The sequence below is a fragment of the Rhamphochromis longiceps genome, linkage group LG20 (genome assembly GCF_057381845.1).
Source record: "Rhamphochromis longiceps isolate RC_006_pf linkage group LG20, R_longiceps_female_GT1.1, whole genome shotgun sequence".
Taxonomy (NCBI): domain Eukaryota; kingdom Metazoa; phylum Chordata; class Actinopteri; order Cichliformes; family Cichlidae; genus Rhamphochromis; species Rhamphochromis longiceps.
The window spans coordinates 32,520,461-32,664,639 of NC_140576.1; the positions used below are offsets into that span (position 1 = coordinate 32,520,461).

Consider the following 144,179-nt stretch of genomic DNA (forward strand, 5'->3'; position numbering starts at 1 on the left):
TGGAGCCTTTTTGCTTGGCACTGATGGTAAGCTCATACTGTTCACGGTTGCTCAGCCAATATAATGCTGCTGCACAGAGCAGAGCAGAGTGAGGAGCAGTATGGCTAACAGCTGTGTGCTCCTGTCCAGGGACAACTGCCTGTGACGGCATTTCCTTGGATACTTGCTCACATACTGTGTCTTTATTTCCAGCGGTCAAGCTCCCATGCAGCTCCCACCATGGATAAATGCAGCTTTGTGAAGAGTTTTTTCCCCCTCGGAGCAGCTGTCTGCAGCCCCTCGAGTATTTGTCTGTGCAGCAAACCAAGCAAGTGCACGAAGGCTGTCAGGGTGGCAAGAAATGAACGTTCAAGTTGAGAGACAGTTTTCATTATAGCGTACAGTCAACTGTAGAGATCATGCTGAGGGGAAAAAACTGTAAAGAAGACCCTGTATAAAACAAATTAAAACTAGACACACCTGTGTACTGATTGTGTTTGACATGTGTACATAATGCATACCTCACCGAAATCTGGCTTTGCATACTTCACACACCTCAAACTGTTTCACAATTCCTGATAGTTGCATGACTCACCGATGCTCATGGGACCTTCCCAAAGTTAGTTTGTAATCGCTCTATATGTTGTAAATTTTCCAAGATTATGAAGCCAACAACACAAACACTGAGATCTGGCACTGCTTCAGCCTTTTACAGACAGAATTTTTGTGGAAAATATTTGTTTTCATAGCAAAAGACAAAGAGCAGATGGTAGGCACAAGCATACACAGGTACAGAAAAACTCTGCGTTGGCACAGAGGTTAACCTATGTTAGATGTATTGCAACTGACATGTAAATCACATTTAGTCTTAGATGGTGGTGGTGTGAGTTAAACTGAAAACAAACTGGGGTACCAATGATAGATATCAAGATAGACTTCAGAATTTACCTGACTCCAGAAATTCAAGAAAATGCCACCATAAAGTATAAATAAAAAAAGAAAAGACTGTCATTAATGTGTTTTCAGCTGACTTTATAAACCTTTTTAATACAATTTATGGACAAAAGTAGTTGGTGACTTACAACATTACACCTACAGGAGCTTGTCAGCCTTGGAAACCATGCCATGAAGCTCCTTGCACAGTTTTTGTGCTGATGTTAATGCCAGAGGAGTTTTGGAGCTCTACAGTTACTAAGTCAGCAGAGCACTGGTGACTTTTATGCACTGTGCCCCTCAGCACTCGGGGACTCAGTGTTATGTGGTTTTACATTGTGGCTGAGTCGCTTCCACCTTTGCAGTAACATGACTTACAGTTGATTGTGGAATATATAAATAGGGATGAAAATGACAGAGTGGTGGTGTCCTATCCAAACAGTGTCACGTTCAAATTCAGTGAGCTCCTCAGAATTACCCATTCTCTCACAGGTATTTGTAAAGGCAGAGGATCTGAAAACACCTGAACTCAAAGCTTAAGAAATGTGTCCCAAAGTCCACATATTGTCCATATATTTAAGAGTATTAAAGACTTTAATACCTTAATACTCAATTTTTAGTAACTTCTCGTGGAAACAATGCAGAATTCTAAAAAGTTCAGAAGATACTTAAATTACAAAAATTGATTTATACACACGATGAAGTTGCAACTCAGTCTCAGAAAAGTTTGAAATGATGATAAAAAAGGAATCTCTGTGCTTGTGTTCATGAACAAGAAATGTCAGAGACTTAATGCAAGTTAATGTGGGCTTGGGAGAGTTTAAGTCTGTCTTAAAGGAACGAGAGAACAGCTCTTTTACTCAGTGTGATTGTTTTTAATGTACTCTTAATTTGATCTGTTATTGTATATTTTACACATGTTTGTATGGGATATTGTATTTGTTTTAAATGTTATATACCTATGTGGTATGTGACTTTTGTTGCTATGATGCCAGGTCTCTCTTGGAAATGAGATTTTTAATCTCAATGAGATTTTTTCACCTGGATAAATAAAGGATTAATAAAATGTATTTTAGCAAGAATGATATTTTACACCAGTAGTGTCAAACATAAGGCCCGAGGGCGAGTATTGGCCTGGCAAAGACACCAATCTGGCCCACTTAATGTCTTTGGAAAATGTGAACGAGGTCAAAAATTTTGAACTTTTAACTGTATTTTTACACTGTTACAGCCTTTCCTACTGATAAAGACCTTCCCCACATCTGTTCATGCTACAACAAAGTAATTCATTAAAAGATAAGTAATTAAATGACAGAAAGTTACAGCTTTTTCACCACCTACTATAGAAACGTCTGTTTTTTTTTTTGCAAAAAGGACATTTCTGTCAATTAGCATAGATTTGTGGTGACGGAAAATTTTTATTCACTACACCAGCATTTCTTTGTCATGTCGAAAAACTGAGACGCACTGTTGAAATTACACTCCCCCCCCCTCATATTGAGATATATCAGAGAATAAATGTGCAACTCTTTTATACTAACTTTGTAATTTCTCAAGTGGCCCACGATGCTGAATGAGTTTGACATCCCCGTTTCAGACAAAGTAGGGCATGTTACCCTGGCAACCACTGTATTTTAACTGAAGCCATGTTATTTTTTTTAAACCTAACCATTATCGGGTGTAATGTTATTGAAAATACACCTACATACATTTTTCTGTGACTCATTACTGCACCATATTCAACAATCAGAGTAGTGAGTGAATTCAGTAGTGACTGTTATGTTGTTCCTTATTGAAGTTACAAAGATTCTTCGGTTATCTGATGGGCGTATCATCGAACCATCAAATGTGCATTTGCTACTCGCTACAATCAGCTGATTGGAGAAAGAAAATCATGGAGTGATTTAAAACTCTATGGAGTAACTTTTATTTGATTGTTTGTTTTACAGTGAACCTTAAATTGAATCTATATTAAACTTTACACTCTGGTTCTCGCACTTCTTATTCTTAAGTCTGACTTGTTTCATGTTTCTAATTAAAATTTAATTAACAATCAAAGTTTTGGTTGCTCTCCCTGATCATAGTTCAATTGGAGTTCTTCCTTCCCACCATTGCCAAGTGCTCTTCACAGGGAATTATCTGATTGTTTTTCCTCCAACATTGTGGTCTTTTCCTATTAAAATGAAGCGCCTCAAGGTGACTGTTGTCTTAAACTCAGCTGAATTTAATTCACTGCAAAATGATTTGAAATAATTGCATATTTGATACCGATCTTGGTCTGGTTAATTGAGCAAATTGTTTTATATGTTGCGCACTAGGGAAGAATGTCTCGACTTATACAGAAAATCATCTTCACTGATTTACTTTTTGAAATCTCTGGATCACTGCTTCAGCTGAGAAAAGAAAAGCCATGTGCAAATCTGTACTCTCTTTGAACCGAGCTCTCAGGTTCACAATCTGAGCAATCCGTGCCAGCGGGTTTGCAAACATCAAGGACTTCCCTGGCAGCTTCAGGATGAAAGCTTGGTTTTGGTGTAAAAAGCCCAATAAATATGTAATCTTTTAAGCAGTAAACATAAAATACAAAGCCTTCTAAGTTTTTCCCCTGGTTTTCTCTGTTCCTTTTCTTCAGTGACTTATTATTTCACTTATTTGGAAAAGAGCAGCGTACACTGTACGTCTCCAGTATTTTTTCCTTTGTTTACTCTCCTTTTCCCCTCCATCATTACTTTAACCTGTGTTTAATCACTTTCACCTGTGTTCAGTTGGCCCGTGTGCATATAGCCTCTCGTTATCTCGCTACGGCTTTCTGGGCCAGGCACGGGCACCTTATGAGTTACAGGGAGACACAGGCAGCATCTGACAAAATTACATTGTGTAATGAGAATGCTTTAGGTTGTCACAAAACCCCACGACACACTTGGACTTGCTTCTCTTGGGGATCACTGAACCTGGCTCTTCAAATGCTCCATAACTTGTTCTTTGAGGAAATACATTTTTGCAAGTTTGTGCTCACTAGTTACAAACCTGTGGGCATGGATTACAAAACTGTGGTTACCAATTAAGAATCTGAAAGTCTTAGAATGATTTACATTGCCCCCCCCCCCCCCCCCCCCCCCCAGCTGAACCTAGGCAATCTCCACAGATTTCTCAGTATCTCCTTTCAGTGTCCAAGAAAGTAACATCACTCCCTCTTCCAATAAAGTGAGAAACTCAGTTATAGAAAATCTTAGGCTACAGAGAAATGTGGCCTTAGCAGCTGAAATGCAGCAGATGAAGGTTTGAAGCCAGACAGGGGGAGTGTGCCACTAATAAGACCTTGACTATTACCTGGAGTGACAGCCAGAGAATGGGAGGAGAAGGGCTGGCTCCACACTGCTCAGTCAGCCAGAAAGCCCCCAAACGGCAGGGCTAACGCAGGTCAAGTGATTTGGCGCCTCCGGTGTATTAAAGCTATTTACAAGGGACTAAAGGCTTTACGTTGCCTCACCCATTTGGTCTGTGCTGTTATACGACCTGGCACCGGACTGCCGTGTTTCTCTGACCCTCTCAATCAATACGAAGGGGCAATAAAGAACGCTGCCTTTAGGGGGGTGTTTGCCTTTTTTGTTTTGTTGCAGAGGAAACAGGTTTTTATGGCCGGCTCCTGATTCCCGGTGTGAAGGCGAGCACACGGAGAGACGTGAGATTACACAAGATCATCGGCACTCTGTCATAAACACCGAGGCAGACGCACAAAAACATGCATCCAGGTATGCACTTATTCATGTTTATAAGCAAAGTTACCACTCTTAGGTTTTGCAGTCTACTCAATTTTATGGTAACATTTATTTAAACCCAATTATTTGGAGTTCACAAGACCTCTGTGAATGGTGCAGTGAAGGTGGTGTTTATACAAATCATGAACTCCAAAAAACAAATCCCTGCTTTGATATAAATGTGCCTTCCGGTTGCAGACAAGTAGATTAAACATTTAAAATTGCTTTTCAATCATTTTAGTTTTGGGGACTTTAGATCAAAACCATACTGAACACTGAACTTTATCGCTTTAATAACTAATGCTTGTCTCCAGTTGTTTAATAATAAAAAATAATCAGGCCACATACAGAAAGTGATGCACTACTTTTTCATTAAAATCACTAAAACACATTCATCATTGGTATTTTGTTGTTATTATTTAATTAGACCTACTGAGTGACTGTGGGCACAAGTTAGCAGTTTTTTTCTAAAATGTCATATGTTTACATCTTACAATTTTAATGCTGATGTCCATTAAAATGTACTGTACAAAAAAACAGTGCCATTCCTCTTCATTTATGAAGATTTTTACACATTTTTTACTTCTAGTGATCTTTAACTAATGAAACAAGTTAAATTATATTAAATCAGAGTTTGATATCAGACTTATTATTTTATACACTCACCAGTCACTTTATTATCAACTGCTCAATGTTTGTTCGCAAATATCTAATCAACCAATCACACAGCGATATGACAGCTGGGTGGCATCTACTTCCTCCCCCAACCCGCCACGATTCTATTTTTCCTGCAACATTCTGACGGGAGGGTCAGAATTTCGAACAAACAACATGAAAACATGGATCCATCCTGAGCTGTGTCAACGGTTCAGGCTGACACAAACCAGGTGGTGGTGGTTTGTTTGTATCCACAGCCTACATGATTTCTGACGGCTATTTAGGCCAGGAAAACCCATCATATCACAAAGCTCTGAGGTTTTTCAGCACCTTACTGAATTTGACACCTACCCAAATTGCTGATATCGTACCATTCCCCATTATTGTGTTCTGTTATCCCTACTAATGAGAAGTACCAACATAGCTGTGAAAAACACTTTGTGCCCATTAAATTGTTTTACAAAGCACTTACTCACTAACTGTTCATACCATTCGAGGCTCAAGCCTAAATCTCAGGAGGTACAAGTATAAGCACATTTACTCAAGTACTGAACTTCAATTCAATTCAGTTTTATTTATACAGGACCAAATTACAACAACAGTCATCTCATGGCACTTTATATTGTAAGGTAGATCCTACAATAATACATACAGAGAAAACACAACTATGAGCAAACACTTTGGCGACAGTGGGAAGGAAAAAATCCCCTTTAACAGGAAGAAACTTCCAGCAGCCCCAGGCTCAGGGAGGGGCGGGGCCATCTCCTGCAACTGGTTGGGGTGAGAGAATTTGTGCACAGTTTAAAGTTTATTGACTTTATTGTTTCACTATTACACTTTTTCCTGTTTTACACGCACTTCTACTCCATTGCATTTTAAGAGCCAAAGTATTGCAGTACTTTCAATTTGACAGCTGTATTTTAAAGCTACTTTAAGTTTAGAAGCTACACTACACTAAAAAAAAGGAAATAAGGCTTTTAAACACATTGACACATGACACATTCTAAGGAAGCATCAGATTCTCACAGGTTAGCTATGAACTTTCTGAACTCCTCAGATGTTTTTCTTTAAATAACTGCAATAAAATAAACAATGCAAGACCTAAGTAGAGTTGCTTTAAAAAAAATTTGCATATTTTTTCCCCTTCCATTAATCATCTTGCAGCCCCTCACATTTTATGTTGTCCCCCTTTGGAGGATGCCAGCACTGAGTATTGCAGTTTTTATTAGTAGCTTGAAACCTCCCAACTTCAACCACCTGCTGGTATTAATAAATGCACAAACACTCTCCTTACAAGTGTATTTTAGTGATGATAAGTTTAAACTTTTTAGGGAGCTAGCAGAGGCTTATCTGAATTCTTCTTCCATGACTAGCTTTTTCACATAAAGCCACATGGCGCCATCTTGTGGGCGACTTTGTAAATGATCCGTGCACAACAGAAGGGTTTCTTTGAAAAAGAAAAAAATACACTTGCCACAGGAAATTTCTCTCCACTTTCTTTTTAAATAAACTGAATCAGAAAGAGCCATCCTAAACAAACATTTGAGCAACAGTTAAAAGCTTTCATCATAGGACAGCCTTGAGCTAAAAGGTTATGAGAGTGCAATATGCCAGTGCTTAGTAGAACATAATGAATCCTGAATGATGTTTTGCCCTTTGATCACATCGCAGGCCTCAATGGCGCAATTAAGGCAGTAATTAATAATAGATTATAAGTCCACACTGAGTGGCAGGCAGCACAAGAAGCACGCTCAAATTGATTTAGCAAAATGGGAAAAAAAGGGGCTAAAACTGTTACATCAATCAAAAAGTGTGATTAAACAAAACCTCTGGGGCATAGAAAGACACACACACACACACACACACACACACACACACACACACACACACACACACACACACACACACACACACACACACACACACACACACACAATTTTACAGCCGCTGGCCTGTTTGTGCCCTCGCCTGCCAGCTCCAGACAGGCAGTGTATTCCAGATTAGATCAAACTCCAGGTTGCCCATTTCGTTTCTAAAAGCAGCCATTCGGCACTTTGTTACCATGACGACACTCCCAGTCTGGTCTGCTGTCTGCCAGCATAAAAATAGACAAGAGGTTGTGGTTCAGTTCAGGACTTGCCGAGATGATCGCGGACAACAGACAATGAGGGGGAAACAGAGTATGATTAGACCACCGTCGTCAGGCTGCTGCAGCACTTGACACACCAACACATTAATCAAAGTTTGATGATGATGATGATGATGCGGCAACAAGCTGCAGCAACTTCGTGGTTTATTTTATGAAGTGTGCGCAAGACTCATGAATCATAGCTTGATCTGCTGTGGCAGGAGTTAACCAGGGGCAAAGTCAGAGGGGTGGGGGCAGCGGTGGTACTGGCCAACTCTAAAGGATCATCTTCAACTGGATATAAAAGATGGATCTCAAAAATGAAGCCAGTGTGGAAGCGGTGACTGCTGTGGTTGCAAACATAGTCATTATAAAACAATGGATGTACCCACTGTTCAGAGTAGTTCCATTATGAAACCCTAGTGTGAGCGTTATCGCTATCATCATCTTGATGTTTTGAAAGCAGACGTGATGTCTAAGAGTGGGTCTGACTGACAAACCAAGGACACTGCACACTCATTGGCTAATTACTTGTGATTGACAAGTCGTTAGCTGATGATCATATGCTAAATAATCCTTCCCTTTGACTCTAATAATGACCATGTTTACATAATGAACTTCATATTCTACTCAATGAGACTTGAAACTAGTGATTGGATGATAGATTAGTGATTAAAAAATCAGAATAGGGTTTATTGAGGTCACAGAACAAGGGAGCCGGGGGCTGTTTTCTCTTAGATTTCCAGTCTCTTGCCCTCCTGCAGTTTTAAGCCTCTTTACCTTTCAGATGCATCCATCTTTTACCAAAAGTAGGGCTGTTGTAGAAGACTATGGGAACATGTCCTTGTGCTCCCTTGATCCATGCACTCAGTATCCTCCTTCCTGATGGGTTTATGGACTCAGCCGTGATTTTCAAGTCTTACTGAATACGACATGTTTATTTTGTACATTATGGTCCTCATTAGTCACCATTGGGCAGCATTACAAAGTAAGTTCAGCATACCCAGTATATCTTTTGCTTATCTGGCTTAATTTACCATAACATCAGTAATCAGGCTAAGCACTCACATGAAAGGGGTTATAAACTCAAAAAGATAAGATTTTTGCAGTTTGTTGCCAGTCACAAACATGGACACGTCTGCTGACAGCAGAAAAAAAATCTCTTTCAAATGAAGAGAAGACTGTAATACTAACAATATGAAAAGGTTAAAACACATAAAACAGGTTTAAAACAGCACATTTGCTGCAGCCAATGCAGCGATGTGAGACAGGCAGAGTAGCCTGGAAGACTGGAACAGCGCTCTGTAAATAAAATCAGTTTAAAACCAGAGAGAAAAGCTGGTACGAAAAACAAAAAGGATACAGTGTGTCATTAACTACAAGAAGATCTGACTGCAGCTCCATTTTCATTTATAATTTAGACTTAAATTATAAATGGATGTGTCATTGTGATGAAGATATGGTGTTTAAGGTCAGATGTAACCCTGCTGGACTGAGGGCATATAAAGAATAAATAAAAATGTCATTCAAACCATTAAGTAGGCTGACTTGCAAATTTTATATAAGGTCAACAAGTAGCAAGGCTTAGGTACCTTTAGCCAGGATTATATATCTATTTTAAGGCTTATACAATTATAAAAATTGATTTAAACTTGGAGAGGGGAATGAGACAGGCTTAAGATAAAGCAGAACATTTATTTGCTAACTTTATTTAATCAGGAAGTAACATTGAAACCAAATCTCTTTGAAGCCATATAACTCAAAGCATCTAATAAAGGCATAAACAGTATAAAATACAGACTCTACATCATAATATATAATATAAAAATAGCCTTAACATAAAACATTAATGACTTCTAAGATGAAACACTGACAGGTCACTGTGGTTCCCTGGTCATGAACCCAGCGTTTTTGTTTCTTGTTTATTTATATTTTGCTTGGTGTATTTTATTATATCTTCCAGAAGTCTGTTTGAGACCTACATTTTAGGTTCTCTTTGGATTGGATTTCTGGATGTCTTAGTTTCATATACTGTGGTGTTGCCTGCCTAAGATCTGTGTTATCTCACTATTTCCACTGTGTCCTCTGATTTTTGTATTCCCTGGCTTGCTCCAACCATCTGCCAGATTCTTCCAGACAGTTAACTATGACAGTTTTTAAATTTAACAATAAATATAGGCATGTTTGGGTCTTTCTGTGAGTTATTCCATGCATAGTAAGAAAATTCAGATTCCCCACATCTCTGACAACCTGGGAACATCGTAAAGCAACCATTTAGATAGCATAGCTAACACCTAACACTACAAAGAGCAGAGAGATGCAACACAGCTAAAACGAGACATAAATGGACTGCAAAAAGATGTTTTAAATGTGTCTTTTTCATATACTGTGGGATCTCATAACCCCTTATGTGACCCCACCTCTGCATTCGTACATTTCTAAACTCAGCTTTGGGGTCAAAGGTTGTATGTTAGAGTCATGCGTGGATGCTCCTGCAGTGAAAATAATCTGTTTGCCCACATCAGAGAAATGCAATCTCGTTCAAAGGTGCAATGCAGCGTTATTGACTAATCACAGCTGTCAGGCTGGGAACAGAGCTCCACTCTCAAACCAATAAGTTAGATCATCCCAGGGGACCAGTGAAGCCATAAATGTCTAAATCTTGCTTAATGGAGCAAATGCACCAATACAAACTTTTTTCTTTTTCCCTTTCTTTTTTTTCTTTGTAACTTAACTTTCCATCTGCCGGCACAGTCTGTTTTAATGTCCTCTGCTTTTTCCTCTTTTTATGCTTTTGTGTGGTTCTGTTCTTTTGCATATTCCACTTATTTTGTTACTAAGCCTGTCGCTATAGGTCATACCAGAGCAGCATTTTGTGTTTCTTAGATAAACTACTTATATCGCACTTCTTTTAGAAACAGCATTCCATTTCTGAGTCAGACTCTGCTCCATGTTGACATGATTGCATCACATAATGTCTGCAGATTTGTCAGCTGCAAACTCATGCTGTGACTCTCCACTCCAACCGCATCCCCAAGATGTCCCACTGACTTCAGATCTGGTGAGTTGTGAGCCATGTTCATGAAACCAGTTTGACTTTTGCTTTATGGCTTGGTGCATTATCCTTGCTTGAAGATGGTAAGCCGGCCACACAGTCAGCAACAATACTAAAAAAAACACTGGCATTCACACTGTGACCGTCAGTAATAAGAGGACCAAAATGTGCCAAAACAACATTCCCAACAATATTCAGCCTGGACTGTTGAAACAAAGCCAGGCTGGTCAGTGGACTCATGCTGCTCATGCCAAATTCTGATCATCTGCAGCCTCAGTGAAATAAATTGAGATTCATCCGACGTTTTTTCCTGTCTTCAAATCTCCAGTTTTACTGATCCTGTGCCCACTGCAGGCTTGGATTTCTGTTCTTGGCTGACACAGCCTTCTGCTGTTGTAGTCCATCTGCCTCAATGTGTTGTTTCACTCTGAGTTGCTTTTCTGCTCACCAGGGCTGCACAGAGTGGTTACCGAGTTACCATAGTCTCTCTGTTGGCTCCAAACACTCATTTAACTCTAGAGACTGTTGTGAAAATCCCAGCAGATCAGCAGTGTTTAAACCAGCCTGTCTGGCACCGCCAATTACGCCACAGTCACCGAGCTCACATTTTTTCCCGTTCTGATGTTTGATGTGAGCATTAACCGGAGCACCTGACCTGTGTGTGCGAGATTTTATCCATTGTAGTACCGCCGCATTCTAATCTGACTGGATAATCACATGATTATCCAGGTGTGCAGGTGTTAGCCAAGCTGTATTTTTTTGGCTTTTTTCACAGCAGATGTTTCATAGCAGGGGAAGCACAGGTGTAACCGATTGCACCGAAAAACAACTGTGCTGTGTAGTTGAGGTAATTACAGGGTCGTGGTATTGTTCATGCTGGTTCACTGTCATGGCTTACTGGGATGTTTGTTGGAAATGAGCCATCGCTACCAAATCTGTTCCTGCTATGACAGTCCAAAAGTCTGCTATGTACTGAAAAGGCTTCAATTAAAATATGGTGATGTGGTCATGTTTTCGCACATGCTGTAATTATGATTAATGATGGAGAAATATACGTGCAGCGTATTTCATAATGTAACAGCACATATGCAGCATCACAATCAACAGATGTCCATGGGCAATGTTTCTGGGCTAAATCTGGCTGAGTGAGAAAAGTCTTTTGTTTTCAGACTGGTATAAAATATCTTTTTTAATTTTCTCTCAAACATTTGAAGAGGCTGAATGTTGGAGAGCTTAATCATGCAGGAGGGGCTAAGTGTACAACAATAGAAACCAAATGAGGCGCTTTGGGCATTTGACGCCTCCAAAATGTCAGGTTTTGGATATGTTATAGATGGAAGGATGTGCTGCAGATATTACATGTCTAGGCTTGGGAACACCTCAGTATCCCAGCAGGAGGAGGAAGTGACTGCTGCCTCTGATACCTGGACTTAGATAAGCAACAGAAAATGGATAAATACCAATTTATGATTTCTGCTGTTTAGTGCAAAACATGCCTAAATGGTACACAGCCATTATCAGATCAGTTGGGTGTGTTGTGGCCTGCTAATAGTACTGATTTCTGACTAGTTATTACTGATACTCATGTTTTCTAGTTCTGACTTCATATATTGGCACTAATCCTTCTTGTACTTCCTTTCAGTTTGGTAATATTATTTCATTTTCATTTCTGTCTTGAGTTTATCATTCCAGTCTCCCCAGTGTCAATTTGTATTGTGTTCAGTTTGAGTTTTCTTGTCTTTGTATTTCGTCTGCTGGTCTTATTTTCTGTTTTACTTGGGTTAATCAGTTCCCATCCCTGCGACTGTCTTGATTGTTCTCATTTCCTCCCCAGCTGTCTTGCCTAATCTACCCTTTGTGTATAAATAGTCCTGTCTTCCCCTTATTCTTGGTCACTAGTGTGCCATGTCTGTGCTCCTTGTGGGTAGCTGGAATTAGTTTTTGTTTTTTTCATCAGCATAAAAAATATGATTAATTTTTCTGTCTTTTTCCTCTTTTTAAAACCTGTTTTAGTTTCCAAGTCTCTGTGCTCTTCACTCTGAAGGAGGCTTTATTATTCTCAAGGCAAAATTTCACTTGCAGTCAGTGTAGCTACAGGTGATCTAGACATCCAAGACAAATGCAGCCATTGTTACCAAAATTACTGTTATTATTTTAGAATATTGACATTTTAATCACTGTAATGTGAAAGATTCTTTTTTTAAACTTTCCCCTTTTCAACAAAATGTATGAATTGAATGTTTGAATGTCTGTCAAAGTTTTCATTTTATGGGCAAGTTTATGCTTGGTGGGAGGAATGCTGTGCATGAGTATCATGTCGTATAAGTGATGATGACTGATGATTACTACCACTAAAGTAATCCATTGCATTACAGTTTTACCAGTGGACAAAAATAATGTGGTAGAGTTTGTTTGCAAAGAAACAAACACTCTGCTTTTACCTTCTTGCACATGTTGGTTGGATATGCAGCTGGAGCAGCTGGATAGTGTAGTGGTAAGACTACACACCTTTGGAGCGGGAGTTGCAAGTTGCAAGTGATTCCCACCCGGTATCCAGTGAGAGTCCTAGCTAGGCCCCTGTGCTAAAACCAAGCCCAGGAATGGCATGGCTACGTCTGCAGCCTGTCCGCAGCTCGGACATAGAGCATTTCACTACATGTACCCTGTATGATTTGTTGGTTATATTTCATTAGTCCTATTTACTTCCTGAGTTTATTTACCTTTTGTTGCCACACAGTTTCCTGATACCGAGTCTCTCCAGGTACAGTCATCTCCAGTAATGTGTGTTAGAGTCACAGCTTGAGCTTAAATCTAGCTTTGTGCCATTTCTGAGCTGTAGCATTGGCATCTTTGTCTCTCTCAACACAGCTCACAGTTGCTTCTTCAAAATGCTAAGAAGATCATCTTAGCAGCAACAGAAAGTTAATATCACCCAACAGGGGATTGGATTGGCTGATTCCATTATTCAGCTGCATGTCAAGTAGTTGCAGGAGACAGAAACCTTAAAGGTGTCAGAAACTGAAAAAGAAGCTAAAAGCTGTTTACTGAGTGCTAAACTTACAAAGTATGATAAAGTTTCTTTGAGTAAAAAAGTAATCGGAGTAGAGCGGCACTTGTATCGAGTTCTGTTTGTTCTGTATTCCTTACATGTCTCCGGGAGTGTGTACAACAAGTACAAAGTGAGTGCAGCACATTCACTTTTTTTGGGATAGAGAGGGGTAAGAGGCACAAGGCTCCTCCCTGAGAGTTTGTGAAAACATTCCAGCAAAGTGAGAGCGGTCAAATAATCGGAAACTCTCCGAGTGGCCTCTTACTCTTTCTATGCCTCTCACCTTTTTGCATGTGCAGCTGAAACTTATTCTTCTACTGCACGCCACATATGAGCGTTGATGGGTTGTTTGACACTAAGGACAACTCTGCAGAGGCAAACATCAACCCAAAGAATCCTCTAAAACTTGGAGAAAGAAAGAAACTCAGCTGTTCCATTGATCGGCTTACAATGAAGCTGCTGTTTGCCCTCCTCATTTCCACTGCCTGGACTTTCACTGGTGCCCAGTATTACTACCAGGGGCTGATGGATTATCTGGAGAACAGATTGTTGGCTATTGAGGTAAGAATCGACTGTCCTTTAAGTGACTTATGCTTTAAATGGCAGCTCAGATCTCTGTGTAGTCATAAAAACATCATAAACAACAGTTGACTGCCTCCTCCTCTTTTTTTGATTTGAATTTAATGCCTTTCCTAATGCAAAGCAATTAATGCGATGTCTGCCCAGCTCATCAGCTCTACAGCAGCCTTCGGGGGGAACATCATTTGATGCATGCAGCCCTCTCCTTCTCTGTCCAACAATATTACATTTTCTTCAGGGTTTAAGATAGTGACACACCAGTAATGAGTACAAGCCCAACCTTTGTGGCTGTGGCATCAAACATCCCAACAGCCTAACCGAGAAATGTGTTCTTCAGAGGTAGAATGAAGCTGCAGTAAACAAAGAGCCTCGAGGAAAGAATCGAATTACCGAGTGTTCAGTATTGTTTTTCTTTAAAGTGGCTCTCATGAGGCTACATGTTATATCAATGTCATGAAAGTTTGTGCAAGTCAAACACTTATGTTGACTTGAGGATTAAATATCTGCTCACCTAAGGGAGTAATTTAAATAATTCCTTTATTCTTTCGGTTTACATTTACAGAGTCAAACTGTGTGGCTCCGTTGCAACGATGTCATCCTTAAAACTGTTATAAGCGTGAAATAAATACATTTAAAATTAAATCCCACTCACTTCCCCCCTGTGGTCTCAATTCCAATATACTGGCTCAACCTTTGCATTGATATGAACACGGCAATTCATCAGCAAGCTTTCATTGAACTTTCCTTTCCATTTGTCCACAGGCTCACAGCAATGTAAAGGAGGAAGGAGGCAGGGGAGCTATCAGTTATTACATCTCAGTCTAAATAATTCACCTGTCACTCTCACTGTGTCAGTCATGTGCTGAGAAATACAGTGCTCCTTTCTATTTAGTTTAGGCGATAATTGATTGATTGAAACAGGGAAATCTTACCCTCCCACAGTGTTTATAGTTGGAAACACGACTGAGTCTTCGGCTGTAAATGCATTATCCTTACCAATGTGAAAAATACTAATATACTAGTTTCTAAAGTTTACTTGCTTACATTCACCAGCCACTTTTTTAGTCCTCCACGGCCGCTATACCCTCTACAAAATGCCTTGTGTAGATTAGTCAGTGAAGCAGACTGATCAGCCATCTATCCTCTTATCTATCCTCATACATCCTCTATACAAGGGCGTAACCATCGCTATCCTTGCATCTGTCCATTACCAGCCATTTCCCACTCAAGTTTCTTTGTTTCTTTTCCTTCTGACCAGATGCAGCTTTCTGCACCATCGTTTCATCGTCCAGCTCATAAACACACCACACTGTGTTTATGAGCTGAAAGAAACAATTTCCTTGTTACTGAAACCAATTCTAAAGATCGATTTCACTAACTCATCTACACTCATTCTCCACTTTATTCTCAAAGTGATTAATAACACATTTCTTCTTAATGTGGCACGAACACAAAGTGCTGGAAACATTCCTCTGAGAATTTAGTCCATATTGACATGCTACTGACATCTGTCCAGCACATCCCTGAGGCGTACTGTTGGATTGAGATCTGGTGACTATGGAGGCCATTTGAGTACAGTGTACTTATTGTCATGTTCAAGAAACCAGTTTGAGATTATTCGAGTTTGAGACATGGTGTGTTATCCTGCTGGAATGAGTCATCAGAGGATGGATACACTGATCATAAAGGCATAGGGTGGTCAGCAACAATACTCAGGTAGGCTGTGGCATTTAAAGAACTTGTATTAAGGGGTGTAAGTGTGCCAAGAAGATATCCTCCAGACCATTATCTATGCTTTCACATTATTCTTGCCACATTTGCAGCAGAACTTGAGACTCATCTGACAAGGCAAAACTTTTCCAAGCTGCCATTCAATTTTTGGTGTCAGTTGCAGCTGACTGTCCTCGTACTTCTTTCTTGCTTGGGGTTTGTTGTAGATGAACATTAGAACCAGGTATATACCTCAACTCATTATTCATCTGTCAGCTTGCTGTCAGTTATAACTGTAGAAATGCACAGATGTTGCGATAAAGGAACCATTCATTTACTGGTATCTTCCATTATTTACAGTCTCAAGTGTGATGAATTCGATAGCTCACTGTAAGCAAGCCTTAGGTTTATGATTGTAACGGTTCATAAGTATTCTGCGTAGCAATTTAATACTATCTGTTTAATTGTGCCTTTTATTGAGGCAGTGTTATTTAGTTCCATTTTAAGCTTAAAATAGTCAACATGCTAACTTTACTTATACCAAAGATGGACATTTAGGTTATAAACCTGAGACTTGCCTGAACTCAGTGGAGTGTTCCCAGTTTTGGTCTCTGACTGGTGAACCACAATGAGAAATGTCATGCTGGTAGGATACATATTGGGCTTTTGTAGACTAATTAGGGGGATTGAAAATTGAAATTACATATACAAAGACTCTATTCAAGTAACTAGCCATTACAAAGCAACGTGGCAAATGGAGAAAAATAGAGCCAGATCTGCAGCAGCTAGAAGATCAAGATAAAGGTGGCACAGAGGACATGAGCCTGCAGGCTGAATGTGGTTTGAATGGTCATTTTATTTGTATTCTTTCACCGATTTAACCCTTTGTGTTCAATATGTAACCAAAATTACAAAACAATACGGCATTTTAAACCCATACACAAAAAAACAAAAACATGGTTACTTGCGTTTCCTTAAAAAGTCCTACCACTTCTTCAATGGGAAAAATAATAAAAACCCTTAAGAGTTTAAGGTGAGTGACTAAATTATTTTAGCGATCTTGCCAGTCAAACCCACATCGGGAGCAAAAATTATAAATGTATTCTTTCCGAAAATGAAATCAATCTTATTTTTCCTGGCATTTATTTCCTGCAAGTTACTCTTCAAAGATCATTTATCTTGTGTAACACTTCCACAACTTCAAATCAAATCGCAAGAAATTTTACTTTCAAAGCCAAAATCTCTTCCTCCTACATCTCTTCTATAGATGCAGTTGTGTGTCCAATTTGCATTCAATCTGCAGCAGGTTGCATCCACATACAATAAAAAAACTCCACCAGAATAAATCACAAAATGACAATGCTATATACTTCAGAAAACAATAGGCCAGAAAAAAATGTTTCACTGATTAAGTTCTAATTGAATTTTATTATTCGATTTAAATTTAATTAACTGCACAGCCCTACAAAACACTAGAAGAAAACTGCATAAAGTGATTTGCAAATGAAACCCACAGATCTCTTCCACCATGCTTTTATTCTGAAGGTATTTTCTTAAACTTCCACTCCATAACAGCACAAAGAGTTTGTTATCAAACCTGTCCAAATGTAGACTGGTTTTCAAAGGGCACCAAGGAAGAATTGGCTCTAACAATACAGTCCTGGGCACAGATACTGTGTTGGTATAAAATAAGTAACAGTAGCACTCAAAATAACTGGGATTAATTTTCTAGATGAAATGAATGTTTGCAAAGATACTATAAAGATGGGCAACATCAAAGCTTCCTGGAATTAAAACCAAAGCATCAAAGAAATTTACTCTGAAACCACACAGAGTGAGATTGGTCATCAAACAGACTCAAAATTTTACATCAGCAGCAGAAAATGGACAGGATACATTGTTTATACTGTTTTCATGGCAGGAATTTTATTTTGTATCAAACTGATGACCTCAGCGTTTGCTACAGTGTAAACACAGTTTTTTTCCTTGTCATCTGGTTTGAATAAAAAAGAGACAAAAACACATATTCCAGTACATTTTTACACTTGTGTTGCTTTCTGCACGTCTGACAGGACCGCATGCAGCTGTGGCATGAGCAATCCCATCAGTACCACACAGAGATGAAGGATTTCAAAAAGCTGACTGCCGAAGCCATGGATGGACTAAAGAATCACCACAGCATGCTCTTCAAAGACTTGGAAGGAGCAGCTGCTCGAGTGGACCGAGTGGAACAAGAGATGGATTACGTGGAAACCCAGATGTCCCCTCGGGCCTGCACGAACAGGGCAGATAAGGTAGTGGAGCAGGAGGCCTGGGAGATGGAGGAAAGCAGAGGTGAGGAAGAGGAAGAAGAAGAGTGGGAGGAGCTGCAGTCTAGAGTCTCTGGTGAGCTGCGGGGTACACATACATCTCAGCAAAAATGTCTTCTTCAGGTCTTTGATCTTTTATTTTAATTCACAGTGAAGGAATGACACAGTCAGATCCTTTGGGATGTATATATTTAGAGCTACACATCTACAGGACCGGGTTCCACACCATTCCTTCTGCAGAGAGAGTCTCGGAAGAGCCATGCCTCTGGAAAATGGGAAACAAACACGGCACTGTTACAAGTCATTTAGCAGAGTGCTTTGAGTCACTGTGCAGTCATGTTTTCCAGTAGAATTCTGGCTTTATGCAACTCATTTATTTCCGCAGAGCTACTCCCCTGTTTGCACTGTTTGAGCGCAGCGTTTGTCATTATAATCATCACGTCCCAAGGCGAACTGCTGCAAACGGTGCTGCAATACAACTGCTGCACTGAGTCATTAACTCAGGTAATACTAGCTTGGTTGAAACATGATGTAAAAAGTTGTGAAATCAGTTTTTAATTCCTACTCCACGTTGGCAGATTTAAGTGAATGTGGCACATTAAGCCGAAGATGTATAATTTTTGAACTTAAATGGTTCCAAAAACTAAAATCCCCCAATGATAGATCATTAAATTGCTTTGGTGCCATTTACTCTCCTTGCAAGGCAAATGAAAAAAGTATTGATTTCTTTATTTTACTGGCTGACTTTACAAGCCAATCAATAACACATTAATTCAAGGATTAGGCTGTAATATCATAAACCCATTGCTTAGGCTCATAATGATGGTCATACACAGTATTCTCAAAATCAAAATAAAGTCTATGATTGAACAACAGCCTTCTATATTAGCTTTTGTGTGCAATCTATTCATGGAGGGAAGGACAGAAAGTGACCTGAGGTCAGTGACATTATTCTCATGTTCGCCGGAATGATCTCTGCACACAGTTCTCCATTGTGAACGTCTGTGAAGTGACCCAGAATGAACTTTACTGCATTGTAGAGACCCAGTTCAGCTTCTGCAAGCACAATGCTGGCATACATGCCATTGGGGCTTCCGTTTTGTGTATATTTTGGCAAAAGAACGATATTAGTCTTCTTTCTCTTCATTCTGCCCTTGTGCTGCACTCATATGAGTCTGAGCCCAATTCCCCGACTGGTTTGAATTTGCCTTTAATTTAGAGAGCCAGATAGAAATGACCACAGGCTGCTGGGTGAAAGGCTGCAAATACACATTTTAGTTGAAGAGTTGCACTTTACTGAAACATGCTAATGAAACTAAATAGGAAAAATATGTTTAAATTATGTTTTTATTAATTCCACTGTTTTTTTTTGTTTTTTTTTACATTTCTATATATTTATACAATTCTATAATGTCTGTTTTGACATGAGGTTTAGAATATAGATGCAACTCTTTCCAGTTTTCCAGTTTGGTCTGTTTTATTTCCCTTTAACCAGGTAATCAGTCACATGGATTACAGTAAGAAAAGCAATTACACTACACAGACAATGGCACATTAATGAGGGTCGATTAAAAAAATAGCTCAAACTTACATCCAGCAGCTCTCTTGTGAAACAAATGGACTAAGCGAACTTGTGATTTTCATGTTACAGTCTCAGTGTTTCTTGGAGCAACTGAATAAAAGCGTTGTTCTGGTGGCAGACAACGCAGACATGCCATGTAAAAGTATAAACAGTCTATGTTGTAGGCTCTGCATAGATTCATGTATAAGGCTAAGTAATCTTATAATCAGTCTATGCTGTTAACAGAGTGACAGTGACAATAATGTTGTTGTCACAGGTGTAATTTATGGAGGTGTTATCACTACATTTTTAGTTTACAGCTTTTGTTATTTTGTTATTGCTTTTGCTATTATTATTATTATTATTTGTTTTTTTAAATGAAACTATCAGAGGGTATTTTTTTCTGTGGTAGTAAAATTGTAGAGGAACAGTATGATGGGCACTGCAGTAAAGGTTATTAAATGTTATATTTTGTATTAGGTACTTTTTATCTGAAATGATATTTCAGATAACCTGAGATAGTTACAGCTTATCATATAAACATTTCAGGTTTCTGGCATTTTCAAACAGGAGGTTTGTTGTTGCTTTTTCCTTCCTTCTAGAGGAAATTTTGGGGGTTTGTTGGGCAGGTCTGGGATATTTACTGGAAATGGAAATGACCTGCAGCACTAACAAAAATAATGTCTGGTATTATTAACTGACTGGCAAATATGATCTGCAACTGGAGCAGCTGACTAGATGGATGTACTGGTCAGTTAAAAATATATGTACATAATTTAAAGTATATGCAGTATATGAATAGTCCATTAATTTAAAATAAGTGAACATAACCAGTGGCTCTTTCCACTTCACCAATATCCTCTTCTGTGTGTTTTTTCTCTCGCTACAGACTGTGTGGAAATAATTTCTGGCATCCGATCAGTGAAAATCATGAAACGAGTGGGCAGTCCCAAGGGCATGTGGACCAGAGACCCGAGATCCTCCAAGGTTTACATTTTTAATGGCACATCAGGAAACACCATCTACCAATTCAAATCTGTACTTGACTTTTCACGCTCCCTGGGAGTCACAGGCAGCAGAAGCATCAGGCTTCCCTCTGAATGGAGCGGCCCTGGTAGCGCTGTTTACAATGGCTATTTGTATTACATAAAGCAGGAGGCTGAAGCAGATATGCAGGTGGTTAAATATGACCTTCTGAGTGGCTCAGTGACAGAAACTGCCATGTTCCCTGTGGAGGGCCGTGCCACTGTGTACAACCTCAATCCAGAGACTGTTGCAGACCTTGCAGCAGATGATGGGGGTCTCTGGCTCTTGTATGCCCCCAGTGACAGTGAACCAACCATCAGCCTTGCAAAGATGGACGCTGCCACTCTTGATATAGAGCAAATCTGGGACACTCGATGCCCGCGGGAAAATGCAGAGGCGGCTTTTGTAGTGTGCGGGACTGTCTATGTCGTTTACAACACCCGTCTGGCCAGTCGCTCGCGGGTTCAGTGTGTCTTTGACGTCAACGACATGGTGCTCAGTGAAGAGGCTCCACTCATCTACTTCCCCAGGAGGTACGGGGCCCACGCTAGTCTGAAATACAACCCTGAGGAGAAGCAGCTTTACGGCTGGGATGACGGCTACCAAATTATTTATAGACTGACCATGAAGAGGAAACTCCTGGCTTGACAGCAGAGAAGTGGTGTCATATTTTCAAAGACATATAAAAAATAGTAACAGGGAATTTCTATAACCTATCCACCTTTTCCCTATTCATGTGATACTTTGTTTCTGCAATAGTTAAACCACATAACATCCCTTTCTTCTCAGAAGGGTTCTTTTTAAATTATAGCCTTTTTACACTTTGACTAGAAAGCTAAGATTTGCATAAATTTTGATTTTTGTCTCATTTCTAAAGTGTGTTTTTAAATAAATATGAATGTTTTCACAGAAAATAAATGATAAGATGACATGCTAATTACTGGCCTTTGGCTGTGGTTTCACATTTTAACTGAAAGGAAGGTTATCTGAACAATTAAAGAGTGCACCTTTGAAGTAAACGGAACAAAAACTTCTGTCCCCACCAAGAGAACCTATTCCTCTTATAAGTGTGGTGTCTGGTCTTACTATCAAGTCAACAACTTAGAATTTCTAACTGTCTTCGAGATGCGTTGGAAATGACTGTGTGAACTTCTGCAAAAACAAAATAAAAGGAGGTCCAGTGTAACCTCTACCAGGCAAAGCTGACACATTTTTAAGGAATCCACACAAATGACATTTTTAATAGTTTTCATCATATTTCTGTGTGCATAAAATCTAAGCTGAGACATGTAATACCTTCAGTGTGTCCTGGGTGTATTCTGGGGGCTCATACCTGGAACAGCTTATTTAGGAGTTGCCCAGGAGGCATCCCACCCAGTCAGATACCAAAACCGCCTCAGCTTCACAGAGATGATTCATATCATGAAGAATATCATCTACCGCTGCCATTTCCAGTTTAATAAAACATACAGATTCAGCAAGCGCAGGCTTCACAATCTTTGTCAGGGTAATGAGAAACTAGTTCATCAGTTGTTTTGCTAATAAACACCTTAATCTTCATCGATATATTTAATCCCCAATTGATGTCATACAGTGCTGAAGACTTTTAATTCAACTTGGATTTCTTTAAATTCTTCTATTGGCATGCCTGTTTTTTTTCTGAGCTCAATGCTTTACTTTTGATTTTTATATTTTAATATTTTAATCAAATTTGCCATTAACACATAGTTTTATGTGCAGTGAGGTAATACTGTTATTTGATTGTAAAGAAATTCCTCTGTCACTGGTCATTGCCAATTCGTGGTAAATATGATGATCACTGTATTAATTTATTACTCGTCCTCACCAGAAAAATGAAGATGTCCAGCAAGATGCAGGAGACTGTCAACATACATAAAAGAATAATAGACCAGTGAGACTCTAATCTTGTCATTTTGCATTAAACAGTAGAACATTGAGGGATTTTTTAAATTTGTTTTTTTGTTGTCTGTGCGCCTTTCTGTCACCAGTTTTTTAATAAAATTAGAAGTTCTTAGGTAGCCCATTCTTCTGTTTGTGATGTTTGCTGGTGGCTGGAAAGCAGCTAATATGTGAATTAATATCTGGTGGTAATTTTGACTTACACCCAAAATAGAAATAAAAAGTTTAAGACAGGCAGTAGTGTTATAATCTGTCTGATGTTCAGAAATACAATCTAATGCTGATGTCGAACTGAACCATTTTATGTGCTTAGTTAAGACGAATTCAAGCGCCAGCTAATCAAACATCGTTTTTCTTTAAACGCCCCAGTGCTGCCAGCAGCCAATCAAAACCCATTATGTAATTATCCAGAGAGTGGGATAATTGCTTATACAGTTTAACATCTCAATAAAGGGGAAGTTGATTATTGCATCTTGCAATCACCCTATTTTACTCAAAAAGGGTTTGCTCATGCTAACTGATAGTGGAAGCTCAGTTAGGTGAGCTGTGAGTGTTTGGTAGTTGTTGCTACGATGATCATGTGAGCAAAGATGCACCCCAGATGTCACGTGCTGAAACAACATGTATGCATGAATCTTCAGTCCTCCAGATCAGTGCGTTTTAAATCAAGCTACCTTTAGTATGTCCCATTTTTTAAGCAGGTCATTCTGGTTATTTGTTTTGGCAGATGTCAAATTACACACGACACATTCCCCAAAGGTCTCCTGGGATCAAACCAAAGATCTTTTGCTTTTGAAGTAAATGTGTAAACCACTGCACCATGCAGCCACTACTGAAACACACTTTAAGTAACAATGATAAACTAATATGCTTATGTTTTTAGACTTCTGGCATCAGCTAAGTAGAACTATCAGTAACAGTTCTCACGAAAATGCTAGAGAACACCTCTGAGGGTGATCTGAAGAAGTGGCCCGTAACAAACTCGCAATAACAAATTCAGTTAGTGTAGCGTGAAGAGGTTATTATTTCTCTGCTCTGTTTCTGCTCTTAGAAAAATGCTATTGTGGATTCTTGAATAATACGTGCTCAACTGTTGCAATGTGGAGTGTTAATAAGCAGAACACTTCCTTTATAACAAAAGAAAAATCAATGAAGTAGCCAAACATGCTAGTGAGCATTATTGGAGGCCTTTTCTTGAGGTCACCTTCCCACTACTTGGTGAAAAGCTGATCATATTGACCCCTTATAACTCAGTTTTTACACTCTCACGAACACGAATCCAGTAGAATCAATAACTGAAGGCTCATTATTCCTGCAATGCAACATGGATAACAGTCTTCCAAATCCACATAAAGGAAATACAATATATACAGAGCTTAGCTAGTATCTTAAATAAAAAATGACACAAAACAAACAAAACTATGAAAATGCCATTCAGTTTATTAGAGCCTGTCAAGTCCTAACTGCTGTGTGCTGTGTGTGTGTGTCCACCCCTCATTTAATTCGACCATTAGAGTCAGTCGGAATCCCATTTCCTCCGTGCTCAGTCCTGCTTGTTAAGCCGCTGGCTGTGTTGTCATTATATGGTGTGTTTGCCAGAAAATTCTCAGCACAGAGCCTATTTTGCAGAAGTCTTTTAATCAAAGAAAAGAAAATCATGTCACAGAACTGATAACACATCACGCCCCATGGGAGAAAAAAACAACAAGCAATTTTCTGATGTGGATTTTCAGACTTGTTAAGACACAAAGAAGGCGGTGGAAATACTCTATGCCATTTCAGTTTTTTACACAATGGTTCACTCAGCGTTTGAATCTCCATAATGATCTAAATTCTAAAAGGAACCCATAATAGACATTTGTCTGAACTAACATTTTCTCAAACATTTCTATTATTACATATACAAAATGCCCGATAAAAAATTGGAAATTCAGTGCTATCATAACAGTTGGAAGGGATATGAGATCATATCAAGAAACATTACAATATTAGGCAAAGAAGGAAGGTCTTTAAACAGTCCATAAACTGAGGCAATTGATTTAACAGATTTTATCTACTATGAAAACACACCACATTGTTAGACCATCATAAAGTACGTTTTATAAAAGAACAGAAACTACATTATAATATTTCAACACATGTTTCAGATTTTACATTTAAATAAGATATTAGAAATCGATGAATATTGGTGTTAGTCTACAGAGGAATTTCACCATTGAAAACTGCGTGGATGAGAGCAAATTTCAAACATCTGTGAAAGGGGTGTTGATGCTATGATGGATTACACCAAGCACAAACAATAATGCACTGACTCACTCTCATGGTAACAAGTGCCAATTAGAGAAATGCCACTGCTCTATAGATACTGACCTGTCCACCCATCAGCTGCCCCCGCTTTGTCATCCCAGCCTCTTACGGAAATACAGCAGTATTAAACTGCTCTCTCTGGGTAAACTTCCCATGAAGGAAATTACTAAAACAGGCCCTACTCGGTCTGCTGAATCCATCTGCTCATGTCTTGATATCTGGACCCAACTTTTCAATGACATTTTCACAGACTCTGTGATAAACAGCATGTTCATTGTACAGCAGCCTGCAGTTTAAGTATTCCTTTGCCAGAGATGTCTAGACGGTTGAGTGCCATTGCCAAGAACATTGTTAAATATTAGATTAAATTTGCTGTAGGCTGATGTTATAACACAAAATTACTATTTAATAAATGGTCCTCATGTCAGAAAATTTTTTTATCTGTACAAGCCCTACCAAATATAATCTTTAAATGTTGTCTGTCAGCCTCGCTGCTTAACATTTACTCTGCATATTATCATGTCTGGGCTAAATGTCCTGATTTTAACTCCAGAAAATTATGAAATAAATGTTTATTCTGGTTACAAAGCTAAAACAAAAAATCCCTAATTATACAATATTAGCATAGCTTTAGTTAAATTTTGTTTTGTTTACAAAGAGTTGTGTATGAGCATGCAGCAGGTAGGCAGAAAACCACAGAATATCTTTATTAACAAGGGTAACTTGTAGTAATAAAAAATAAGAATATAGTTGCCAGAAAAAAACAGTAAAATAGGTGACTATTTTTCACTGGACTTTTTGCTGGATAGCTAGCGCTCATAACCAGAGATAAAATAACATGAAAGTCAGGTTAGTATGATAAAGGAGTTTCTGTGTGATTGAGGTCCACGTTAAAAAGCAGATGCACAAGTGGTAGACTAAAAATACATCCTCAATGAGAGCAGTCGGGAGGTTCACCACAAAGTAACCTTGAAGGAGAGATTGGCCTATTAAAAAAAAAAAAGTACATTGTGGGGGGGGGTCCAAATTCATAGGCTGCATCCTCCTGACGGTCTACGTGGACCGGGTCCTCCTTAGGCCGGGTAGACCGGAAGTGAGCGGCTGTGAAATTGAACAGTCCAGCCTTCAGTTTTGCGTCACCAGCTGTCTCGGTGGAGTTTAATAAACTTGGCCATCTGCTCCTTTCTATCTAAAATATAACAGGACACTGACGTAAATTCTCGATCATTCACACGTCTGTTTAATCAGTTTTCCGTTTGACGTTTATTCAGCTGTGTGAAAACTATAACTTTAATCTCAGCCAAACTGATTTACTCACGAACAAATAAAACAGTAAAAAAAGCCAAACAATAACATTTTAAAGTTATCTAAGCGACACATATATAATGTTTAACCTGAGTAGCGAAAGACCGCGGGGGGTTTGAAAATGATGTGCAGGGAGTTTGCTGTTATCTAGCTAGCTAGCTATCGAGCTGGTGGGTAACAGACGCCTCCGAAAATGTCGGCGCACTTTTGCAGATGTGTGATATCTTGATAAACCAAGCAGAGTTTACACGCCCACATTCTCGCCTGAAAATATCTTAAAAGTTTCTTAAAAGAAAGATTAATAAGAGTAATATTAAAACTTAGTAGCGACCGCCATTGTTGAAAACTGGAATTGGCTGGGCCACACTATGAATTCTGGGACATGGTGGGCCAGGAAGGACACGCCCGACCCATCCTTCTCTGCTGTAAAAGGCTGATGGAGTTTTGTCGTCACCACACCTGGTGGGCAGGTGGTGTGGACATCTAAGTCTGCCCATATGGAAAAGAAATAGTAAAAACTTATATGTGATTACTCATGAAAGTGGCCACTTTCTCATTACTTTCATACATTGTTTTCGTAAGTATCCAAAACATACAAGTTTCATTATATAATTTTTCAAGGGATCTTATATCTGTTTTCACTCTTATATGCTTTACATACAAGTTTCACACAAGACAGATACAAACTTTATAAGATTTATATATATCTTTTCCATATGGGTGTTTATGCGGTAACTCAAGAATCACATGACCTAGGAGCTTCAAATTGATATCATACGTGCATGTACAAAACATCTTGTATAAAGTTGAATTTCGGGGACCTTGACCTTGGAATCTCAGTGGCCTCGGCGTAAAGGTCCATGACGAAATATTTTCAGTTAAAAAACTGCTTTTCATCTTAATAAGTGTCAAACTTGATCATAAGAGAGCAATCAAGGCCATGCCGGCAACCAGCTAGGAACTATGAAATGGCTTGTATTCATTTTATGTGATACTGCAATTTGTGCTTCATTTTGCTATCTGCCCTGAATAAAAAATACATAAATAAATAAATAAAAACCTGCCTGCTGCAGCATACTATTAATCTTAGGTGTTTTTACAAATGCACTGAAAGTTCTGGGTGCCGACTTTTTCTAACTATTATATGATGGAGAATCTGTAAAAGCTCAAATATTTGTTGCATTAGATGATCTTTAACCTGTCAGCTCCTCAGTACAAAGTCTGTATGATAATTGATTGTGCTAATTTGGGAGTGATGCAGCTAACAGTCCAGAAGTTTCACGGCTTCTGAATGGTTGTAATGTCTCCTGCATGATCTGTCTAGTCTTTGTTAAAACCAAAAGGTATCATTTCTGGGAGTGACAGAACTTCAGATTATGTCATATTGTGTGATCCATATGAGAAAGGACAGCTTAGGTAATTTCCTGATTTGGTCTCCTGACATTGTTTAAGTACTTGTGAGAAAACTAAAAAAGTCACAGAAATCAGTTAACGTTTGGGGGATTAAACAATAGACTGTAAATAAAAGATGAACATAGCCTCCTTGTTTGAAAAGTGAAGCCAATATGGAAAGTGCCTTAAGCAAGTTTTCTTCCAATAAATAGTAGAGGCTGACTCATCAGGTTGCAAGTCTACAGGAAGAAAAACCCTTCTGCTCAATGAGTCTCAGTAAACCTCTTGTCAAATTTGCCACTAGCATTTAAAACAATAAAGTAGAATGTGCTTTATGTTGGCCTAGGCTATGATTGATGAGCAGTATTTGGGTCATTACTCCAAAGTAATACATCACACATTTCTCATTACTTTCCTCATAAGTAATGTAGTACATTACATAATTACTCATTCGGGAAATTAACTGGTTACACTTGCTAAATTAATTTTGTGTTTTCCTTTAATAATCAGCTAACTATATAAACCCAAAGCTATAATGCACAAACTGACACAAATCCCTGTCTCACTGAGGACAAACATATCAGATCTGCCTTTTAGTGTCACCTACAAACACAGAACCTACAATGTGCTTTCTTTGCTAGCTTTTGCATTAGCATGCTATCTGTGCAGATGCCTGCAAAGAGCCAATGCTGTGTGAGCAGTACAATGTGGCTGTTTCTATTGTAGATGTAGTTTGCACTTTGCCATTGCGCTCTTGTTCTTTCGTGCAATAAAAATAAAAGGAATATCCAAAGTTCCACTCCTTAAATGGTGTAGACCATTCTGAGATCATCATTCCAAATCATCTGATTGTTGTGTAAATATACATTTAAAAGGCCATGTTTGATTTGTTTTTGTTTTTTTAATTCTAAAGAAAAAGTGACGCTTTGGAATGTAAGTAATGACAAAATTGTAACTGTAATGTAAGTACTGAATGTAGTACACGGATATGTTAAATTACTGTGATATTGAAAAATGCTATACTAATATATAATAATATTATATAATGTGTTACTTTGGAACATGGTACACCCAACACTACCGATGAGTCCCTATGAGAGTGGAGTGTTCCTCGGTTTCTCAGCATCATCCACCCCTCTCTCAACACATAGGGCTCCAAAACACCAACATGGTAATGGTAAAAATGGGCAGCTTAAAGCTTCACAACAGGACTTTATTAACCAAAGGGTCATATCACGTTGGCTGCAGACATCTTTTATATACAGTCTATGAGCTTAACATAATTGGATATAAAAAAAACCCGAGTTCATAACTTGTTCAAGTAAGTGCTTAATTAAACTTACACAAATTTAGTATCCATTGTATGTAAGGGTTATGAGGGAGCTTGACTGAAATTGCATCATCGTCACTTGTGCAGCATTGCAGCTGCTAGTCTGTAAAGTCAGTACGATAAAGCAATGCAACGATCCGTTCAAAACTGTAACTTGGTATGATGTCTGGAGTAAAAGGCAGTTGTATCAAACATATCAAAGGTGTATATTCCATAGATACGCAGACTGCATCCATCATCTTTTATCCAACTAAAACTTGAGTTACTGTAAAGAGAGCCAATAATTACCAGGGACCAATCAAATTAATAATACTGATACAGATCAAACATTTTCTCACATCAAATATCCTCCAAATGCCACATATTACAGATCCAGCCTAATTTATCCCTGTAAGTGAATCCAGCAGTATAATTAGACAGCATAAACATCAAGAAAGTTGTTTTTTTCATTTAATATTTTAAATCCTTACCACCAACAAGGCTACATAAATTAAAGTCATTTTTTAAATCTAGCCTTATCATTATATTTCTCTTCTGTTTTTTTCTGTTTAGATAAAACATACATATGGTAACCAGCAGATGCCTGTACATAAAGCTATACACATCCACCAAAATCAGATGAAAAAAATAACATAAAAAAACACAATATGTGACAAAAGTGTTTCTGAAAGGTGTTTTTCTCTGAAAGAAAACATGAGCGTTGGTGGGAGTTTTCACCTGGATAAGAGGGTGAGATTGCAACATCAAACAGAGAAAGAGGTAAGGGTGTGTAAAGTGTGCTCGCATTTTCACTGTTTACAGAAACCTTTGCAGCTCCCTCTGTGAAAACGTTTGTGTGTCAAAATAATATTTTGTCTTTTAAAATCTGGCTGTGCCTTTGTGTGGTAATTTAACCTCCTACCTCTTACGCTGAAAATGGACAAAGACCCGAAAAAAATCTGCAATGCAGCCAATTTGCTCTGCTGTGAAGCCCAATAATCTTGCAGCTTTTCTTCTTTGTCATGTGAAATGTCTGCTTTTGAAAACACACCAAAGCTGCAGTTTGTCAGGCTGACAATATATTAGTTTCAGTCTGATTCAGCCTCTCTTCAGTAAGATGGAGATCTGATAATTGCTTCTGTTAGTGATGAAACTGGAAGTACAGCAAACTCAGCTGGAGCATCACAAACAATAACGAATGGTGGAGTGGTTTTATATCTAATATTTCCAAAATGCTACACTCAGCATCATTTATTCTTATACAGCTGTAGAGTTTTGAAAAAGCTTCAGATCTCTTAAGGTCTTCTCCTTTTCTGCTGAGGCCATGTCCTCAGCTTCCCTCTGTGAAACCTCCACTGCTTTCAAGGAGTGATATCCCACTGAGCTTTTTTTTTCATCAAACGTCTCTGCAGTGCAATGTTGAATCTTCAGTGTTTAAAAAGTCTCCTGTGAGGACACCAGAATCAGCTCGTCTCAGCTCAGACGGCTCAGTATCTGCAGACTGCATGTCCGCCAAATGACTTCGGGCCATCAAAACACCCACGTTTGAAATTGAGGACCCTAAATTTTTACCCGAAAACAGAGTTGGTTTTACACAACTAACTGATGGACGGTAGTCCGAGATCAGTTCTTGGGAGTGCTCTGGGACTAGACTCGAGGAAGGGAGAAACAGAGGGAGAAAGTGGGAGAGGGACACACGCTGGGGTTGTATTTCTCCTCAATCAGACAGACAGGAAGTGGTTTAGCAGGAGGACGGAAACCCCCTTCTGGGCTGCTGGGTCACAGGTGGCTCTGCTCAGGGACTGGCTGGGGGCCTGGGTGAAGGGCAGGAGCCCTGGCTGTCAAAGCTGGCTGTCCTCGCCTTCCACTACAGGGCACACAGACACAAGGCAGTGATTTATGGCACATATGTCGCTTTGCTCACTTTCAATATCGGCCAAACAAAGGTGTCAAATCAGTGTGTCAGAACATTCAGTAAGTGACAAAAAAGTAGCATGAAACCTCAGCACTAAACATACAAAATCTCATCATTGTTTCTTCTTCTGTGCCTTAAAATGTTGAATTCAAAACAAAGAAAGCTCCCTAATCACCTACACCTTATTCCGCAGAACTTTCTTTTATTTTCATTTTCTTGGAGCTATTTTCCAGAAAACTTTCTTTAATGATGCAAAATGTAATAGAGTCACATCTAGCTGTAAAAAGCCTTATGATTTGGCTGCAATTATAATAGAAATAAAGAAAGCCACAGTTGTTATCTTTAGTGCTGGCTTGTGTATAATGAAATTTGCTTTAAATATCCATCAAGTTTTGGAACGGCAATTTCTATAACGCAGAATTAAAGACTGAATTTGTTGCCATGGGTTCAGCAATGCTCTCACTACTTCCTAAAGTTACCATGGTTTTTAAATTTGCTTCATGTGTATTCTGATTGATAATTGCTTTGTAGCTGCATTTGCATTGAAAGTGGACGTGGTATGTGTTTCCTTGGTTCTTTTTCTTATATTCTCATCAGCCAATTGATTAGGTACACCTTTCTAGTACTGGGTTGGATATCCTTTTGCCTTCCATCACCTACAAATAGGTCATGGAAACCTTCAGAGATTTTGATCCATGTTAAAATGATAGCACGACACAGTTGCTTAATACACTTTGTTGGTGTCACATTCTTCATGGGAATCTCCCATGACTGTGGAGGCCATTTGACTCATCATTACGCTCAAGAAACCAAATTGAGATGATTTAAGCATGGTGCGTTATCCTACGTAAGTAACCATCAGAAGATGGGTAAACTGTGGTCATAGGGGCATAGACATGGTCAGCAGCAATACTTAAGTTAGCTGTCAGGTTTAAAAAAATATAATCTGTTACTTGGAGCCCCAAAATGTGCCAAGAACATCTCCCCACTCTATTACACCACCAGCAGTAGCCTGAACTGTTGATACAATGCAGGTTGCTGTTTACATCAAATTCTGATCCTACCATCTGAATTTTGCAACAGAAATCGAGACTCATGAGAGCAAGCAACATTTTCCCGAATTTTCTTATCCAATTTTGGTGAGCCTGCATAAACTGCAGCCTCACTTTCCTATTCTTAGCTGCCAGGAGTGGATGAAATACAGAGTTTGCTCTAGATTAAGAACCAGCACAAGCCTGGTGGGAAAGCTTTAGTAGAAATGTTATTTGAGTTACTGTTGCCTTCCTCTCAGCTTAAAGCAGTTTGGCCAGGCAGCTCTGACCTCTGGCATAAACAAGGCATTTCTGCCCAGAGAATTACCGCTCACTGGATGTTTTCTCTTTTTCTGAGCATTCTCTATAAACTCTACAGATGGTTGTGAGGGAAAAATGCCAGTAGATCAGCAGTTTGTGAAATGCTCAGACCAACCAGTCTGGCACCATCATACCATTTTCAATGTCACTTAAATCACCCTTTATCCCCATTTTGATGCTCACTTTTAGCTTCAGCAGGTCCTCTTGACCATGTCTATATGTCTAAATAAGTTGTTCTGATGTGATTGAGCGATTAGGTATTTGTGCTAATGAGCTGTTGAGCAGGTGTACCCAATGAAGTGGCTGGTAAGTGTATATACAAAGGGGAAAGGCAAAGGTTAACTTTTGAATAAAGCCTTTATGTAAGTAAGCTGTTCTAAAAGCTCAGTTTCATTTTTTTCTACACTTGGCTCCGTATGATGTCAGGAGGAAGGGATTTCTGTAATGTACTAATGTGAGCCAGTTTGATCATAGGAGACCAACCCAAGTACAATTTCAAAATTCTATTATTGAGGATCAGCCAATCGGAAGAAGCTTGGCTTAAAGAGAAGCTCATTAGAGACAGTGGAACAACTGACAGGCTTCACCAAAGTCCGGTATAAGAAACATAGGGATTACTTTCAGTCTGAGAATGAAAATATGGAGCTACAGTTTTAGGATAATAGGCCCCATTTGAAAAAAACAGGAAACTTTAAAAAAGTAACAATAATATAGAATATTTTAAAGAAACCAAGCAAATATTTTCTATGTCATTATAATCTTTGGTACACATGTAGCATAATTCTAAGTTTTGACTTCCTACTTGTAAGGTACACATAAAAAGTAAAACTGTGCTGCTTTTTAGTCGCTTCTTAACTTCTATTTGTCAACGTCTTTCTTGCTGATTGTGCTAAGCCAATTTATCTATTATTATTTGTTGTTTGTGCGATGCTAATGCATGTGCCGACAGCTATCATTGCACTAATCGATTGGTCAAGAAGAGTTCCAGGTCCAGGAAGTCCAGGTTTTACAACAATCATGTTTTTTGATGTTTATGGATTTTGCTTTGGTTTTTAGAGATATCAATATTCTCATAAAGAGTACACTTAATTACCTCAATAAGCAGTTTTCCAGTGGCTGCTCCAAAGTGTATTGATGAATGAGCCAAATTAGACAAACAACTAACTTTAAAGTTAATTTGCAAAGCGCTCCGTGGACCTGTGACTCAAACCTCAAGCAGCATCTTTCTTCAAGTCTCTCCTTCAGAGCCCTTCACAGTTTGAATCCTCTTCCCTATAGCAATGTTCCTTAAGTAGGCTGAGAATTACCAGCTAAGCACCCTGATTCCTCATCCAAAATCATAAACACGTACAGAATAATCCATCCTCAAACTTACCTCCTTCTCAGATTTCTTGGGCTCCAGCAGGGGGTGCCAGTGTGCAATGGGCTTCCGCGGATAGGCCAGCATTTCGTTCCAGTGGTCCCTGCCAAGTCCCTCAGCACTGCATCCGACCCTCATCACACCAATGATCTCATTATGACCTACCCTGTAGGGACACACGCATACTGGTATGAATACGTCTGATTTAACTTGAGGTGACATCTCATACATCACATTGTTTATAACTGTAAGACGCCCATTTTGTAATCAGAGGAGACACAAATCTGAGTGTGGTTGTCCCGCCGATTGACGCGGTGGATCTGCAGCTGATCCGCTCTGTGGCAGAAGAACTGACTCGCTTCAGAGCTGATCTCTGCTCTCCTAACAATGTGAAGTGTAAATGGAGGAAACACATAATCCCCGAGATTATTAACAGCACTGGATTTTCTCCTTGCATAATAGCAGACTGTAAAGAAAGCACTTGGGGTCGCACCTCTAATCCTGGTACTGCTCTGCTAATAAGAAAGATAAAATATGATCTATATACATATATATATTTGGGGGGTTTTCCCCATAAAAAATGTCTCCTACTTCAAATGAAATGATTATGTGATTATTCCAGTCAAAAAGAAAGTTTGTGTTTTAAATAGACTTTATACACCAGGACTATAACGTGTATACAACACTAAAAGCATCTTCAGCTCTACTGGACCAGTAGGTGTAGGATTATAAATCAGTTTATAAGAGAAACACGTCAGGTGGAGACTAATTTGGAGGCTGGGCAAAGTTGTCCTGTATAGTGGATATACTGGACAAAGGATGTTGAAGGAGGAGCTGCCGGGCAGAAGACTCATGAATGTAGTGAGGCAGGATATGCAGAACGTCCATGTGACAGAAGATCATGTGATATGGTGAGATGGAGACAGATGGTCTGCTGTGGCGATTCTTAAAAGGAGAGCAGAACAAAGAAGAAGATAGGAGACATCTCATATGAGGCCTCCTTCCTCCTGTCTGTACATAGATGTGAGTATTAAGATCTGTTGGTGAGGAAATGCTCTCCATTTCTAGATGATTGAAGCCTGCAGCTGTGCAATGGTCATTGGTTGTGGCAGCTTCGGATGACCTCATTAACCCAGCTCATGTCAGGCATATTCAGTAGCAGACATTATGGGAATGATGTTGGCAAAAGAGGTGTCTGGATGTGTTATGAATCCATAAAGACCTACATTACTATGTCAGTCATACCTGTTTTTGTAGTTAGTTTTGTCTCCTCAGTCAGTCACATCTCCGTGTTTGTTTGTCTTTCTGTCTTCTGTAGGTTTGTGCCTGTGTTTCTGTATTATTTATTTCCTGCTCCTGTTCTGTATTTTGTCCTACTTGCCTTATCTCGTTATCCCAGATTTGTTCCCACTGTGTCTCCCACCTGTTTCCTCTCCCCTCATTACCTGGTGTGTATTTGTTGTCTGAGTCTCCCGTCGTTCTTTGTCGCATTCTCCCTGAGGTTACGTGCCCTGTGTGGTCTGTATTGTTTCCATAATGCCAGTTCCATATGTTCTTGGTTCCTGCCTAGTCTAAATTTTTCTTATTTTGTATTTTGCACGAGTTACAGCAATAAAGCTGTTTTTTGAGTCAAGGTTTGTTATCTGCCTCCTGCATTTGGATCCACAGTCTGCCTGTCACACAGCAACATATGACACAGACATGTATGCCAGCATCAACCATGACTGTAGTCAGCTTTAGTGAACGAAATGGCTCTTAGAGCCGAAGTGAACGAGGCGAGCCGGCTCCTTATCGCGAGCTGTGGGTTGTTTTTTTTTCTTTCTCACACCCTCTCTCTCACACTTTTTTTCGCTTCACTCCGCACGCGAGCCTTGTGCTTTGCGCTGGGAAGAGGGGGGAGGGGCAGTAGTTACACTCGCAGTAGCACAGGAACAGAGCGCGAGGGAGAGAGAGAGAAAGAGAGCCAGGGACATCAACGTCACATTAGAAAGGTATAGTAATCATCCACAACTATTTTCAGTTGCGGATGATAAAGGATTCCGAAAGTTTATTCATGCAGGTCCATATGACAGAGAATGTGCATGTTCTTTTTGTTTTCATATTTTAATTTATATTTAATTGTGTTGTGGTTTGTAGTGTTTTGTGTTGTTAAACTTTAAATTTAAAAGGAAAAAGCTGAAAATTTAAATAGTTAAAAGTTGAACTGTGAATAGTTAGTTTTTGTATTATATGATTTATTTAAAAATTTTATGTGGAGTGAATAAATAAAAGTATATTTACGGTGGCCCCTAGAGACAAAGGACGTACAAACTCCAAAACACGTACAAACCCCAAAGCACGTAAAAACTCAGAAGTACGTAAAAACTCAGAAGTATATATAAACATATATAAATAAAACAACTTTTTTATTACATTAGTAATTCCTTTTGTGTATAATTTTATATTATTGTTAATAATAAATTAATTAAAGCAACAAAACAACCTGAAGAGCCGGTTCGGAGCTGAAAGAGCCGGCTCTTTTTAGTGAGCCAAGCCGAAAGAGCCGGTTCTCTAAAAAGAGCCGGAAATCCCATCACTAGTCCGCTTCAGTCAGTTGTGGCACTAATGACAATGTTGTGCTTTTGTGGTCTGAGGCTGCCTAGAAATATGCAAACTGAACCAATTCTGAGGTGTACAAGTAATATATAAATTAGTATTTTTTTTTTTTTAACAAAACTAAATAACATATAAACTGTAGTTTATATGTGCCAGCAAATAGATACTCTGCAGGATGTGAACTTTTCTAAAGTATTACTTTTACTGAGTGCGTGTGAAGAAGTCAGGAAAGGGTTTTTATTACGTATATTAAATTTCACACAAGTGAAAATAGGGCATGAAGTGACACAGTGTATGTGTGTCACAACCGGCTAAGAAATTACTTAAATTGTTGGATATGGTTTGACGATCTATGGATGCATCCCCACTGAAACCCAGCTGACAGAACAGCTGCTAAAATAACACTGAAATAAAAGACAATACAGGACTTTATACCCTTTATCCTTCTTGCATTTACCTAGCAAGAGACTTGGAAAATTTACTTTGTGAAATCAGTTATTTGGCCTTTATTTGTTAAATAGAAATCTGGTTACATGTGCATTTATTTCATTTTTTTTTATTTTCAAGAAATTTTAGACTGCCTCCCAGCATTGCAAACATCTCCCACACAAACACTGTTTTCCTTACATTTAGTTTTCTTGGTATCTGGTCAGCCTGATCATGACTGCTGTGGGAGCTTCATATGTTCAATGAAAAGGCAAATGGATAAAAATGTATCAGACAAAAAGCCGAAACATTTTTTCACTATTACTGAATGAGCAACTCAAGTATATACGTACAAATCATAGTCCATGACGGAGATGTGCAGGCTGACGTGGTCCATACTGTCCGGTGGGATGTCAAAGATGATGGCCTCGTTGTAGGTGGGATTCAGGGTGTTCTTTTTAATGCTCGTCTTCTTCTTTTTCAAACGTCTCCCATCACAGATGAGCGACACTTTCACGTAGGGATCTGATAGGTGAGAGGAAAACAGGATAAACAAGGGCAGAAAATGTGTCTTTATAGTTGAATATCATTACGTTTGGACAACTTCCAAGTTGTACGTCTCTTTCAGGAGCAGCCAGAGCAGCAATTATCACGAAAGCCTCTGGCAAATTTTAAAAACAACAAAGCTTCTGTGGTTACTTTGACTGCCAAAACATCTTCAAAGAAGTCCAATGAATACAGTGTTAATAGTGTTAACATGAAAGCAACACTGGGGGAACCAGGAATCAGTAATGTGCATAAACGTAGATGAGTGAATGTCTTATCTAACCAAAGACAAGGAGAGGCCATAGAAAACTGCTAAAAAGCATGACTGAGAGAGTCTCCTGAATGCTGATTTCAATTTTCATCTGTTAGTAATAAATCACTTTGCATGAGTTATTATACTACACTAATCAGATGTAAGCCACCTTAAAAAAGCCAGAGCATACAGCCCGATATACTTAAAGGCACGGTTCAGTAAATCGAGATAATGGCAGTCAGCTAAATCCACGAAAACTCCAAGGATTAAAATTGTGAATAACATAAAAAAAATTTAAATGTCATTTAAAACTGGAATAAAATTACCTCTTTCACTCCGAATTACACCTAAAGCCTGGCATTTAACGTGTAATAAATGTCACGTTTCATAAGTGGTATCAGTATCGTAGGGAAAATGTTTAATAGAAAAAGTGGAACAGCGGGACATTAAAATAAACACACCGCCTGAAACTATTTGCTGACATTGTCTTAATATTGCAAGTGCTGCTTATTAATATTTGCTGATATAAACAGAACGCAGCATTAGGGAGAGAGCTTTCCTTTGTTTATTTAATTTGACATGCTCACAATTGGATTCTCAAAGGAGCACCATTCATTTTGAGTCAGTGCAGCTGAAAGTGCAGGCACAACACAACACACCTGAGTATCCAGTGATGTCCATGGCCTTTAGGTTCCTGCACTTGATGACAGTAAGTGTGAGTCTGCCTGCAGTGGGCAGGTAGCATAGTGAAAACATGATCTCTCCAAGGTCGACACTTTCCTGCGGGAAAACAAACACGAGCACAGATGAAAAAAAAAGAATCTCTTTTAGTTTCACGTTGACATTCAGCCCGGTGCTTCGATTCAGGGAGAAGTGATGTACAATAAGTGTATTGTCTCTTACTGAAGGTTTGTTTCTGGGATCAATGCTTATATTTTGTTTAAAGTCGGCTCTTTGTAACCACTACAGCACTTAGACTGAGTGAAGCTAGGACTGCATAATGCACTACTGGGTTATCTGTTCTGAAGATTCTGAAGATATCTGATGCCCCGATTAGTCTCACAGCTGAGACTAGCTATCTATTTAGAGCACAGATTACACACAAAGATGCATTAAAGAGTCAATTTGATGCAAAATAATGCAATATTTCCCCTTATTGGTACCAAAAAGCAGCTGCATTGTGCTCCTGTTCTTGGATCTCTGCACCATCCATTTCAGGTTTAATGCAGCATATACTTTTATCATAAAGTACACTGCAGTTTGGAGGGCTGCCTGCATTTTCTTTAGAGTTCCTCTGTCTTTAAGATGAGATTTCTTTGTTAGACTGAGGTAGCAGAGAGATGTGAGGATATGAAACTGCAGTTGGATTTGAAACAAAGACGGCACTGCCCAAAAGGGAACTGTAAGCACTAGCAAGGAACCTTAAAGATTAATTTGCATGATGGAAGAAGCTAATAATTTCTAGACAGATACATAATACTATACATTTCTTAATTGATTGTTACATTATAAAAGAGCTTACTTAGACTCTACAGCCACCTTGAAGTCTAATTGCAATCCGTGTCAATATTTAATCGCTTGCCATGGTTCTATATTCCTCTACATACATTTTACACTACTCAAGCAGTTATTCAAGGCCAAAAGGGTCCACCCTGCATTAAGTTTAATGCCAGACATCTCTAAAGGAGATGTTAGTGGAACTTCAAAAAGCCTTTGATCAGTTTCTGACTTTGCATTTGCAAACGATTATGAGAAAAACAGTTGTGAATTATTCAGTGAATGAAAACCCAGAAAGCAGAAAACATGTCTTCTGTATTTTGCACGACTTGCACGACGTTCATCATTTTGAAATGTTTACATCTGTACAATTATAGAAAAATCCAGTACATATTTACTGTATCTGACATGTGCAAAGAGATTCTTGACTCTTTTATTTTTGGAGTAAAGAGTGGGACTCCACCCAACATTGAGGCAATGCCACAGGTTCACAAGGAGACAAATTAATTTGAGAGTCAAGTGCATTTTTCTATAAAATTAGTTAAACAGATTAGATTTGACCCGCTTTCTGTTTATCTGTACATGTAGATCTCATTTCCAGTGTTTTATTATGTGCACCAGAAAGTGCTAATGTTTCAGAATTATATTACTCTAATGTGTTTGGTATGACCTTACCAGCTGGTAGTTGGATTCATCTGTGTCCAATCAAAGCCCAAGTTATTAACAATGTCACCCGTAGAGTGAGCCACATATGGGGTGACTAATGGTGCATGGCTCATTTTACACTGAGGAAAGCACAACACAGACTGAAATGTTTGCACTTTTTGCAAATGTTTTTTTTTTGTTTGCTTCAATGGACCTTAAATATATCAAAAAGAAATATTTAAAATCAAGACTTGTGTTTGAACAAATTTCTTGTTCTCTTCGTCAGTCTTCTCTAAGTGCACCACAACATTTCATCAGTTTCAGCTAATTATAAAGCATAATTTATAATTAAAGCATAATTATGCTTTAATTAAGGCATATATGCCTATATATGCATATATAGGCATATAGGCATATATGCCTATATGCCGTTGTTTGTATTGACGACATATAGGCATAGAGGATGATATATAACATTACCTTGGACCTTTGACCTCTTCCTAAATGTCAAATACGATTTCCTAAAAAAATCTCCTTCATCTTTGAAACAATGCTTAAAATGTTACTGCCTATTTAGAAAAAGATACTGGTGTATGGTCACATTTGACCTCTGATCTCACTTTTACATTTTGCATGTGCCTTTCTTTCAAGCTGGCCCAAAAATGTGTTATATCTTTAAATAAAGTTATGGTGGGGCGTGGTCTGCAGCGTGGCTGCAAGGGAGGCGGACGCACCTGGACATAGAAACTTGGTCGGGTCTGTCGTGGATTTATTACAGTGGTGCCAAAACCCAGGATTGGGCACGACAGACCCGACAAAGTTTCCATGCTTTTCAGCATACTTCTTTTATTTATGGTTGCTGTTACAAACACGGCTGCAGCTTTTCAGCTCGCAACCAAACACACACATGAACAACAACACAAACTCAAGACCCAATATAGACTTTAAAGCCGGCGAGGCGTGATTGCGGATGCCGTCCAGGAGTGTCCGCCACCCTCGCAGCCACGCCTCAGACCACGCCCCATCACAAAAGTATTGTTAGAAGCCACCTATTTAATACATGTGGTAACAGGCTAAATATGTTGCAAAGAGTCCCAAAATGTGACAACAAGATAAACAGCTAAATGAAGTTACAGACACATGCGACCATATTTGGAGGAGCAGCCACAGACGATCTTACTCTTGCACTGATGTAGGAAGTAGCAACGTCTCATGCATCTGTATGTTTTTAATGAATGTATAGTTTACGTTTTGGATCATATTTGTGACCTGATCACCATCATTCCCCTCCATAGACATCCATCATCAGAGTTGTTGTTGTCTGGTATCAACGGCAACAGAAGACGAGTATTTACTTTGCCAAAGAGAATTGAATCTTTCACCGCTGTCAGAATTTAGATGTTTCCAGATCATTGCCAATGGCAATAAATTAAAACAGAGTACATCCAATTCACATATTAGGGTTCCAATGAAATGTAACCCAATTACACACGCAATCAAAGTGTGAATCAGTCTTAAAAACAGGTTTGCACCAATAAGAGCTCTCATAGTCGAAAACTTTCTAAGCACAGCTGACAGTCCTGCGTTGAGTCCCTGCTGAGCTAATAGTCTCAAGAAGAATGAGTGTCCTGTTATCTGTCCAATGTGTTATTAGCCAAAAGAGTATTAAGGTTAAACAGACCCCTAATCACCCTGAATGAGCTCAGTGAGAACAGCACTGATTGGCAAATCCCAACACGTCTGTCTGAGCGCTGCAGTCTTAACGTCTCCTCAGACATACAGCTGAGATTTGGCTTTCTGCGCTGCCAATGTGAGGGATTTTGTTTGAAGGGTGTGAAGGTTGAGCCATAATGTGAGAGCACAGCAGAAGTGTCAGACGTTGTAAAAGCATAAAGTGACACTTTGATTGTTCTTGTAGAAATGCAGGCTGTTTTGGTGCCAGTCAGTAACATCTGCACTGCATTAATAATTTCTCAGGCGTGTTTTGGCACTTTAAGTCCAAGTGTCTCTTTAGTGCACATTAAATTCTCTAAAGAACAATTGGATGGATAGCCTTAAAGTTTTTTTCATGCGATCAATCAAAAAACTGTTTAGATGTTTTGCTCAAAGCGAAAAGCCTCATGATGGCCGGATGAAAAGAAGGGAAATCACCACTGATTTGAAGGCCTAGAATGATCCCGGTGATTACTGAACTTTTCATTTTCGGTCAGTGCTTTGGTCTATGAGACTGCACTCTGAGACTTGGTGCTAATTGGCAAATGATAAGATGTTAAACTAGAGCACTCGGTTAAAGTTGTTTTGACACGTGTAATGGAGAACTCAACTTTTATAGATCACCCAGATGAGCATATCAGAAACCAAATATCCACTTCAGTCAGACTCAACACGCCAGCTCCCTGGTACAAAAATATCAGATTGAGCTTCTAGGTACAGAACTGTTAAAAGGTATTGAGTGTTTTCTTATTTATTTGCACATTTGTGACACTTAAATGCTTCAGATTATCAAATATGTTTTAATATTAGACAAAGATAACCCGAGTAAATAGAAAATCCAGTTTTTAGTGATTAACCACATAAAAAAAAAGCTAAGTCGAGTTTCACTAGCTGCACCCAAGCCTGATTGCTAGCAGATCTATTGAATCAAGTAATGACTTGAATAGAATCTGTCTGACAAAGTGATGTAGTCTTAAAGATCTCAAAAAGCTACACATCATCCAAAGAAGCAGCAGAGAAACAAAGTATCTGACATCTATCAGTCAGGAAAGGCTTATAAGGCTACTTCTAAGGCTGTGGGACACCAGCAAACCACGGTGAGAACTATTAACCACAAACTGGGAAAATGCAATGCGAATTGTCTGAAGAATTCACAACAAGTCAGGGTGCATGCCCATGTTCATCATGCTCAGCCTCCTTCAGCTCCACCTCTAGATTAAACCAAATGAATTTTTTTAGCAATGCAAACATGTCTGACACCGAATACATGTCCCGGTGTTATGTATTTAAAATGCAAAAACTGTATTCCGTTACAGTTACCCCTTAAATAGGTGATAATTAGAATACAGTTACTTTGTTGAAATAAATGGGTTACATGGCAGTCTTTTCTCGTTTCATATGTTAGGCAATCCCCTCTGTAATTTTGGTAATTCACACTTTGCCAGAAACCCAAACAAAAAAATAAGAGGCTCTAATGACTTGATTCTGGTCACTGCAAAAGCAGCTTTGACGATAATTACTATGCATCATCACTCTTGATGCTCTGCTGAACAGCAGGACCTGACCCTATATTTTACTGAAATACAAAATGGACTACAAGTTGGACCCACTGATTTTTGCCTTCAGAACTGCCTTAATTCTCCATGGCATAGATGTGTGTTCTTCAGCCTACCTTGGTTTTAACAAGTGGTTATTTAAGTTAGTCTTGCCTTCCTATAAGCTCAACACAGTCTAGCTATTCTCATCTGACCTCTGGCATCAGAGAACTGCTGCTCAATAGATATTTTCTCTTTCTCAAACTACTGTCTGTAGACCCCGTGTGGAAAATCCCAGTAGATCAGCAATCAACCACACCACATTCAAATCCATAAAATTATCTTTCTTTTCTTCTGAAGTTTCATTTAAAGTTCCACCAGGTGAACTTCAATATGTCTACATGCCTAAATGCCTAAGTTGCCAGTGAGTGTAGTCTTGTGCTTTTACTTGCTGTCTTGTTGTTCTCTCATTTCTCCTCTTTTCTCTCTTTCGCCTCAAACCCCAAAAGGTCAGCTCTTAGGGGTTGAGGCATGTGGCTGCCTCTCTCTGAGCCTATTTCAGGGCTTTCCCTGTTAAAAGTGAGGACTTCCTTCTTACCTTTGCCATTTGCTAGCTCACAGGGGATTCTCGGATCAATGGAGTCCCTCTTGTAATATTGTACAGTCATTACTTTGCTATATAAAGCACAGTGTTGTGGTAATATAAAAATAAAACTGAATTGAGGCTAAATAATTTAAACAACTTTCTTGTCATATTCTACCATAACGATGTTTTATTACAACGAATTTGGCTTTCAGTCCCAGTCAGAGCTAATAAATAATGCTACTTATCAGCCCTTTAAAGACCTTCCCAGAATAGCTACACTGAACACACATGAGAAATAGTCTGAAGTGACTAAGTATCTGGTCTCCTCTGGATTCTTTATAAAAGTCACGCTTGTGGGTTGATGTTATTGATGACTATCGCTCATTGATCTGTGAAGAGAGAAGAGCTGCTGGTTATTTTTTGTTGCTGTGCCTCACTCTGCTCAATACTGCTGTCTTTTCCGCTCATTAAGCTGCAGAGTGTTGTACACAGTCTCACATCGAACACTACATCATACTGTATTTGTTTTCTGTTTTAACTAAATCCTTGCACCATCTGTGCCTTCTTTATGTTGCCAATCTGGAATTTAATACGAGCAAGGGATTTTGTCGTAAAATCATTTGGTGGTTCAATAAAGTTTGTGTGCCAAGGAGAAGGCTCCTTGCTTTTCTGCCCTCTAAGCAATAATGTTGAGATTACTGAACAACCCCTGAAGAAGTCCAACAAGAGTGGGGGTGGGGCTTATGAGAGATGTGAGGGCTCAGACGAGGTGATAAAATGATGAAGGGTCCGAGGCACCTAACACAAACAATTTGTTCCTAAAAATGGCCCCTGGATGTTGTCAACAAGTAACAAAGTCAATAGAAAAATGCCTGCATGAGTGTGCAGTGAGTCAAAAATATTCTTTTATGGCTTTACATAAATTTTTATTCTTCACTTTGAAGCTCAAGGATCTGCTGGGGAATAATGATTTCTTGCTGCTAATTTATGTATTAGCCTAAAATGTAGTGAGGTTTTAAGCATTCTGAGCCATATTTGCCAGCGATGGTGGAGCATGACCATAAATACAGAGAGCTTCTCAAGGAAATCAGATCGTTTGTTTTGATGGAGCACTGAGGTGAAATATGAGCATCCAGAAGCCGGTAGTGCGCTTCATTTTAAATTCTATCATTTTTCAATCTTACATTTGCATCTTGATTGAACTGTGATGAAGATTTAAAATTAAAAAAAGATTTGATTTAGTCACAGTTGTATTATATTTTACTTTATAAATGCCACAGTGCCAGTAATTTGAACTAAGGGAGATATATATGTAAATATTACTAAGAAGAATCCACTAGATCAGGAGTGTCCAACTCCAGGTCTCTAGAGCCGGTGTCCTGCAGGTTTTAGATGTCACCCTGGGTCAACACACCTGAATCAAATGATTAGTTCATTACCAGGCCTCTGGAGAACTTCAAAACATGTTGAGGAGGAAATTTAGCCATTTAAATCATCTGTGTTGGATCAAGGACACATCTAAAACCTGCAGGACACCGGCCCTTGAGGCCTGGAATTGGACACCCCTGCACTAGATAGACTGTGCCCTCATTTACTACAGGGAGTGCAGAATTATTAGGCAAATGAGTATTTTGTCCACATCATCCTCTTCATGCATGTTGTCTTACTCCAAGCTGTATAGGCTTGAAAGCCAACTACCAATTAAGCATATTAGGTGATGTGCATCTCTGTAATGAGAAGGGGTGTGGTCTGATGACATCAACACCCTATATCGGGTGTGCATAATTATTAGGCAACGTCCTTTCCTTTGGCAAAATGGGTCAAAAGAAGGACTTGACAGGCTCAGAAAAGTCAAAAATAGTGAGATATCTTGCAGAGGGATGCAGCAGTCTCAAAATTGCAAAGCTTCTGAAGCGTGATCATCGAACAACAAGCGTTTCATTCAAAATAGTCAACAGGGTCGCAAGAAGCATGTGGAAAAACCAAGGCGCAAAATAACTGCCCATGAACTGAGAAAAGTCAAGCGTGCAGCTGCCAAGATGCCACTTGCCACCAGTTTGGCCATATTTCAGAGCTGCAACATCACTGGAGTGCCCAAAAGCACAAGGTGTGCAATACTCAGAGACATGGCCAAGGTAAGAAAGGCTGAAAGACGACCACCACTGAACAAGACACACAAGCTGAAACGTCAAGACTGGGCCAAGAAATATCTCAAGACTGGTTTTTCTAAGGTTTTATGGACTGATGAAATGAGAGTGAGTCTTGATGGGCCAGATGGATGGGCCCGTGGCTGGATTGGTAAAGGGCAGAGAGCTCCAGTCCGACTCAGACGCCAGCAGGGTGGAGGTGGAGTACTGGTTTGGGCTGGTATCATCAAAGATGAGCTTGTGGGGCCTTTTCGGGTTGAGGATGGAGTCAAGCTCAACTCCCAGTCCTACTGCCAGTTTCTGGAAGACACCTTCTTCAAGCAGTGGTACAGGAAGAAGTCTGCATCCTTCAAGAAAAACATGATTTTCATGCAGGACAATGCTCCATCACACGCGTCCAAGTACTCCACAGCGAGGCTGGCAAGAAAGGGTATAAAAGAAGAAAAACTAATGACATGGCCACCTTGTTCACCTGATCTGAACCCCATTGAGAACCTGTGGTCCATCATCAAATGTGAGATTTACAAGGAGGGAAAACAGTACACCTCTCTGAACAGTGTCTGGGAGGCTGTGGTTGCTGCTGCACGCAATGTTGATGGTGAACAGATCAAAACACTGACAGAATCCATGGATGGCAGGCTTTTGAGTGTCCTTGCAAAGAAAGGTGGCTATATTGGTCGCTGATTTGTTTTTGTTTTGTTTTTGAATGTCAGAAATGTATATTTGTGAATGTGGAGATGTTATATTGGTTTCACTGGTAAAAATAAATAATTGAAATGGGTATATATTTGTTTTTTGTTAAGTTGCCTAATAATTATGCACAGTAATAATCACCTGCACACACAGATATCCCCCTAAAATAGCTAAAACTAAAAACAAACTAAAAACTACTTCCAAAAACATTCAGCTTTGATATTAATGAGTTTTTTGGGTTCATTGGGAACATGGTTGTTGTTCAATAATAACATTATTCCCCAAAAATACAACTTGCCTAATAACTCTGCACTCCCTGTATGTCCTACATTGTCATCATGGTTTTCATGTCCATGTCCAAATGGATACTCAGGTAGGCTGTAGCATTTAAATAATCCTCAGTTGGTGCTAAGCAGCCCAAAATATTGCCCATACCACTGCACCACCAGTTGCCTGAATTCTTTGTGAAACAGTCAGCCTGTCTGGCACCAACAACCACATTAAAAACTCATCTTTCTTCCAAGTTTTAATGCTCATTTTTAACTTGGTCATCTTCCTTTGTCTGTATTCATAAATGTATTAATTTGCTGACTTGTTATTGACTGATTAGATATTTGCATTGATAAGCAACTGAGCAAGTTTATCAAATGAAGTGGGCAGTGAATGTTTAAATAAACTAAAGGATGTGTATCTCTCTGTCAGACTCTTTAATATCACATCACTTTCATTTACTTATTACTCATTTGACTTAGACTCTAATAGAAAAGTTTAAAAAGTCAATAGATTCTTACACTGGTGGCATACTGGATGTCCATCCATATGTTTGTCTCCCTGGAGAGGTCTGACGTCTCAAACAAGTTTTCCATCACCACCTCACCAATCATATCATGCCGTGAAAATCGATCAAAGTCAAAAACACTCATATGGAGCTTTCTAGCGGCCAGCTCATCATAAGGCACAGGAAACTGGAAGCTCTCACTGAATGTGGGGTTGAGTGTCTTCCGGTGGACGCGAGTCTGGAACTTCTTGCGGTCGGGCAGCAGGTAGACCTTCACATAAGGGTCAGATGTGCCACATAAGTCCTTGGCTGGCAGGTCTACTGCCTTGAGGATGTTGACAAGGAGAGACTCATTTTCATAGTCATACTTGAGGGAGAAGTTAATCTTGCCACAGTTTTTGCTGCTGTCGTTGGATGAGTCCTCTGATTCTGGGACCTTCTGTTGGTAGAGCTCTGGCTGGATACGTCCGATGCTAGTGGGCTTTTCATCCTTGTCCACCATGTAGTCATTTCCTAGGTCTAGACTGCCTACCTGCATCTGCCTAGGCAGGTGTCTTTTGAATGAGTTGTGCCTACAAGGACAGAAAAGAGAAAAATAATACAAGTGGGAAGGAATAGCTGTAGTTTGAGCTGTGGTAAAATGATAACATATTCTCATTTTCAACTAGTCACAGACTGACATTTGGTGAGGAAAGTCTTCCTGTAAGTTAATACAAAAATAACCAGTTTAACATCTCACAATGTAATGAAAAATGGCAGCCTGCAAAAATACACTGAAGGAAGATGGGACTGCAGATAGTAAAGTGACAACACCTCCAACCAGAAGACAAAAATAACAGTAATTAGTCATTTGCAGGACTGCTTTTTTAACAATTTGATATTACTTTTGTTTTTGACATTACTATCTCTTTTTTTTTGTTTAGTTAGGTTTAGATATTAAAACTATGAAATCAGGTTTAGAATATTAAATATCCATCCATCCATCCATCCGCTTCCGCTTATCCTTTTCAGGGTCGCGGGGGGCGCTGGAGCCTATCCCAGCTGTCATAGGGCGAGAGGCAGGGTACACCCTGGACAGGTCGCCAGTCTGTCGCAGGGCTAACACATAGGGACAGACAACCATTCACACTCACTCGCACATTCACACCTAGTGGCAATTTGGATTATCCAATTAACCTATCCCCACAAGCTGCATGTCTTTGGACCGTGGGAGGAAGCCGGAGTACCCGGAGAGAACCCACGCAAACACGGGGAGAACATGCAAACTCCACACAGAAAGACCCCGGCCTGATGGTGGAATTGAACTCAGGACCTTCTTGCTGTGCGGCAACAGTGCTAACCACCGTGCCACCGTGCTGCCCTATTAATATTAGGGCAGCACGGTGGCACGGTTAATTAAATATTAAATATTTTATACTAAAAATATTTTAGTTTAAAATTTTGCCTTCTCTAGGACAAGCACATATGAAAAGGTCTTTCACGTGAATATGGTTTCTCTGACATTTCCTTGGTTTTCTTAATTTCAAAGGTTACAGTCTCACCGTGTCACGGCATTTATTTCAGATTCTGAGCTACCCAAAGTGAACACTATCCGACTAACATGCAGGTTTAAAAAATGACAAGACTCCGTGCTTTTTAATGTGATGTCTATGAGTGTTCGGCATCTGACTCTGAACTAAACTAGTGTTGGCACAATACAACCAAATGTATCACGTTATGTCTTCTGCTATAGTGGCAGTCGATCAAAGTTCATTCTTGCCTTAAAAAAAAGGATGTGACCTGTATTTCTACAGTAAGTAGGCCTGTATTTCTGTTGTATGGAGCTATCCCTGACACCTGATGGGAAAATTTGAACAGGAAGTGTAAAAAGTTAAAGTTAAATGTACTGTGACAGCTCAGTGAGCCCCAGTGGTGTGAACATAAATTCTTATCCTTTAAAAATTATCCTGTCTGTCTTTTTATTGGTTTCTTTGTCTGCCAACCCCTCCTAAACCATCAGGAGTTGGCATTAAGTTGACCTGAAAGCTACATGAACACTGGAAGAAATTCACTTGTCAAGCATCAGTTTGACAGCTGCTCGTTTCAGTTGCCTAGGTAACCCTCTAATGTATTTAGTAACAGGCCACATGTCAATCACTGGTATCCTATGTTGTCACTGGTGATCGTTTCAATTGTTTACCTAGAAGATGAGAAAAGTTTATCCCGGGTTTTACCTACTTTGCCTATAGTAACCCGAGGGTTCTTATCTACATCAGATATATTGATGTCAGTACGTTCCCTAGTAATCTCCCATCAACTGGCAAAAGTTACTTGGTTTTAGCATTTATGTACCTATAACATCCGATGAAAGCATCTTATAACTTTAATTTCATGACAATAAAATTTAATTTATATCCATATCCACGAAAGCAAAATTATGCATGCCTAGCAACCACCTAGCAACGAGGTAAAACGACCCTTTAAAAAAAAAAAAAAAAAAAAAAAGCCTTTCTCAATGTGAATAATTGTCTTTTTGCATGAATAGGCCATACAATACTATACCATGGCCATGTATTAGTATGCATAATAGCTATAATAAATCATTGATGTTAACTAAATGGTAACGTGGAATTGTGCTTGTAAAGCTGCAAGTAATCTCTTCAAACTGTGTTATATTTATACTTCTGAAGAAAGTCTTATAGACAGTAATTTTAAGCTGGAGAGAGGTGCCTCTGAGGCAGAGTTTAGTATTCTTCAATGTTATTTATAATTTACTAATTTATTAAATTACTTAGAAAATGTTAATCCTTATATGTAGCAGTGACTTCCCCCTGGTTTACACACTTTATTCCACGTTAGATAACACCATGTCTTGAATTCAGCTTACACATAATCCTCCACATATGCACACATATTATAAATAACCACATGAGACAGTCTCATGTGTCATCAGATTTGCATGCACATGCATGTATGTGACTGACCGAGTGGAGGAAGCTGGTTCAGTTGTTTGCCTTTGCATGCGTTGTGTGCGGCGCAGGAAATGCTCCCTCATGGAGAGTTGCACATCAGTGGGGATGTCAGGAGAGGTATGGCTTATCTTCACCGCAGCCTCCAGGAAACCAATCGAGCCCATGGGGTCCTTCACCTTCTCTGTTGCCATGGTGACTGGCGTCTGCTGGGGGCTGGGTAACAAGAGTGGCGGCTGAAGCGGGCAGTGCTGTGGGCCAAGGGGCGGGCTGAGGGATGGACTGAGAAAGGGGGCCTTAGTCCGCCAAGGTACCCAGCACAGCTTCCAGGAGACAAATGTAAGAAGTCCCAGGAATGCCAGGCCACAGACCACAAACACACCGAGCAGGAGGCCAAAAGTAGCGTCTGGTGATGAGCCACGGGGGCCAGAAACAGAGGATCATACAATATGGATAAACAGATGGTGATCACAAGGGTGAGAGGGGACAGAGGACACAGAGAAACAGAAAGAGTCGGTTAGGACATGATTTTTCAAAAGGCCTGGTGCTAAATCTGGTTTTAATGAAAGACTAAGGACAGTAAGCAAAAACTACAAGATTCATAAATATTAAAGTAACCTCCATTTGTCTTCCTTTGGGTCAACAGATAAGAGAAGCATGGTAGTGTAAACGGAATTTAAATGTGTGCATGTGTGTAGTGTGAACTCATACGGGGATAATTTTCTATGACATTACACTCATTCTAGTGGTAAAAGTAATTATAGCCTGACAGATGATAGTAAAAAAACCCAAAACAAACAATGTAAAGTGTTTACATTTGTAAAAAGGCTCATGAGAAAAGGACCACGGTGCCAGGAGCCTTCCACTGGGATTCTCATCATGAAGCAGATAAAGCGGCCGGGCACAGTCAAACTCATTTATTTTATGGTATGAAAATGCTTTCCAGGGAACAAGCAGCATACAAAAAGCTGGAGATGTACCAGGAATGCTGACGAGCACTCTGCAAGGATTCACAGGGACCATAGGGGGGAAAAAAATTACTAAACACAGGAAACATACAGGCTGCATCTCTCAAATTTCCCTTTGGGGCATCTTTCTTATAGTAATTATATCTCACTATATGACGCTTGGAGTGTCTTCCACGTGCTTCGACAGGGATTGCTTTCAATTCTCCAATCTTTGCCTGAGTGTTCTTTTCCATGCACTGTGATTGCTCAGATTTAACTCGTGCCATGGAGCATCTCATGGCCTCTCAGAGGATGCTCTAACCCCCCTCTTCTCTCGACATAACACCACAGAAATCAGCGGCAATACGCACTCGGTTTACTATCTGATATTTACCCAGCTCAGCCTTTTCTATAAGAAACCTGAGGCGTTTGAAGCTCTGTTTACTCAGGGTTTTAATTTTAGAGACCATATGTAGTATACAAATAGTAATCAGGCAGCTAATGTGCTATATTTAATAGCAGTCAGCAGTCAGTATTTTTATGCTGTTTTGAATAATTTTAGCTTATAGGTTTATTTAAACGATTAAGTGAATTTTTTAAAAACAATTTTGTGTCTGTGTCCATTTATCATTTCCCCTGCATCTCTGTCTGGTGCTTTTACTCCATGTCCTTGTCTTTTTCCTCCTTAGAGATGGTTGGCCCTGCCTTTACTGGTTCCTTGTTACCTTATCAGTTCCTCCTGTGTATTTAAAATCTTGTCTTTACCTCTTTCAGTTTCTAGTCTTCCCACTTATCTGTTCTCCTTCCTTTTAACTCTCTGCTGACTCCCACTGAATACCTTCTTGTATCTTTAAGCGGTTCTCTAAAATCTGGCTGTTTAGTTCTGGTTTTCATTATACAATGACATCACATTTTGGTTTGTGAAGTCCCATTTTGGAGCCTTGAGCTGCTGGCCATGAGAAAGAATGCAGATTTAAGACACTTTACACATTATCTTCACTTTTCAGACTTCGAGGCCAGTCCAGTATTTATGTACACAGTATATACATTTTATGGTTCACCCCTATGTGGGTTTAATTTCTGCATGCACTCACCTTACCTGCTGATCCTTATTAGCTTTGTATAAAAATATAAGTATTATTTATTTATTATCAGTTATTATCAGTATTTTTTTTCTCTGGTCATTTACTCCATAAACCTCTTTGATTTCTTTTAAATAAGCTTTAAAGTTTACAATTGTTTTAAGAAACATGGAACTTTAATATTTATCTCTAAAATACATTAGAAGTATAAAGTTACAAAAAATTAAAATGCTTGAAAATAGCTTCTGTTTTTTTACGTCATGTTTCATTTTTTACTTGTCCAAAGTGTTATGGAAAAAAATCCCTAGAATCTGCAACCCCCCGTTTTGCACAAATTAAGAGCTTTGATGTTTAAAATTTCAAACTAAATGGAGAGTCCACTAAGAAGAATTTATAGCTTAGCCAAGCAGCGGTCTGGATTTCAAGTCTGGAGGATTTATGCCTGAAGAGGATTTCTTGGCTGTCCACAGCCCTGGCCTCTCTATGTCATCTGAAATTTCACACAGCTCCCCACAAAGCTTCATCTCAGCTGGACAGTCGTTTGCCGAGTCTTCATCCCCCGTCACGGCAAATTGAAGCTGACCCTGCACCGTGCAGTGAGATGTGCTGCTGCATGTCTGTCCTGACGATATTTCGCTGCAAAATATGTTGACAGGTAAGAAATTTCATTTGAACATGTTTACTCTGGTTTGTTTTTAACTTTTCCACTGCAGCAACACATCTTCAAACACAGGTTGACATTTGAGTTGGTGCCCAGCGCCACCTCCATGTTTGTGGGATGTTCTGAGTCTTAGTCATGTTAGTATTGATGAATTTTGACACTCCATTTATTGCATTTAATGCAAAATCGTGCACTAAATTTTAGAGCTTTGGGGGATGTAAATAGGAAGTCAAGATTTCCTGGTTTTAATATATTACTTGATATTTAAACCTTTATTCATGTTTGCGTTTTTGTAATTTGACATTAAAGCTATGGGGAATTAGCTGATAACAATTAGGTTTTATTCGAATTATCTGACATTAAATAAAATGCATAAAAACATCATGGCTTAGAGTCAGGTTTCAGGGTTACAAGAAGTGTATATTGTGTCATATTTGATAAGTTTAAGGGTTTTCAGTTATGATGAAATACAAATATAAAATGCCCTCTGGAAGGGAAAGTCACACTAACTCCAAATTCAGTTCAGTCCCCTCGACACACTTTCACTCCATTTACATGTTTGCATCAAGGATTCATCACATTAAGTGCTTTTCAGACCAAATAGCCTAAAGTGGAAGTGGATTATGAAGCCCTCCAACACAGAGTCTAAGCTTACTAACTACTGTGGGAAGGTAAAGCATGTGACTATTTCAAGAATGTCAGCAATAAACAAAAAGAAATGCACAATTTTTGTATATTTTAGATAATAAATTCCAATATTGACTAGAAATACCAATATATGAATATAGAAAAATAGGCTAATTAAAGAAAATGATAAAAACATCCAAATGAAACTGAATCGAGGCACATCTTCTAATAAGTGGTAGACATGATCTTAGTATGCTGATTACAAGGTCATCTCCAATCTTGCTGCTGTATTTCTACAACCCCCTTACTTAAGAGACCCCTCATGAGCTTCAAGTGTGACTCCACACACTAACGGAGTGAGAGGGAGTAAGGGCCTGACTAGAATTAGGCTTAAATAAGTGTATATCATGCCTGTAGGCTCTGATTTGATATTAGGTTTGAGTATGTATTTTTATACTGCAGCTCCAAGTACTGACCGTGTTGATAAGGGGGTCCGTAAGGCACACACAATATCTAAAAGTGAGCCTCGCTGTTTGAAAACCTCTTCAGTGAACTACTACTCAAGGTGACTTGTGTAAACACGCAGGCACACATGAGTTCTTTGTAATACAAAGTTCAGACTCAAGTATTTTAAAGTTCACATTTTCAACTCTGGAGAGAGAACTACACGAAAAACTCTAAACGATACTTCAAACAACCACACTTTAGACAAACACAGACAACCCTTCTTTGAGGAACTGGCAAAAGATAGACGTTTGTCCAGTCGGCATCTATTAACGTTTTCCAAGGTCGCATGCTGGCTCTGTTAATTCTGCTCACAGAGGTAGATTCAACTTCATCCTCAAACAGTAAGAAATAACTTATATTTAAAGTCTCATGCAAAATTTTATTCTCCCACCAAGGGCAGCTGTAAATTGCTTATGACTTGCAAAGATAGGCCTAACTAGAATAACGATGGATGTTATGCTTGCAGGGTCATCTCGGGAGGTCTTAGCAGGTAGTTAAAAATTTCTTAATATGAGTCCTACAAATCCGCACCTTTTATTTAAGAAATCTTTTGCTTGTTAGGTATCTGAGGTAAAAACAGTGTGCAGCACAAAGCACTTCACGAAGTAAGTTTATTTCATTTTTTTTATTTCAAACATGTGCCTTCACAATCATTACAAAATATCATTCCATTATTTCAGAATCAGAAACTTTATTGTCATTGTCATGAGAACAACGAAATTAAGAATGGTCCCCGATCATTGCATCATCCCTAGCAATATCAAAATATAAATAAAACAATAAAATTCAATAAATAAAATAGAATACTTAAAATACTAATAAGATATAACAGTAAAACATTCACATACATTCCCACACACATGCTTCAGACCGTGCATAGATTAACACAAGAGTGGCGTGATGGACATTTTTTTGTAGTATTCAGATGTGTTATTGCAGTTGGATAACAGCTGTGTTTGAGTCTATTAGTCCTTGCTCTGATTGCCCTGTACCGTCTGCCTGAGGGCAACAGTTCGAACAGGGAGTGGCCAGGATGTGAGGTGTCTTTTATGATGTTTTGGGCCTTTTTAAAACAGTGGGCGTTGTGTAGAACTTCCAGTGTGGGGAGAGGGCAGCCAGTGATCTTTTGGGCGGTGTTAATGATCCCTTGGAGTGCTTTCCTCTGAGCCCCTGTGCAGCTAGTGTACCAGATGCATATGCAGTAAGTTAGAACACTCTCAATGGTGGCTCTGTAGAAGGACACCAGCAGTCTCTGTGTGATGTTATTCCTCCTGAGAATTCTCAGGAAGTACAGTCTCTGTTGGGCCTTTTTCAGCAGCTCGGAGGTGTTCACACTGCAGGAAAGGTTCTCCTCTATATTGACTCCCAGGAAGCGGAAGCTTGCCACCCTTTCTACACAGTCCCCATTTATGAATAGTGGTTGGATCTCTGCCTTTTTCCTTCTGAAGTCTATTATGAGTTCTTTGGTTTTTGAAGTGTTGAGGAGGAGGTTATTGGCCTTACACCATGACGTCAGCTGCTCCACCTCGTCTCTGTACGTAGACTCGTCTCCCTTGGAAATGAGCCCCACCACTGTGGTGTCATCTGCAAATTTCACAAAGATGTTGCTGTGGTGGCGAGGAGTGCAGTCGTGTGTGTAGAGAGAGTAGAGCAGTGGACTGAGCACACAGCCCTGGGGTGAGCCAGTGCTGAGACTCAGGGCTGAGGATGTGTGATGGCCAACTCTGACTCTCTGTCTACGGCCCGAGAGGAAGCTATTGATCCACATGCAGGTGCTGTATGGAAGCCCCCATTTGTTAGAAAAGGAGTAGGCAGAAGTATATACTCTGCCAACAGATGACAAAAAAGTGGATACATATTTAAAAATACTTAATGTGCTGATCACTGCAAAAAAAGAGTCAGAAAGTCTTAGCATCTTGAAAAAAGAAGGCAACTGGACATCTTTGAGTTAATGAAGACACTTGGAGAGTGCCAGGTTTTTAACACCTATTGGGGTCAGAAGATGCCAAAGTTCACATTTTTAACTGAGAAGAGGAGGCCACTGCGTTTGTGTTTACTGTGAACGACCATCACTGAACAGAGGTGCAGTCCACAGATCCCTTCCCACGTGCTTCTACCCCACTCACACCTCGCCTCAGGTGACCTCAATAGGTCTCATGATGGGCGAGGGCAAAGTTTCACATGAGCAAAGGCCGTTTTTCCACCCCTTGGCTCATGTGATGATTCAAATGCCATAAACAGCCAATATTTGAATAACAGATAATAATCATGGTTTTTTTTCAGTGTAGAAATGGGATAGTGTCCTAAACACAGATGCTCTCTTTTGCATCACATTTTGCCTCACAGTTAATTTCTGAGTAGAAAATAATCTCAAAGCTGTACACATTAACTTTTCTGACCCTTAATGGATGTGATCCCTCTTTTTATTCCTGTAGTCTCAGTATCTCACATAATTTCAGCCGTGGTGTTTTCTGTTTTCAGATCATTTGCAGTCTCAGTGGATTCAGGATGGGCTGATGGCTTGCAGTTCAAGAAGGAACATAATAACACATTTCAGCCTGGCTCAAAATCACTTGACACTTCCTGTACTTGGCTGAGAGCAGACTTTGAACTGGACTCAAGCTCTGCCTGACAAAGTCTGCCAAAACACAAATCCAGACAAGAGTGCTTATTGAGGAAATGTTTGTGCAGTGATCTTTTCTTCCTATCACAGCTCCACTGTCACTTCTTGAACTTTTGCACTTTCTATGGCAGACGCCATGCTGGGTAAAGGTATAAAAAGAAATAGAGACACAGATTTTTTTTTTCTTTAATCGTCCATCTTACACCACTGTTAATGAGAAGGGTAGTTTTTCCTGTGCCTCTGGTACAAAAATAGAAATGACAAAAGTAATTTGCTGCTAATTTCTGAGTGCTTTTATTGTCTGCCAGTGTTGAGAAGATGTGACAAACTCAATGCAGAAAGCTAATGAAGCAGTGATAGTGAGACAGAGACAGAGAGCTGGTATGACTGCTTGAGGAATAGAGAGTGATGGAAAAGCCATTGTTCTTCCTCTCCAGACAGATGGGTAATGGAGCAGAGCTGCGTGAACATATTACTCCCTCTGGATACAACCTCGCCTGACACCGTGAGACTAAACTGACCTCAGGGTTTACCGCACTATTAATGATCACACCCACGCCAAAGAAGAGTGGACTCTCACTATCCTGCAGCCAATCAAAGGGGTCTTTTTGGGGTCCTTTCATGCTGCAGACGCCTTTTTCGCAATCAATACTGCAGCGGCTGACTCAGTCTCACTCCAAAGCTGGGCTTTAGGGCAGGTGAAAAGGGCAGGGAAGTGAAGTATGGAAGATAGGATGTTCAACTATGGGCCTTGCGTGAATGCAGCTCGAGCGCTTTCAAATCGTTGTGGCATGCTTACCCTTTCCCACAAGCTGAAGCACATTGAGGGCTGAGGCATGCAACAGGTTGCCGCTCTCTCTGCTGCCACTGTGTGCGTTTCAGTACAGGCCTAGTTTCTTGTTCGAATCAAGCTTCCTTTCATCAGATATTTTGTGACGGTGCCCAAGGGTTTTTTTGTTTTATTTGACGAATGTGCTTAAGGGTCTGACCTGGTTTCCATAGTTACGCAATAACTAGAGAAAGTATGAATCCTCCGTGTTTGCTTGCAAGAACCAATTAATCTCTTGCCCTTGTAGCTCATTGATATTGAAGGTGGGCTTCAGCCGTTGTGCCCTGATGCAGATTATGGGATTACTGAGGCTGATGGCTCTGTCATTTTTAAGCGAGTAAGATTGCAACAATAGTCTCAGTGAACTGAAAGTATTATTTTAAACTAAACCTTTTCTAGGCTCTAAAAACTTTATGGTTTAGATTTACTTGATTTACTTTAACTCATTCTGTCTTCACCCCACCATCCTTCTAATGGTGATTTTGTGGGTCTGACAAATTTAAGTTATGTTCCACCCTGGGATGAGAACATGCTGGCAGATCTTAAAACATCCTGCTAATAAAAAAATACATTGCTTTAAGTATTTAAATGACTGCACAGAAGGTTTTTGTTCTTTCATATTTAGTATAGCCAGTCACTTTTATTGCTAAGTAAATTCACACATTAAAAGGTATTTGGTGGATGATGATAAGCACAGAAGCGGTGAGTGAAAGGTAGCATGGTGATGTCTTAGATTTTCAAATATGAATGCAATAGAACAAAACAATATGCGAACTATATGAATAATATAAATAACTGCCTGTTTTATAAGAAGAGGGACCTGCACAATAAAGTGGACTCATTCTTTGCAGTCACAGTGGAAATTTAACCTGTTGTTTAAGTTATATGAATCATTATATTATGGATGTATGTAGCACAAAAATAGATGGAATTTAAATAAGTTAATGCATGAATGCAGGCATATATGAATATATAGGTTAAACCCTCTGGTCAGTAACATGTATTTATGCATAAACATGCAGATAAAACATGCAGGGATGCAGAAAAAAAGCTAAATAACAGGTTAGGGTTGGTAAAAATAAGCGGAGCGGTTGATGTATTATGTATTTTCATATTTACTTTAACATTTTCCTGAATTTGAGAATTTATTTCTGCACGCAGACACATTGCATTTACCCTCCACAGCTGTAGACTGAAGTTAGGACCACCCACCCGATGTTACTTCTGCATACTCAAGTCCTTGTTTTCTCCCCCATACGACAGAAGCAGATGTGATGTCTTCCTTCTGGATATGTTTCTAAGAAAACTGAAAATCCTCTAAAATGTTACTTTGCATTGACTTTTTCTTTTATTACAGCTTTTATTTCTGTAACGATTTGGGCAACATATGGTGTAGAGTCGACAGCAGAATTTAAAGTACTGCTTTATTGTGCCCCCTCGTCCCAGCAATCCTGTGGCTATGTTAACAACACAGATTGAAATATGGAATTTAAATAGGAAAAGGAATAAGCAGGGGTAAAAAAAAAAAAAGCCTTCTTAAACAGAAACCCCCCGAGATTTCGGGCGACGTCTGTGAGGATGGTGGCGAGTGCTGGTGCTGTCTGTGCCCCACACACTGAAATAACTCATCTTTTCTGCCTTTCACACAAGGCTATGACATCTGATATTTCTGTGGGGGAAAAACAGAAAAACTTCTGTCTTCATGACAAGATAGAAAAAGCAGTCTTTGGCGATTTCATGTATTTACCTGACATGACAAATTAATGTGTTTCTGCATCTTTCCACAATGTACAGAGATACCGTTTTCCAAGTAATACTGAATAACCTGCGGCAGCTTTTAAAACTAGTTTCAGCTCAAACATAAAGAGCAGTGAAGCAGATCTGTTATTAATGGTTCCAACTTCCAGAAAAAATTAAACTGGTTCAGGGAAAGAACACATTACACAACAGGTAATGACATTTCATGGAATTAGAAATGTGAGCTGACTTTGCACAGCTGATTTTAGCCCCCAATAGGCTTTGTATTGTACAATCCCCTTAAATTGTAAATGTTTCCCAAACACACTTGTTTCAAAGCTGTCACTAGTAGCTTCCCTGTCTGCTTTCCCTAAGGGGTGAAATAATACGCTCTAATCTTGATGTGGGTACCTCAGCCATTTTTGGATTTCTGTATCCCATGGTGTCGTTTTCAGAGCAATCGGAAAATCCCATAATCCTCCAGATCCCCAAATCCTAAAGCCCCGACACCACATGTGAAGAGGAGTTTAGGCCCCAGCAGACTCTGAGACTGTGGGAAAAAAATAACACCCTCACATTTTCTGTGAGCATCTTTTCACGCTAAGGTGGGAAAAGATGCTCATGCTTTAGGGAAAAAAATGTCTAAACCAGCCTCAATGAAATATAATACCCCTATTAGTCATTGCTTTAATTTGAATTGAATATTTTTACAGCAACAGTGGTAACAGTACAATTACAGCACCCAGCTGTGTTGGCAGTGAGACAAAAGGGGACAGAACCTTTTATAGACACAACACTTAGTTTCTTTCCTCCCTGAAGTGAGCTCGGGTGCTTTAAGTGGGAAAAAAGAAAAAAATAGTGAATATTGGGTAACATGTCAGAAGCATCAGAGCTGACAAAAGATTTGGGGCGATGCCGCGTCTCTGCTACATTCACTTAAAACCATTTGCCCCCAATAGTCAGCTCAATCACTCTGTATGGTTGACAGTTTGAAACCTGTGGGGCCAAGATATTCTGTCAACCAGAAATGTGTCCAAATACTTTAGAGCTGTCTGTAGGAGCAGGTGGTGGTTTTTGTTTTTTCAGCCTGAGTTTTGTCAAAATACGCCGCAGAGATGTCGTGTCCAGGAACCTGTCACTGTGAAAACACAGACAGCTCGAGGATTCGGCTGCTTTGGGACAGATTTTTGCCTCTGGAATGCAAAACGCCAAATATATTCCGCTGTAGTTATCCATATCATTTAAAGATTAAGTAGGACGCAGCTTATGCATGTATAATTTCCAAACACCTCCAAAGGATATAAAGATTTAAAATCTTTTTTAAATTCTATATTAACAAAGTAGAATTTTGTGTTGGTTTCACAGTGCACAAAATAATCAGATTTCTGTTGTTTTTGTCCAGCCATGTATAATTTACTCATAATTAAGTTAACCCCTTAAAGCAGCAGTGCAGTTTCAACCTGTTTTCATTCTCAGGGTATCGAATAATACAGTTTTTGTCAAAGTTGTTGGCAGATATGCACCATGGCATTATTGTTTGACCATAGTGAGATGAGTCTATCATTTTCAATTCATCACAAGCTCACAAGGATTCTTGCAAAGGACCGGCATTTAAATGCACCGGGTAAGCATATTTTTTTATTCAAACCTATGCCCGTACTTTTGTGATGTACAAAATGAGAAGTTGATTGAAAAAGTGAAAAAAGGTGCAAAACACAAAGTTACTGAATGGGATTCATTGCCCAGCATTTTTATTACTGTTTGCTCTCTGTGTCTAATGCCTCTGCTAATGATGTGTCACCTTGTGAGAAGGACACATTCTGCATATCTCTGCAACTCCAGTGGCAGGTGGCAGTTCTCTCACTGGTGCTCCTGTCACTCACTGGGAGTTTTAACTTCAGAATTGCACAAAGTAACACTAACTAAATCATTCAGGACATGGCCGTGCCATTTAAATTAACTTTGCACTTGGTGTTGACGTTCAGTATGACATCTCCATAAGGTTAGGGCCAGCTGATTGATAAAGAGGGAGCAGAGGTCCTGGCTCTGCACAAAAGCTGATTAAAATCATCTACACTGATTCCCCTTGAAAGACCAATAAAAACAGCACTTTGTCAGGTTTGAAGAGTAATGTCTCCAGTGTGCCATATCTGACACACAACAGTTAGTCTGCCAAAATATTTCTGATTAAACTTGCTTCGCTGTACAGGACAGAGGATGTCAAGCAGACTTCTGACAGTAAAGTTTAATGTATACTTACTGATTGCAGAAGAAGAAGTGGCTAGAAATGTTTAGAGGGGAAGGCCGAAGCTGAACAGGCCAATCACAGCTGCACTGACTACAAATTTCTAGGGAGGTGCATTTCAGGTTATGATGTAGGGTTTTAGAAAAGTTTTTGGTTATGATGTACTACCTGCAGTGATTATTTAATTTTTGGTTTTAAATTTATTGCAAATATTTTTCATTTTGGGCTTTTTTATTGTCATTTCACATGCCTGAAGTTTTGATATCTGTCTTTATTCAATTTCTGGGTTCCTGTTTTGATTTCTTTAATCTAGTGCACTGCAAGGTTTATTTCTTGTGACATCTTTGAGTGTTTGTTTCCTATTTTACCTAATGGTTATTCTAGTTACGAGTTTTGGTTTCTTGGTTTCTGTTAGTAAAGTGCAGTGTTTCCCTGTCTGTTCCTCCCCCTGTCAATGCGGTTTGTCTTTTTTCTCCTGTATTCCCTTTTCTAGCTTCCCGTTTAGTGTGAGCCTTCTTGTGTCCATGTTTACAATGTCTCCTTTGAGTGCTTCCTTGGTAAATGTTAGTATTCACTTCTGTTTCTGACACGGTTCTGGGTCCGTTGGACCCAGTATTTTGAGTTCATTATGTTTTTGCATCATGGATTTTCCTTTATGTTTCTCTGGTACTTGGTGTTTCAGTTATCTTGGTGTTTTTCTATATTATGATTTATGATCTGATACTGTTGTGATTATGATTATCATTTAGTAGCCTTTGGTCAGTGTCAAGTCTGTCTCTGTCTAGTCTGTGTCTTAGTAAAGTGTGTTTTGTTTCCTGTTTTACTTTGAAGGTTCTTGTTCCTGTCTGATGTTAGTATGTGCAGCTTTGTTCCCCCTGTCTCGTTAGCCCTGATCTCTCCCAGCTGTGTCTCCCTCCTGTTGCCGATTCCCCCGTTACTACCCTGTGTATATAAGCCCTGTGTTTTCCCATGCTCAGTGTCGTGTTGTACCATCAGATTATGCCTGTGTGTTCTTGGTCTCAGTGTTCCGTCCTCACTTCATGTTTGTTTTCCTGCCAGCAATAAAGCTGAGGTTTTTTGAGTAACATTCCATTTTCCGAGTCCTGCATTTGGATCCTCATCTCTGCCTGCCCGCACACAGAGCCCTGACAGTTTCAGTCTCCTTTGGTTATTTCCTGTTTTACTTTGAAGGTTTGTTTTCTTTTGTGTCCTGTGTTGGTTTTGCTTCCTGTCTGTCTTCCCCTGAATGTCCTGATTGTCTTCACCTGTGTTGATGACCTGTTGATTGTTCTCTGATCACCTTCTGTGTATAAATAATCCTCTCTTTACTTCTGCAAGATTAATGAGTTATACTTCGAGTCTTTATTCTTGGTCTATTTATGTCTTCTGTGAATCCCCATGTGGTGTTAGGTACCTTTTTTCTGAGCTTTTGTACTTAGTCTTCACAGACTTTTTATGCAGCTTGCTTTTGTTTCACATCGTCTGTCTTTGTGTCCTGCATTTCGGTCCTGCTTTACATGCGTCATTTCGTGATGTGGTTGTCTTTCTCTAAACTCAGCCAATCCATGTGAACCTAAAACTTATTGAACTCTTATCACAGCTTCATCAGGTGATAAGACTGATTTATACTGTGATTTATTTTTGAAAGCACAGAGAAATGATGATGCTCTTACGATAGTGTTGACTTTTTGCAACTTGCAAGTGGTTATTGTAGTTAGTCTGCATGTCTTCTCTTCACATTCACTCTTTCTTGCAAGATGAATGAATGTAAGGTGGGTTTGTATTCAGTAATAAATGATCCAAGAAAAGGTCCTGCCCAACCAGTTTTTTCTGCATTTCAACCCTCAATCCTGCTCTTTCTACAGAGAACTCCTACTGTGGGCGAGTCCAACAAGCTTCCTTTAATTCAGGGAAAAAGTGGCATGTGGCACTATCGATACTAACTCCAACTATCCACCAAAATCCAAATAAAATATTAAAATCAATATTTGTAACTCTGAAGTAACATGAAAGCTCCCATTTTGTTTATAGCTGTGTCAGCAGTCCTGTCTGATTACCTCTGAATTTGAATTACAAAGCTGGAGTCTTGTTTTCTGAGACTTTTTAGTCTAAACAGTTACATTTTTTTCATCATAACTTTCAGCATCAATCAGTTTTTGTACGTCAGTTCTCTAGACTTAAGTTTCCACTGTCTCAGTTTGTAATGACTTGAGTTTGCTAATGGACTTCAGAGGGTTCATGCAATATGCCAGCACTCACACTCAATAATCTGCCCAGGAGAGCCACTCAGAAGGCTGTTATCTCCTCCACAAGTGTGAAGTTAATCAAAGTGAAGTCTCCCCTCTCCTCCGCATCTTCACTTCCTCCAAACAGTTAAAAAAAAAAGTTATCTACCCAGGAAACTTAAAATATTTCTCATTACAGAATTCAATATATTTTGGCCTGTGCACATACTGCATAGGGTCAAATATCATTTGCTGTTTTCTGCAGCCAATCGGAAGCCACAGGGGAAGCTTCCCATGAGGCCGTCTGTGTCGAGTTCAGTCCAGTATTAACATCTGGTCCTATCATGCAATTAACCTGCTTGTTGACCAGGATCCCCTATCTCTTGGCACATGGCTTTCAGTGTGCCTGGTTGCCTTTATTCTTGGGGGGCCATTTGCACTGAGCAAATATTGAACTAGACAGCAGAGCTTCACAGGCCTGCTTCTCTTCTATTTAAGAGAAAATAACAAAATTGAATTAAAAATAGAAAATACAAATTGGTAGATGAAAAATGATGAAAGGTGTGCGCTGCCAAATGAACTGATTGCTTATCAACACAGACTACACTGTGACTTTCCAGAGGCAAACCATAAATGAACATTGATTTGCTTCATTAAATTCAATTGTCTCTTTTAAAGTTTGCCTTATTTTGGAATGGATATTTAACATTATAATATTATGAGAGAGATGGGTGTTTTTTTTTTCCTTCAGTTCATTTTGATGGTGTGAATATAAGAACTGCAAAGAAACACAGAGACCCAGGAAGATATTTAATGCAACTGAATACAGTATTTCTCCCATCAGTGTTTGGACAACAGCAACCAAGTCTTCTTAACTGAATAAGCTCAACTTAATTAGTTAATTTATCTATTCGTCTTTTACTAATAATAAATCATGCATTTAAAATTTTACTTGTTTTGAAAGTTGTAGGAACCACATTTCCAAAAATACTGAGAAACCCATTGTTGGCTTTTGTCTGGTCTCCGATTTGTTGCTATTTTTAATGGTTAAAACTACCCAGCAGGCACACGTGAAACACTGATGTTATCTCCTTGGTTATAATCAGTTGCAGTATGAGAGCAAAAACTGAACCGAGAGTGGACAGATGCTCAGTGGCGTGTCCAGCAGGGTGGCCTGGGGGGGCACAGGCCACCCCCCAACCAGACTGGCCACCCCAGGTGCCACCCCAAAGGCAAAACAATAAAATTCAATCAAATATCAAATGTCCGATTATGTTTTCACGGTGAAGCTCAGATATCCGAGTGTAAGTGAATGCAGCATCGGCTTCTGCGCTTTGTGCATCACGTTAGCAAAGGTAGGAGAGCCAAGCACGAAAGATGGCACCGCAGGAAACAATTTTTCGGTGAAAGAAAATGAGGCCAGAATAAATGTCCCGGTAAGTAATATTAAGTTTGTTGAGTTTAGTAAACTTTGGTGAAATTAGAATACCAAGGAAAAAATAACACTTGAAGAATTATTGCAGCCGTGGAATATTTCAGACAGTATGCTACTGAGGGGAGCTAACATAAGAGTTATGAGTTATAATATATAATCCAAGTCGTAACATTGCTGTATGGAGCTGCAGATTTGGTTGCAGGTTAACATAGCTGGACTGGCCATCGGGCATACCGGGGATATGCCCGGTGACTTATTTTTTATTTTTTTTTGTAACGGCATGAACAATGAGAGGTGGTGGATTGGCCAGATGCAGGTCGATGTGTAAAAATAACTCAGTTGTTTGGTGGTGGCTATGGCGGGGCTTCCACAGAGGCCAGCAGGTGGATGAGGGAAGGGGAGGCAGGTTTCATTCAAATGTTAGTCTTTTCAGTTGTTTCCCCACTTTTTTCAAAATCAAACACCAGTTTGTGAGAAGATTATCTTCTTTTTTTAACAGGCAGATACAGTTTTACATTGGAATTGGCTGATTTGTCAATTATTTGTTACAAATGTTCGTATTTTAATATTAAAAAATGTTTTTGCCCAAAACATATGTGCACTATATGTCAGTAAAAATACTATGCAAATATTGCTGTCCTTGAATGCTGAGTAAACACTGACAAAGCACTGATTGTATCTCTTGTACTTTATCAACGCAGTATCTAAAAACTTTGCACCGTAGTGCTTAAAATCTCATTCTAATAAGAGTTAAAAGCACATTCAGTTATTAGGTTTACAGGGTTATTTAATTATGGTTAACGGTTGGTAGAATTTTTTTTAAACATTATCTGCCAATTACATCTGCCACCCTTCTCCAAATCTGTGCCCCTACCTGGCCCCCCCAACAAAAATTTTCTAGACACGCCACTGCAGATGCTGACAGGTTCACTGTAAGAGATACCATTTTGTTTTGTTTTTTACAGTAATAAATATTAATCAAATCATTTTTAATAAAGAAACTTAATGCCATCTTTTTTCAAAAAACAAAAAAGCTAATTTAGTTACCAAATTATCATGACCAAAGAGCCACACAGTGTCTTCTACACGTATACAGAGCAATATATATTTTTTTTATATAAAGAGCACCTAAAAGGAAAAAAAAACTGTCTCAAGAATCTAAATGGGATTATTTTGCAAGATTAACAATCAAAATTAATCTGATAAAGGATGCTTTCAACCCACTAAATGGCTAAATAGTAACAATACTGAATCATGCAATGGGGTGATCAAAGGACAGCTGGTAACATGCAGCTAGCTTAGCTAGCATCGTCTTCTGTGATAGCTCTGAAATTTATCAGAAACAGGAGTGGAGACCTCGAAAGTGGTTCTTCATATATATATCTATAATAGGGTGAGATGCCACTTGTGAGGAGGTATGTTACTAATAACTGTTGCCCAGCTGTTTGTGGTCCTTGTGAATGTAAAACTAAGTGTAATTTCTCAATAAAGTGATTAAAACGGTCTCTCCAGTTCCTCTCCCTCACTATGGTGGCTATAAACACATTTAATGAGCCATTATGGCTCGACAACAATGATTGAAGACATTTTGTTCAGGATATTAACTTTTTTTTATTATTGTGAAACAGAAAATGTCCAGCCACAGGTGAGTATGTAAATGATGTGCTCATATAAACAAACCTGCTAGCATCAGGCTCTTGAGACCTTATTACAACCCCCCGTTGCTACATGGGCACATTATTTTCCATATTGACATTGAGCATTGGCACTGGACATAAATCATTCCGAATGTTCCAATGCTGAAGCAATTCCAGGGGATAAACCCAACATTATTCTTTCCTTTGGGTTGTTCTCAGTATAGTGACATGCAGGGATTTGTTCCCCGTCATTTAGGTGTCCTGAACCCCAAACTGCGTCACCTCATCATTGCCCTTGTTGTCAGTCAGAAACACGCCACCTGACCTGTGATACATGTGCGACCTGCCTGATCCATCATCCACCACAGCCTTGTCTCAGGGACTTGTCCTGTCACTCCGCAGCTAATGAATTTTTACCGAACAGAGGGCTATAAATATTATTTCCAGTATGTAGTTATGATTTCTTTTATATGAGATGTGGAGGAAAGCAATGTCATAAAGCAGCTGGAGTTCGAAGCTTTACAAATACAAGAAATCCTGACACCAGTGGGGCAGGTGGACTGCACAATGCTATCAAATAAAAGGTGGCAATTTATGATGTTACGAGGGTGGAGGAACTTTATTGATTTGGCTGATGCTTCCTGCGTGCCACAATATGGAAGTTTAAATTTCCAGGGTTATAGCAATAACAGCTTGCATCCTGGCCCTGTAAAAATGGCTTAAGAACATTTTGAGTTTCAATAATTTTCACCACCAGGGATTTTAAATTGATGTGTTACATCCATTATAAGCACAAGTTCTAAGTGTTTGGTATTTCACAGTGAAAGCTTTTGCTCCACTCAAACTGCTTCATTGCCCTGAAATATTACATTGTTAATCATGATGAATAAATGCGACTTGGAGCATTCCTGTCATGTGAGGAGAGGGTGTGACTGATGTGAAGCTGTGAGAAGACTCTACAGCTTCTTAATGTCTCTGATTAGGCTTAGGGAAAATATGTGGGAGAAACATAATGGAAATGCTAATGTTTTGGCACATTCTTAAGAGCCTATTAAAATGTCTGATTGTTTACCAGAGGCTGAGTGTAATGGATGTTTTAATAGTGTTTGCTTAAAAGACAGAGTAAAGAAATATATGTGTAGAAGAGATATTATTAATCTCTCATCTACACAATATTAATAATATATAATAATAAGGGCTGTTTGTTGTCATGGCGCTGTCAGTACAACATTTTAATATAAAAGAACTGATGGAATTTTACAGAATAGTTTTCGCTAAGAGGTTAGCTTATTCAATTTGTTGATTCATTTTGTTTCTAACAGTAAAGCTGAAAAAAAAAAGAAACATAACTCGAAATTTCGAGTTAGTGCTGGCAATCAGTAATCTATTTGAATTACATCATTTCCTTGTTACCCGGAAGCTGAAGCCCTCAGCTAAAAATGCTACAGCTAAGCTACCAGTATTATAGCCAGTCATGAAATGCACAAATTGCTGAGTGGTTTCACAAATGATGAAGTCCTTGCTTTATTAGCTGAATCACATGGCGTTACTATTTGGCGTGCCAAATTGTTGCATTGGTAGCTCACGATCCAGTTTTGAGTACACATTCTTCTGTGCCATATCCTTCCAGGTAACAAGAAAATGACATCATACATGTAGGGCTTACTGATTGGCAGCGCTAACTCGAAATTTCGAGTTATTTTTCTCGAAATTCCAAGTTGATAAGTCAAAATTTTGAGAAGATAACTTGAAATTTTGAGTTATGGATACTTTTTTCTTTTTTTAGTGGCGGAAATGGGCTTCCATGGCTAAAAGCTACTTAGCGCCTGGCTGCATAGCTGTTAGCAGCTACCTAAAATGTTTTTGGAACACCAGCCAACGGGATGACTGTTTCCTTCCAAAGTATCGGTGCTCCTTAAAATTAAGCTGCTAACATTAATATTTTCCAAAGTCCTAGCTTTTTTGCATACTGTTCTCCAAACTTGTTCCTTTTTAGTTCTGTTTCTCTTTAACAGTGGAATAAATTCTTCTGATGCTCATGCATGGCAGCAATAAGCTCGTCCTTGAGTTTTAATTGTCAGTGGTGTGAAGAGAATCCACACTCTGTGAGAGAATCTCAGCTAGCAGACATTTATAACACAGCATCTGTCACAGTCCTGAGTCTGTGGACTCAGTGGTTTTGTTTTCATTGTAATTATCTTTGGTTTCACTTTAATTCTGATTAAGATTTTCCAGTTCTGAGGTTGGTTTCTGTGCTCCTGCTGTGCTGTGTTAGTATTGTGTCTCTGTGTTCATGTCATTTCCTGTTTTATTTTGACAGTGCCATGTCCTATGTTAGTGTGGTTAGTTTTGCTTCCCCTTGTCTCTTTATGTCCAATTAATCCCAGCTGTGACTCCCTCCTGTTTCTTATTCCGATTGCCCTTTTGTGTAAATGAGCCCTGTGTTTTCTCCTGCTTGTTCCTGGTTCGTCTGTGTTATTTCCTTTGCCTTATCCTGTGTTGTTTCCCAGAGTCTCCCTGCGTCTCTGTTTCAGGTCTTTTTGTTCGTTTTTTCCAGTTTAGTTAATCTTAGGTTCTGCACTTGCCACCTCCTTTGCTGTTTGCACCGTCACTGTCACAATAAAACTCATTCTCATCACAAGCCGTGCCTGTATCTTGGGTCCATTACTAAATTGCACATGGCTTGCCCCGCTAGCCTTGACAGCATCAACAACTATTTCTCAAAAGTTAAAATAATTTCACCTCGTGTTGGTGCATATTTACCTTTATTTGCATTGCCTGGTAAAAATCTGTCTCTTGATTACACTTTGCATATAATACCATGCTAAAACTTCACTGTGGATTTGGGATGAGCACCAAATGCTGGTTGATGCTTAATTCATTCAACTTGGAAATAATTTTATTGGCTTTCAAGAGTGTTAAGATCTATACCAGTGACACTGTTCATTAACATGAAGCCTGTCACTGGTTTGCAGGAGAGGAAACTGGAGGAAACAGGCATCCCAGCTTTGCACAAATGTATGAAAAATCCACCTTCCAAAACTTCTAAAGCTCACTGCATAACATATTTTGTACAGAATAAAATAAAAATGAGTGTAATATCTAAATTAGTGACGCTGTGGCTTCCTAAATTGGATATATGTTTGTTCAGCCTGCTTAAGAATAGGGAGAAGTTGCCAGAAACCACCTATCATTATTAGAAGTTATCACCCATTTGTATAGCATCACTTTGTTAGATTCAAAGGGAAAATCTGGACTCTAATGGGATCCAGTGACCTTTATGCATAGCGTGGTTTGGGTAGCCTTGTTCTCTCAAAGCGAAGGGTCACTGCAAATCAATGCAGATTTATTCTGACTGATCACCTTCATCTTATGATAAAGCATTTCTGTTCTAATAGTGGGATCTCCTTCAGGATGACAGTGGTCCAATCAATACTGGGCGATGGTTTAACATGAAAGTAATATAAATCATATGCTTTGATCTTTGCAGTCATCAGATGGAAGCCTAATTGAATACCCATGGGACATTTTTGATCGAATGATGGAGAATCAATACCAAGATACATTGAAGCTGGAGTTTTGGTACACGGTGGTTCACCTAAAGTAGACCCTTTCATCTGGTTTCCTGAATATAGATAAAACCTAAGCATAATCTAAATGAAATAAAATAAATGACATTTGATATTGTTTTTAGTCTCAAAGAAGGTTTAATCCACGCCTGAGAAACAGAGCATTTATACTGAATTTGCTCTGTGATCGGTCTGCAGTATCTCATTAAATTAATCTTGCATGAAAATCAAAGTGTAGCTAGAAACCTACTGGTAATTGAATCATGCCAGCAATGATGCCCATTAGTGTGTGCTTACTGTGCAATTTCTCTCTTGGCCTTCATTATGATCTCAACCGTACCTCTGCGATGCTAATGCTTTAAAAAAAGAAATCCATCCAGGTATAAAACACCTGCCAGAATATCTAGAACCATCTCTGTGGTGGCTCAACTCCAGTAGGTGTCAGCAGGGACACATTAATTTCTCACATACTTATTAAGGATACATTAAATCACATTTAACCTTCATTTGGTAAAAAATGCCACATCACATTTTTTTGTGGGCATGACCTTAGGTTGACCTGACCTTAGCCTTGGGGTCCTAAATGATGGCAGCAAACAACAAGTCAGCATGGGGAAATGATGCATCCATCACTCTGACGCTGTTGAATCGACCGTGGCCTGACATTTGGAACCCAGTTGCTCAGAAGCCACTAGCCTCATGATGCATTACATCTCAGCTGATAATAAGAAAAATGGTGAGTAGACTACGTTTCATCATAAGGAAACATTATTGTTGCTCAGCAAAGCAGCTAACACCATTTTTCTTCTCTGAATGTGCATTGATTAATCCGATCTTTATTAATGATTATTAACTGTGCAATGGAGATGCAGTTCAGAAGCTTTTTGCACCATATGCAACGATATTACTAATATCTGTTTAAATTTGTTAGTGTTAGTCAACTTTTAACGTTAGTCAATTTTTCTGTACTGGAAAACATTCTGAGATGTAACCTCCAACGCAGAAACATATCAACTTTTTAGGTTGACTGTTTGGAGAAATCTAAATTTATATTCTCTACACCGAACAAAAACAGAGCCACACAGTGCCTTCGGGGTGTTTTGATCTTATCTTTGCTGGTGGTGTTTGGGGAGGAGGTCAGCATTCAGCAGCAATATCAGGTTGTGATCAAAGGTTTGGGATACAGCTGAGTTCCAGTAAGAACTCGGTAGTGCCCGAGCCTTAATGAAATAAAACCTGTTACACTCACTGCCAGTCATGACTGCCTTGAATCTCTTAATATTTCTATTTATTTGATCACTAAAAAGTGTAATTATGGGTACATTTCCTCAATAATATGTTGAGGAATAGGTTTGAGAATGTTTTAAAGTAGCTCCTCATTATTTATTATTTTTAGCTTCTTTGTAGCAAGCTGAAGAAACTAAGTGTTTAAACTTTCAGTTACTCTGTGGCAACTTTTATAATAAAACTATTCACTGGAGAATACTTTTACACTTGGGGAGATTTTGCTGCTTTTGTGTCGAGAGCCCTCCTGTGGATTGCACACAGAAAAATGATGCTTCACGAGATGAATCATGGGAAAGGTTAAAAAGAGCGAAAACAAAACTTTGTTGCACAAATCCGATTTATTTTCTCCAGTCTTCACATTTTCTTGTTAGGAGCTTAGGTTGTGATTCATAAAGTTGGTAAATTCGGCCTTAAGAAGACATCATCTACTGTTAAGGTTACACAAAATTGTCAGTGAAATTTAATTAAACAAGAAAATAATGGTCAGCTAAAAGGATAATTAATACATTTATACTTTAACTAAGGGAGATTCTGCAGGGCCGAAAGGCTGAAGGGGTGTCACCTCATATTAGTCCCCGCTCCGTAACATTCATTAACTCTTTTTCCTCTTTTTCCTGTCAGGGAAAATGGCGTTTGCTCCTCACCGGGGGGGCTGTGCAGATTCAATTAATTTTACTTGCTAGTTGCTGTGCATGCATGATGCACTGAACTTTATTTACACCAAATCAAAAGGGTCACAGAATGAGCTGATAGCAGACAGCAAGCCCACTGGAGTTACTTTGAAAGAACTGTGTCAGAATAAAAGAAAATATCTGAGCTTTCCTATTTTTAGTGTGTTCTGTTCAACACAAACTAACAGCACTGATGGGGTTTGTCTCAAACCTGTGCTCAGCAGCAAAATAGTTGTATACAAGAGTGAAAATGACAGGGTGTGAACACAATACGGGTGTTAATGTCACAGACGTTTATTAAACTTTAAGTCTCTCTTTCTATCAGAGAAACACAACCTCCAGCTATTCCCAGTTAAAGCATCTCAATATGAATTAGGCTTGACTGACTGAGTAGCTCAGTACATCTTCTCTCAAGCAAACTGCATCAATTTTAGGAGTCGCTTTCTCCATTTAAACTCAATATTTTTCAGTCGAGACCTTTGGTAAATGTATCAAGTGGCTTGTGCCAAAGTATCCAATTTAAATTGGATTTGTTTTAGGGCACTTTCCCAGAAAGGTACCTTGACACAGACCACAACAGCTGTGATTGGTCTGTTTGGGAGTAACATGCCATGTGAAGCAGTAGCCTGTATCGACAAGCGCAGGGATAATTCTTCATTAAACAAAATGTAAAAGGTTGCAATTGTATCTTCCTTCTTCGCAATGGTAAATACAAGAGCCAGTGTTTTCTAACTTCAATAATTTCTGAACTATTATGCCATTCCTGCAAGTGTTAAGTATATTTATTAGCTCAAACTCCTAGAAATTACATGCAATGCCAAAATAGCATCACCCAGTACAGCTTAGGTTCTATAGGGATTAAATGAGGGCTATAAATCAAGGTTTAGAAGATATTACTGTTGTGTTAAAGAAACAGATAGGGTCTCACGTTGGGACTGGGGCTAAAAAACCTTGATGGATTTGGGGTTTTTTTGTTTTTTTCCCTGTTTCTCATGGGTGCAAGTATATTGTGAGTATTTCAGCCGAGGCAGTCTGACATTTCCAGTCGGTCTTCTTAGCTGGGAGGCAAAAAGACATATAAGAGAAGTTGTAAGGTAAGAAATTTGGTAAGAGACTCTTTGGCTGTATAATGCACTCACATGGCCTCGTTGATCTGAACCCATCTCTACCTGCCAAACAGACGCTTTTATTTCAGAGGTGCCACATAAGGCCACCTCATGAGCGTTGCATTCTCCTTCTCTTTCCTGGGTGGTTTATTTAACATTACTTTCTTGTGCTTCCGCTAAACCAGTACAATCATTTTCAGATGGCGTATCCTCTTGTTTACAAGAGGAATATTGTTTCCTCTCATGGACAGCAGGGGTATTGATTCACACCGGATGGCTGTCAAAATTCCGCCCAGTTTTATATTGTATTGAAACAAATTGTGCCTGGAGGGGGACATCAGAGAGCTCAGTATTATCTCACCCATCCTGCAGGCGTGTACTCCCAGCTGTGTGCTTTAGCGGGTTTATCACACCGCCCTGCACTATTGTTCACACACTAAGCTCCCGCAAAGGGACATTTTACAGTCCAGCCTTGGTGAGTGACATTTTAACAAGATAGTCATAAAACATGTCACAGGAGGGAGGAAAGAAGACAAAATGCCAGAATCCCTGAATCCGCTCACAAAGAAACGCAAACGATCCCTGCGGCTATCCTCATCACACACAATCATGTCACCACTGCTCAGACCGCCTGCCCGAGCGCACACAGTCTTTGTAACCATGTATATCTGCACATCCATGAACACACACATATACGTAGCCTCCCAGGAAGGCCACCGGGGTCCAGTCATGGCACGAGCCAGCAGAAAACTGATAAGTCTGGCTGGATTTGTTTGATTTAGCCTCCCAAAGCTGCTGCTGCCACTGAAAGGAGGGAATAATATATAACTGCACTGGAGGAACAGGTGAAGGGAGGCAGGGGATCTAAGCCAACCGCAGAGATAAACATAAGGAGGATTAAGGCTCAGCCCAAAATAACAAGTTGTACATTTCTGTAGCAGATATTTCCTTACACACATTCTAATAAAGTCAAGGCAGGAATGAAAGCTTATCACAGATGAAGTACTTTAAATCCCAAGTGACAACATGGCAGACGCTGATCAGAATAACACAATTTCCTCCTACTCAGGCTGACATGAGGCACAGGCTATCCTGCTGTATCTCTCCTCTATTAGCCCCACAGCTCTGGCGCTTCATCAAAGTGTCATGATGCACGTTGATCAAACCCAGCAAGAGCGAGAAGGAGAGAACAAAAGTGACATAAGCGTGTGAACACAGAAGCAGACAGAGACACAAATAGAAGACATGCACTCACACGCACAGAAAGCAGTGACCCAACTTAATGTTTTACGCTATGCAGCTGAGTAACTCTCCTCACCTCTACTATACAGGTGAACACAAAGCACCGGTTCAGCTGTTCAATTATTAATAAAAGCCATGGAAAGGACAAATCAATATCACCATATTTTCACCCGGGTTCAGCCAGCAAGATAATGGGCAGAGGTGCGTAAGATAGAGGCGGAAAGTGCAGCTGCAGACATCCACTGTAATCAAATATTAACATGGTGCTTCATAAATGATAGAGAAGAGTATGATATAGTTAGAAAGGCTGCCAAAAGAGAAGTACTTTCATATCAGCGTGCATTATTCAAAAGTAAATACAGTGCAGTTTAGCGAAGAACTGTATTAAAGACTGATTAACAAATGAAAAGCCACTGCTGCTCTGCATCTGCGTCTGCAACTGAGTGCGAAGCACTACGAGCGCTACACTCTCGCATCCCCACACAAACTGGCATGCTGCAACCTGTTTCACAGCACCTCAGCGGGCACTGAATCCAAGCATTCATCAGAAACAACCAAACAAGGAAAAAAAGGCGCTCAAAGCATCAGATTTGAATCTCTGATTCAATCTGCTGTGACAGCTTTGTACTCACCAGTGACAGTGTCTCGCACTTTTCCCTTTCCTTGATCCTTTACTGTCTCCCCCTCTTTCTCTCTCGCTCACTTTTCTCTTTCTCTTTTGCCTCTTTTTTGTTTCTGCCCCTCACTCTCTCCTTCGATCCACTCCCTTGCTTGCTCCTGAACAGAATGAGCCTCCACTGCACTCAGGATCCCTGTTTCTATGGCAGTGTGAGCAAGCAAGCAAGTCAGCAGGATACTGTAGTGCAAATGTCTAGGGGCAGGTCCTTCACTCAGCCCAGCGAACAGTCAAACAAGCTCAATAGCCTCTCACTTCAATCCTGTTATGCTAAAATACCCTTAAGCCACTTGAATTTCTCTAGTGGAAAACATTGTTGAGACAAACATGTAGTGAAGGAGAGAAACAAACCAGAAACATAGTAAAGAAACAATTATTCGCTCTCTAAAAACACAGGCAATGCAGCAAAAAAAGTACACGCGCATAAGTTTAGAGCCATGAATATTGATGAGGGGATCCTCATAAATATCAAAGCTTTTCTTTGAATAGATGACCAGATAATTCAAATTCAGAGAGTTGTTTTATTCCCATTCATAGGATGAGATTAAGCAAATGTGCCATGAAGGATCAAAAGGGAGTTAATTTTTTTTTTGAGCAACACGCTTTGTTCTGTGTCAAGAGATCCTGCGGTAAACTGCTGTGATGAACACATGTACATCCACACACTGCTTCAAGAGGCATACACCACTGATTTAATAAGCATTGGAGAAATTACACCCCAGTCTGCAGCTCTGACCATGGTCATGCGACATATTGCAGCACAATCAGTACAATCTTCAACAGAGAGAGGGAAAGAAGAGGAGGTGGAGGGATGGGGGGGAGAAAGTGCATCCCCCCCAGTCTTCCCTTCCCTCTATCTAGATTAGCATTAGTTCCTCGAAAGCCTGTGGTCTGCAGGGGGACGATACCACCACCAGAGGCTCCCACTGCAGAAGCACCTTGTGGCTGCGCAACACTGACAAAATAAATAGAAATTAATTGCACTGAGGCACTGCCCACATGTGTGAGATGGTGCAATTGCCAGGCATTCAACATAATGTGTTCTTGATAGCATGAACAGCACAGCGCTATCAAGGGAAAGGGTTTCTTTGCTAAGCGTTACAGCGGCTAATCCATAATGCATTACTCAGAGTTGCTCATGCAGAGTGCTTTAAAACTCCTGAATGGTAGTGCCATATGTTGGCTTATCTTTGATTCATATTTAATCTTTAAAGTTTTAAAACATTGCACCCAAGGAGATTAGCAGTTTCACTAGTCCAGACTGTCCTATTTAAGTTAAACCTGATAATATCCACTAAATCAGAGGTGGGTTAACCTCAGGATCACCTATTTATGAAACCCAAAGGGAAAAGAGAAGAATAGAAAGACTTTAAGGCCAAAAGACAAATATGAGCCTTCAGTTTTTAAAGTAGCGTAGCATGTTCCTGTATTTGAAGATGTGCTTGTTTAGCATGTGGCTAAAGCACAGCCAAACCTTATCTCTAGCTGGTGACCTGGTAAATTAAGAGTCTTCTAATGTCCAGGATTCTAATGAGCAAAGGAGAAAGTCGGGCATGCTGTTCTCAGAGTCTAAAGCCATCTTCACATGTGCACTGGAGCTCTGAACTTTTCTAGGCGTCACCCAGCGGGATACATGTGAGAACGCAAATGTCAGATGCAGTTGGATTGGACATTAAACACTCTGCCAACTCCCTATTACAGAGTTTCTGTGTCTGACTGAGCCCATGTGAGGATAGGGCAGGTAACTGTCTGGTGAACTGACAGTAAGCCAGTGGATGTTATGTGCCACGTGGGAAAGGGCAACTGTGGACAATATCCCAACTTGATTCTGTTGACACTGTCCAGAGTTCATGCATGAAAGCGGCTTATGGTGGGATTATACTTCCTTGCTGATGAACACACAGACAGCTGCAGACACCTCAGGGAAATAGTTGTTCTTATACTATTTCTAGTCTACTTGGAAGATGTTTGTGTAGTCAGTACCTGTGTAGTGTAGTGTCTGCAGAGAGATAACAAAACTGACATGCCTTGGCTCTAAACAGGCACATGCATGCTAACGTAGAAAGTGTAACAGTGGTGTAACCATGACCCTGACTCTAAAAGTTCCACAACTGACAAGCAAAGTAAATATTAATCACCTAAACCTCACCAAGCTGTTGATGAAAGTACTTGGCAAACATCTAAAAATGGTTGTCTCCAGGGGGATTGAAGTCCAGTCTTCTAGGTGAAATTCTTGCATTTGATTTGAGCCACTAACAACCCCACACCTTTGAATGTAATGGCAAAGCTCCTACATTATGTTTGTTTTATGGTACTATAGTTGTGTCTGTTGGCATGGGTAATTTCCTATGCAGAGCCTAAAGAGGGAGGTTTCCAACGTACGCAAACGTGCTCCTGTCCCAAACGTGTGTGCAAATGTGTGCAGGTAATATGCTACTTGGTTGAAAAGTGGGCTGGAACAGGGAGATGGAGGAAGCACGAACAAAAAAAACAAAGATCAAAATACAGAACCACAGATGTGAGAGAAATTGGGTGGAGAGCAGCCGAAAGGTGGATGGTAACCAAGGAGTCAAAAAAATGGAGGCTGCAAGTGTCTATTATGAACTTAACTAAACATCTTGTACACTGTCACTGCCACCACAGCCTCTAAAACATCAAATGCTAAAAAGTCCACAATTAAAATCGCAGAGACACGTTGTGTTCCTCCTTCTACACCTGCCTATCTCCCATCCTGCACTTTGCACACCGACCTCAAGGGTCCAGCAAAGGTCCAAACTCTGCTCGTGGCTGGATTGCACTCAACTTGCCAGTCATTTCCCAGCTTCTATCAGTGCTCCAACAAAGCCTGGGCTGCTTTCAATGACTGTCTACCTCCTACCTCTAAAACCAACCCTAGCTAGCGTTCCTGGCATACTGCCGTCCATGTTCTGTTAGTTTCTCCACTATATTCTCCGCTGTATTGCTCTGATGCTATTTCATTGCTGTGCCCTGTTGTGTGGTACTGTACTGACCTGGTGTGGTTCATTTTGTTAATTGTGGTGATATAGGTACAAAGTTAAACAACTACTTTCAAAATTAAAAGAATGCTAGAAAAAAGGTCAATTAAAAACATGCAAAATGTAAAACAATCAAATCCACTAATACAAGCACCAGATAAGACAGAGGGTAAAAAATTACTTCCACCTCGTGACAGACAGTGACTGCAGTGGACACTTTTCATTGTTTTTAACACACAATCTCACATCAACTCTTTGTATGTTGTAACTTTGCTCTTCTCCACGGTTGGCTGAAGGACCAATGACTCCACGCGCAAGAATAAACCACAGACTGGTTGTACCACATAGTTTGGATGCAACAGATGTTCTGCATTTAATGTAAAAGACTGATTCATATTTCAGATCAATATTTTTCTTTTCACGATTCAAGCATTAGGAACCTGAACCATAAACTCACTCTAGTGAATATATTTGATTTGTAACAGTTACAGGGGCAGTTCAGGGCGTAATATCTCACGACAGTTTCCTCTCCATGTTCATGGATAATGTCTATTATATATTATATCATGTTATTCTGGAGGACTTGTTGAGAGTTAAATTTTTCTGTCTACACACAGACATTTTTAATACACCTGCTGTAGAATCGGTGTTGTTAGAGAAAATTGCTCTCTTTTGTTAAGGATCAACTTTAGTAAATATTGATTCAGTAAACAGTTTTGACAGGGTAGAGCTATCTGATTCAATTACAAATTTCATCACAACACACCATATCCTGCTAAGAAGATTACTGCGACTTTGACTTAATTTGTTCAAACAATAAAACCAAAAAGGGTGTGTAGCATCAAAGAAACCGAAGTATCCATAGTCTGGTACTCCTCAGTCACATCATTCAGTTTCTTGTGATGTAGCTGATGCAAACAGCACTCGGTACAATGGCCTTCAAACATTAACAGTGCATGACAGATTGGCTTACAAGAAGTGTACAGCATGACAATCAGCTGACAACGGCCGGACAGATCCGTGATGGAGCATTGATGGGTGTAAGTGGAGGGATAGTGATGCCTCAGCTAAAGGTAGACTGCTGATGAGTGCTAGCCAAACAAATAGCAGTGTGTGGCTGAGCACAATATGTATAAGCCGGGACTCTCAGATGAAAAGAAATGGTGTCCCAAACATGGTTTACCTCCCACTAAGGGAGCATGCATGAAGAGTGAGGGTGATGTAATTAACATTTTTATAAGTGGGGCATGACATCTCAGACATAAGCAGCCTAATTTTGATTAAATTAGACATTTTGAATGCGTGTCCTGGTTATAAAATTACTGATTATGGGCTTCTGGGAATGCAGTAATTAAAGGCCAAATATAACTTTGACATGCCAATGTAGTTAAGTCCAGTTAATACCCACCTATTCTTGCAAATCACATTAATCTGCCTAATTACAATGTGATAATTAAAGGGCAAATATTAAAGCTCAGGCTTTAAGCAGAGTTAATTGATTTTTGTTTGTTTGTTCTTTGTCTCTAAATGGTACCAAATACACACCTGTGGTGTGCGAATCAATACTGAAATATCTGCACTTCAGTTCTAGGATTGATTCTTGTATTCAAAGACTCAAAGTCACTTTTTTGGAGTAAATATAAACTCCATCGTGACGGACACACTACCACCAGGAGTTTAGACCATACTCAGCTGGTAGTTTTGATTAAAACAAGAAATTATGAAGCTCAAACTGTTTAAATGTGAAAAGAATAAAATGAAGTTTTGAAATGACATTTGATTATCACTTTGGGACATGTAGGAGCATCTGTCCTGTGGACCCCATTGATTCCATGAAAATGTGCAAGGATAAAAGATCCGAGAATTAACCAATCCTTATAATGGGTTAAAAACAAAGACGAAAATGTTAAAGTCATATCTAAAAAACAAACAAACTGAGGGCTGTGTGGATAAAATGTCTCTGTTAATAGGTAAGCTGTAACATTTTGGACCATCAGAAAAGTAAGAAAATGATTTACCTTGATTCTTAGCTAGGAAAGGAAATCACTGACAAGACTGACACTGAGAAAAGAGGTCTAATTTTCAAAACTCTTACTTATCCAATTTAAATTCTTTACTCTACCATACTATACTCAGTGTAGGCCTAAGAGCAAACACTGACGTTCACTGACCCAGTCTCAGGTAATTTGCAGTCACAACACTAAGACCAGGATTAAGTAGACATCTCTTTGCTGCCAGAACAGTTCAAACTAATGGACCTCCTGAGATGTCCTGTGGTGTCTGCCACATTGCTATCTTCTAATGTGTTATTGTCTTTGTGGGAAATCACCTGAGTTACTGTTACTGTTGTTGTAACCTGCAGATGTGAAGTTTTTGCAGAGTGGTTGGGAGCATTTACTTTCTGGAAATGTTTGCTAACAGAACCTTGTCTTTGAACAAGATGGCATTAAGGTTGCAGTTCATCTACGGTATGTAAAAAAAGGGTCGACAGTTCATAGACTCTTATAGGAGAAATCGCCACCTGAAAGTCACATCTTTGCCAGCCTGGTTTCTTTCTGTGTTTCAGTGATCTGCAGGTGCAGTACAGGGCACTGTGGCATCTTTGTTGGCTGTGCACTTTATTTCTGAGCACACCTGAGCAGTGCAGATATAATCCAGTAAACGTTTACCTGGGAGGCAGTGCAGCTTCTGAACCTGGCATGTAGTTATGCCTGGTTAAGAAGTTTTTAAGTGCAGCCTGCACTTCCCCCCAAAATTTACCCTAATTCAAATCAGTATTTTGGTGGGACCAAAAACAGATACTTAGCAGGAATTCTGAGCATGTTGCAGAACTTATTGCAGTTCTTCACCCTTACTGTTCCAACAGCCCACCTCATTACAAAAGGAAATTGTACATTTTCTGTCAGAGCCTGCAGGAGAGCAACACATGATAGCAATCTCAGTGTCTGCTCCTTATCAAAACCTCCCTTTACACAAAGGCTTTGATAGTATGTTTTGTGCCTCCTCTATAGATTTTAGTTTTTAGTTTTTTATTTCTTTTTTACCTTTCACATTATTCAATGTTTTTTCACGGTATATGTCTTGTTTTTATTTGTTATAAGAATTATCTACTGGTTTGAAAAGTGCTATAGAAAGAAAATGTCTTACTCATTATTATTATAATTATTATTATAAATAATTTATTAAGGATTCTAATTCCCTTGGGGTTGTGGTGCTGCTGCAGAGTGAATTTATTTCTGATGGTACTGCATGATGAATAAGAATCTAAACATCTGAAGTGCTGTGGAGTTAATATGCAAACACGTGCCAGAGGCTCTTCTGCACCCTTGTAATGAGTTGCCATAACAAGGGCATTTGTCTAGGTGGGGTACAATGCCCCAATTTTATCTTAGCACCCATCATTGTAATCATTCATTTTCTGCTTTGGGTGGCTCTGAGGGGTGGTGGCAGAGCAATGTCAGTTTCAATCCTTCCAAGCTTTCTTTTTATAAAAGCGCAGGACTGCAGAGTTGATCCCAGCAGACCACAAGAAAATCTGCGAGGCAGACGTGAGATGAGAGAAGGAGTTCCCAATTCCCCAGAGTAAGGCTCAGAGTAAGGAGGGTCATGACACAACGCCGGACCCTGAAATAACCCACATATCTTAGGCCCTCAGTCCTCATAGGCTAAATCACAGAGCTCAGTGTCTTCCTGCTACAGCCGCTCATTGACAGATATCACTTGGAGACTTATCATCACATTGATTCAGCTGAGGCACTGATGCAGCAACCATTTTTATGAGATTTCAAAAGCATGTGCAGTGAGCCAATAGAGGCAAAAGAGGACTCGTTGTGCTTCTCCTTTTCCTCTTCTTCGTATAACTGATTACAAGAGCGAGCTGCAGGACATGAATTATCCTCTTAGTTGATAATAATGATGATGTTGAAGTCGGCCACAGGGGATGTCAGAGAAGTAAAAGAAGCATGACCATGATGAACACAAATATGATGTCATTCTGACTGCTAGTTTTACCGAGAAATCATTTTCGGTGCCATTTCACAGACTTGTGATATAAAAGGGAGACTAGAATGTTAAGTAACAAGAAGCTGAGAGGCAACACATTAAAAAAGCTTCAAAAAATAGCTGGAAAAAGTCAGCCTTGCCATCAAGGTGATAAGCAGGCCTGGGGAAATGAATATGAACAGTATGCTTATGAAAGTGTGGAGGAGAACAAAGACACCTATCTGGAAATTACAGTTCACTTTTAAAAATGAACAATAGAACATGAACAACAGGAATTAGTGTGCGATGGGTGGAAGGATGAAGCTATCCCCTCTGGAAAAGTAATCTGAGCATGTGCAGATGACTAATATAAGTGTATTAATGCAGATAAGAAAGCACTCAGGGCTGATTTATACCTGTGGAACGAAACAGTGAAATGCTGCATAGCTCAGGATACACCGCCCTGTAAACCAGCGGTCCCCAATCCCCGGGCCACGGACCTGTGCCGGTCCATCAGTCGTTTGGTACCGGGCCACAAGAGTTGAGGCTCGGGTGTGAAATTTATGGTTTTCAGGGCTTTTATTGTTATTTTTTAAATAATTTTTATCGTTAACTTGGTTCCCCTGGGTCTTTTCCCGTGTTATGAAAAAATCTTCGCTTGTTTGGTACCGGTACTGACTTTACTTTGTTGTGTTTATCGACCACACCTCAAAGGCCAGTCTGTGAAAATTTTTTCACAATAGAAGATAGAAAACATATCAAAAGTTTAAACTGATATTTAAGAAGTACACTGACATGAAGTCATATCTCATCTCACACTTTGTTAAATATCTTGTGACCCTTTGGTGGTACTCTAGTATCTAATAAAAAATCCCCAACAAGAAATCTGTAATGACATCAAACATATTGATAATTTGAAGTGAGTTTCATTGTCTTTTATTCCTAACAGTGGGAGGTTTACTGCTGAACTTTTCCTTGTTCGTTTAGTGATACTCTTCCTCAAGTAAAGGATTTTCGACCAACTCCCTGAAGCTAGCTACAAGAAGATAACAGATTAAAGATAAAGAGAATCCCCGATGCTCTGGTCAAAGGTGGGCACGGTGTGGGAAATCAGCAGCTTTGCTGGTTAAAATTCTCTTGACCTATGCTTACATAAGTCCATCACTATTAAACAGCCTCAAAGGGACCAAAAAAGGAAAACAGAACCTTTGATTACGACAAGCTTCTTTGCTCTAATTACAGATGAGGACACCACTTTGAAAGCGCAGCTCCTTGACCTCATCTTTGATCATTACTCAGGGGAAACGGTGATGTTCTTAGCATTTCTCTTGATGCTCTTTCCAGGTCAGTATTTTTATCCAAACCTAAATCCCTCTCGCTTCAACCCTGTCCTGCATGTTCAGTGTAATTTCTTACATATTTTAAATTAGTCTAAGATACATGTATAACCTAAACACACACACATATATATATATATATATATATATATATATATATATATATATATATATATATATATATAAAAACACCCAGCACGCCCCTGCGGGCGGTTTATCCTTCAAGCTCGGGTCCTCTACCAGAGGCCTGGGAGCTTGAGGGTCCTGCGCAGTATCTTAGCTGTTCCCAGGACTGCGCTCTTCTGGACAGAGATCTCCGATGTTATTCCCGGGATCTGCTGGAGCCACTCGCCTAGCTTGGGAGTCACCGCACCTAGTGCTCCGATTACCACGGGGACCACCGTTACCTTCACCCTCCACATCCTCTCGAGCTCTTCTCTGAGCCCTTGGTATTTCTCCAGCTTCTCGTGTTCCTTCTTCCTGATATTGCTGTCATTCGGAACTGCTACATCGATCACTACGGCCGTCTTCTTCTGTTTGTCTACCACCACTATGTCCGGTTGGTTAGCCACCACCATTTTGTCCGTCTGTATCTGGAAGTCCCACAGAATCTTAGCTCGGTCATTCTCCACCACCCTTGGGGGCATCTCCCATTTTGACCTCGGGACTTCCAGGTTATACTCGGCACAGATGTTCCTGTACACTATGCCGGCCACTTGGTTATGGCGTTCCATGTATGCCTTGCCTGCTAGCATCTTGCACCCTGCTGTTATGTGCTGGATTGTCTCTGGGGCATCTTTACACAGCCTGCACCTGGGGTCTTGCCTGGTGTGATAGACCCCAGCCTCTATGGATCTTGTGCTCAGAGCTTGTTCCTGTGCTGCCATGATTAGTGCCTCTGTGCTGTCTTTCAGTCCAGCTTTGTCCAGCCACTGGTAGGATTTCTGGATATCAGCCACCTCCTCTATCTGCCGGTGGTACATACCGTGCAGGGGTCTGTCCTTCTATGATGGTTCCTCGTCTCCCTCCTCTTTCTTGGGTTTCTGCTGCCTGAGGTATTCACTGAGCACTCGGTCAGTTGGGGCCATCTTCCCAATGTATTCTTGGATGTTCGTTGTCTCATCCTGGACTGTGGTGCTGACACTCACCAGTCCCCGGCCCCCTTCCTTCCGCTTAGCGTACAGCCTCAGGGTGCTGGACTTGGGGTGAAACCCTCCATGCATGGTAAGGAGCTTTCTTGTCTTTATGTCAGTGGCTTCTATCTCCTCCTTTGGCCAGCCTATTACCCCAGCAGGGTACCTGATCACGGGCAGGGCGTACGTGTTGATGGCCCGGATCTTGTTCTTACCATTCAGCTGACTCCTCAGGACTTGCCTGACCCTCTGCAGGTACTTGGTGGTTGCAGCTTTTCTAGCGGCCTCTTCATGGTTCCCATTCGCCTGCGGGATCCCCAAGTACTTGTAACTGTCCTCTATGTCTGCAATGTTGCCTTCTGGTAGTTCAATCCCCTCAGTTCTGACTACCTTCCCTCTCTTTGTTACCATCCGGCTACACTTCTCCAGTCCGAACGACATTCCAATGTCATTGCTGTATAGCCTGGTAGTGTGGATCAGTGAATTGATGTCTCGTTCACTCTTGGCATACAGCTTGATGTCATCCATGTACAGGAGGTGGCTGACAACTGCTCCGTTCCGTAGTCGGTATCCATAGCCAGTCTTGTTAATGATCTCACTGAGGGGGTTCAGGCCTATGCAGAACAGCAGTGGGGACAGAGCATCTCCTTGGTAGATCCCGCACTTGATGGTGACTTGTGCTATGGGCTTGGAGTTGGCCTCTAGTGTTGTACGCCACATCCCCATTGAGTTCCTGATGAAGGCTCTTAGGGTCCCATTGATCTTGTACAATTCTAGGCATTCCAGTATCCAGCTGTGGGGCATTGAGTCATAGGCCTTCTTGTAATCAATCCAGGCAGTGCACAGGTTGGTCAGTCTGGTCTTGCAGTCTCGGCTGATTGTTCTGTCTACCAGTAGCTGGTGTTTTGCGCCTCTGGTATTCTTGCCAATTCCTTTCTGTGTCCCGCTCATGTATTGACCCATGTGCCTGTTCATCTTAGCCGATATGATGCCTGACAGGAGCTTCCATGTAGTACTGAGGCAGGTTATTGGTCGGTAGTTGGAGGGGACCGGTCCCTTCTTGGGGTCCTTGGGGATCAGGACCGTCCGGCCTTCAGTTAGCCATTCCGGGTGTCTCTCGTTAACTAGCAGCTGGTTCATTTGTGCTGCCAGACGCTCGTGGAGTGCAGTCAGCTTCTTCAGCCAGTAGGCGTGAACCATGTCGGGCCCTGGTGCTGTCCAACTCTTCATACTGGAGACCCTTTCTTGGATATCTGCCACTGTGATGGTTACTGGACCCTGTTCAGGGAGGTCGCTGTGGTCTGCCCTCAGATCCTCTAGCCACTGAGCATTGCTGTTATGGGTTGCATCCTTCTCCCATATGCTCTTCCAGTATTGCTCCGTCTCCAGCCTTGGTGGTGCTGTTCTCTTATTGTTCCCTTGCCACTGAGAGTACACCTTTGCTGGTTCTGTGGAGAACAGCTGGTTTATTCTCCTGCCTTCTATCTCTCTGGTGTACCTCCTCAAGCGGCTGGCCAAGGCTGTGAGTCTTTGCTTGGCAGTTTCCAAGGCCTCAGGTATGGACAGCTTGCTGTATTTCTTAGGCACCTTATTTGTCTTACCTTTCTGCAACTCCGTTAGTTGGCTAACCTCCCTCCGTGCTACTTTGATCTTGCCCTCTAGCCTCCTTCTCCATGGAGGGTACTGCCCCTTGTCGCTGTTCAACTTGTAGCCAAGCATCTCACTGATCACTGCTGCCGTATTGTAGATCAGCTTGTTAGTGTCGGTAATCGTGGTTGTAGGTATTGCCCGTAGTGCTGCATTAACATCATCTAGCAGACCTTCTGAGGGTACTTCACGTAATCTTGGTAACCGGCTACGGGGGATCCAGGTTTCAAGCTTGGCCATGATCCTATTTTAGAATATATATATATATATATTTAGAATATATATAACACATACTCTAGATCACAAGGAAATGAACAAATATGACTGAATTGAACGTTTTGGGGAAATGTGGTGCAAATACAGCAAAAAAAACAACCACATAAATGCTGCAAGGTAGAAAACATCAGTTTCCAGAGAACGCAAAGATGTGATACAGTGCCTGGATTTAAGTGGTCAGAGTATTTATTGCCATGATTTGTGAGTCTTTGAGTTACTGAAGTTGTTTTGGAAAATGCTTATTAGCATCAACCTTTTGATGCTCACTAAATTTACACAGCAGTGCAAAGTAAAGTAAACCATGTAACCACAAAGAGTGCCTCATTCCCTCGTATCCAAGAAGTGACATGAACAGAAAATGTATTTTGTAAATTTTTTTTGGTTTGTTTTTATACGACTCCTTTAAAAAAAAACTGTAGTGCTTCAGAAATAATGATGAAGTTTCCTAACAGCCTAGGATATCATATCTATAAGCCCCAACGCCCCCAGATACAGGGCCAAAAGGCAGGAGATTGGTTAGGCGTTGGGGCTTAAGAGGTTAAGCTACTCTAACATGTAAATTCTAGCCTTAATTCTCAGACTGGTAAATTAGCATTAACTACTGTTCAGAACAGATCTGCCTCCATGGCATAGTTTTAACAAGGTGCTGAAAACATTTCTGATTTTGGTCCATATGGATTTAATAGCATCACATAGTTGCTGGAGATTTGTTGCTGCACATCCATAATGTGAATCTACTGTTCCCCCACATGACCTTTGAGGCATTTTGAGTACAGTAATCATGGTCAAGAAACCAGTTTGAGATAATCTGAGTGACATGGTGTGTTATCTTGCTGGAAGCAGCCATCAGAAGATTGTGCACAGAGATGGGCATGGTCAACAACAACACTGCGGTAGACTGCTGTGTTTAAATCATGCTCAGTTGATGCTAAGAGACCCAAAGTATATAAGAAATGATTCCCCACACCATTACATCACCAACAGTAGCCTGGACCATTGATATAAGGCATGCTTCCATGTTGTTTACACCAAATCTGACCCTACCATCCAGTGCTGCAGAAGAATTAAGACTCATCAGACCAAGCAATGTTTTCCAATCTTCTAGTGTCGAAATTTGGTGATACTGTGTGAATTGTAGCATCAGTTTCCTGTTCATAGCTGACAGGAGTAGCACCCGGTGTGGTCTTCTGTTGCTCTACCTGATCTGGCTAAAGGTTCATTCAGTGATGTTCTTCTTCATATATCAGATATTCTCCAATGATCTCGAGCATCAACAAGGCCTTTTAACTCAGAAAGCTGTTGCTCACCAAATATTTTCTCTTTTTCAGACCATTCTCTGTTATAGATCGTTGTGTGTGAAAATCACAATAGATCAGCGGTTTCTGAAGTACTACGACTGACACGAGTGGCACCAACAACCATGCCACAGTCAAAGTAGGTCTTTTCCCCACTCTGATGCTCAAATGGGACTTCAGCAGATCTTGAGCATGTTAACAAGCTGAAATGCACAGATTTGATGCTATATGATGCTGATTAGATATTTTATTAACAAGTAGTTGAACAGGGGCACCTAACAAAGTTCTAAACTGAACTTGCTAAACTAGGTTCAGGGAGGAAGTTGATGCAGACGAGTGACTTAACTGTTTGCTGTTTAAAAACAAACATCAGTCTGTCACTCTCTCACATTTTTAGAAGTCTAATCATAACAACAAAGACTCTCTGTTTCAATCGGAAACCATACAAATTGGGTGGATTTTACGTGATGCACCTGAATGCATGAGCATTCAATGTCAGGTAGAGAGTCGTGAACCACGGAACATCAGTCTGGGTTATTTGTCTATCTGCAATCTGAGAAAGCAGATCAGTATTGGCAAACTTTTCATATAAATGATTTAATTTTCTTTATTTACTATTTAATTTGGATTTGCTTGATTTTGGAACTAAATGAATGCTTTTTGCACACTGAGCCACAATCTTTACGAACAGAGAGAATCGTTTCTCCTCCAAAGCCGCCTCATTTAATTCTCTCAACACATTTACTTGCCTCTCATAGAATCGTAGCATAGCCTAAATATTCTCTTGGGGGAAGCTCTTGTGGCTCATTCACCTCTTTACCTCTCTCTTCATCCTGAAAATGTCAGAGTGCCCTGGTACAGTGTGCTCTGTTTTAAAGAGGACATAGCAGTGATCCTATTGGTCCACCTCCATTTTTTTCACCATGCAAGTTTTAGTTCTTAACACAATTTAACTGAATATCTGACAGCAGTTTGTGTATTTGTGGAATTGCATAACAAAACAGCCTTTAATCCCTGTTTGCAAACCCATCAGCAGACCCCTCTTTAAATTGTAATAAGCAGATGCGGATTTGCTCAATTTAGACATACTACAGCCCCACAAGTCAGACTTAGACAAAGTTTATAGGTGTAGAACTTCTTATTTTTTTATTTGCCTTAAATCTTTTCAATTTCCTGAGAATCCAATCTGGTTTGTGACACATGTGGATAAACGTTTAAGGAGGATTTATGTGACCCCAGTGCTTCTGGTGGATGAAGAAGGGCCTGAATACATACATAACTTCAAAAAACTGCTCAGACGTATCAGTCCAAGGTCAATCCTCATTTGGGATGCGCTCAGCACATTCTTTCTTCAAATAAACCATGAATCAAAAGCCTCCTGTCCTCTTAGGTCTCACAGATACACTGGATTTACTTATGGCCAAAAGCCCAAAAAATCTAAGTAGAGTTCAAAGGGAAGTAGGTTCAGGCTGGAGAACTGGGCTCTCCAGGGTCTGATCCTTCTGAAATAAAATTAAAATCCCCTCTGGTGTTTACCTGCGGAGATTTAATTCAGCCAGCCCTGTGAAATGATTTATGCGTCAGCAGGGAAGACCTAAAACTCTGTGTTAACATGAAAAATGCTAGAAGACGGGCTAAACAAGAGATGTTAGCAGAGTTGCATTCATGATGTGCAGGCAAGAGTGGAGAAAAGGAAAGAGCATGCAGAGGATTGGACATGCACCACTGCCTCAGTGAGAGTAAGGACAAAAATCATCATGTTATTTTCTCTGTCATACAGTGCCTACTTAAAAGATGTCATTGTTATAGAAGGATAGATTACAGTGTGTAGTTGTGTATTATAAGTGATAAGTACTGCTTACCTCCCAAATATACAGTTCATCACCAAAACTACAGTAGAAAGATCTCAAACTGTCAGCATTCCCATTGAAAACTCTGAAATCAATTTTTTACACTGGAAAAAAATATCATGTTTCTCCAGAGCTGATTTGTACTTGCTAAAACAATGTTAAATGCAGGTTTCCTTCTGAAAACACAGAGACTGTCAAAACAGAACCGATGGCATCCCAGTGAAAATACAGCCATGGATGTGTAGTTTAGTTTAGTTTAGAAAGAAGGTGAGAATATTGTGTTGATTTTGTTTGTGTGTGTGTTTTTTTTGGTTGTTTTTTTATTTGCTTATTTGCTTTTTATTTATTTACAAATCCAAATAAACAAGCGCACAGAAGCTTAACATACAGATAAACCAGATCTGCCGATGCCACGGCTAGTAGGAAGAATTCACCTAGTTTTTTTATTTTTTAAGAATCCTGACATAGAAACATAATAATAATACATACAGAGAAAAAAGAAACAGTCATATGACCCCTTATGAGCAAGCACTCCACAGTGGGAAGAAAAAACTCCCTTTTAACAGGAAGAAACCTCCGGCAGAACCAGGCTCAGGGAGGGGAGGGGCCATCTGCTGGGACCGGTTGGGGTCCCAGCAGATGAAGGAAGACAGGATAAGACATGCAGTCAGCAAGCTAGACATGCATCTACCTTGCTGCTCTACTAGTTACATATCTCAATTGCTAAAGTAATGTTCAAGTAATCTATAAGTAATTATCTTTTGTCAACAGTGGTTACAGCTGGAATTTGTGTAACTGGGTGATAACAGGTCAGAAACTGAGGGTAATAATGTGAAAACAAACACAGAATAACGTTGTTGACATGAAGTGGAATTAATTCCTGCATTATTAAACAGGAATTTCCATATATGTTCAAAACATCAGCCAATATTACCTTATTATTATGACATAACTACTACAAATTAGTATATAAATCATATTGAGAATAATATATTTATTTATATATATATATATATATATATATATATATATATATATATATATATATATATATATATATATATACACATATTAATTATATAATTACTAATTATATTATTACTAATTGCTCATTAGGAATTAGTAGTTTCTTTTTACATTATTACCCCAAATTTCTGACCTGTTATTACCCAAATACATATATTTCAATGTAAGATTATTCAGCTATTATTATTAATTAAAAGTTAATAACTTACTATTTCTGTATAACCTCCTTCTTCCTATCTCATTGCCCTGCTATTGCTATGTTATTACTGAGCTGTAATAGAAAGTTCTACTAAATATTCACAGTTTGATTTCACATTCCCCAGGGATCAATGAATAGCTGATGAACATGCTGACCTATGAGGACCTTTTTTTTTCTCAAATGTACCCTTTAAGTCTTTACAAGGCTCTTTATGAAAATTAAATCATCTTGGATCATTTAATAAGTCAGCCTAAGTTACAGTTTTCAACCAGCTCATTAGCTTAATTAGCCAAGTAGATGTCACTGATCAAATTCTGACCCTAAAATTAAAACACATAGAAATTATGTTGACAGCACTCAGTTATGCAATGCAACACTCGTAATATTGCAAAGCAGAACCAAGAAAAAGACACATCTCAGCTAAACCTTTCTCAAAATTATTAATATCTTTGTTTCATAAGTCTGCCATTATTATTGCTGTAAATTGCAATGTGTGACAAAAAGGAATAGAACAGTTGACAAAGGTTTGTGGAACAACCTGCCAGCTGAAGAGTACCCAAAGGTATAAAGGAATCAGTGCTTAGTACTAAAGCTGATAAAGGTTAAGCACCGAGGCTCTTTGCAGAGTCGCAGAGGGAAATATTGCTCCCCGATCAAGTCAGGAGAGGCAGTATTTCAAGACTTCTCCTTCTAGTTGTCTGAGGAGTCCATGGAGACTCTGTATTTCCTTCCTTACTGACTTACTCCACTCTGAATGCAGGGCAGCTCCTCAGCTCTGACACTTTCTGTCTTCAGTCTTTCTCAAAATACCGCCAAGACTTTATCTGCACGTATACCTCCATATTTAATGTGTAATCTTTGCATTGTATTACATGATGAACACAACCTCATTAACATGCAGAGCCTGTTGGTACGCAGAGCCCACTCGCTGTGATGGATATTTTTAGAGAGCAGTGGACCCACAGTGGATTTACGTGAAGAGTATCCTTGAAAAGGCGATTCAGTCACTGTCAGCGCTATGATAATGTTAGAGAAAAAAAAACTTGTCCCCACTTTGAAAAATCTGCTACAAGCTGAACTGTAGACTGTGTTAAACTTGTTGATGACTTTAGTACCGTCACAAGTAATCAATCACATCGTTTTTGCTGTGAACTACTGAATGTTTTAATCAGCCAAATTCAAAGTAATGCAAAGGTAAAGACTCTTCACTGCTATATCACCACCAGAGCCAAACATGGCACACACTGAACCAACAGTAAGACTGGGTTTTTTCCACTGGTAAACAACAAGCTGCCAAGTAGAGGGAGGGAAACAGAATCTGTGCAAATGTGCAAATGTGTCTGGGATTTTCTAAAGGAACAATAAAACACGGCTAATAATTAACAGCAGCAGATTGCTTGTTTGAGGCTAAATAACTTATTTAATTGAACTTGCAAGACTAATGAGTTTTGTTGCAACAAACCAATCTAAGCATTTTATGAAGTTACTTTCTAATGTGTTACCTGTACATTAGGAACAACAGGGCCAGTAAAATATGGCAAAAATATAGCACTGCAAAGGCTTTTACATTATGCCACATTAAGAGCAGAAGATTGCTTGTTTGAAACTAAATAATTTATTTGTTAACTTGTAAGACTAATGGCTTTTGTTGCAACAAAGTAATCCAAGTATTTTATAAAGTTACTTTTTAATGTAGTTTCATGAAATGCTGCAACACTGGAAATGGATCCACAGAAAGCAGCCTGCTCAAAAGTTGAAATGCTGCATTTATATGTAAGCGATGATCATTTCCTGTGGTGAACCCAATATTCACTCACTAGTTCCCTTCATTTCTGTTTTTTAACATCTTTAACTCTTTTGTTTTGGATCAGTGTTTCACTTTTAGAAACCCAATTTCCAATCCTGCTCTAAACCAAGTGTCAAACTAATGACCTTAAGCATACGCTTAAACACCCAAATCCCAATGGCAAGTACTGGTTATTCATTCTGCTATTTAAGATTGCTTTTCTCTTTTTATGCAGAAACCAGCAATTCATAAGATTGCATGACACAAGTGATCATTCCCTGTCATTTGAAAGTCAGATTTCATGTAGGTTACTGGTGGTGCAGTGGTTAGCACAAGTGCCTCACAGCAAAAGTGCGACATGTTTTAGCCAACCAGCATCGGCCAGCTGGGGCCTTTCTCTTTTCAGTTTGTTCTTTCCAAGTGCTCTAGTCCAGTGACACAAATGTGAGGTTAAGTTTAAATGCTGCAAAAATGAGTGATTGCACTGTGTATTAGCTTCATGATGAACTGGTGGCATATCCTCTTGCCCCCTTTAGAGCTGGTAAAGGCTCCAACCTCTCCCACTACACTGAATCGGATAAGCAGTTCAGAAAATGAATGGATGGTTTGATGTAGGTTAATGATAACTGCATCCCAGTAATTTAAAACTCCCATCCCATAGAGGTGGTGAGGAAAGATTTATTTTATGTATAGTAATTGGAAAGGATTGTCATCTGATGGCATAAGGAGTGATGGGACTGTTAAAGATGGAAGTTGAATTAGCAGTTTGTGTTTAGTTTGTTGTTTTAGTGCACATGTGATATTATTTTCAGTGTTTCTCTGACTGAGAGTTGTGTATGTTTAGCTAGTAATGGACCACCATGACTGAAGCTGCCGTTGCAATTAAAGACCTGTGATGAGTGGGCCAATAATTCAAGCGCCCGTATCTGTGCCTGCTGGGTGTGTGTATACACAAGTGTCTGCTAACACACACACCGTATCAGCTTTATGTGTCTATTATTAATGCAATGCGACAGAACAAAACAAGCCAATCTGAAGCAATAACAAACAAAATGAAAGCAAATGACAATGTGTAAAAACAAAAAAAAAACAAGCATTAGACAGGACAGAAGACATTGATATCAGCAGTGAAGTGTTTACAAAACAGTTGGCATAAATATGCTATGTCGTTATCTGTGAAGAAAAGAAGGGAAAACAGAATTGTAGTCAGTTTGGTGAGTTTATAAGTAGGATGTTTGAGTACTGAAGGCAGCATGAGGGGATTTACTGGCTTTGCTGTGTGGTCTGCGGGCACTTTGGCACAGCATAAAAAGCATCAGTGTGCTTATATACAAGAAGATTTATCTTCAGCGTTATTCATCCGATCATCAAAAAACAAAACGAAACCCTGTCTTTTAAAATTTGTTTCTTCGAATCAGGTTGTGGTTTAATTTTTTAAAAGACTCAAAAGATCATTGTTGGAAGGACTGCTGAGTAGAATTTCCCTTACATACCCTCAGATATACCTGCCATTTCTGCTACACTGAAGCGAGTATGATGTGATGTGATATGGATCCAGCTGTACAAACGCTGGTTTGCGCCGCAGGCTCCAAACCTTGACAATTCCCTCCGGCCTTGCTGTTACATTTAAATGACATGGTGTGTCGCAGTCTCATGTAGATGAATCTGCGTCCATGTGACAGACATCACATGTTACTGTCAGGGGTAATGCTTAATAATGATGCTCTACGCTAGTTATGCTCATCTTCCGTCTTCATCAGACTTAGCTCATTGAATGCATCAGTGAGCGTGTTTGGTCAGTAACAGCCAGTGACGGGTGATTAGTTACCACACTGGTGACACAGGCTGCCGCTTCACCGTCATGTCACACACGTGTGGTACGTTCCCAGCATATCTAATGCTGTTCTTAATTACACACTTGGCTGGGGATTAGCTTGTCATAGAAGGGGTTATGCTCTACCGGGGGGAAAATTACCATCTGTAAAATATATTTACAGAGTGAAATTTCCATAAATGACCCCCAGGTCATCATTGATAGCTTGTAAAATCAGGTGTCTCACTTCTGTAATACTCAACACTTTTAACCTGTTTCATATTACAACACTGGTATACTTAATTGTTATCTAAGAGAGAATAATTAATATAATATTACCAGTGTCCATGTAATCAACTATTTTATAGTATCTATGACACCTTTCCTGGGAAGCAATTATGGACTTTATGTAAAACATGGCCATAGTCAGTGTCCCTGTGACATGAGAGATGTGATGGCAGAGATGAAGGGCCCTTAAATTTCTTCTTGTATCCTTTTTTACTTTACACCAGTTGATTAGTGCAGTATCTTTATAGTGCAAGCTATGAATAAATCTGGGAATAAATACTGTGAATCTTCAACTTGAAGGTGACAACTAAGCAAAGCAACTGACTAAAGTGGATGAGGAAAGACTCTTTATGGGGTTACACCCCATTTCAGTTGAACACCTCGCAGCACAGCCTTCGTTGCATAACAGAATCGGTCTCGAGAAGAGCTGCAAAGCCTGCCTACGTAGTCATACCTCCTCCCATTCCAGGAAATAAACTGTAAGTACTAAATCAACTTACAGCAACTCAAAAATGCTTAAAATCAACAGATCCTCCAAGTATTAGCAATATGTTACTGTAAAAAGAGTCCAAAGGGACCTGGAATGTTTTGGTTGTTCTTCTTTTCAAACCACAGGCCAAGTGACAAGAGCATAAATTAAACAAATCAACAAAGTACTTCTTCAGACTCCTACATCTTTAATCACAGTTTCATTAAAACATCATGTAACAGGTTAAAATTCATCAACTAATCAAGCATATCATTTTAATTTCACAGCTAAAAGCATGACCGAACAGACCAACAATACTGTAGCATGTACAGTAGTAGCACTTGCTGATTAGCACCTTTGGTACTTCAAAAGTACCAACAGCTCTATCAGCAGTTCCAGTTCAGTTACTCAAATTAGGGGATGTTAGGCCTAAGACAGCATGATTAGCTATTACAGACAGTGTCTGCTGACCATCTGTTTTCCGCATATCCAGGGCTGCAGCCTAAGCAGAGGATCCCAAACCTCCTTCGTCCCAGCCACTTCCTCCAGCTTGTCCAGGGGAACACCAAGGCGTTCCCAAGCCAGCCAAAAGATACAGTGGTGTGAAAAACTAATTGCCCCTTTTGTTAAATCATAAATTAACTCTCATTAAAAGTGTTTTTGTTTTTTTTGGAAAACTGAGTTCAGCTACACTGAACACACTCAGGCCTGATTACTGGTAGACCTCTTGAATCAAGGAATCACTTAAATAGAATCTGTCTGACAAAGTGAAGCAGGCTAAAAGAACTCAAAAAGCAACACATCATGCCACGAGCTAAAGAAACACCTGAGAAATAAAGATGTCACTGACATCTACAAGTCTGGAAAGGGTTACAAAGCCATTTCTGAGGTTTTGGGACTGCAGTGAACCACACTGAGAGCCACATACACACATGGAGAAAACTTGGAACAATGATGAGCCTTCCCAGGAGTGACCGGGCGACCAGAATTACTCTAAGAACAAAAGAACCCAGAACAACAAGAGATTTCAAGTAGAAAACCTCTGCTGACCAAAAGGAACACAAAGGCTCATCTCACATTTACCAAAAACCATCTTGATGATACCTCTTCCTCTACAGAAGAGATGTCCACAGAGTCCCACAGGCTGACCTATTTTGAACGTACTTGTAAACATGTAGTTCGTGTTGTACTTTTTAACAGGGCAGTCTTTTCGTAACTGATTGTAAAATCATGACATCGATTTTAGAGTGAGCCTCTTGTGGCCATTTGAGGAACTGCATTGTCACTTACATATTCATTTCTATAAACAGACATCTGCATATGAATGTACGCAAGTATTAAAGAATATGTTTGCAGGACTGGAAGCTTTTCTTTTTTCTGTATATTGATTCCTGCTGACCAGTCACATTCAAGGAGCCTTTGATTTGATCCATGTAACATGTAGCATTTGAAAAGCATTTTGCTGAAATGCAGTCTCAGTTCACTATTAAATTAGTCTGTGGAAGAAAATGAGAATTGCAGCACATTTTCATCCATTGCTGTTATGTACTGTAAGTATTAGAAGTAGAGTACATCGAGATGAATATACGTTGGCACAGTCAGGCGCACAACAAACCCCAAGAAACAGCACTGGGCTGTGAAATGATTTTTTTTTTACATATGGCTGCACAAGGTAGGCTACTAGTGAAACTGGGATTCATGTTGCCCAAAAAGTAATCGGAGCACCTATAAACCAAAAATACATTTTTTTCATTAGTTTCTTATTCATGAAACAAACAACCTGCATTAGGCTAGATACATTTTTATGACACTTATACTGGGAATGCTTCACTTTACATTAAAAAAGAAAAATTCTTTGCCTAATATTAATATTTGTTTGATGATCTGAAACATGCAAAAGAGAAAAATTAGTGATGAGTGATATTAAGCTTATTTTAAAGGTCTGTATTTTATACTTCTATCTATCCATCCATCCATTCGCTTCCGCTTATCCTTTTCAGGGTCACGGGGGGCGCTGGAGCCTATCCCAGCTGTCATAGGGCGAGAGGCGGGGTACACCCTGGACAGGTCGCCAGTCTGTCTACTTCTATCTAAAACTTTAAAAATGCATCTCAGAAGTTGGGACTCACCTGTTTGAGCTTCTGTCAGAATTATTTATTTCTCCAAAAAGTTTCCTTTTCTCTATTTGCATTTCCACACATTTGTTATTACCCTGTTTTCTGGGAGAACCTTCCAGCTCTGCCTCAAAACTAATCCATTTCAAGTAATTTTGTCATACAATATAATCTATATGTGGGCATTTCATACTGCATCTGCCAAATAAATGAGTTATGCAGATTTAATGGATGCATGTGTTGATGAATAATGAAACAAGGCCCCTAGAGCATGTGTATCTACTTTGTTATTTGGCTGTACGTCAAAAATTCAATCTGCTGTGTATTCCACTGTATGTTTCGCATAAGACAGATTTTCTTCATGTTTTGGAGGTTTTTCTAAGAACGTGTTACCGCTCTGATCTCCTGCACGTCAGTCTGGTGTTGCTCCACTGATGTAATATGAGAGATAAAAATGCAACAGTTCTGCATGGCTTTTTCACATCTCCACTGTTTCACAGCGAAACCACGGAGCAATTTTCCACCGGTGGACAAGCTGTAAGGTCATCCCATCAATTCTTGTCAGCTTAGGTAACATCATTTCAAGCCATGCAGTGGCTGCTTTGCAGAGGGTGCTAATATAATCACAGGATGAAATGTCACAACCAACCTCAAATTGCAGCTCTATTTCCTTGTTCTGAGAAAAGAAGAAAAAATCGAATTTTATCTACAGTTTAATGAAACATGATCACCCCCCTGTTCAAAAGCCTCATCTTCTGCAAACAGCGTGACCCTGCTTACCCACAAAAAAAGCACACATATAGCTGCACACACTCACATGCTCACAAATCTACATGAGCGCGCACACACAGACAACCTTTTTCGCTGTCTTTGTGTCTTTTGTCATGAGGTTGTTATTCAATTTGTCCTTCCCCCATCTCCCTGATTGTGCTTCTTGTGGGTCATGTTACCTCAGGGGGTTGTTAATGGCAGTATAAGTGAAAACACAAAATATAGGAAGCAGCAGAGATTCCAGGAAATGGGAAAGATACAGTCTGAACGGATGGAGGGCCTACGGCACCATATGTTCTAGGTCTACTGACTAACACTTTTTCAGGCAGCTCACAAACAGGATTTATACAAAAGAGTTTACAAGCTAAAAAAGAAAAAGAAAAAGAAAAAAGATATTCTACACATTGTGTAGTGGATGACTTTACTGACTAATATATAACATGGTGCCCTTCCCCTTTGGCTGAACCTTAAAATAAATCAAAAAAAACATCTTCCATCAATGTCATAATACACGATGGCAGAATTCATCACGCTGCTGGCATCATAGTATGATACAATGCTGTGTTGCATGCTCATTACACCCTTGGTTTGTCCCTTAAGCATTTGTATTTAATTTAGTCTCCCATGCATGCAACGTCTATCTAATTAGTGAGTAAAGTTTTAATGTAGTAAACCTCCTCCTCATTACTGTCTCGTTGCCTGTGGGTGGTTACAATTTTAGTAGAGGGAAAAAAAACATCTCACATCCTGCACCCACAGGCAGCAGCTCACACCCTGGTGTTGACTGGACCTCTTCTGGTCAAACATGACACGTGTGAGAACAACAACACTATTTTGGCACTAAGAGATCCATACAACTCAGTTTCCAAACACTAACAGAGTAAGTAAGACAGGGCGAGAGCAGCATTTCAGTGGCATTCAATTTGTGCAGATATGTTTAAAAAAAATCCCACAATACACACACACAAACAGTTTGAATAGACATCCATCCTCTGCCGCTTATCCGAGTAGCAAGAGCAGCAGTCTATGCAGAGACGCCCAGACCCATTTCTCTCTCTGGGCACTTACTAAGCTCATCCAGGGGAAAAGTAACACTTTTCCAAACCAGCCAAGAGATATAATTTCTCCTGACCCAGGATGCATCCTAATCAGATGGAGGAGTCACCTGCCAGTGTGGAAGAGTAGCAGCTCTACTCTGAGCTTCTCCCACATGAATTTAAAGCTAAAATTTGAGGCTATACTAGTACTTATTTTCCCATCATTTGCTTTAACAGCAGCACTAAGGCACTACAGGGACTTTACAAGACTTCACAACACTGTGAAACCCCAGTGTTCTTAGTCTTCAATGGAACAATTGTAATGTTAATCTTGGTGACAGCAAAGGATTAAAGTCAGCACACGTTGGTCATCTGAAGAATTAGTGGAAGTCTAAAAAGTCTTGAGGTGTGTTTGTGTTTAATATCCTCCAATAATATAAACTTTCCCCCACAGTGTTACTTCTGTGTGGATAAAGTGGAGTAGATTCAGTGCTGGAGTCCAACTCCAGAGAAACAAAACACCCCGAGGCTTCAATATTTCCACCATGTTTTACTGTAGATTTGATTTATTGCAGCATCCTGCTTACCTTCTTGTGACATCTAACTTGGATTCATAAGAACAAAGAACCCTTTTTTCCAGTTCTGAGTTGCTGCTTTGTCCTACCCAAAGTATATACCGACTGCTCGTGTTCTTTATTTAGCAAACTATCTTCCTGTGATGAAGATGTTTTTCTACCCCTCGGTAAGCAAAGCTCGATGTATTGATCTGATGGTGTGCTCACATTTGGTCTGCTTGAATCTCCTTTGGGTACCAGTGAAACAGCATTGGCACGCACCTTGCTGTGTCAACCTTCAGCCTGAGAATAATTTGATGCTGAAAATCCTTGCTTAGAATTCGACCTTTGACACTTTATTGCAATGTTCTGCTGGAAGCTTTAGGATTGATCATAAATATGACACATGACTGAATGGAACATTTTGCTTTTTCCAAGCCTGTGAAGGCAAAGCACTACATTTTCTAGCTACCACTCAGGTCAATAAAGACACGTCAAATGCAAATGCTTGCATTTTATTGGTTTACTCAGGTTGTCTATATTCGTTACTCAAAGATCAGACCAGTGTTGAAATCAGCAGTGAAATCCTGTTGAATTCCAAAGCAAGTCAAGACAATTTTTTTTCTCTGTCTATATGCATCTGAGAGAACCAGTTTCAGAATATTCATGTTCTTCCCTTTACCGAATGTTAAAACAATAAAGACCATGACAAAGAAATCACTCTACTTTACAAAGCAACAAATTCTCATATTTCAGACGCTGGAACAATAAAGTGATATCTTATCTGATGTATTGAGACAAATTTGATTTAAACAGACTTTTAAAATTCAGTGGAGTAAAAAGTAAAAGTTTCCCAGTGAAATATGGAAAGAGCAGATTTGTAAAAAGTGACAGATTTCTGTGGAACTACAGTACAAACTATTTCTAAAACCTACAGTGTTTATATATTTCCATTTAAGTGCTGTACTCTACAACTGGTTGTCAGATGAGGATTATTAATTCATTTTGACCTCTGTGATTAAAACATTGACACCTTTTATTATGCTCCAATCCTATTGTATATCTTCATGAATATACAGATCCATAGTGGAAGCCACACACTTTTGTGATTAAACATAGTAAAAAACACATTATGTAACAACATGGGGACAAAGTATCTAAAATGTGTTAATAATACTACTGAAGGCCTAAATGAAGACGTGCCTTTGAGCTAAGTGTCATTCTTTCAGATGTGGAGAGTTATAGAGAGTCAAACAGATGGACCCTCGGGTATTTTGTTTTAACCCAGTACATATTTGAAGTTATGCAGCTTTGTTGAGCTTATTGTTGCATATAAACATAAACATTGTTTTTGTAATTTTTTCAAGTAATGTTTGCAGGAATTTTTATGGTGGGAAGAAGATATAATCAGATTCATTCTGCAGTTGTCAAGCTATGTAAAATCATACCCATAACTTATCAATACAAACATTAATGTCAACCAAGTCTGGTTCTAAACTGTGCAGAATTGCACTCCCCAGTCACTTTATTAGGTTAACTTGCTTAGCTGTTCATTCACACAAATATAATCAGCCAGTCACGTGCCTGCAGTTCAGTGCATTTGGTATCATTTGCAGCTTGAGACACTCTGCTGAAAGGTGATTTACGCTACTTTGACTATGACATGGTTGTTTGTGTAACTATCTCAGAAACAGATTATAGAAGATTGTAAAAAATGTTACCAGGTCTGATGAGTTTCAATTTCCGTTGCAACATCAGTTGGTAGATTGAGGATTAATTAATGGTTAAGGCTGCTTCTGGTGGAGTGATGTGGGGGTAGGGTTCTTGGCACACTTTGGCCACTTTAGCACCAACTGAACATCATTTAACCACCACCTACCTGAGTATTATTGCTCACTATATCTATTCCTTTATGGCTACAGTGTACTGGTGTTCTGTTGGCTGCTTCCAGAAAGATAACGCACCGTGTCACAATGTCAAATGCCATCTCAAACTAGTTTCTTGAATGTGACATTGATTTTGCTGCCCTCAACTACCCTCCACAGACATCAGAGCTCAGTCCAATAGAGCAGCTTTGAGATGCGGTGGAACAGGAAATTCATAACACTGGTGTGAAAAAGAAAGGTCTGCAACATCTGTGTGATACTATCGTGTCAATATTGGCTAAACTCTCAGGATAATGTGTCCTTTGAATCTATGGCATGGACAATTCAAGCACTTCTGAATGCAAATGTGGGCCAAAACCTGACCCCTCTGTGTACGTTTGAAGCACTGTACTGTTTATAAAATTGTTTTGAAGATAAACGTTAATTAATATGGACCTAACCAAAAAAATGACACTTTGTTACACTATAACTTACAAATTTATGAATATCCAGAGCCACAGTGGCAGACAGACACTACTGTGACTAAGCCTACTGAAATACATATTTTGGCCATATGGGAGCAAATTAATTACATTTTTTTTACATTTTTATTATCATTATTATCATTGATAAGCTGTAAAGTTATACACAGACAAATAAATGTAAATAAATGGAGCCTCAGGTATCTGCTTTTAATCCAGTGAAAGTCCCTATATGGAACAGATATATATTAAATAAATCTTATAAAGTTTGTATCTGTCTTGTGTGAAACTTGTATGAAAAGCATACAAGAGTGAAAAAAGAGATCCCTGGAAAAATTATATAAATGAAACTTTTATGTTTTGGATACTTCCTAAAACAATATATAAAAGTAATGAGAAAGTGGCCACTTTCATGAGTAAATCATATAAGCCTTATATGATTCACTATATGAAGTAGGCCACATCTTATGCAAGTCTTTTATAAGTTTTTTCTATTTCTTTTCCATATGAAAAGGAGAGCTTTTTATTGTTTACAGGCATTCTTATGGTTGGAACAAGATAACATCAGATTTATCCTGTGATTCTGTGCAGTCTGCATGTCTTAGAGCTGACACTATTGAGATACTCATTCAATAAATCAGCAAATAATGACACTCCTCACACATCCTTTTCTTTTTATTTTCTCTCTCTTTCGTGAGTTCCTGCACACAGATATCAGTAAAGTTGTGGCTGCAGAAGCCTTCTTGTCCTTAGCATCTAGCCATCTTGCTAGTTCAGCAGAAGGGAAGCATAGCCTTGGTTACTTTTATGTGGCAGGTAGTTTCAAATGCAACTTTTCAGACAGCTCAACAAAAGTTCTGAAATATGCAAACTGTTTCTGTGTGCTGAGTGATAACTTCACTTAGGAAAGTTATCTAAAGGCTGTGTAAAACTGTTGAACAGTAGGCTGTGTGGGCTAATATTTTGGTGTAGTGGTTTACTGTAATGGACTACCTTGGGCTGTAATGACAATCATAGACAGGTTAGAAATATGCACATTAAAAACAAAAACGTCTTTCGATAACATCCCTCCAATTTTCCGTGTGCCTTTATTCGCACTTCTGACTTTATTTTCTGGAACAATAGTGTATACGGAGTTCAGCCGTTTAGCGATACCCAGCAAGCCTGCACATTAATTTGTGTGATGAAGTGTACAGGCCCCGTGTCTGAGTCTACACCATCAACCCTGCCAGTGGTTGATGGTGTAGACACTACCCGTGACAGGAGTGTCGGCCCCACACACCCGAAGCTTTCACCGTGACAGACAGCTCAACAGCCATTATGACAAAACAGCAACATGAACCGAACCAGCCAGTGAAACTTTGAGAGAGATGAGATACTTGAGGCTCAGTTAGGAAAGAAGATGGAAACGAGCAGGGCTTGACATCTGCGAGGCAAGAGTCAAACGAAGCAAAACAAAGAGAGAAAGTAAGACAAGAACAACAGGATTTTCTCTCTCTTAGCTTCTGCAAAGAATTTAGATCGTCTCGCAATACCCGACCGCTTTTTTATGCTGACATAGCCAACATGTTTGTTACCACGCTCTGGTAACTAGCAAACTGCTCTGTGGAGTAAAAGTGTAGCCTTTAAAAAACTACTCACTATTATTAGCAATTAACACATTCACTTTGCAGGATTTTTCACGCATGCTTTAAGCGTGTGAAAGAGTTGGAGATGTGTGTGTCAATGAGAAGGAGTCAGGTATAAAAGTTTAAAGTACCAGTTAGATTTTAGATCTGTAATACTGTATCATCCAGCCAAGGCTTTACTATTTTCAGGATAGGGTTCAAAGTTAACATCCTCTTTCCTCTACCTTGTGGTTTTGAACCCCAGTTGTGCAGGATGTTGGATTTCTGCCACAGTGCTGAAAACAACATGTGCAAAAACATATGAAGGAGGGTGATTGCAAAGAAAGAGTTAATCTGTTCACTGTGCTGTCTTTGTAAATACAGACAATAATCTTTTTTTAATATAAAAATTCAGATTGTGCAGGCGCAACATGTTAGCAAATCTGGAAGTTCACTTCTCAGAGTTATTGTTTTAAGACCAGCATTCACAAAGTGTGACTGGTCCGCAGACCCAAAGAATTGCACAACTGGAAATTTCTTTCATCCACTTCATGTCATCCTGTGTCATCTTAAGGTGCTTGGAACAAGACCACACAGCAGGCTAAACCTTTGTAAATTTGACCAGTACACCTTAGAAAATGTCACTTCACCAGGAGTTCAAGACTTCACCAAGACTATAAATATCATTACAATGACACATTACATTTACAAACAGTGCTTGATGCACATATTCTCTTGTGTAGCCCTCCATCCTTGGCTTGGTACTGTGGTATTTTAGCCTTTGGGAAATCTTTGCTAATATATTGCACATTTGACATTTTATTTGCCAAAAGTGTCTTTAAATCCATCTTTTTTTACAGTCCAGATTCGCATCTGTCCCCCCAGCAGCTTATTTCGGAAGCTATTTACATTCGATTATCATTATTCATGACGTTTGACTCTGATCCAATCGGAACAATCTAATGAATAATGCAAATTTCCTTATGCTACATCTTTATCTGGGAGTAATGAGCGCAGCTAGAGATGTAAGAACGTATAATAGGACGGCCCCCTCAGAGGCGCAGAGTCGGATTGTCAGTCGGAAAAACCTCGATGTAGCTTCCAAGCATATTTAATTTGAATCGCCGATGTGACGTAACAGCTCACGCCGCCTTAAAATCACTCACACTCCAGGCTTGAATTTCAAAAAAGAGGTAGGAGCACACTTTTGACCAGAAGTGATTGACTCACACCGCTGACTTATCCTCACCCTTTAAGTTGACCTGACTCCTCAGCTGCTAGCTGCTTCACTGTTGTCTCTAGCAAGTGGCTAACGGTGTCTGCCTGCAGCTTGGTGATGAGGAGGTGGTGTGCAGAATCACATTAGCTTATCTACCTTGTGACAGTTGTGAAATATGCCTGCTTTTACCCACCTCTGTCTGAAATCTGGGACTGTTGGTTAAAAAAGCGAAGATGAATTTTGTTGGTAAATTCTCCCTGTGCGAAAAACAGAAAGCCTGACAGGCAGCAGCAGTCGTGAGGCTTAGCGAACTGTCAGTTAGTGCTCAGTTGCTGTATATTTGTGCCAGCTTGTGCTAGAACGTTAAGCTTCAGTGGGGCAAAAGGGATGTACAAAAAAAAGAAAGATTTTCTCATCCTGTGTTGTGTCTCGCCTCATCCTGTGAGCCTCTCACCACTGCGCCCACTTGGGGCCTGATTCTTTAATCAATAAACCAATGTTACTGCTCAATACCTCAGTGAATGCTTGCACAGTCTGATAACCTGAGAAACTCACAGCAGGTTTCTGCATTACTCATCCTCTAAAACCTTTTTGTCATTAATGACACTGATGCATTTTGTAAGGGAGAGCACCATGAAACACTTCCACAAAGGTAAATGAAAGCTGTTGGAGTTCTCTGTGCTACAGAGTCCCAGAAGAAGGATTCTGATCATTTATTAATGGAGATAGATTCACATTCATAATAGTGCCACAGCTGTTCATCTGGGGAGCTTAAAACATCACTTGAAATGAGCACCTTCAGGGTCATCCCAGTTGCCATCGAGCTTTAAAAAAAAAAGCTGGGGAGGGAAACTCAGAAGAAGCCTTCCGAGAAAGAGATGAAGGCATTCTCATTTACAATGCTTTTCACAGACTCCTTGATTGGTATTCAAGCCAGTGTTTGACTTCTGTCTTTAGTGCATTAATTTTAATGAAAAATGTGTTCCACATCGCCAGTCATCATTTCCTCCACATACTGAAAAGCCTACTGACCCGCTGCCAGTGTTGTGCCATGTCTGTGTGATTTTAACCACAGGCAAACCAAAGACCATTACATTATGTCTCCTTAGACTTCAAAGTGCAAAGGAGGGGTTACAAGCGGATAGTGCGAGCTATGAAAAAAATGTTTTATTATTCTAATGATTACAGCAGTAAAGACACGAGCCTTTGAGGACTGGCGTTTGGTCTTTTCCTGACAGCTGAGACAGACATTTTCCCCAGTGTTATCTCTCACAACAGGAACAGACGCTGTCTCCAGCCTTCTTTTGTGGTCTACAGTGAAATGTTGTATCAATAATACACCAAGACAGTATACAGGGGGTATGAATTATTGAAAGGCACGCTGGTTCGGCTGGGGTTCTAATCTCCACAGAGCAGTTAATTTGATGTTCTTGTTTTTCTGTTTTGGAATCAACCTGCAATGCACCATCCCTGCAAATATCACAGGCAGAGAGAAGCAGGCCACTGGGAACTAAATGAATGATCTACTGATGCTAATGTCCTCTGCCAGCCGAGGTCTTGCTTAATAAACCTCAAGATGAGACAGCCGTGTGAGAAATAACATGATAAAAAGTAAGCCTCGTCAATTCAAGCCCACACACCTGAAAGTGCGGCTGATAATGACAGTGGAATTAGTAATGAGGATGAGTGAAGGTGCATTCGTCCATTTAGGCGCTACAAAGGCTTAAGGGTTATGCTTTGTAACCTGAATCAGGGCTCTGGAGTGAATATCAATATCTAAGGCAGGCAGCTGATTAGTGGGAAATGTTCACTCAGCAGAGTGTGAGACTCTGATCTGACTTTTAATTTATCTCGTTTAAAAAGTCATGTGCTGGTTTTCACAGCAGGTGCATCCAGACCAATACCCAGCATTGTTTGGGATATTATCAGCCAGCTTAAGAGTCAACAAACTGGTCAATAAATAAAATGGCATATTATCTCCCAGTCACATCAGGACAGGGGAACTGGAGTCTCAGACTTTCTAATTAGTCGTTCTTATTTTGTCATAATCTGTTTGAATCTGTTGAAGGGACGCTCAGCTGACAGCGGGGGACTTAGAGGGAAATTTGCTCTAGTGAAATGGCTTTGCTGCTGTGAGCATGATAGCTGCAGATATTTTCAAACAGCTGCAAGCCAAATGTGCCCTTTTTTTGGACTGCACACAGGGGAGAAAAAAAGATTCATTTTTTCAGTTCTCATATTTCCTTAAATGGTGAGATGAAGATGTGTGAAATGTTAAATGAAAAATATCCACCAATTTGCAACCGTTTTTACAAATTTTCAGGTTATGCTATTTTTTTTTTCAGTTAAAGATGTGATTATAATCTGTGTATGAAATTAAAAGCAGATAGAAATCTGAGAAATTAGAAAAATGTATCCTAAGTTTGAATTTGATACTTTCCCAAAAGTCTGTACAGGGGCTGACAACCAATACATTTCCGTATGTTAAAAAGACACCTGGTACAACATCTCACTTTCAGTTAGCTTATTAGATGAACAGGTTACATGAATGTTTATAAAAAGCATCCCAGAGAGGCTGAATTTGTCTAAAGTAAAGATGGGGAAGGGTTCAGACACTTAGGTTTCTAGTGGTTCTCATTTGTGGTACGTAATGTTATCTAAAGTTTCAGAGAACCCAAAGAAACCCAGGGAAAAGGCTGTAAACCAAGAGTGAATCTTTGGGCCCTCAGACAGAACTGGGTTAAACATAAACATGATTCTGCAATGGAAATTAGTGTGTGAGCACAGGAACACTTCTAAAAACCACTGAGTGTAAACACAGCGTGTTTGTTTCAACAAATAGAAGTTACAACTCTACCATGCAATTACATAAAAACCAGCTGCTGTCCCTTGTCCATAGATCAGTTAAAATGGGCTAAGCTGAGGTGAAAAACGTATGTGGTGTGTGGTCCTTTTTGGAAATGGTATATTATTCACAATAACTATTACCATCACCATCACTGATTGTGACCTACACCGGTTTTCACACCTTGGCTCGTGTGATTAGGTAGAGGATCATTAGGGGGTCCATTGTCCCTCTTAGGGGGACACTCCCACAGGGCTTAAATCTCCACCATTTGACCCTAGAACTGAAGAAGCTTCTTGGATGAGAGGTGTAACATCTTCAAGAAAACTTAAAGAAGTTTTCTTGAAGAAAACGCACACATTCACCAGTGTGTGAATGTGTGCATGAATGGGTGAATGACTGGATATGTAAAGCGCTTTGGGGTCCTTAGGGACTAGTAAAGCGCTATATAAATACAGGCCATTTACCATTTACCATTTAAGTCAGGAAGCTTTTCTTTCCAAGAAAAGAGAACCTGAGAACCTTCTCAGACATTTTTCTTTCCAAGCGCTTTAGAGTACCATGACCTGGATGATTGAGAACCTTCACAGACACAATAACTATTAAAAACATGAAGAAAGAAGAGATCTAATACCGAAGAAAAAGACTGGGAAGCGAAATTTTGCTTTTAAAAATAAACCAGCTGATCTCCACAGTTATGAAGAACAGAGGTTTCTAAAAAGAGGTGATGCAGCAAAATTGTAAACATGCCCCTGCACTTTAAAAAATGCACGTTTTTTCAAACAATAGCATTTCTCAGTACTGTTTGTGAAGGCTCAAACACTGCCGCCCCAATATGACAAGTGGTAGCACTTTTAAAATCAGCCTTATGTGTTTTTGTGTGTATTTAATTTACTGATCAATTAAGAAATGGAATAGTTGAGTTAAAATAAGAAGAGCAATTCACAGAAAAAACAAAACAAACAAACAAAAAACATTCCTATTTTCTTACAAATTGGAACAAATATGTCAAAAACAAAATAAAAATCAGGCTATCAACTGATTTGTTAGCAAAACTAAATTGTGATCTCTGTTTGATTTCATTACAGTACCTTACTTGTGGTACTTAGGCTATTTAGAAGTAGAATGGGTAGCAGAGCCTTCAGCTGCCTGACCCCTCTTCTGTAAAGCCAGCTCCCAGTTTGGATTCACACTGGATCAGGTGACCCTGAACCCTCCATTAGCTTTGTTCCAATAGCTCTAGACTGCTGGAGTATTTCATCTTCACTCGTCTTTTTTCACTCACTATGTGTTTATACTCTGTGTGTTTAATTAGTTTTTATTCATTTCTAGCTCTCTTTCACAATGTAGGATTCTTCCCATCAAAGAAGAGTTTTTCCTTCCTACTGTCGCCAACTGCATGCTTATGGGGGACCCTTGGAGTTTTCTCCATGTCATTGTAGGATCTTTGCCTTACAATATAAAGTGCCTTGCAGTGTGTGCTTTGTATGGATTTTGAATGAACAAATGTGTGACCACAGATTGCGTTTTGGCAATTACATGGTAGTAATATGTGTAATTTTTTATTTACTGTGATTTGTGATGAATAAGTTGTCACTTCAGTCTAAACCTATAAAATCTGTCAAAAATCTTTTATTTAAATGTCAGTTTTATTACGATCCTGCATTGTAAGTCATCTTGATGAACAAAAACTCAAATCTCTCTCTCTGCTGTAATCAGTGTTGCACAAAAATACGTGAAACAAGACCTTTTCTTCAACCCCAACCTACACATCCTCCAACACTATCAGAAGCAGCTTGTCTTTAGCTTCCTTGTGGCAGAAGGAATTTGCATCAATGGCCACATAACATGCAATGGCATGTAATGTCCCCACAGCTCGGTAGTAGATGCCAGTGGCACTGTGATGTACGTTCAATTTCTCTGCTGAGGATGATGTGAGGTGACAGTGGATTTGGTCAGGATTGGTGTGACATGCACTCTTTGAGCAGGGGCCCATCTTCCATAAAAGCAGCAACAAATAACATTTCCTCTTTGCTCTGCACCTGCTGACGAATCTAAAGACTCTTTTTTTTCTGTCAAACACAGAAAGCTCAATGCAGTGCATGTGAACTTGCAGGAAAACTCTCTGGTTAGAAAAGGGAACATGAAATCAGATGGATTATAAAAAGAATCCAAATTGGGGTTATGGATAAACAATATGCAACAGTTAATGGAAATTGGCGGCGAAATAGTGTCCTGATAGACTTCCTATTTTAAACAATCTGTTCTTCTGTAGCTTGAATTTGCTTCATTTTTCATGCAAATTATTCTGTAAAAGTGTATAAATCGTGTCACTCTTCATGTTGTACACAGACATTTAACATTTAAATCCCATTTACTAAAAATCTTCACACAGTGAGACCTCAGGGAAGTCTGCCTTTCTAAATCTATAAAGCAACAAATCCTTCAAACACCCTGGTGCATTTGACAGTGTTATCTGCAGTGTAAGTAAATTAAATCAAGCTTCCCCCGCTTTTAGAAAACTCATGCAATATTTGCTAGATTGAACTGCAAATTCTCATGACTAGAATTTGTAGCAGGGAAAAAATACACACAAATGCTGGAGCCTGTTGTCGAGCTGCTGCATTTAAAATATATTTGAAGAGAGGGATTATTCCTTTAAAGAGGGAGAAGCCCACTACAAGTGCAAGAGCAACAGATGCACAAGGCTGCAACAGATGTGTAAATCAGCCCTCATGAATAAGTCAAAAATCCCCTTTTTTATTATGTCGAAACTTTGCCGTACAGATTAAACTATCCTGCTTCTCCACAAGCTGCAGTTACATGTGTTCAGATTTATATTTAGAGGCATAAACCATACATGCCTGAAAATGTTTTTATTTTATTTTGATAGTAAGCTGTTGTGCTCAGGACATCACCGGGCATCACTCAGTCTTAAGGCTTATCCATTACAGTAAAGAAACTCTGCCTTCTGGAGCAAACTGATGAGTCAATGGGAATTTGTTTTGTTGTTATAAACCTTTTGCTCCCTGTTGCCCTGAGGTCACAAAAACTCATTAAGGATATATAAATGGCCACGAGTGTTCAGTGAAAGCCCTGTCCGAGTAACTATCTCTGAGCATACATGTGGGAAATAAATAGAAAAGGACAAGCACATGTTTAAGCAGATTGCTGCTTTCTTCGACTTTTGCATGACAGAAAAGCATTCACAAACAAAATCCATTACTATTAGCTCTGCTCTTGGAAACAAATGAGCATGGAGCCATACAAAGCAGAGAGAAAGTGCTGCCTTACAACCAGTGCACATCAAGAGCTAATGATATTACTCACCCGGTTCTTTGTGGTCAGAGCTGTGGCCAGACAATAGGAAAAGGAAATCCTGACAGGTGTCCTGATCCAACGATGTGCTGTTGTGCAGGCAGAGGTCAACAATTAGGGTCACAGCTCTCTGACAGACCATGTCATACTCCTCTCTGTCAGAACTCATGCTCCCAGCTGCATCCTCAGCCGCGTGTGCTCATCCAAGGGGACCAATACTCCCACGCACACACGCAGCAGGCTGGCATGCAGAAGATAAATGCAACTTGTCTCCGTCCTAGGCTGATTCTTCTCCTTCTTCTGCCGTCTCTCGAATGTGTGTGCATGTTTTCTTGTGTGCGTGCATGCGTGTGCTTCACTTTCTTTGTGTGTTCATGTGTGTAAGCTTGTCCCAACATTGTGTGTGCGTGTGTGTAAGTTGGACCAATATTTTTTAGTGCATAAACATTTGGTGTTTGTGCTGCTCCCCATGTGTGTGTGTGTAACTGTGTTTTGTAGACTTAATTAATCACATTTATCCCCATGTGTTATAAGCGCAGAATGATTGCATCACATTGACAGCAGGAAAGCAAGTCAAACAACAAACACTGATTTCAGTCAAACCTGCGTACTGTATACTATAAAATGTCAGAGCTTGATGACACCTTCAAGCCCCCTCACCTTTGGCTGTTATGCCACCACACATTCGTTGAGTGTGAACAGACTTTTAAAAAACCCACAAGACTTGTTTTTCTCAAGTTGTCTAACATGGCTGGTCCCTGCAGGTCAGAGACTCCCCTGACACGAATTTCCCCTGAGCTGAACCACCTGTAACTACCAGGTCTCAGTCCCACAGACAATCCCCTATCGGTTCAACTGTGATCCCTTAATGACCTGTAATGATGATGGTTCAGCTCTTTGTGAGTAAGCAGGGCTCCATATAATGTGTTCAAATGGTTACTTTACTGATACACACTCATGCACTGTTTATACTCTAAAATACAAACTCAAATAGCCAGCAGTTTATACAGCTAGAGTTTCAGCTGCCACCATGTTTGGAACCAGAAGTGATCATATTTATGTGGAGTGATGTGTTATCAGCGAAACTTCTACTGAGCTTGGTTAGCAAGATATCTATAAACTGTGCACAAAGCAGATACCAGTGGAGTAGTAACACAGTATTCATTTCACACTAAAAATTATACAAAACCGAAGCTCAAACTTTTGGACTTACTGTGCCTCTCAGCAAACAAAGTGTTTATTGTCATATGTACAGAAGAAATAGCATTTCTCTATGCAATGAAGTTCTTCCTTTGCTGTCCATACAGAAATGCCAAGTAAGGTAAGGGTTAAAAGAACATGATGAATAAAGATAAAAATAAGGATAAAAAATAATGGAAGATTAATAAGTACAAAAATAAGTAAGTCAAGACAAGTGAGGTATGCAGATGTCGATGTAGATGGATGTACAAAGGAGCTTAATGTGCAAAATGAACTTAGTGTGCAAAGTGTCCTGATGTGCAATCCAAGTTATCTGATCCAAGCTAATATTTCAATACTGAATAACTATAACTCAATAAATATCTAGTTGTGGATGAAAAATGTTTCCAAAATGAAATTGTGTTGACATCAGAGGCATACCATTGCCATTTGTTGCATACCCTTCGTGCATGTTTGGATGTCCTCCTTGGATGCTGGAGTCAAAACCCCTTGTCATGATCCTGGGTCTGCTGACCCAGTGTTTTGTGTTTAGTTTATGTAGCCTTCAGGTTTCCTAAGTTCATCGTTTTCATGCCTAGGTGTTTCTAGTTATTTTCCCCTCGTGTTTCCACCATGTTAAGTCTCCCCTGCTTTTCATGTATTTCATGTCTGTGGCTTATGTTGTCAAGTTCAGGTTGTCATGTCTATATCTCACTCTGTTTCCTGTTTTATTGTGAAGAGGTCTGGCGTTTCTGTGTTCATCGTGTTCAGTTTTACTCTCCCACTGTGACGTCATTATGTTCATGTGTGCCAGCTGTTTCCCCAGGTGTTGCCACTTCCCTCATTATCCTCCTGTGTCCATTTAGTCTGTGTGTTCTCAGTCATTCTTTGTCAGGTCGTCCGTTGTACTGGTCTGTTGTATTCGTCCGTTGTACTGCTCCGTTGTTCTGCTCCGTTGTTCTGCTCCGTTGTTCCGCTCCGTTGTTCCGCTCCGTTGTTCCTATGTCTCCGCTCTTCCTATGTCTCCGCTCCAGGTATCCCTGTCAGTTCGTTATGTTTAGAGTTTTGTATGTTTCGTTTTAGTTCACCCAGTTTAGGTCATTGTTTAGTTTTCATCGATTCCCTATTATTTTGTACCCTCATTTCTTGCCTTAATAAACGGCTTGTTTTGTTATTCATATCTCATTTCGGTCTGCGCTTGAGTCCTTCCCTGCAACATACGGTCTGCCCTAGCCAGACCGTGACACCCCTTTGAATAGAGAATGCTTGGCAGATTTATTAGACCATCTTTCTTAAAAACTATAAAAACACAAATATTTTAAAAATCTCTTAAATGCATGTTTTAACTGAAAACAAATTAATTCACCTTTTTATACTTTTTAGTCGAAAGTTAATCAAGCATAACATTCAACTACTCAATCAAATCCTTCTGTTCAGGAATTTGCATCTTATTTAAGACTATTTTTCTGCTTTTTGTAAAACAGAGTATTTGTAAATGCATGCATAACAACAATATTTTATTTTATCACTGAAAATATTGTGTTCATTACACTTTGTATATACTGATGGATTAATACAATACAATACAATTCAAGTTTATTTATATAGCACATTTAAAACCAAAGGTACACCAAAGCGCTTCACAGCAAGATTAAAACATCACAGATATCAGACCATAACAGGGAACAAATAAACTTACAAGGGAGAAACGCTAGTTAAACAATCAATACAGATAAAATAGGAAATAAAACATCTGAGCACTGAGTATTTGTAAATATAAGGTGGGGGTATTTATACAATGATACATAAAATAGAAGATAAATAACATAGGGATAAATATAGGGAATGAGCACAAACTAACCGAAAACACTTGCTCAAACAGGTAAGTCTTTAACTGTGATTTAAATGAATGGATGGAATCAGAGGCGCGAATAGCTGCAGGAAGACTGTTCCAGAGGTTAGGGGTTGCCAGGGCAAAAGCACGGTCACCTCTGGTCTTTAGCCGGGACCTAGGCTGCACTAGGAGTAATTGTCCTGATGATCTTAGGGCTCTCCTAGGGGTATACGGACTGAGGAGTTCAACGAGGTAGCACGGCGCAGTATTGCTCATGATTTTAAAGGTAAGCAACACAATTTTAAACTCAATGTGGTATTTGATAGGAAGCCAATGCAGGTCAGCAAGGACTGGGGTAAAAGAGGCAAACCTTCTGGTTCCAGTCAAAAGTTGTGCCGCAGCATTCTGGACAAGCTGCAGTCTATGAAGAAGGGCAGAGTGGAAACCAAAGTAAAGGGAATTACAGTAGTCTAATCTAGAGGTCACAAAAGCATGGATAAGCACGGAGTAGGACCTATCCGAAAGATACGATCTAAACCAGTTAAGGGCACTACCCCTTATGCCTACTGTATGTTCAAGCCTCATTAAGAGGATATTATGGTCCGCGATATTGAAGGCAGAAGTCAAGTGCAATAGAACTAAGACCGTAGAGCACCCTGAGTCAGCAAATAAAAAAAGGTCATTAAGGACTCTCAGCAGCACTGTGTCAGTGCTATGGCATAGTTTAAAGTCAGACTGGAATTTATCACTGATATTATTTGCATCCAAGCAGGCCTACATCTGCGAGAGGATTGTCTTCTCCAATATTTTAGACAAGAATGGGAGTTTGTAAATTTGCAAGGTCCTTATGATCAAGGTTAATGTTTTTTAGGACGGGCTGTACTACTGCATGTTACCAAATTAACATCACAGCATGTCTTTCATCCTGTCTTCCTTCTCTCACCCCAGCCAGTTGCAGCAGATGGCCCCGCCCCTCCCTGAGCCTGGTTCTGCCGAAGGTTTCTTCCTGTTAAAAGGGGGTTTTCCTTCCCACTGTCGCCAAAGTGCTTGCTCATAGGGGTCATATGATTGTTGGGTTTTTCTCTGTATGTATTATTGTAGGGTCTATCTTACAATATAAAGCTGTTGTTGTGATTTGGCGCTGTATACTTAAAATTGAATTGAATTAGAAACATAAAAAATTATTTCTTCAGTATAGCAGAACTGTTCATTTAGGGCAGCTGTGGTATAAATCTTACACTGGGTCGTAGTCTAATAAATATAAGCACTATATCCATGTTGAATGAAAGAAAAATATTCTCTCGTGAGAAGAATAGAGATTCTTAAAAAGGCAAAATTGTAACCTTCCTCAGAAATTAATCTTTTAGCCCAGTGAGGTGATTAAAAATCAGAAGCTGCACCATTTAGATGAGAGGCAAAGGCGTTGGAAGGCTAGGAAGTAAGTTAATCATATAACAGATGAGACGGAATTCACATGTAATGAAAATTACCTACATTAAAAAAAAAACAAAAAAAAAAACATGCTTCTGGTTATAGTCTGGAGGGGATGTTATGTGGTTGTCTGATCATAACAGTAACCAAATACTTATCAGGAGACACAAATCCCTGAGAGGATTGCATCAGGAACACCATCTGGCAAAAAAAATCTGATCAAATATGGTGCTCCAACTGCCTTGAAGGGAGCAGGCGAAAGAAGCGTAATCTACTGCAGAAATATGAACAGCGCTTTTTCCCCTGGAAGCAGCTCTGTGATTGGACCACTACATGGAAACAATGTCAATATCTGCTTGTCTACAGTACATTTGCCGTAAAAAATATAACAAGTTTGACCAGGAAGACAATATCTGCTTGACTCAGCCACTGTTTGTCAAGTAATTTTATTATAATGTTCTAAATGGCACCAACAATACCAATTAATCCAGTTCAGAGACTCAAATTAACAGAGGTAACGCCCATCAGACATGAAATGACTGCACCTGCTTCTGTTAAGACATGCGGAGATGTAATCAATCTCCTACTGATGAAGTTGTTAGCCTTTTTTGTTTGTTTGTAGCAGGTCATGCTTATTTCTGCAGACTGATTTCCTGAAGAACTGCAGTTTTGGGCACTTTGTTTAATTTTTCAGAAGGCTGATTGTTGTTCATACGTTGCCAGTTTTTTGAGGTATAGAGTAGCATAATGTTCTGTAATTTTCTCCACCCTGGGTATATAAATAAAAGTAACACAAACCTCTGTCTTTATAATGCAAATCACATATATGCAAAAAGCTGAATCAGCTCTTCTCGTAATCTGCTTCAGGCAAAAACTGAGCATTACTGTTGAGCTATACTGCATTACTGTGTCACATGTACCAAAGTAGCAGAAATAGCTAAGGCAAGTTTGTTTGTTTTATATATGATTGAGCACAACTTTGCAGGTTGTGTAAAGCTGGGAAATTGCCTTAATATGTCTGTCGGGACCTTGCAGCCAATGAAGCTCAATAAAACACATCTCTGATCTCTATGCTATTTTTCCCCAATCCTCTGAGGATTTATCTCAAATTAATTCTCATATTGTAACTGATTAGATGTATTTATTTTCAAATTAAAGCAGTGAAGAAGAAGAAACTAATTAGCTTGACTTTTCCTCTAAATTACGTTGAACTATATGTGAACTTCCTTGAACTTATCCCTTAATTATGTTCTTACCAACTTAACCGTTAATCAAAGTAATTTAATAAACTCTGTGATGACTAAGGCCTCAGAAAAATTATTTCATGCCTATCTAATCACAGTATGATATTGAGTTTAACCAGATGTTGTTTGACTCCCATCCTTAATCGAGTTTAACCAGGGCATAAATACTACAGCATCTACATCGGTGGACTATTCTTCTGAGATAGCTAAGGTAATTGGGGGCTTATCAAAGTCTCTCTCCTCTGTCCCTCAAAGGTTGGATCTGGAGTCTACTGTGCTTCCTGTTTCTGTAAGATTGGATCTGTTCTTCTTGAGTGATCCTGATTAACAGGCAAATAAAATGTTTCTGGCTGTGTTTTTTCCAACTGCAAGCAGGTTCACTTCTATCACAAGCTCACATGTCAAAACAAAACAAGTCCATAATTACGTACAGTGCTGCTAACACCACCAATATAACAGATTTAATGGTGAAAGAAAGCAGACCCGGGTGTAGAACTTCTTCCTTGTGTAATTGCATTGCTTAGAAGTAATGTCCAAGGATGTCCGATAATAATGCAGCTCTGTGAACTGGTGTCTTGTTAACTGATATTCCATCACTCTGAGACAGTCAGGAAATTGCTTGCAATTTAAATGTAATAATAATCTTGTTTATGTGCAATAGTTTGAGATTTCCCATCACAGTGCATTACTACACCTGTTAAGGTGAGCAATCCTGTATTAGATAGATAAAATTCTATATAGAGCTAGGGCCACATATATCTGGACACTGACACAAATTCTTATTTCAGCTGTGTAACAAAACACATTCAAGTTAGAGTTGTATGATGAATATGGCCTAAAAGTGCACAGTTTCTGCTTTAATATTAGTTATATTAGCTAATATTAGTTAATATTAGGTGCTTATATTACCATAATTTTGCAGGCAACAACGACCCATTTAGTCAGACCTTTTCCTGCAGTTGTCTTTAGCTGTTGTTAGTCTGTGGGTTTTTCTGGCTTTAGTTTTTCTACGTGCTGAATCGCCTTGAGATTAGTTCACTGACTTGGACAAAACAAATCAGAACATAGTCTACTGTTTTGAGTCAAGAAACTCCTTTTTTTGCCTTTCCCAAAATCCTTTTCACTATTTTTTGGCTGTACTGTAAACACCATCCAGTCAGCTTAGCTGCATTGAGATGAATTTGAGCAGACACATGTCTGTCCATCACGATGCCTCCACCATATACAAGTAATGTAGTGTGCTTCAGATCATGAGCTTTCATTTTGCTACAAGTTGATCTCTTCATCTGTCAAAAGAATAATGTGAAGGACTACTCCATTTTTTAAAAATAATTTGGCAAAGTCTGATCTGACCTTTTCTGATTGAGACGGATCAGTGGTTTGAATCTTGTGATGAACCTTGTGGTATTTTTTGCTTTGTGGCAGACTTCACTAACCCAAGAGGATGTTCCTAACATCACTGGTTGTGATGAAGGAATCTTTACTCTGCGATGGAAAGAATCCTGTAATCATCTAATATTGTCGATACTGGAGGTCTAGGACTTTTTATGTTCCAGCTGACATTTTTTTATTATAATGAACTGTTGATTTGGGCAGTGATATATTTCTGTAATTGGTTTCTTTGAGTTTCTGTAGCCTAAGGGTGTCCTGTTACACTTACAATGAACCCCCCTGTTAGTATATGTTGTTGATTCATTATTCTGGTCCAATCATTTTTATTTTTGCCTGCCTTCTGCAAGCCAATCAGCCTATGTTTTGTGTGCTTTGCATCTCACTTGTCTCCTGTCATTCTTGTAACCGGCCTCCACCTCTTCCTGGCCACATAAGGCTCTTTTCCACTAGTACCTATTTGCCTCGACTCAACTCGGTTTTTAGTTTTTCCATTAGGTGGTAGTACATGGTGCCAGGTATCTTTTAGTACCTACACAGCCAGTGCTCCAAGCGAGCTGAAATGGGAAATGGCTATACACAAACAAACACAGTAGTCCAGTGATGAGCTGCACAGGTTTACCATGGAATTAGCTGCAGGTACACCATCGCCTCAATGCCCTCCATTCGTGTGTTGTTTGTGTCACATACAAATTACATCACAGGACTTTCAGGCCATGTTGCTACTATAACAACACCCACATTGAGGTGATTTCTATTGTAATGGAAATTGATGAGTTGAGTGCAAGTGGAAAAGAGGCAATAGAGATCCTTGTCCAAGTCTTCACCTGCCAACACCAGTACCTAGATTCAGGGCATTACTTAAATAACACATTTAAGAAAACTAAGGAAGCTCAGTTTAGTCAAATGATCTCTTCTTATTAAATTAAAGCTGAAGCTATGCACATTAAGCTGAAAATGTCCACCAATAAAAAAAATAACATACATTGTGTCACCATCCTAAAATATGTGGCAGCCTCTCAGTTTAAGGGAATGAAGTACAGATTTAACAGCTCAGATTTAGTTGCAAAACACGCTTTGGCCTCTTTGTTCATAAACCACTGTTACAAAGAGGAGAAAATAGTGTCTCTCCTATAAATTTGTTTCCATCTGTAAATAATTTAGAGCTCCACAACTACAAAAAGTGCTTTAAAGAAAACAAATAGAAGGCCTCTGTATGGTAATGTTAAATAAATGAGATAATCAAGACAACTGCTGAGAGAGCTTGTTTTAGATAGTGGCTAATAACCCAACAGATTTAAAACTTGTCTTTTCACCTTCATTTGAGATTCTGCCTATAAGCCATAAATAAATGAGGAAGGTTGTGATGGCCACAGTGGTAGTTTTGTACCAGGTGCAGGCATATTTTTCACAGCAAATGAGGGGGTTGAGGCACAACGAGGTCCTCGTTTTGATATGCTAATCAACTTCATCTGTGGCAAATCTTTCTGTAGTGACAGCCCAGTGGCTGCAGATGTTGAACTTGATTCATTGTGTCAAATGCACAACAAAGGGTTGGCTCACTCAAAGCTATGCTAATCAACATCAGCGACTTCTCCTGAGGGCTGCGGTGCCGAGATTTATACAACATACATAGAATGCATATCGGTTTATCTCAGTGTGTGCGTTTCATTGTCATGATGTGTTAAAGCTTTCCAACTCAGCTGTGGGGCAACAAGAAAAATATTCCTATTTGGAGTTACATAAGCTCATTAGTAACAGTCATTTAAAATAAAAATAAAAAAAAATAAAAAAAGTAACAGTCATAAATTGTGTAAGCAGGATTTGATGGATGAGGTTCATCTCCTACAATACAGATGAGACGATGATCTGTGAAGAAATAAATCTGCCAATGAATGTTACACAAGGGCTTGTAGGATTTACAATGATATACTGACATGCTATTTCCTTGAGGCTCTCAAAGAGGCTCAAAATACCTATGGAGCTATATCGCAATGTTTTTCAACAAGGCTGAGCATACAACACGGTGGTGAACCAAGCTGACATTTACCCCAGTATAGACAGGGATCTGCATTATCATTCTGTGTCGGACAGAAATGCACAGAAAGCAGAATCTCGTTCAGACATGTCCTGAATATCATTGAAATGAGGTGGTTAATTGAGCTACTGTCAGCGCAGCCCACATGACTGAAAGAGTCCAGAAGAGTTGAGTGTGAGTGCCCGCTGCATATCAATCCAGAGGCATGTAAATGCCATCAGTCAATTTCGATTCAGTATTCTCCTAATTGCTTTACAGATTAACACCACATAAACTGCCTACAACAAAAGCCTAGAATTAGAGGGATATGCCTTATTTTCACTGAATTTAAAACTACTGGTCAGCTTACCCAATGTGTGATGAGAAATGTGGCAACAAATAATCTGTTTCCAAGATAAGATAAGATAACTCTATATTGTCATTGCACAGTCATACATAGTACAGTAGTACAATGAAATTGGAAAACCGTCCTACGTCGGCACTACATATAACATGACACGATACGACACATCACAACGCAACACAAACAACACAGTATATTAACTTAGTAATAAAAAAAAGAACAAGTGTATTTGTAGTGCACACTGTTATTATTGCACATTAATTATTATTGCACCTTGTTATAAATATAAATATTATTGTTGTTAATGTTTTTACCGTTGTTACCTCCCCCCCAAAAAGTCCAGGGAGGTAGCCAATCAGGTCAGCTATTTGCATTGATTTAGGGCTATTGCCCTGTTGTAAAAGCTGTCCTTGAGTCTATTTGTTCGGGACCTCAGCAGCCTGAACCTCCTGCCAGACGGCAGCAGCTTAAACACCTGATGTCCTGGGTGTGTGCAGTCCCGTAGGATGCTGCGTGCCCTCTTGAGACAGCGAGTGCTGTACAGGTCCTTCAGGGAGGGAAGAGGATGTCCAATGATTTTTTGGACCATATTGATGACCCTCTGAAGTGCATTTCTGTGTGCTGTGGTGCAGCTGGAGAACCGCACACCGATGCAATATGTCAGCACACAGAGAAGACGGTCAGCAGCTCCTTCTTCAGGTCCATTTTTCTGAGGATTCTCAGAAAGTGGAGACGCTGTTGGGCCTTCTTTAAAACTGCAGAGGTGTTAGAGAGGTGTTCTGTTTGTCTAAAGAGGATTCAGTGAGTTCAAATTAAGATTTTTTAGGACATTTTTAATACCGCCAAATGATGTCAAGTGATGTTTCAGGGGTGAACAAGTCGGCTGTGAAAGCATGATGGAAAACCAATAGAGGCAATAAAACTTATTATAGGGAACAATATTTTCTATTAATTAAATCAATCCAACCCGCATGTGGATAGGAAGCAGAGAACTGACGGTAGATGGTGATTAACTCATCAATTAAGAATGACGAATTAAGCTATTAAATTCAATTCCTTTAATTGATCGCCTGTTAGGAACACTATCAGTGCATGCAGAGAAGCTTATCTCCTATCAGGTCCTACTTGGCTCTGATAGAACTCCAGAGAAGGCTCAAATATGCTTTCTACACCTGCAGTGATGAATTAGGTATTTGACATATTTCCCTATATTCCATATATTTACTTGTGAAAATTCATAAAATGTTAAAACAGGAATTGAATAAATGTAAAACTCATGTAGGTACTAGTTTTAATTTCCCCCAAATTGTAAATGTTTTAAATATGCTAAGGCAGAATTGGAGATCTTTCTGGCAAGTGAACATCATGCTGTATTAAAGCACTGGGCATGGAAGCACATGGCGTAGTTTGCATAGTGAATGAAAGAGTATTTAAACTGAGATAGTCCCTAACAGTCATGGAAGTTTACGAAATATTCACAACATTAAATCCCCTAATTTGTACTTTTGAACACCAGTTTTAATTGTTCCCTGAAGATTTTTTTTTCTTTTTAATCACTATCAGTATTAGGGTGTCACTCACATCTCTTCTCGCAACACAAACTGAAGCTCAAGTCTCTCGCGGCACGATTTTTTACACATAACTGCATCATTTAATTGTGTAACTGATTATAATTAAAAAACTTCTTGATTGCCACGGTGATACATCCCCTCTAAAGCAGTGATGGGGATACCCACCTTGGCGGCGAGAGCGTGAGTTTTAAGATGCAAGAGATTTGTGACATTTAGTGTTTTTGGAGTGTGCAGTTAGTGTGTTGTCTTGTGTAAGTTAGTGTGTAGTGTAGTCAAAAGTTTTGTTTTGGTGTGTCAGGACAATGAGGCAACTGCTGAATGTCGCAGTTGCTGCCAAAGGCAGATTGCCATGTAAACACTGTCTCCAGCTGGAAAAACATGCGTTGTGATACACCTTTCAGGCCTGCAGGTATCAGGCTTGTGATGTTCTCCTTTATCTTGTAGTGGACAGAAATGATTTTTTTGGAGTGACACAAATAATTTGTGTGCCTTCTATGCAGAACACCTGATTGTTCTGTAAATAGTTTGAAATGGTTATTTAAAAAAAAAAAATACCCACTTTGTCTGCATTTTTAGGTCAATAGCGGCACATAACTTTGTTGTTTGCAAAACTTGTGCATAGGTTTTTAAAATATACAATTTATGTTTGCATTTCAAGTTATGAAGATGAGTCGTTAAACATGTTTGTGGTTGTTACAGTAAAAAAATCTAACTTTTTTCTACTCTGATTTTATGTTTTTTGTCTGATTTTAGATCCATTGTGTTAATGCTCTCTTCATTATAATCTAAAGAATTGTACAAATTTGCACTGTTTTAAAAAGTGTTACATGTCTAAAACGATAATTCAATATAAAGAATATGAACGAAATTGGAATTAATTGAAGAAAATTTTTTTATTTTGCCTCATTTTATTCTATTTACTTATCTTTTCTCCTTGTTATTATGTGAAGCGGTATATTGCTGATTGTAAATTTGTTGTTTGGTCTGAGTTAGGACCTGGAGATAAATCTTTGTACCTTGGTTTTTGGTGCCCACTTGTAATATAAGTTGGATCGCAGATAGGGGGCAGGGTTTAATAAGAATATTTTCTTCTTCCTGCTCCTTTTCACGCATGGTTGCAGTGCTATACCAAATGAAAGTATGGTTTGTTTGTCTGAAAGAACAAAACTGTTGAACCAAGTGTGAAATAAATAAATGAAATGAAATTGTCATGGTTGGCTGTGTGGCAGGCGGGCAAGCAGGAGTGGTGGATCCAAAATGCAGGACTCAGACACAGAAATTCAACTTAAAGCGCAGCTTTAATGCTGGAAAACCTCTTACTAACTAAACTCACCAAAAGACAAACAAAAACGCTGGTGGACTAAAACACTGAAGCACAAAACACTGAACTGGAACCAAAACACTGGCAACACGGAGGCAAAACACACACAGCTTGTTGAGGGTACGACGCAACACTGACTCAGAGAAACACAGGGACTAAATACACTGGGAAGTAACGAGGAGAATGAGACACAGAAGGAGAGCACAGCTGGGGGAAATTAGAACTGATGAGACAAGCAAAGCAGGACACATTCACATAAGACACGGACCTTCAAAGTAAAACAGGAAAGATCACACAGAGACGCGAACTTGACACAGTGGAGACAGCAACTAAGAAACACAGAGACATAAACCATAAGGCAGAGGACTCTAAGAACCGAGAGACACAGAGGGGAAATCAAACATGCAGACACAGACTTACACAGAACAGAGGGGACATAGAGAAACATGAAGGGCAAGGGATCGAAACAAGAAACTCACACCAAGTACAATAATACAAAAATCACAAAGAACTAAAACGCTGGGTCAGGAGACCCAGGACCCTGACAGTACCCTCCCCCCAAGGGCTGGCTCCCGACAGCCCAACACAAGAAAACGAAAAAAAAAAACCAAAAACCGCCCAAAACAGAAAACAACCCGACCAGGGCGGGCGGCGGGGGCCCAGGAAGGAGGGCACGAAACAAAAACACCAAAGCACAAGAAAGCCCCAAAACAAAACACGAGCCCAGAAAAAAGAACAATGCAGGGGGCTGGCCAGGGGGCCGACAGCACAGGAGTCCAAACAGGTCAGGGGGCCGGCCGTGCGGAAGCCAACGGCGGCGACGAAGGAGACGGAGCAGTGCAGGGGTCCGACCGCGCGGAAGGCAGCGGCGGCGCCCCAGTGTCAAGCGTACTGGCTGAGGCCCGGTGGGCACAGGACCAGGCGGGGCAGGACCAGGCGAAGCACAGGCAGAAGCTGGACCAGGCGCGGATGAAGACACGGAGGCTGGGCCTGGCGAGGCTGAAGGCTCTGATGAGGCTGGGCCTGGCGAGGCTGAAGGCTCTGATGAGGCTGAAGGCTCTGATGAGGCTGAAGGCTCTGATGAGGCTGAAGGCTCTGATGAGGCTGAAGGCTCTGATGAGGCTGAAGGCTCTGATGAGGCTGAAGGCTCTGATGAGGCTGAAGGCTCTGATGAGGCTGAAGGCTCTGATGAGGCTGAAGGCTCTGATGAGGCTGGGCCTGGCGAGGCTGAAGACACGGAGGCTGGACCAGGCGAAGCACAGGCTGAAGCCGGACCAGGCGAGGACGAAGACTCGGATGAAGCTGGACCAGGCGAGGACGACGAGGCGGCCGCAGGTGGCGGCTGGACAGGCTCCTCGGGCCCTCCAGCTGACGCGGCGTGAGGCTGAACGGGCCCCTCGGACCCTCCAGCGGAGACGTGAGGCTGAACGGGCCCCTCGGACCCTCCAGCGGAGACAGGAGGCTGAACGGGCCCCTCGGACCCTCCAGCGGAGACAGGAGGCTGAACGGGCCCCTCGGACCCTCCAGCGGAGACAGGAGGCTGAACGGGCCCCTCGGACCCTCCAGCCGACGAGGCATGAGGCTGGTGTGGTTCTCCGGAACCACCAGCTGACGAGGAGGGCTGCTGGACGGGCTCCTCGGGCCCCCCAGCTGAAACAGGAGACAAAGGCCGGAGCGGTCCCTTGGACCCTCCAGCGGAGACACGAGACGAAGGCCGGAGCGGTCCCTCGGACCCTCCAGCGGAGACACGAGACGAAGGCTGGACGGGCCCCTTGGACCCTCCAGCAGAAGCCATCACAAAGCCAGCAGGCATGGAGTCCACTGGCAGACATGAAGGAAATGGGTGCTGTGCTGAGCACTGGCCCTGCTCAGACAGCACTGACACGGGGCACTTCCCAGGTGGCTGCTTAAACTCCAGGAGTCCAGCATCAGCTGAGGACTGGGACCTAGCCTCTGGGGAAGCCCTGGAGCGGCAAACAGTGCCAATGGCGGCTGACCCATGAAAAGCACCTTGAGTAGGACTTAGGCTTTCTCCCTGCATGGAGTGAACGAGTGGAACCGGTAATGCTGGAGCCAGAGCTACTGGGGCCTGCGCCACAGGCGGCACTGGAGCTACTGGGGCCTGCGCCACAGGCGGCACTGGAGCTACTGGGGCCTGCGCCACAGGCGGCACTGGAGCTACTGGGGCCTGCGCCACAGGCGGCACTGGAGCTACTGGGGCCTGCGCCACAGGCGGCACTGGAGCTACTGGGGCCTGCGCCACAGGCGGCACTGGAGCTACTGGGGCCTGCGCCACAGGCGGCACTGGAGCTACTGGGGCCTGCGCCACAGGCGGCACTGGAGCTACTGGGGCCTGCGCCACAGGCGGCACTGGAGCTACTGGGGCCTGCGCCACAGGCGGCACTGGAGCTACTGGGGCCTGCGCCACAGGCGGCACTGGAGCTACTGGGGCCTGCGCCGAGGGTGGCACTGGAGACGTGGCTGCGGGGGAGCTAACTGGGCTGAGAGTGGCTGCGGGGGAGCTAACTGGGCTGAGAGTGGCTGCGGGGGAGCTAACTGGGCTGAGAGTGGCTGCGGGGGAGCTAACTGGGCTGAGAGTGGCTGCGGGGGAGCTAACTGGGCTGAGAGTGGCTGCGGGGGAGCTAACTGGGCTGAGAGTGGCTGCGGGGGAGCTAACTGGGCTGAGAGTGGCTGCGGGGGAGCTAACTGGGCTGAGAGTGGCTGCGGGGGAGCTAACTGGGCTGAGAGTGGCTGCGGGGGAGCTAACTGGGCTGAGAGTGGCTGCGGGGGAGCTAACTGGGCTGAGAGTGGCTGCGGGGGAGCTAACTGGGCTGAGAGTGGCTGCGGGGGAGCTAACTGGGCTGAGAGTGGCTGCGGGGGAGCTAACTGGGCTGAGAGTGGCTGCGGGGGAGCTAACTGGGCTGAGAGTGGCTGCGGGGGAGCTAACTGGGCTGAGAGTGGCTGCGGGGGAGCTAACTGGGCTGAGAGTGGCTGCGGGGGAGCTAACTGGGCTGAGAGTGGCTGCGGGGGAGCTAACTGGGCTGAGAGTGGCTGCGGGGGAGCTAACTGGGCTGAGAGTGGCTGCGGGGGAGCTAACTGGGCTGAGAGTGGCTGCGGGGGAGCTAACTGGGCTGAGAGTGGCTGCGGGGGAGCTAACTGGGCTGAGAGTGGCTGCGGGGGAGCTAACTGGGCTGAGAGTGGCTGCGGGGGAGCTAACTGGGCTGAGAGTGGCTGCTGAGCAGGCGACACTGGGAGCTGAGCTGCTGGAGACACTGGTGTACTGGGGTGAAGGCAACGAGGATGCAGTCCCTCTCTTAAGGGAGGATGGAATGATTTAGTGATAAAGCTTGATGGGAACAGATGCTGATGCTGAGAATACCAGGCAGCGAGGGCTTCCAGGAGGGTAGCTGACTCTACCTTGCCTGGACCGCCCATGCCAAACAGTTCGAAGCAAATCCTGGCTCTCAGAGCTGTTATTAATTGTTTTAATCCGTTAATGTCCAAAAAACCAGCTGTGCAGAGGGTGGAAGACAAAAAGTTGTCGAAAAAGACCACCTGAAGGAGTCTCTTGGGGGTGTCCTCAGCGTGGATTACCTCCCGGCAGTAATTCCACAACTGCGCGAGATACTGAGACCGTGAGTCCGCAGGATCCATTTGATGGTTGCGTCGTTCTGTCATGGTTGGCTGTGTGGCAGGCGGGCAAGCAGGAGTGGTGGATCCAAAATGCAGGACTCAGACACAGAAATTCAACTTAAAGCGCAGCTTTAATGCTGGAAAACCTCTTACTAACTAAACTCACCAAAAGACAAACAAAAACGCTGGTGGACTAAAACACTGAAGCACAAAACACTGAACTGGAACTGGAAACAAAACACTGGCAACACGGAGGCAAAACACACACAGCTTGTTGAGGGTACGACGCAACACTGACTCAGAGAAACACAGGGACTAAATACACTGGGAAGTAACGAGGAGAATGAGACACAGAAGGAGAGCACAGCTGGGGGAAATTAGAACTGACGAGACAAGCAAAGCAGGACACATTCACATAAGACACGGACCTTCAAAGTAAAACAGGAAGGATCACACAGAGACGCGAACTTGACACAGTGGAGACAGCAACTAAGAAACACAGAGACATAAACCATAAGGCAGAGGACTCTAAGAACCGAGAGACACAGAGGGGAAATCAAACATGCAGACACAGACTTACACAGAACAGAGGGGACATAGAGAAACATGAAGGGCAAGGGATCGAAACAAGAAACTCACACCAAGTACAATAATACAAAAATCACAAAGAACTAAAACGCTGGGTCAGGAGACCCAGGACCCTGACAGAAATACAGTATGTCAAAATGAAAAAAAAAACAGTAAATTCAAACATGTGAGGTTGTTCTAAAAATAAGTATACCAAACAAGGCAAGGGAAATAGTTTTTAAAGGTGAAATGTAGCACCTGGACCACAGAGGGTTAAACTTTTTTTTAAAGTAATGCAACAGTTACTTTTCCTACTAATTAGTTATTTTTATAATATTGTAACTCAGTTACTAACTCAATTAATTTTTGAAGAAGTCACTAGTAACTATAACTAATTACTTTTTCAAAGTAACTTGCCCAACACTGCTCTGAAGAGTCTCAGGAACAAACATGCTGCAGACATTAAATATACCTCCTAATAAACCATCTTAATATCCAAGTTGTGCTGACTGTTACAAAAAGTCTTTACTAAAAAGTTTAACAGTGGTCAAGCAGCAGGAAGCAGGAAGGCAAAATCGCCAATGACAACAAAAGAACACGAGTAACGCTGAAAAGCTTGACAAAATGAGCAATACAATTTGGCAGGGAACAAGATGAAGCTGGGGAACATTTACACACATGGGTGACTGATTAACAATTGGACACAGGAGGGTAACTGATGGCTAGGGGACAGGACTGGAAGACGACACAAGTGAGATTAATCATGGCAGGGCAGATAATTAATAGACAGTTACCAAAGTGAGAAAGTGAAACTGACAGAAATAACAATAACTCCAAAACAAACCATTCAAATCAAACACCAAACTATGGTGTCTTTGCACAAACAAGTAGATTGCTTTCTTGTGACTATGAGACCATTAGACTCTTATTGAAATACTATGCCTATTTCTTTTTCTTCTGTGGACCTGCCTGTAAGAATGATTACCTCATTTACTAACAGTGTATAGATCATGCAAACAAAAAGTTTAATGCACAAAACAGTTATTGTTTGTTCACACTTTACAAACAAATTTAAAAGTGCCTCTGAACAAATGAAGGCCTCGTTGTCTCACAAAATGTAAAAACGTCTTTATATTAAATGCTACTGAAAAAACAACAGCAATGATAATCATAATCATTGTTGTTGTTGTTATTGTCTTTTGGTCATTATTTACACATTCCATTATTCCTTATTCATCTTTCATTAAAAATTGCACAGCATTGCTGGATGTCATCCCTTAGAATCTAATTTCTTGGTGCAGGCTTCTCTCTTAGAGCATCCTTGCTAATTTCTCCACTTCACCTGAAAGTAAGCATGCATCTTTGTACAGAGAAATGAGGGTGTGGCATAATGCAGATTGTACAAGCCCGCTGGTTTAACATAATAATATATGAACAGTGGTAAGAATAAAATAGCGCAGAGTGTATGTTTCATAAATGGGATATTAGTGAATGACGGCCACTGTTTTTGAAAATGAAATGAAATCTTCCAATTCAGTTTTATGCTGCCAGGCTTTATTTTAGTCTAATTGCTTGAAATTATGTTTTTGCAGTTTACAGCTTTATTACTTAATATTTACATACTGGAGATGGAGATATATCTCTCGTGCAAATTGGATTCGTTCAGCTTGTTTTTCCTTTAAACACAGACTGGCTGCTCATGCTGCTGTCACTTAAGTAGACACTTTCTAGCAGACTGCTCTCGATTCATCACTGCAAACAGCTTTCACACGCACTTCTGTGAGTTATATGAAATGGCCGGATGGTCTCTCTGGCATCTGTGACACCAGATTATCTGTGTCTCCGTTCACGGGGCCAAGATATTTATCATCCAAAGTTCAGCTCAGAGATAATAAACACAACACCAGATAGATCGCAAATCAACTTCAAAAGTTCCTGTTATCAATAGTGAGCCACGGAAGACTGTATGCAGGTTTATGCATTTCATCACTGAAATAACGGCTTCAAATAGATTAGACACTCATTCCTGAGAGAGGCTTTAAAGCTTTAGCAAATTAGATTTGGAATAATATTTCTGATGGTTTTAATTAGTGTGTGGGGGGTGGTGGTGGTGGTGGTTTTGATTTCATTTTGATCTTGTGTTTCTGTAATTTGTTCTCACATTTCCCTCAGGAGATCTCTTGATCTCAGTTCAGCTTCCAGGTTAAACACACTTTAACTGTTTATATGGCCTAGGAAAAATGACCACCAAGCCAACATCCCCTGACACTGAAAGCAAAACAAGTGTTGTAGAAAAACACCCAGGTTGTGTATAGTAAGACAAAAATATTAGTTTCTCCTGTGTGTACTGCAGGTTATTGTAGCAGAGTGTTTTCCTTCAGATCTGAGGGCGAATGAAGGCGGACAAGATCAATGGTGACTTTGATCTATTCTCTTGGTTTTAGACAGACAGACGGAGAAGAAAAGACTTGCTTTGAAAGATGTCCTAAAGGACCGTGAGGTCTGTAAGAAGCAGTTTAATGTTTTATGCTGTATTTCCTTTTTTATCTTTTTTTAAAATGGGAGCTATTATGCTTTCCCTTATTTTCTGTCATGTAAAAACTATTGATGTTGACATAAAAGGGACAAACTGTCAGATAATGAAGTCAGCAATTGCAAGAATAATCCCTGTGAGCCAAAATCTAAAGCTTTAAACTGCTCTAAATGTTTTGTTTCAAACAAGTTGTTGAGCACAAATGTGGTCATCTCAGTCAAGCAGCTCTGCTGTAAGCAGAGAAGTGCCACCATCCTGCTCTTTAACCTTTCTGTTTGCTAAGATCAGCCTATCAAAAAGCAGTTGATTTTGAGAACAGGGAAAAGGTGATAAAAATCTTAAAACATCTGAGAATAATATATCATTGCTTATTCTGCAAGAGTACTGGCAACAGTCCTGTTTTCACAAGCAATCTGCTTTGTGTATAACCAAAGAGCTGCATCCATACAGTCGTGCAAATTAATTGCATGCTGTGTGGTCAAATGTTTGTGTGTGTTGGAGGGATTTTCCCTCTTTGTTTTGATCAGTGTCTGGATTTTTTGTCAAAAAAGTAAATATTACAAGAAACGCTTTTCTTAATGTGTTCTGTTTAAATAAGTAATGCTGTCTGTAAGGCAGAGAGTGAGGACCTAAGTGCAGACTACGGAGACAAACCTGGATTTAAACAAAAGCTGAGCTGTTTATTGTGGTTGCATGGAAATACAAAACAAAAGCAAAAGGAGATTGACCATTCACTGATAAGAAACTAAACACTCCAGCATGGAGCGAGAACCATGAAACCTGGAACATGGGTGAAGATGAACAGGTGATCTCACAAGGTACAAAGGGGAACAGACACAATACATTTACATGAAGATGATTAGGAAAAGTGGAGACACGTGGGAACACAGGAGGGACAAATCAGGCATAACAAGACATGGGAAGCAAACTAGACACAATGCACAAAAGACAAGGATCTGCCCGAACACATGAACTGACACTAGGACAGGAATAAGCAAACACACACACACGACAGGCTCAATAGACAAGGATGAAACACAAGGAGAGGAACAAGGGAACAGGTAAGCGAGACATGAAGGCAGACACCAACAGGAAAATAACCATGAGACTGAGAGGGAAAAAAACAGACATGACCGGGGGAAACAAAATAACAAACACAGAGGACGCGACTGACTCTCACGGAAGATGAAGCAAAGACAAAAAAACCCTTACAGACTAGAAACCAAGAACAAGATATACAAATAAACTTAGAGACAATAAAGGAACTAAACTCAAAACTAGACCATACAAAATTTGACTAAAAGCATCATCATGGAAGGATAGAATCACGAATACAAAAATAAACTCAAAATGCCGGGTCAAAGACCCCAGCTCCCTGTAGCATGTTACTGAATTACTCTCAGGAGAAAGTAACTTGTTATACTACTCGTTACATTACTTTTGTGTTACTCTGCAAAATGACCTTAAACACATTGTCTCGTAATTAACATTTAACAATATAAACCTATAGGCTACAGTCCCACACACCAACACAAATTTCTATCCTAATGGCAACAGACATGATCTTTCTCTTAGTATTACACAAACAGAACACGAAGTCGACAGCACAAAGCAAAGATAAAAACCAACACAAAGAGACTCGCCAATGTGACTCTACTGTAGAAACACTAACAGGTAGAAACTGAAGCTGCAGCCTGACTGCTCATCCATTTGTTACCTGTTGAAATTCAGAGTTTGGCTTATAAGCAAGCAGACTAACAATTCCAAGGAATTGGACTCCTAGGATTCCCATCCCTAGTTGTAGCCAAATAATTTAACTGCATTTTGAATGATGCAAACTTCATTGATAAATAATGTTGGCTACAAAACCTCGATTTTATTGTCCTTTAAGCTATCATCTACATGTTGTCTATTAATTAGGTCTTGAAGTTGACTCTTGTAGCTGACAGTTTTGGAGATGCTGCTGCCATTGCTGCTCTGCACTGTGCTGGCAGCAGCAGGGTGTTTACAAGCTACAGTGAGCCAGAAGCTTTTCAGTATGGGAGGAATGACACAATCTTCATTATGAATCATTCCTGCTTGCAGAGTAGTGTCTGGTCAACTGTTTACCATTAGGGCTGTGAGCTGGATCAGATACGGAGGCTGCCAGACAGACTTGGTGGAATCGTTTGAATTATTTTGTTTCTTAAATAGATGCGTTGGATGAATGATTCAATGATTAATGCATCAGATGAAGTGGAAGGATAGACAATTAAATTAGTGGATGTTTGGCCGGAAGATTGCTATTGCCATGGAAAGGCAATTTTCTAAAAGACTGCCACTGACGGGATTACTGTGTAGAGGTGGGAAGTAACAGAGCGCAAGTATTTTATTTGAAGTAGAATTTTTAGGTATATGTACTTTATTTGAGAGTTTATTTTTCTGACAACTTTTTACTTTTACTTTCTACTCCTTCCATTTTCAAAACAAGCTCATTACTTTAGGTTTAACACATTTGAGGGGAGTTATTATTTTCTGCATCTGTGCACCTTCAAAGATAATAAAAATTTGATTTCATTTCATTTCATTAGATTTGGAGAGAACAATAACACATAAAGCAAATCATATTAAGGTATCCATCACCTGGACTCATCACACACAGTTTATGTATTATTTGCAGCATGATATTCAGGGCTTAAAGTGACTCAGAATGATTTGGAAGCTCTTTGTCCGGATCATTCCATATGTCTGGATGTCCAGGAGTTCTGGTCGCAAGTACTTTAGCATCTAGCTGGTGCTACAGAAGAGGAGCAAGTAAAGAGAGTAATGTTGAAGTTGAGTTCAAACGCAGCATTTCTAACAGCTCAACAAATATCAGAAAACAGAAACACTGTTTCTGTGTAGTTTGTCACACAGTGAGTGTCTGTTAGCTAAAGTTGTTGATTTGATTTCCCTGGGAGAGAAAAGAATGTGAGAGAAATGTAAGAAAGACAGATTACATGTAAAGTAATGGATCTATGGCCTGCATTATGTGTTCCTAAAGTTTTTCATATTATTAACCATCCTGCAAAATAAATGGAAGAATACTCACTTTTTGTTACTCAAAGGTTGCATAAAAATACCAGCTGAGTACAGGCTTAAATGCTTAGTTTATCATAAAGGGTTATAGTGGACTGGTGCAGAGCAGCTAATGTGTCCATGGTCAAAGTTAGGATACAAAAAGGGTAGCAGACATCAAATTAAATGTAAGTTGATGATGAGGATTAGATTTGCTGACTGAATTTTACATTTGTACTGATTTTATAATGTGTGGGTGCGAGAAATCAGCCATCATACAACATCTGCTTGTATCATGTTGAATTCACTTGTGAAAATCCACCAAATTTAGCAGCACAATTAAAAACAAACTCTACACAAAATAGCACTCAATATCTAAATTACTGTGACACTGCAGCACAACCACAGATCTCTGGGTTCTTGCACTTTTTAAAGTCCCACTTAAACCTGTGACTATTCAAATTTTTCTGTTTAGATATTGATGCAAAGTCACCCATGGAAATTTTAAAATTCTAATTCTGATGAATTAGAAATTCAGTTAAAAATAATGTTCATATTCATATTTATTTATATTATTTTATTATAATATTAATGCGATGGCTTGGCAAAAAAACAAAAATGTCGTACGAGGAGTTACTTTTTACATTTGTATCTTTTTTACTTTTAACTGAGTAAAAAACTGTAGTATTTTTTTACACAATTATTTGTGCTTCTGTTTCAGTCACAAATGTACTTTTGCCACCTCTGCCGCTATGAATCTTTACACCAGCTTCCCCAGAGGACTGAACCCAATCAGTGAAGTGATCCCTTAACTGACTTCTTCTCTGCCCTGACCATGAGGAGAGGTTTTGAGTGGTGCCCTGGTTGCACAGATGCATCCAAAAAAAAGTTAATAGTCCAATTACCCATCATAAAGAGTTCCCTTCAAGTTTTATAAACCATGAAAACCTACTGAAAGTGTTTTACACCGTTTTTTACTTACTTTAACAATCTGTGGTTAGGTTTAGACTCTGAGAACTTCTTGGTTACATTTGGGACACTTTTCTCAACAGTAACCATCTGTGCTGTAAAAGTTGGGGGCAGCTAATGCCATAACCCCATCTGTCAGGCTCTACCGTGTGACCCTTTTTTGTGTAAATTAGCCACAACAGCAGTTTTAATAGATGCCCCAGGAATGAGAACAGCTTGGCACAAAGCTACTTCTTCACTTTTATTCCACTGCACAGCTGTATGTAGTCATCTCAGGCGTTCAGTGTTGAATAGTTAGCAAAGCATCTATCATTAGCTGTGGACTTAACATGGGAGCTGCTATTTATGGTGATCGGGAAGAGGTGTAATGAATTAAAATACAGTGTAAAAAGAAACTTTGTGAGTAAATAGCAAAGCATGTGAGCAAAACAGTCAAACTTATACAATAAATAAACACAAAATAAAATATTAAAGTTCTTCGGTAGATGATATCTATAATATTTATGTGCTATGATTTTATATATACATATAGTAGAGATTAGATGTCTTAGTGGAACTGCAGGCAAAACATATGCATCATTCTGTGCAGGGAAGAAGAAACAATAACCAAAACATATTAAGTATAAAGTGACAGTACTGATTATCTCCAGAATCTTCCTAGCTACTACTTCTGTGACTGCTGATATGGACTTTTCTTCTTTTACTACTTTACAAGCTCACCTGGATCTACTACTAGCAACTAGCTATTTATGCCTGTGATACGGGTGTTAGTAATTTAAGATACTCATATCCTTGTATTGAGCAGGTGCAGGGAAGCAGAGCCCGGAGATGACAAACTAAATGAGCTTGTTTTCATTCCACTGGAGGAAATGTGATCTAGTTGCCACAGCAACTGAACCCAGAGGTTCACACAAGCCTAAGAAATTAAAAACAAGAGGTTATATGAGCAAAAGAAAAACTTCAGGATATGATTACGAATGTGTCAGGACCAGTAACTGCACTGTAAAATACCAAAGGCAAAAATGTTTTTAATTGAAATTAATGAACAGTAAATGGCACTTATTATGGAAACATTATGCCTTTCCTTATGACGCTCATACTAAACATGGCCAGTGAGTACAAGTAACCCCTCTAAACCAAAAGCTCAGAGCTGCTCTAGGTGCTCCATTTTGACTGAAATTGTATTTAAGGGACTGAATTAAATTATGGATACTTCTAAGTATCTATTAAAGTGCATAATAGCAAAATAGAGTTCTAACAGCTCTAAGAAGGCTACATAATTATAAAAACATTTTAGTATAAGGTGGGAGAACAGATGAGCTTGTTTGTGTTTAGAAGGTGCTTCAGCCTGAGTTCTTACTGTCCTTTCTAACCTGATATTTTCTTCCTAATCTCAGCTTCCCCATGCATGAAATCGTTTGGGCAGAATGATAGGATGTTTGGCTGAGGAGCAGCAGCGTGAGATTTGTTTCTGTGCAGATAAACACGGCCTTCACTGTTGTCTCAGCAATTGAGAACACTTTCTATTTCAATTTCAGTGTGTGAAAGGTGGAAAATAATCACGCAAAGAGCAAACAGGTTCAGTGATTCTCCTAACTACCTTGGATATCTTAGTTGTTGGTCTAACAGAAAAAAATATTTTCATTTTGATACCACTCCATCATGCAGAAAAACTTCTGAATTTTCCCTTTTGGTAAGATTCAAAAATAAAACAAATGAAGTGGAACATGCAATGATTCCAACAAGGCAAAGCTTAGAAACATTTATGAACTAATGGTACAAAATGGTATTTTCTCAACCAACAGTTCAAAATAAACCCTCTAAATTTAATGTATTTTCATTTTAGATGGCTAAAAGTATTCACCCCCAACTAAAGTTCAGCTGGTGCTGGTATTGTGTGACTAAGTTCATAAACTTTTATCTTGTTTTGATATATTATTTTACAATATAGAATATAGAATAAATATTTATTTTAGAAAACCTTTATCTTAATTTTTAAGAAAAATTAACTACTGAAAATATATCATATTTGCACCTGTGTGCCTCTTTAATAAGTTGTTGGTTGTTGTTTCTTCCAGAGGAACAACATCTGATAGGTGAAACACTGATGTATTAAAGACGACGGGATACCCGATGTCAAACACATGAGCCGTTACTTGACCAATGAGCTCATGCCGTGGTGACGCGTCTGTCCACAGTTCACAACAATCGGTTCTTCTAGAAAAGTATTATTCAGACAAAATGTCTTGACCTATATTTACATTTTCACCAAATTCTCACTCCTCATGGAGTGGATTTGTCAGTTTTGCACAAAATGATTGAAGAAGAAAGATTTTTATCAAACAATAAAGTGATAGCTTCAGATGCATACCTCTGTTCTTCTGTTACTCTAGCCAACAATGGTAATGATGATCATGATCCTAGTGGTTGACTCCCACAGTAGAAAGGTTCCTACTGTGGGAGTCAACCAATGAGTTGCTAATATTAGTAATACAGTGTTATCAGCACTATGACAAGTTGATGCATTCACACATTTCCATGCTTTTGAAGGTCATGGTTCCTACAGACAGTGGAGTCAAACACTCCTGGCATCTACACTTTCATACAAGAGTGAAGTAGACTCATTTGCTTTGGATGTGGTGGTTTGCATCCTCTTTGGCGTCTAGGTAGATTTTACTTTTCATTAGTTGGTGCAGTAAGGCCAAAAAATGAAAAGAAAAACAAAAAAACTCACCATTTTCTTTTAGTACTTCACACATTACAATAACATGTAAATTATGATGGATCGTGAGCCAGATGAGCTACTGTGTCACTGACATTGTGGCTGACTTGTGTGACACATGAGAGGAAAACGTTCTTCCTTCTGTTCTTTGTTGTTTTCCCGTTTGCCATGTTGCCTCCAGCTGTGGGTTCCCCCCAGCAGACATTAGGGAAGTATATCAATTTTCTAGTAAAAAAAAAAAAACCCAAAAAAACAGAATTCATAAAAATTTAGTCCTGCTTGTGATAAACAAGCTCTTATACAACAGCTTAGATGTATCTCTAATTCATTTGTAGCCACCAAATGAGCAGTGTGGGAAAATGTAACTATAGCTATAAAACTGAAATATTTCAGATTATTCTGTTTTTTAACCTCTCTTTTTTAAATGTGTGGGGTTGTCCAGTCGACATGCTGTTACAGGGCTGTAGTTCTTTGTTATTAGCAAAACACACCTGTTAATGAGATAAGAAAGTCTGGTAGCTCCAGTTTTTTACTTTCGCTCTCTATTGCCTTACCACAGACTTCTTCAGCACAGTCAGAGCTCTTAAACATAAAATGTACTGTTATCTATACTAATTCAATGGAAGCGTGTTGTGGCTTTGATTCGGGAGCAGTAACCCTGCGGTCCCTCGAATCTTTTGAGGCAGAATTTTCAAGAGTGCAGGATAATTGCACTCAAACAGGCCACGCTTACCAAGCATTTCGCTTTGTTTCTCCTAATAATCAGTTGAGGTCTGCCTCTGCCCACCAACCCTCAGTAATCTCTATCCATAATAACACAGCTGCCTTGGAAATGTGGCAGGAGGTAGGAAGGAGGCAAAGCTGCTCTTCGAAGACAGGCTGCAAGTAACATAAGGCTCTCCAGCCCTCCCAGGGTTTAATGTCTTATTATTTTCCACAGAAAGTACCAAAATGAACACTTTTGTCGGCAGGGACACTGCTGTGTTGGTGTCACTTCCTCTGAGCATGCAGCGAGGGGGGAGGCTTGCTGAGAATTGAGGGAAACTGGAGAAATTCACTTTTTTTTATTAGTAGCTGTTCATTTAGCTGGCATCTTACATCCGAAGATGACTTCAGAGCGTTCTGTTGAGGGATCAGTTATGCACTCAGGATGAATTTAATAAGGATGAGGATTGAAATACACAAACACGGAGCCAAATATAGAATTGTCCAATTATTATTTTTTTCCAGTGCTAGAGCGTCACCACCTCTGTGACTCTATTCCTGTTATAACACTTTGACTTACTGAATTTCTGTTCACCACAATGTTAGAATAGGGCTGCTTGTTCATTTTAACTAGATGAGTCATATGAGTCATTGAGCCTAAATTAACCATGTGTAGTGAGAATTTAGAAGGAGTAAATGGGGGCGAGAAACCTTTTTTTTATTAAGTCTATTTTATTTTATCTCATTTTTTAAAATTTATTCATTTTGGCTAGCCCTCTGAAAGAGAATGACATGTTTGAGAAAAGCCGATTGACTGCTTAAAGTGGACACTCAGAGTACAAAATAATTATGCAAAGCAAGATGACTAATGCATAATCCAACACTTTCACACTTAAAGTCTTGCATGGTCACAGTGATAATGGAAATCAGTTTTTGCACATCACGAAGTAGTTAACATCCTCCGCTACGTTGTTTGACTGCGTCCCTCTGTGCCTGGTAACCCTGAGCCATCTAGCTCGCATGCATAGACAGTGTGACAGCATGATTAATTGTGTCGTTTTTGGGTGCAAACTAAGCTAGCAGATGGATATGTGAGGAGTTCTCGGCATTGGAAGCAGAAGCAGTTGCTTATTTACTGCGTGAAAGAGAAGAGCAATGCAATGATAAATGAAAGCGCTGAAATATTTCACTGATGTCTTAGGAAAATGCTGTCTAAGAGTCTCAAAACAATATTTTTTTCAGAAGGATAAATGGGTTCTAATCTTCCATGTAGGCACTTTGATGGCCCCTGTAATGGCAGCATAAACTTTCACAGTCATATTCAATTTAAATGACTGGGTTGGGATGTCGGCCAACTTTACTGCAAATGCAGGGGAAATAAAGAAGATTTTGCAAAATTCCGACTATATTTCTCTTACTGTAAACTCAGCCAATGCAGATGTGTCAGCAGAGGTAATATCCACACGTAGTAGCTCAACTCATCAGCAGCATATTGGATTAGACTGCAGATTATCATGTAGGCTGTGAGCAGTGGGCAAGCAGATAACCATGCCTTCAGAAATTATTAATCACAGTAAACCAACACTAAAGTGTTTTGCCCCCAGTGAACGCTACAGCAACAGAAATGAAATAACTACTGTTTATGCAAGTAAAAATATGCAACTGCAAGCACAGCAACACTGAGACCGTTGACTGAATGCAGTAAATGTGCATGTTCATGAGTCCCTTAGCCTCGCAGGGCAATTTATGGTGAGCGGACACAGAATAAAACACATTTCAATCATTCACACTTCAGTCGCTTTACTGACAGCTGACAGCTTTTGTGATTATGCTTTGCAAGTTTTTCTTTCTTCTGCAATCCAGTGGGTAGAAATGCTCAGTAATCACAAACATGGTGCAGTGTTTAAGATTTACAGAGAAACGAGAATGAATGTGATGTTATAATTTCCCAGTTTTTGTTTCGGCGGTTCCATGGCACATAAACAAAGACTTAATAAAAGGATAGAAACATGAAGGTGAAGATGAACGTATAATCTGGCATTAAGTGTGCATTACATGCAAATAAGAGAAATGACTCAGTGTTTGACAGGGGATTTTCAGTTTGTGCACACACACACACACACACACACACACACACACACACACACACACACACACACACACACACACACACACACACATCCATGCACACACACACACACACACCATGACACCTGATTGAAAGATGCTCTTTATGGCACGTCTGACAGCGTACACAGCATGAAACATGTAACTGTGTGGTTGCAACAAATAGAGCAAATAGAGCTTGATTTTGCATAAATATTGTGGCAGCTGCAAATAGACACACTCTGTTGTCTGGGAGAAATCATAATTATGTATGTCACATAAAGATTTTATGTTTTGATTTTGTCTCAGGAAGATCAAAGGAAAGAAGTAAGGACACATTTCTTATTCAGACTATATTATCCTAATTATTCTACACAAGTAAATGGTTATAACAGCCTCTTAAGCCACTGGATGCAGACATTCTGCATCTTACCTGAAATAAATCTGGTGCACACACTGTAGACAGTCATAAATCACCCAGCAAGTAAAAATACTTTTTAAAAAACCATGCAAATTTGAATACATGAATAAAAGTGGATCTGCAAAGAATGCATATACAGAGAATTCAAACCAGGGAAGGCTTTGCTGAGCAAGCCACAGCACCATCCTCCTGACGTGCACAATAAAGATGAGTTTGTTCAATATTTTATGCTGCTACCTAATGTGTTGCTTTTCCCTGACACCCTCATCCGCAAATAATACACATGCTTATTCAACATCCCCACGGTGTGTTATTATCAAGCCCTTTAAAGCTGTCACCTCTCAGAGAAACACCGCTGTGCAGCAATAAATTCGGAATTTGATTAACCAGAGCACATCTTGACCTTTGATATTGTGACACAACAAGAAGGTAGTCATTATGTGCTACACGGTGTATCTGCTTGGGAATATTGTGCTGCTGTAGCTTTATTTTTAGGGGAAAAAATGCAACATTTGTATTCTCCCTTCATCTGTAACTTCCCTTGTTTAATTTTTGATGATTTTCCCCCCTCTTTTGAGTCTCGCTGTGTTATGCCATTTCACTTCTCGCAAGGCACCCATCTCCATCTATTGATCAAACTTCAGCATCAGGGGTCGTTCACTTTCCTTCTCCAGGGAGGTGTATTGACATTTAAAGCCGCGCTCTGTCATATCAATAATTTACACAATAACGCTGCTGTGGCCTTCGATATGCAACACAGAATCACAACAGCAAATGTCAATAAAGCATCGATGTTTTAGGTGTAAGTGCTATAAATTCAATTAACAGCTACGCCGCAAGAAAATATAATAAGCTGGATGTTTTCCTGCTTTATACAAAAAGACAGAAAATTAAATTTAGCTAATTTACTTGCTGATTGATGTGTGATGAATTACGCTCTTTAAAATCGACATCATACATATTTGCAGATGGCAAAATCCGCCAGTCTCCTTCGATTTTCTTTGCTAATGCATGAATTCATGAATGATGGTCACTTTGAATTTATTTAAATAAATAAAGTGCATTTCAGCACTGGCCAGGAAATACATCAGACACTATAACTGGTGTGTAGATATGTATTACATTTAATACATATCTACATTTCTTAACTGATAAAAACATTTTTTTCTGGATGGGGCATAATTTAAATTGAGGATTTTTTCAATGTAATGTCTGTCTCTAATAATCACACAGACTGCTACAACTAGTAACACATGCATAGTTTTCACAGGTTTGCAAGGTGTGTTGCAGCTTACACCCCTAAACTCTTGTCTGGCCATTTGTCTACATATTCAGAAACTATCAGCTTACAACTTAGGAAGGGCTTTACTAACAGCTTGCTAATCCTTAAGCACAGTGTAGAAGCTCTGTGTCAGGCATCTGTGCATGCAAGCCTTAAGCTGTTGCTATAAGAGTCCAAATGTCCACAGGCTGTACTACAGTAAGCCCTTCAAATGTATTATTTTACCAAGCCAAAGTTTGGACATTAGGTCACAAACTGAGAATGAGCCTTTTGTCCTCACACCAACTGGTCAACAGCTCTAAGAGCGGCTTTATCATAAAACCTGTAAAATGTCTCCATCTAGTGAGTGAAGTGGTGTAAAGTGATGGGTTTTTTTCCTTCTAACAAGCCTTTTGGTTCGCTCTCATGAGATCATGATCATCACAGTGGGTTGAGTTTTCTGAAATTTTCTTTTCAATATTTATCTTGAATAAATCAAGACAAAAAAATGAGAATTTATCATCTGTTTTCAAAAAGAAAAAGAAAAACATCCCATTCTACTGGTCAATCAGTGTTGAATCACTTATTGGTAAATGTACCAAAACATTTAGCAGCTAACGATTCAAAAAGAAGAAGATAATGAGCATAAATGGTATTTAATTAAGTAAACTCAAGAGGTGGAATTTTTTCCTCTCCATATCTGACATTTCCAAAAATGTCAGATTCCTTTTTGAAACTATGTCTGAGGAATATTTTTGGGGGCCAAAATCTTACAGTATTCACTTGTTCCCTGTGAGGACGAGTGTCACAGTCAAATTTTAATTACCAAATCCGAGCCGAGTGGTGTAAAATGTCAGTATAAATTATTACGAGACTGTCTGTAAGCATATAATTCGGCAGCATTTGTGCAATGTCACCCCCATGGAAGATGTGTGTCAGCTGTTCCCACCTCTACAGTGCCTGAGGGACACAGTGAGGCCAGAGGAAGTTCAACAGTGGGTCACTCCTAATTGCCCAGCAAAGGGTTATTTCGCTCTTTGTTTTACATTCCAGGCCATCATCTTTTTCTCTGCTCCTCATGATCCCCCTCTCAGCAGCAAACCACAAAGGTAGATAAATGTACCTGTGTCCTCCATGGACTGAATTTTAAGCAGTTTATTGAGTTAAACATTGTGAAAGCCTTGGCGGATTTTCTCTGTGAGGGTTCTGCTGCTTGAAATTGGTGCCAAGTGACTTAGAGGACCAGATTAATTTATTGCTTCACACGGGAATCATATGAATTTAAAAAGGACAATTTCACGTCCATTTTCCTTGACAGTTTTATCTGGTTAGGCTGAGGCAGAACCGTAGCACATTGACTGAAGTATTTATTATGAGTTGTTTGTATTTACAAAAAACTGCTTATAGTTTTACATAATAATTTTTTATTTGCACAATACTCCCAAAGGCAAACGTTTATTTTCCAAGTGGAGACGATGGGTGAGGGAAAATGTTGATGATGCTTGGTTTTGGTTTTAATTATAAGATGAGGGAGAGCGTCTGCAGGGCATATGGAAGACTGGTGGGATTTCAACATTTCAAGTTCACAGTTTGAAAAACGAGCCACTGAGACAGCAAACACAGCATTATTCCAAAGGTTATGGAAATTTTTATTTTAAGTTGTTACAACAAAAATAAATACACTCTGATACTGTTTTGATATAAAACAACTAAATGTTTGGATACCTAGAGTAAGAATTCAGAAGCAGTAGCAATAAGTAAGTATATCCTAAATTCATCCTTATTTGCCTGTAAAGTACTCCATTATTACTGATGAGAGATGTGACCCATGATAATCTTGTTTCGGATTCAATTCTGTGGACATGCTTAACTAAATCATAGATTCCATTTTTTTTCTTTAAAATCACCGTGGCTTTGCAGGCATTTATTCATAATGTCAAAGTTTGTGCATTATCCATTCACGACCTCTCCTCACCAGCTCCTTTATCCTAGAAATATTATCATTCACTTTATTAACTTTTTGGTATATATTCCAGTGGTCCACAGTCACTCTTTGTAAGATTGCTTTTGCACTCCAGCTATTGTATTTCAAATGCTTTTCTTAACTTCATTGCCCTTCTGTTTGCCTGGGTAGTCATTTATACTGATTTATCCCTTCATAGGCTTGACTGTGTGCTATACTTAGAGATGATACAGCTATCATCTCTGTATATGTTTCAGGTCACTCTCATTTGGAGAAATCCTGCCCTGCAAAGCTTCTCAAGACTGGAAGTTATCATTTCAGTAATTTTTCAAACATTCTTCATTTTGTATGTTATGCTCAAGGCTTATGTTTGCAGTTTTGTGCCATTTTGTGACCAGTGGGTTTCTTGTCAGTTGAGGCACACCTTATGTAATGTCCTTCGCACTGTCAAAGGCGTCACTCAAACCCCAGTTTCTGCACATAATCCATGTGTCAAGTCAGGAACACTAAATCCCTCATGCCCTGGCATTTATTTTTTATTTCTAGTTGAGAAAACATCCTTAAATTCAGCACCAGCACCATGTAATAAGGTTTTTATAGATGTAAGATCTATTTATAGCACTAGGCCGGAGTGAGATTAGAAAAACTTTACAATTTTGATTAGTTGCAAATAAAATTTAACTAGAGTGAAGGACAACCTCATAGTACTGATTCTCTAAATACTGATTTCAGTGAATCTGTTCTAAAGTTTTTCAGCTAGAACTCCACCTGAAATGAAGCACCTCTGCAGAATTGTGGACGGTTGGATATTTGTTTATCTATTTATTTATTTATAGCATTGCAGTAGACATTTTTTTCTCCTTTCTGAGAAGGAGAAAAACAAGTAGGACTCATACAAAACAGAAAAAAACAACTTTTAACATTTGCACAAGT

General features: G+C 39.8%; 2 protein-coding genes across 2 annotated transcripts; one reads left to right on the forward strand and one right to left on the reverse strand.

Annotated features, from left to right (window-relative positions):
- The first annotated feature begins 13,780 nt into the window (after nucleotides 1-13,780).
- olfml3a (olfactomedin-like 3a) lies at nucleotides 13,781-22,773 on the forward strand. Its single transcript, XM_085393852.1, has 3 exons — nucleotides 13,781-14,120; nucleotides 17,921-18,233; nucleotides 20,608-22,773. The coding sequence occupies exons 1-3, from the start codon at nucleotides 13,890-13,892 to the stop codon at nucleotides 21,390-21,392; spliced, it is 1,329 nt and encodes a 442-aa protein (XP_085249978.1). The 5' UTR covers nucleotides 13,781-13,889; the 3' UTR covers nucleotides 21,393-22,773.
- Nucleotides 22,774-24,352: 1,579 nt separating this feature from the next.
- syt6a (synaptotagmin VIa) lies at nucleotides 24,353-75,182 on the reverse strand. The gene is made up of 7 exons (XM_085394344.1): nucleotides 75,029-75,182; nucleotides 49,982-50,372; nucleotides 47,032-47,590; nucleotides 38,084-38,204; nucleotides 36,979-37,150; nucleotides 33,620-33,770; nucleotides 24,353-30,844 (listed from the first exon to the last, which is right to left on the reverse strand). Exons 2-7 carry the CDS (start codon nucleotides 50,158-50,160, stop codon nucleotides 30,773-30,775), a joined length of 1,254 nt encoding a protein of 417 aa, XP_085250470.1. The 5' UTR covers nucleotides 50,161-50,372; nucleotides 75,029-75,182; the 3' UTR covers nucleotides 24,353-30,772.
- Nucleotides 75,183-144,179: the final 68,997 nt, after the last annotated feature.

Bases quoted from the DNA above. Each gene is read 5' to 3' on its own strand.
- olfml3a (XM_085393852.1), top strand. From the start codon at position 13,890: ATGAGCGTTGATGGGTTGTTTGACACTAAGGACAACTCTGCAGAGGCA. The intron at 14,121-17,920 runs GTAAGAATCGAC...CACGTCTGACAG, and splicing joins ACAGATTGTTGGCTATTGAG to GACCGCATGCAGCTGTGGCA. The intron at 18,234-20,607 runs GTGAGCTGCGGG...CTCTCGCTACAG, and splicing joins GCTGCAGTCTAGAGTCTCTG to ACTGTGTGGAAATAATTTCT.
- syt6a (XM_085394344.1), bottom strand. From the start codon at position 50,160: ATGGCAACAGAGAAGGTGAAGGACCCCATGGGCTCGATTGGTTTCCTG. The intron at 38,205-47,031 runs GTAAGAATCTAT...GTTTTCCCGCAG, and splicing joins ACATCCAGTATGCCACCAGT to GAAAGTGTCGACCTTGGAGA. The intron at 37,151-38,083 runs GTGTGTTGTGTT...CTCACCTATCAG, and splicing joins GGACATCACTGGATACTCAG to ATCCCTACGTGAAAGTGTCG.